The following is a 142678-nucleotide window of genomic DNA, read 5'->3' as shown; positions in this document are numbered from 1 at the left end:
TATGTTGACCTAATAAATAATAATAGACGTGACCTTTCGTTTTTCTATTGTTTAAATTTTAAGTTATAATAATTTTAATATTCAATTGTTGGAATAATACTTTTACAAAAAAGTATTTTAAATTCGAATATTAATTATTTAATTATTTTCATAATATAATCTAAAAAACTCACTTTATGTATTTATTATCGTGTGGATCTGAACCGACCAAACCAAACCGAACCGAAACCACTAATTTTTGTGATATCGAGTGACGTTTTAATATCTCATAAGTCAGCCGTAAGAAGTATAAAATTTAATTGTATTTCATAACTCAGCCGTGTGAAGTATATAAATCAGCCGTAACTTAACCGTAAATCAGCCATAATTTTCAAAATAGACAAATCAAAGTTTTACACATCCAAGTACAATTCCTACCAAAAGAAATCCAAATGTTTTACATATCATAGTACAATTCCTACCAAAAGAAACGAAACGAAGGACGTAATTCTTTCTTATTTAACCTTACTCATAAAATCAGGTGCCTCATCGTAGATTTCTGCTGCCATTTTAACCCGTATAGCCTGGATATTTTGATCACATATGCCATCGAAAGTCAAACCAAGCGCTAGAAATTCTACAAACTTTAGAGCGTACACGCCACAGTCACCAACCTGTACGTTTTGTGGGACCTTGGAGACACTCTTCCTCCCGAAACTGAACTGACTGAAAGTAGGTGTACGCCATTTGTCAGGAAGGTTCTCGTTCATCATTGCTGGAATCATCCGCGCAAACGCCCTACAAGCATTCATCATTCTAATATCACTGTCTTTGTTTACTTTTCCCACGATGCTATCATAGAAATCAATATGCCTTCTGATGAGATCCACGTGCAGCGCTACCCAGTGATTGCCTCCAGTTTGTGGAGCAATATACAGATGATCCACATCTTCTATCCACTTCAAATTAGTCGGTTGATCTGAAGGCATCAAACCTTTAACTAACTCTTCGTAAGAGTTGCCATTGAATTTAAACAGTTTGGGTTTCATCTCGAACTGAGCATAGTCACGAACCATCGTCATGGTGAACCACGGGTCTACAAACGCAATGCGTTTGTTGTGATATGGGAAGGTATCTCATTTGTACCTATCCCTAAGGAGACTCATATACGCGCCCATGTGCTGTAAAAAAGGAAACTGAGTAAAGAACAGCAACTCAGCCATAATGTAATATAAGTCAGTCGTAAACAATAACAAATCAGCTATTATGTATTATAACTCAGCCGTAAACATTATTACTCGGCCGTCATGTCATTATATCTCAGCCGTAAACATAATAACTCAGACACCAAGTTAAACTTACTTCATCAGACAGCCACCCAAATGTATCATGCTTCACTGGCAAGTTCTTTCCTTCGGTGATGAGAGTCCTATAGAATTCAATATTTGGTGTTGACTTGCCTAATGGTGTATACCTAATAAACAAATAAGGACAAGTTAATATAATATTAACAAGCTGTGATTAACAAGGGGCTAAAGGGTCATACTCGACTGTCTTTAGGTACTCCAAAAGTTTTTTCAACTTGATTGGATCAACCGGTGCCAGAGGATCATATATTCCAGCTCCAGGTACAGAGTTCTTCCTCATGCACGTCAGTCCGTTGTCTCCAATATAAGGAAAAATTCTCGCTTGTGTAGCTTGTTGTGTATTTAATACACTTCCATCCGGGGACAGCTTAACACTATCCAGCCTTATAGCTTTAATTCTATCAAGCCTAATCTTTTCCTCCTCATCATCCTCAGATTCAGTTTCAAGGACATCGTTTTCAGCCATAAACTCGGCTGTCATATCACATATACTGTTGTCAGCAGCGTTGGCACCAGCGTTTGCATCAGCTTTTGCACCAGCTTCGGCTTCTCCCTCATTCAAAACAGGTTTTACAAATTGCAACGGCTTCACGACAGTAGGCTTAGTAGTCTTTCTACCTCTTCTCTTTGGTGGATTATCTCCAACTTTCTTTTCCGCCAACTCTTTGTCCTTCTTTGCCGCCAACTCTTTGGCCTTCTTTGCAGCCGCCGCCTCATCTTTGGCCTTCTTTGCCGCAACCTCTTTGGCCTTCTTTTCATCTAATTCTTTGTCCTTCTTTGCATCTTTGGCATTTTTCCACGTGTTCAGCCGTTGATTTGGTTTCGTAGCAGTTGGAGACTTCTCAACAAATTAAGAGGATCATCTTTATCAAACTCTTTATTCAGATTCCTACTGACCCCAGCCAAACCACTGCCATCTACCTGTATGACATAGCGAACATAATTCAGACATAATTCAGATAATGATAACTCAACCTAAACATTATGGAAAATCAGCCATAAAATTAAGATAAATCAGACATTATCGGAGGACTGTTGACAGAGTAGATTTCTTGCTTTTTTCCTGGAATGACTGGTGGACCTTTCGGTGTTTGTAGATTTTCCCGAAGGTATTCTGGTAACAGGCTCGTTATTTTGAAATTTGAACACGCATCATAAGTGTTTTGGTCAGTTTGCCCAACACCCATGGAAAGCACGTGCTCTTTCATCTGTTTGAGTTCACTCTCAACAGATCCAAACCTGGTATCAATCATTTCATTCATCCGCATTTATATTCTATCTCCAATCTTATTCTCCAGATCCAGAGCAATTTTTTTTTCAAAAGTGTCAAACCTTGAGGTTAAATTAGACTCCAACTCAATGATAGTTGCAACCGACCTATCTTCTCCAGCATCTTCCTCCTCACTAGCACACTGAAACAAATACATAAACCGTCGTAAACAAGCTAACGAAAGATTACATATAATATAAACACACTATACACCATATCACTTACCTTTATTCCTTTCTTCTTCGTCTTCCTCTTCTTTGCAGCTCCTTCACCGGATTCACCACCTTGACTGTTTGAAACGTCCACCTTCTGGACTGTCTGCTTTTTTGCGGGAGGAGATTCAGACTCAACATCTGTTTTAGCTTCTCGCTTTTTCTTCTTATCACTCCCCTTAACATCCCAAGAACCTTTTACAAACTTACCCTCATGTATGTCTTGGATAAGGCGATCAAGTGCAGGGTCAGCTTTTTGACCTGGCCACATATGAAATAGCTCGCGTACATCATCCTTCATAACCATTTTAGTCACACGCAGCTGTTACATGAGATTATGAAACCCATCAGTAAGTTTTAACTCAGCCATCACTAAAACATAACTCAGTCAACAGAAAACATTAACTCAGCCATCACTAAATCATAACTCAGCCATCACAAAATCATAACTCAGCCACTAATAAACCTTACCACACCAAGCGCTTTGATCTCTTCAGCAATTACGGTTTCCAGCGTTGAACGTGTACGGTTTCCACCCCATTGAAGCAATGGTATGCCACCATTTTTTTTCTTTTGTTGCATTCCCAAACCGATCTCCAAAGCATTTGATGGACTCATACGCCCAAGCCTGTAACACAGGTGTAAAACCACGAAGGGTGTACGACTTTCCCGTAGGCTTCAACATCTTTATACCATCAACAAGGGCTTCAAATGCTGACCGACCCCACGGATAAGTCTTCATGGCTTCATCATCAAAAACTCTTTTTGCACTTTCATATGGATTTCTAGAGTTATGATGCAAACCATAATGTCCAATGTTTTGAAGAAGCAACAGCCCCAACCATTTACGATGATTAGGGATTTTCCATCCCCGGCAGACGTTTAATTCTTCCCTGAATTCATTCAATAATGGACCTTCCCCACCAGGCACTTGCAAAAGTCTGAAGAACGCTTTGTGTTCATCTTCAAGTTCAAACCGTTCTTTTGGCATTGGGTCTATGTTTAACCCCGTGACATGAGCAAATTCATTCAACCCAAACCTGATAGGTTGACCACCGACCATAAACCAAAGCTCCTTCTTATGTACCCTTAACTGGTTACATAGTAGGAAATGAACTACCTTACCAGACCAGACGAATTGGCTATCAACTAGCTTAGAGATTACTCCAATAGGTATTTTCTTCGTTTCATCCCACGCATCATGTCCTATTGATTCCCTAATCTGAGGGAAATCTAACATCTTGAAATTGGTATTCATTTGTTTACTATATATAATGGACTTCATTTCTGGCCAAAGTCTTGGGGGGTAATCCCTTGCTTGTTCTTCAGAAATATCCTTAGCCATCTGATAAATATAATTCAGCAGTAAAGCATAAAAAAAATCAGCCATAATATGACAAACTCAGACGCAATGCATATTATAACTCCGCCACAAATACATAACTCAGCCGTAAAGCAGCCGTAAACTAGAAGAAGACACATACCGGAACTCAAAGCCGAGACGGCTTAGACGGAAACGAACAAGACAGCGACGACAGAGAGAGAAAGAGAGAATGAGAGAGAGAGAGTTTTTTATCGTTTAGGGTTCGTCGAGAGATAGAGAGATTTAGTCGACCAGAAAGAGAGAGAGTTTTTTTTCCCGCGGTTTGTGAACAGTTTTTAACTGTTCACTTTCCCTCACAGCCATAACTTTACTATAACTAAGCCGTAACATGAGTCGACTAGACCTTTTGTTTTCCCGTAAATATTATAACTCAGCCATCAAGTCATATATATCAGTCATATACTTCCAGATTATTCCTAGTGATAATTCAACCATAACTCACTATAACTCAGCCAAAACTCACATGGATCGACGAGACCTTTCGTTTACCCGTCAAACTATAACTCAGTCGTCAAGCAATATTTTGGCGGGAAATCATAATTTAACCTAATAATAGATGTGACCTTTCGTTTTCATATTGTTTTTCCTTTATATTCTCCTCATTCATATGTCTGACTCTCTTTCATCTCATTCTTCGTTTCTATTGTTTCACTTTATACACTCTAAATCACAGATCTGTCTATTTGTTACATCTTCCTATCGACATGGAAGTTGTTCCTCATATCGATGGACAGATTCTTAGAGATGTCGAAGCAATCATTTGCGCCACTGATCGGGGGAATATTTCGGTTCTAAACCCTGGTGTGTGTTCCTGGGTTGACACAACCACTGTTACGTGGTTCAAGTTCCTTCACGTTCTCTCTATCGCGATTGGAGGAATACTTCAACACAACTTGCACCATGTGTGGCCGACGTACCGCTTGATTCCCTTCCATTATAAGAGACGATGGTTTATCCTCCTCGCAGTAAGATCACTAAAACAAACCACCATATTGATATTATTCTATACTCTTTCCGTTTCTTTCCTTTAATTGTAGCGTAAATACACGTGGGATCCAAAGCATACTTTAACGGTCTGGACGCAGTTTAATTTGGTGGCTAGAACGATATTCAGATCCCAGATGCGTGCTCTCAAGAGGATATGGGCAAAAGGTGGCAATAAACCCGAGATGCTGAGCAGCATAGTTTGGAATGATTTGTTCCATATGTTTGAAGAATTTGGCCCAGATGACGTCGGTTTCAGAAAGTGATTTCCATTGTACTTTCGTGTCGTCTTCTATGAACTATGATTTTGTGTTTTTGAGTTTTGTGTTTTTTTTATTTATTTATGTTGTACCTTCATATTAATATAAATCAATCGTTAATTTTGATATCTCAGCCATTACGGAATGATAACTCAACCATAAAGTTCGATAAGTCAACCACAATATTTGATAACTCAGTCATCACTTTATCTAAATTTTTTACATAACTAAGTCATCAATATCTCATAACTCAGCCATAACTCAAATTAGAATGTGGAAAAATCACTCTAAGTCTATAAATATACCTTTTTCTTTGTTTAAATGATAGTAATATTCATATAAAAAATTTAATATTCAATGGTTGGAGAAATACTTTTACAAAATAAAATTCGAATAATAATTATTTAATTATTTTGAATTATATATTGTGAAAAAGCTCACACTATGAAATTATTATGCGTGTGGATTTGAGCAGGCACAGAATTAGTGATTTTTCACGTTTCCCTAACAACATTTTTTGTGACATCGATAGACGTTTTAGTATTTATTATGAGAACGAAAGATCAAGGAAAGAAAGAAGAATACGTTTTCATATTAATGAGAAGACCCTAAACGATAATTCAGCCGTCATAAACTATAACTCAGCCATGACTCCAATTATAAGACTAAATAACCGAACAAACCGAACCGAACCAAACCGAAAAACTAATTTTTCCCCATTTGGTATTTTTTGTATTGGTATTTTTGATTAATTACGGTTATATGCAGGTTAATATCGGTTATATTAATATAATCTACCTAATTTGGATAACATCTTGGTTATTTATGGTTATATATTAATCTAACCGGCCCATAACCGGAGATAACCGAATAGTAATTACAAAAAATTTAAAAATTTGAAATGGTTATCATATTAGTAAACCCAAATTACCACCTTAACTCAAACACATTAGAACAAAAACCAAACTGTTAAATTAAAACCCATAATGTTGGAATTATGAACCCTACACCCCAAAAACTAACCCTAACCCTAACCCTAACCCCTAAATGTCATGTTTTGAATGTTTGACATATTTTGATCAGAATATGTAAAAATCACTATTTGTCTATTATTATTACTTTTTATTGGTTATAATAATAGTAATATACATATTTCCATTGTAAATTTAAATTTTGAGTTATGAAAATATTAATTTACAAATATCTCATAAGTCAGCCGTTTATTTCGATAACTCAGCCATGTAGTCAAATTTTATTAAATAAATTTCTAATTTCTAAAATTTGAATTCAAATTTTGAATTTATTTTTAATAATAAATCTTTAAAAATGTATTTATTACGCGTGTGGATGATAACAAGAAACATAATTATAGTTTGCGTCTCCCCAACAACACTTTTTGTATTCTCGAGAATGTATAATAAATTAATATTGTTGTTGCATAACTCAGCCGTAACACCATTAATATGGCTGCTACATAACTCAGCCGTACCATCAATGTTAATTTAATATACCACCCTATGTCAGTCGTATAAAGTACATAACTCAGTCGTAACGTTTAGTATTGTTAAACGACGTCATTTGATTTATTGTTTTAGTATAAATGATGGGATTGTAGTGATTTTGTGCTTTAGTAATCGAGTGAAAATGATGGCTCAAGGAGATATCTACGGCGGCAACTCCATGGCTGATGAGAAAACTGCTGCTGAAGCACTAACTGAGGTACATCTCCGGACCATCTGAAATCTCTAAGCATTATCGTAATATTGTGTTTGTGGTAATGTAGATGAAAATGAAAATGAGGTACGGCGAAGTACGGAGGCGCGACAAGGGCGTTCCAGTCAGGTGTAATTGTGGTGCAGTGCTTCTCGTTGCCAGATCTAATGATCCTAGCACGAGAGGAGAACTTTATTTCAGTTGTGGGTATGAAATCACAGATGTAAAGATTTCTTTACTCTATCTTATGTTTGTGTTCATCTTGATTTTTTTTTATATTGTAATATCAGTTCTGTACTACTTGTAAGGGTCCCGGTCAAGGCTGCGGTTTCAGGAGGTGGTGGACTGATGCATTGCGCTACGAGTTTGCCAATATTAAGGAGGAGAAGAATGAGATGAAGCAGGACTTGGATGCAGCCAAGAAGCGCATTGAGACTCAAGAAGAAATTATCTTGGATATGGTAAAGAAATATGACGCGCTAGAGAAGAAGTTTGAGAGCTTGAACAAGTATCTGTGAGCTTAGTCAAGCTCTGTTTGTTTTTTTTTTTTTCTAATTGGTATGAACTCTCTATGTAGTGGTTGTTTTATCAATCAATTTTTCTAACTCAGCCATCAATTTGTTATAACTCAGCCATCATAAACTATAACTCAGCCATGACTCCAATTGGATGACTAAATAACCAAACTGACCAAACCGAACCGAACCGAAAAAAATAATTTTTCCCAATTTGGTATTTTTGTATTGGTATATTTGCTTAATTTCGGTTATATTCGGCTTACTTTCGGTTATATTAGGCTAATCTATTTAATTACAATATATTTTGGGTTATTTATGGTTATATATTAATCTAACCGACCTATAACCGGAAATAACCAAAAAAATTTAATTTTTTTTTTAAAAGTATTCAAATGGTAATAATATTAGTATATCCATATTACCACCTTAAACCAAACACATTAAAACACATTAGAACCAAAACCAAAAAAACAAATAATGTTACTCATCTCAACCCTACATCTCAAACCCTAAACCTTAACCCTAACCCTAACCCCTAAACGTCATGTGTTGTATGTTTTACACATTCTGATGAGAATGTGTAAAAATCAATCTTTCTCTATAATTATTACTCTTTATTGGTTATAATAATTGTAATATTCATATTTCAATTGTACATTTAAATTTTGAGTTATAATAATGTAAATTTACAAATATTTCATAACTCAGCCGTATAAGTCAATAACTCAGCCATTACTTAATCACTTTGTCGGAATTATTTTATTTTTTATTCGAATTTTGAGCAGTATTTTTATTATTTTGTATAATATATTGTGAAAAAGCTAACTTTATGTATTTATTACGCGTATGGATCTGAGCAGACACAGAATTATTGAGCAGACACTTTTTGTAATATCGATGCACGACACGAAAGACCAAACGAAGTCGTACCATGTACATAACTCAGCTATAACTCAGTCGTACGAAGTACATAACTCAGCCGTAACATTGAAAAGATACTATAATATCCAAATGTTTTCAATATACAATTCCTACCACAAGAAATCCAAATGTTTTTACATACATATCCAAGTACAAGTCCTACCAAAAGAAATACAAATGTTTTTTACATAACCTGACTCATAAAATCAGGTGTCTCATCGTAGATTTCTGCTGCCATTTTAAAACGTATACCCTGGATATTTTGATCACAGATTCCATCGAAAGACACACCAAGCGCTAGACATTCTATAAACTTTAAAGCGTACACGCCACATTCACCAACCGGTACGTTTTGCGGGACCTTGGAGACTCTCCTCCTCCTGAAGGTGAACTGTTTGAAAGTAGGTTCACGTTATTCGTGAGGAACGTTCTCGTTCATCATTGCTGGAATCATCCGCGTAAACCCCCTACAAGCATTCAGTATTCTACCCTCACTTTCTTTGGTTACTTGTCCGACGATGCTATCATAGCAATCAATATGTCCCTAAGCAGATCCACGTGCAGCGCCACCCAGTGATTGCCTCTAGTTTGTGGAGAAATATACAGGTGATCCACATCTTATATCCACTTCAAATTAGTCGGTTGATCTGAAGGCATTAAACCTTTAACTAACTCTTCGTAACAGTTGCCATTGAATTTAAACAGTTTGGGTTTCATCTTGAACTGAGCATAGTCACGAACCATCGTCATGGTGAACCACGGGTCTACAAACGCAATGCGTTTGTTGTGATATGGGAAGGGATCTCGTTTGTACCTATCCCTAAGGAGTCTCATATACGCGCCATGTTGATGTTCATATATTTTACCCTGTTTTCCCTTAATATATTCACATCTTTTGCATCTTTTGCTATCCATTTTGACCATTATTGCATAGCTTTAGGACTGTTCTTGCATTAGAGTTTAGTTGCATTGCATTTGCATCTTTTCATGCATAAACAGGTGATTTTGGAGCTTAAGGAGCATGGAAGCAATGCTGAGGAGAAGTGAAGCAATCATGAGGAGAAAGCAAAGGAGTTAAGGCTGGAGAACCAAGGTCCGGAGTCCAACTCGACTGCCCACTCGACCAGGCACTCGACCGTGTGCTGAGAGTGACTCGACCGAGTGGAAGGAGCACAAGAAAACCCAACTCGACCGGTCACTCAACCGAGCACCAGGTCGAGTTGGCCGAGCCGCCTAGCTATTTTGTCTTTTAGCAGTTTTAGGGCTTCCACTACTTTTTCTATTTAAAGGCCTTGTACCAGCAGCCACAAAAAGGGGGCCAGTGTTTTAGAGAGTCAAAAACCTAGTTTTTACCTTTTTGGGAATTATTCCTTTTGCACTTTTATTTTTAGATCTTGTACCTCCTTGAAGGAGAAAAAAAAAGAATTCTTGGATTTTGTTGGTTCCATAACTTTCAAGATATTAAGAATTCGTGTTTGATTCCTTCTTCAATATTGTAGATCTTTGCTTTATCTATCTAATCATGCAAGTTTCATCTTTTTCTGGGTTTATGAATTTGTTGTTCATCATGTGTTCTTGTGAGTAGTTGCTTAGGATCTTGAGGATAGGTTGGGCTGGGTTGTGTTTGAGGTTTGTTTGATTTGGTCAAGCTTGATTGTTGTAGATCTCTTCTAGGCTAGATGTTCTTAATGCTGGTCCTATAACTGAGAGGGTAGGATCTGATCTCAAGCATCTTAGCATCATACCAATGTCTAAGGAGCATAGATAAGGCTAGATCCAGAGACTATCATTAGGCTTGGTAAGAGATTAGAAGTCTTGTTTGATTTTTGACATATTTCTTAATGCCTGCTTGTGTAGATTCTTTACTTTGTGAGAACAAGTCTAGAGATGCATGAGTTTGATTGTTTCTTTCCATGAGAGTGGATTAAACATGTCTTAGAAATATATGTCTAGAGATTAGCTCAAGTTGTTTGAGATTTGTTGACCAAGTTAGATGACCTCAATCATAGTCCAGCCCATGAATCCCTCCTCAAGACCTTCCTTGTTTATTGATTTCCTAGTTTAAATCCTGTTGTTTGATCGTTGTTTGATTTGCTTTTGTATTGCTCTGTTTTTCTTGCATTGCTCTGTTTTCCGGATTTGTCCAGCTCGACCCTGCACTCGATCTACACTCGATCGAGTGCTTGCTCGAGTTCATCCCCAGAACTTTCGTTTATGCTTTGTAGTTGTCCTGTCTTGTTTCCTGTTTCATTTTAGTTGCATTTCTGCTGCATTCACTTAGTGTCATGTTCATTACTTGTCTTGCATTAGTTCATTACTTGCATTATCATAGTTCTATTTATGTTCTTGGTTCATCATAGCTTTGATTAGTCTGTTCTCTTTACATTTAGCATCTATCTTAGTAGTTTTTACTTTCTGCATTTTACATTCTGCAATAGGATTGTTAGTGACAAACATTCTTTACATTTGACTTGACTTAGACATATATGCACATCCTGATTGCTTGCAAACACTCAGATTGGATTGACACCTCTTATACTACAACTGCATAAGGGGAATTGAAACACCTTGCTTTCACCATTGTTCATCATCATATCATTCATTCACATTCCATTTCACACACAAGAAAAATGCTAGTTTCAATTTGGCGTTGTTGCCCATTTGAGTGTTTATTTGTGACAATTAGGATCAATAGAAGTCTAAGATTAAGTTCCTTTATCCCCTTGTTCGCTACTGATCTCGATTCTTCTACTGCTTGTTTGTGATTGAGTTTCAGATACCAACTCGACCTCCACTCGACCGAGTGAGTGCTCGAGTTCGTGATCGAGTCAGAAACCGGATACAAATAGACGTTACTTCCTAGTCGACTCGACCATCCACTCGAGCCTGCGCTCGACCGAGTGCCTGTCCGAGTCTGTACTCGAGTCTGTTGATGCAAACAAGATCCAAGGGTCATCACAATCTTCAGAGACTCCTTGATCACATCAACCGACCACCAAGGGACCTGAGACAGCAGAAAACAAGAATCAATCAGGAACAAGAACAACAAGTGCTAATGGAGCAACAAGATCAACAAGCTCCAAGGGCAAGGAACATTGGTGCTGGGGATGCACCTAACACACACAACCAAAGAGCTGGTATTGTGCCTCCTGCAGTTGCGAATAATAATTATGAAATCAAGAGTGGATTGATCTCCATGATACAAGCCAACAAATTTCATGGGTTGCCAATGGAGGATCCTCTAGATCACCTTGATGAGTTTGACAAGATATTTGGACTCACAAAAATCAATGGAGTAAGTGAAGATGGCTTCAATTTAAGGCTATTCCCATTTTCCCTTGGAGACAAAGCTCATCTCTGGGAGAAGACTCTTCCTACTAGAGCAATAACCACATGGGATGCATGCAAGAAAGCTTTTCTGGCCAAGTTCTTCTCCAATGCAAGGACTGCTAGGTTGAGGAATGAAATTTCTGGGTTTGCTCAAAGGAATAATGAGAGCTTTTGTGAAGCTTTGGAGAGGTTTAAAGGATTCTAGACTCAGTGTCCTCACCATGGCTTCAGCAATGAGTCCCTTCTAAGCACTTTGTACAGAGGAGTTCTACCCAAGATTAGAATGCTACTTGATACAGCTTCAAATGGCAACTTCCTCAACAAGAATGTGGAAGAAGGATGGGAATTGGTTGAGAACCTTGCTCTGTCTGATGGAAATTATAATGAGGACTATGACAGAACAATAAGGTCCACATCTACTGATCAAGAGGACAAGTACAAGAAGGATTTGAAGATGGTCAATGAGAAGCTTGACAAGATTCTCCTAAGCCAATCAAAAACCATTTACTTCATTGGTGAAGAAGAAGCTCCAGTGCAAGAAGGAGATAGGGAGTTTGCTGAGTTGTGCTACATGCAAAACCAGGGAGGATTCAAAGGTTACAACCAAGGAGGATTCAAGAATAACAATCTCTCTTATAGGAGTAACAATGTGGCTAACCCACAAGATCAATTCTACCCCCCTCAACAGCCTCAACAACCTCAATAGCAACAAAACTATATACCCAAGCAGCAACAACAGGTGTTCCAGCCCCAATTGTGTCCCCCACCAGGGTTTCAGACTAACCAAGGCCAGGAACAAGACTTAAGAGCTATGATGCAACAATTGCTGGTTGGGAAAGCCAATGGAAAGCTTGAGGAGGCTAACCAATTTGCTGAGTTGAATCAAAGGTTAACATCACAGTATAATGATCTCAATATGAAGTTTAAAGGTCTGAACTCAAGAGTGAAGTATATGGAGAGCAATATAACATCTACTTCAGCTCCAAAACCCACCCAACTCCCTGGAAAAGCAGTTCAAAACCCAAGGGAGTTTACTGCCAAAGCAATTCATATCTTTGAAGAAGAAGTCACTGAGGACAGTGAAGTTCAAGTTGGGGAGGAATGGTCATTTCTTGAAGCTCAGAGTGAAGTTTGTGCAAAGCAGACTGAATCCGGTATTGCACTCGACCGAGTGAGTGTTCGAGTGGTCGATCGAGCTGAAGAGTCAGAAGCTGTCAAGCCTGCTAAGTACATCCCTCCTGCTTACAAACCGCCTCTACCATTCCCAGGACGTTTCAAGGCACAGAAGCTTAAGGAATTAAGGGAAATCATTGAGAAAAAAGAAATGTTGTCTTTGCAACAAGAGGAAGAGAGAGCTTTGAAGGAAGAGGTTGTGATTGAGAAACAAGAGGAAGTGATGGCCATACAAGAGATCATCATTGCTTATTAAGAAGAAGAGAGAGGACCTGCCTTGGAACAGTATGATCCATATCCTCTCTACAAGGATTTTTTGCTTGATTTATCAAAGAAGAAGGCTCAAGCTCAAGATGAGAAGGATCTTGAAGACCTTGGAGGAATTATCATCCCAATTAAGCTTAAGGATCCAGGTCCATTCTATCTGCCTTGCACACTTAGCTATCTTCACTACAACCTCAGTGCTTATGTGACTTGGGAGCATCTATCAGTGTGATGTCCTATTCTATAGCACAAAAGCTTGGGCACACTGACTTCAAGTCCACCAACCTTCATATATGCCTAGTTGATGGTTCAAACAGAGATGTGGTTGGCAAGTTGGAGAATATTCCAGTCAAGATAGGAAGAGCAAGGGTTCATACAGATTTTGTGGTATTGGAGATGGACAAGGAACCTGAAGATCCTATCATCCTTGGGAGGCCATTCTTAGCCACAGTTGGAGCTGTTATTGATGTTAAGGAAGGTCTTGTGACCTTGAACATTTCTGAGGGTATAGCTATGAAGTTTAACATCTATAACCCAACCAACCTTCCTACCATTGATGATCAACCTTTTACTATCAAGGACAAAGGTGGTCATGAAGGTTTAAGTGAAGTGGCAACTCCAAAGGACAATCTCTCTCTTCAAGAGGATCCTGTGGAAAAGCTTAAGAGGTCATTTCAAGAGTTGACTGGTATGGTTAAGGATCTCCAAGTCAAGCTAAACAAGAGGTCTTTGAGGAAAGCAAGACCAAAGCTCAAAATCAAGAAGAAATATGGTTTGTGTGTTAATGGTGAGGTGATCAAGGATCAGACTCACAGTGATCAAGAAGTGCCAGGGAGGATTTCATCACCTCCTTGGTATCTAAACAAAGCCTAAGAAGGCAACCAAAGTCAAGCTTAGTGACTCTAAACAAGCTCACTAGGGAGGAAGTCCCTAAGGTATCCTTTGTAAATATGCTTTATTTTCTTAGTAGTTTTGATGTGTTTTCTTTTATGTTTGTGTTGGGCAGGCCTTTTAATGAAAGTGTAGATGGGTATGAAGAGATATGGACTTGGGGAAGGAGATTCGCAACCCCACTCGACCAGCCCACGAGAGGTACTCGACCGAGTTGGCAAAGAAGTAAGGCCCACTCGATTCTCATTTCTCTAGAATGATCGAGTGGAGGGAAGAAAAAGAAGAAATTTTTTGAAATTTCAAACATTGGTCAAGGAGCTCGACCACGTGCTGGTCGAGTGTGGGGTCGAGTGGCAGCAAAAAGCAGGTCAAAGATTCTCATTTCAAATTTGAATGGTATGGACGCTCCACCCTTGTCTCCTTGTCCCCTTAGCTTCTTTAAATAGAGCCTTACACGATCTTATATATCTCACACTCTCACATTTGCTCAAAACAACTAAAATCAAGTTTTAAAATCTCTCTCAAATTTTATCTTTTGCTCAAGCTTAGCTCTTTTAAGTTTTTGGGTCACTAACCTATTAACCTTAAGCTTTGAGTCTATTCCCTTCAGTTCTATTCGAAAATGTCTTCAAGGATTACTAGGAAGTCTCAACAAGCGGTTGCAAGCTCCATGGAACGTTGTGATGATCGCCTACAATCAAGAGGAGAAGCTGGAAGAACCACTCGACCCCCCACTCGAGCACGTACTCGACCGAGTCCCAGTCGGTTGGCATCGTCGAGCTGCCCCAATCACCTTCTCCAAGTCACCAACCAGACCCCAACTACACATTTGACAGCATGAATGAGGATGTGGACAGCTTCTTCTCCAATCCTTGAGGTACCGCTATCACCTTCACTTGTAAATATCATAGCATTTCATATTGTGTTTTGTTTTTGGTCTTGAATCCTCTTACAAATTTCGTTCACACAGAGGACTGTGTGATTTAAGTTTGGGGGAGGGTTTGAGATAGCATTTGACATTGTGTTTTGTTTTCTTATTTCAAATTTTTAGCATAATCATGTTAGTATTTGCATATCATCTAAGGCATTGGAAAGCCCCTAAAAATTTGAAAATTTTGCAAAAATCTTTATAAAAAAAAAAAAAAAACGAGTGTTCATGTAGTTTGCATTGCATAATAGCATCTTGTTTAGCATGTTTCATGTAGGACTGTTAATTATTTGCATTAGGGATCTATGATGAGTTTTGCCTTGTTAGCTTGTTTAATTCACTAAACTAGGATTAATGCCCAAGTTAATAGTACTTTGATGTTAGTTGAGTAGTTAGAAGCATAAAATTGAACCAAGCCTTGAATTCCTGTATTGCATTTGGTCTAAATTGAAGCATGTTGTGATTTGATGTCATTTCCTACTTATAAGAACTTAATATTGACTGTTAAATATCAATGTGTGCATTGCTTTAAACTCATGGATATCATATACATATTTGGATCATCTTTCTCCTTTTTACCACTCTTGTTGATCCAAGTAGCTGATTGAATCATTAAAATCAGTTTCCAATACCCTTAACCAACCCTTCTTTCAAGCCATGTTTATTCTTGAGTGTGTAAGGCCTATTTTGGGATTGAGCTTGGTAGAAAGTGTTAGGTTTGAACTGACAAGAATAATGCCTTGTGTAGTTCTAGTTTGCATTTTCCAAACTAGATAGGACTAGGTGATTTCATTGTTGGGTTTGGGATTTGGTTGTTTGAAAAAGAATGAAAAGAAAAGAGGAAAAGAGAAAGAAAAGGTTAGAGTCTTTAGGAGGGGAATGTGCTTAAGTAAAATCAAAATCTAGTGAAAGGATGGGAAGTAAAAAAATTGTTGTTGAAGATGGTTCTAGTTAAAGAAAAGAAAAGAAAGAAAAGAAAAGTCTAGCAAAATGCTTATATGTCTTAAGAATAAGAAGAAAAGAGAACCATAGCAAATAAGTAAGAATCTCCCATTCCACTAGAAAGATCAAATAAGAAACCTCTCCTAAGACTTTAAAATCAAAAGAGAAAAGAGTGAAAGAGAAGAGAAGAAGTTAAAGGGTAGCACTAGGATCAATTGGGTTTAGATTGATAGGATAAACACTTTGGGTGCCTTTGGGTAGACAAGGTTTTGTTCTTGTATGTGTCTAAGTGTTCTTACCTTTAGCATTCTTCTAAAGCTCAATCCATTTTTATGAGAGAACCTTGATATTGATAAGCCCCACTCTAAAGAGAGACCAACATTGTCTCTAAACCTTTTACTACCAAGCCAAATAAGTTTAAGCATTGCATAGAATTGATTCATGTTCTTGATTAATAAATGTTAAAGGAAATGGTTGATTTGAATGCATGTGGACATCTAAGGCTCAAATCAGTAAAGGTTGTCATATGCTTGTCTAAAATCTTTAAGTACAGCTCATTCAACTTGCATCATAGTACTAGTAACTTGGACATTGATTCTAGATGGTCTATTTGCAAGCTTTAGGAGCTGAGATCCCACTTTCAAACCTCACCTACCTTCTTATGTCTTGTTCATTTGCTTGAGGGCAAGCAAAGACTAAGTTTGGGGGTGTTGATGTTCATATATTTTACCCTGTTTTCCCTTAATATATTCACATCTTTTGCATCTTTTGCTATGCATTTTGACCATTATTGCATAGCTTTAGGACTGTTTTTGCATTATAGTTTAGTTGCATTGCCTTTGCATCTTTTCATGCATAAACAGGTGATTTTGGAGCTTAAGGAGCATGGAAGCAATGCTGAGGAGAAGTAAAGCAATCATGAGGAGAAAGCAAAGGAGTTAAGGCTGGAGAACCAAGGTCCGGAGTCCAACTCGACTGCCCACTCGACCAGGCACTCGACCGTGTGCTGAGAGTGACTCGACCGAGTGGAAGGAGCACAAGAAAACCCAACTCGACCGATCACTCGACCGAGCACTAGGTCAAGTTGGCCGAGCCGCCTAGCTATTTTGTCTTTTAGCATTTTTAGGGCTTCCACTACTTTTTCTATTTAAAGGCCTTGTACCAGCAGCTACAAAAAGGGCGCCAGCTTTTTAGAGAGTCAAAAACCTAGTTTTTACCTTTTTGGGAATTATTCCTTTTGCACTTTTATTTTTAGATCCTGTACCTCCTTGAAGGAGAAAAACAAAGAATTCTTGGATTTTGTCGTGTTTGATTCCTTCTTCAATATTGTAGATCTTTGCTTTATCTATCTAATCATATAAGTTTCATCATTTTCTGGGTTTATGACTTTTTTGTTCATCATGTGTTCTTGTGAGTAGTTGCTTAGGATCTTGAGGATGGGTTAGGCTGGGTTGTGTTTGAGGTTTGTTTGATTTGGTCAAGCTTGATTGTTGTAGATCTCTTCTAGGCTAGGTGTTCTTAATGCTGGTCCTATAACTGAGAGGGTAGGATCTGATCTCAAGCATCTTAGCATCATACCAATGTCTAAGGAGCATAGATAAGGCTAGATCTAGAGACTATCATTAGGCTTGCTAAGAGATTAGAAGTCTTGTTTGATTTTTGACATATTTCTTAATATCTGCTTGTGTAGATTCTTTACTTTGTGAGAACAAGTCTAGAGATGCATTAGTTTGATTGTTTCTTGCCATGAGAGTGGATTAAACATGTCTTAGAAATATATGTCTAGAGATTAGCTCAAGTTGTTTAAGATTTGTTGACCAAGTTAGATGACCTCAATCATAGTCCAGCCCATAAATCCCTCCTCAAGACCTTCCTTGTTTATTGATTTCCTAGTTTAAATCATGTTGTTTGATCGTTGTTTGATTTGCTTTTGTATTGCTCTGTTTTTCTTGCATTGCTCTGTTTTCCGGATTTGTCCAGCTCGACCCTGCACTCGATCTAAACTTGATCGAGTGCTTGCTCGAGTTCATCCCCAGAACTTTCGTTTATGCTTTGTAGTTGTCCTGTCTTGTTTCCTGTTTCATTTTTGTTGCATTTCTGCTGCATTCACTTAGTGTCATGTTCATTACTTGTCTTGCATTAGTTCATTACTTGCATTATCATAGTTCTATTTCTGTTCTTGGTTCATCATAGCTTTGATTAGTCTGTTCTCTTTACATTTAGCATCTATCTTAGTAGTTTTTACTCTCTGCATTTTACATTCTGCAATAGGATTGTTAGTGACAAACATCTTTTACATTTGGCTTGACTTAGACATATATGCACATCCTGATTGCTTGCAAACACTCAGATTGGATTGACACCTCTTTTACTACAACTGCATAAGGGGAATTGAAACACCTTGCTTTCACAATTGTTCATCATCATATCATTCATTCACATTCCATTTCACACACAAGAAAAATACTAGTTTCACATGTGTTGTAAAAAAGGAAACTGAGTAAAGAACAACAACTCAGCAATAATGTTTTAAATAACTCAGACAATGACAACAATAACTAAGACATTAAGATAAACTTACTACATCAGTAAGCCACCCATATGTACCATAATTTTCTGGTTTCACTGGCCAGTCGTTTCGTTCGGTGATTAGCTGCCTATAGAATTCAATTTCCATATCGCCCTGGCCTAACGGAATATTCCTAACAAACAAAATAAACACAAGTTAATATAATGTTAACAAGCTGTGATTAACTTGTTAAGAAAAAAGGGTCTAAAGGGTCATACTTGGCTTTCTTTAGAAAATCCATAAGTTTCCGCCACGTGACCGGATCAACAGGTGCCAGAGAATCATATATTCCAGGTCCAGGTGAACAGTTCTTCCTCATACACGTCAGTCCGTTGTGTCCAATATAAGGGAAAATCCTGCTTGGATGAGCTTGTTGTGTATTCAATGCACTCCCATCCGGGAACAGCTTAACACTCTCCAGCCTAAAAGCTTTAATTCTATCAAGCCTAATCTTTTCCTCCTCATCATCCTCAGATTCAGGTTCAAGTGTGTTGGCTTCAGCAATAAATTGGTCTGTAATATCTTCTGCATCAGCTTCTCCCTTATTCAAACCTCCATGTAGTACAATAGACAACGGCCTAGCAGCAGTAGGATTTTTAGGCTTTCTACCTCTACCTCTTTTCTTTTCCTGAATGTCTCCAGCCGCTACTTCTTTGGCCTTCTTTGCCGCAGCTACTTCTTTGGCCTTCTTTGCCGCAGCTACTTCTTTGGCCTTCTTTGCCGCCTGTAACTCTTTGGCCTTCTCTGTCGCCTCTAACTCTTTGGCATTTCTCCTCGTGTAAGGCCGTGTTTTTGTATCAGCTGGTTTCTTAGCAGCTGGAGACTTCTTAGCAGCTGGAGACTTCTGAAGGAAATCAATAGGATTATCAAACTTATCCGTCAGATTCTTACTAATCCCATCCAAACCACTGCCATCAACAGATTTCTTTTCCTGTATAACATAGCGAAGACAATTAACGATAATGATAACTCAACCTAAACATCCTGGAAAATCAGCCATAAAATTAAGATAAATCAGACATTAGCGGAGGACTGTTGACGGAATAGTTTTCTTGCATTTTTCCTGGAATGACTGGTGGAACTGTTGTTATCTGTAGTTTTGCCTGAAGGTCCGGTGATATCAGGTTCTTTATCGGTACATTCGTAGAAGCAGATGCCGTGTTTTGGCCAGTTTTCCCAACACTCATGGAAAGCACGTGATCTTTCATCTGTTTGAGATCATGCTCAAAAGGTCCAAACCTGGTATCAATCCTTTCCTTCATCCTCTGTTCTATTCTATCTCCAATCTTCTTCTCCAGATCCAGAGGCATTTTTGCAATGTTTGTATCAAGGGTGTCAAACCTTGAGTTTAACCTGCACACCAAGTCAACGAGAGTTCTAACCGACACATCTTCCCCCGCATCTTCCTCCTCACTAGCTAACTGAAACAAATACAGAAACTGTCGTAAACAGACTAACGAAAGGTTACATAAAATATAAACTCACTATACACCATATCACTTACCTTTTTTTCTTTCTTCTTCTTCTCCTCCTGTGCAGCTCCTGCTCCTTCACCAGATTCACCACCCTGAATGGTGGTCACTTGGTTATGGACTTTCCGCTTCTTTGCGGGAGGAGATTCAGACTCAACAGCTGCTTAAGCTTTCTTTTTCTTTTTCTTCTTCTCAATCTCCTTCACATCCCAAAACCCTTTAACAAACTTATCCATATGTATGTCTTCGATCAGGCGATTAATTTCTGGGTTGTCTTCTTGATCTGGCCACGTATGAAATAGATCGTAGCCATTTTCCTTCATAACCATTTTACAGACACGCATCTGTAACATAATAGATTATGAAACCCATCAGTAAGTTTTAACTCAGCTATCACTAAACAATTAACTCGGCCACCTAAGACCATAAATCAGCCATCGAAGAACCATAACTCAGCCATAACAAAACCATAACTCAGCCATATAATGCCATAAATCAGCCATCATTAAACCATAACTCAGCCATAAAAGAACAATAACTCAGTCATAACTCAGCACTTACTATACTAAATAATAACTCAGTCATACCTAAACAATCACTCAACCACTGATAGACCATATATCAGCCATCATTTAAACAATAATCAGCCAGTAACTATCAGTCTATCATAACACAATCAAAACCTTACCTCACCAAGCGCTTTGATCTCTTCAGCAATAACTGTTTCCATCGTTGAATGTGTACGATTTCCACGCCATCGAAGCGACGGTATAACATCATCTTCAGCTGTTGCATTCCCAAACCGATCTCCAAAGCATTTGATGGACTCATACGCCCAAGCCTGTAACACGGGTGTAAACCCACTAAGGGTGTATGATTTCCCGTAGGCCTCAAAAACTTTATGCCATCAACAAGGGCTTCAAATGTTGACCGACCCCACAGATAAGTCTTCATTGCTTCATCATCAAAAACTCTTTTCGCACTTTCATATGAAATTCTAGAGTTATGATGCAAACCATAAAGTCCAATGTGTTGAAGAAGCAACAACCCCAACCATTTACGATGATTAGGGATTTTCCATCCCCGGCACACGTTTAATGCTTCCTTGAGTTCATTCAATGATGGACCTTCCCCACCAGGCACTTGCAAAAGTTTGAAGAACGCTTTGTGTTCCTCTTCAAGTTCAAACCGTTATGTCGGGATTGGGTCTATGTTTAACCCCGTGACATGAGCAAATTCATTCAACCCAATCCTGATAGGTTGACCACCGACCACAAACCAAAGCTCCTTCTTATGTACCCTTAACTGGTTACATAGTAGGAAATGTACTACCTTACCAGACCAGACGAATTGGCTATCAACTAACTTAGAGATTATTCCAATAGGTACTTTCTTCGTTTCATCCCACGCATCCTGTCCTATTGATTCTCTAATCGTAGAGAATTCTCCCATCCTGAAATTGGTATTAATTTCTCTAAACTCTAGATTAGAGATTCCTTCAGCGTATAGTCTTGGGGGGTAATCCCTTGCTTGTTCTTCAGAAATAATCACCATCAACATCTAATAAATAATATAATTCATAAGTAAATCATAAAATAAATCAGCCATAACATAAAACAAACTCATACACAAAGCATAACATAACTCAGCCACAAATACATAACTCATATCTAAAGCACAAAATAACTCAGTCACCAATACAAAACTCAGTCGTAACTCAGCCACATCAACAAACAAATCAGTCATCGAATCGAAAAAATATAACAAATCAGCCGTAAACCCTAAAAGTAAATCAGCCATCGAATCGAATAGATCTAACAAGCCAGCCGTCATTAGAGACGGCGACAATCAGCCGTAAATCATCGATAAAAAACCCACATTCAGCCGGAAAACTTGAAACTAAACATTTGACACATACCGGAACGTTTAAACGAAGACGAAGACGACGAAGAGAGAGAGAGAGCGACGACGAAGAGAGAGAGAGAGCGACGACGAAGAAAGAGAGTGCGACGACGAATAGAGAGAGAGAGCGAGCAAAGACGGCGAGATATGACGGCGAGAAATTGACGGCGATAGAGTGGACAATGACAGGAATGACCGGCGACGAGAGACGACGAAGAAGAGTTTTTTTTTTGGTAGTATTGGCGGTTTGTGAACAGTGAAAATTGTTCACTTTCCCTCTCTTTGATATAAACAAGAAAAAATAAATGTTGATCTGAAAAAAAACTGCTTAATGACATGTTAAATCATATCTGATGTGTATTTTAATTTGCTAATGTGTATTTTTTTTTTGACCAAAATCGAAAAACAAAACTCAAGGGGTAAATTGTAATTACACCCAAGGCACTAAACATTTGAGTAATTTTCAAAAGATTTATAAATATGAGTAATAAACCAACTTTTGGATAACATTTGAGTAATTCTTTCTAAATTCAATGTATAAAAAACATTACAATAACTCTTTCACTAACTAATTAAAGATTAATATCTCTTATTTTTAAAAATATAGAATAAAATTAAATTAAAAAATATTAATTCAAAAACGAAAAAATAGTCGAACCTAGTAAAAGTGAAAGAAGAATCACATATTTTTGTTATAATTAGGTTGAGAGATTTCCTTATTTTTTGAATGTTACCTATAATTGATTTCATATGTTATTGTAATTAACTAATTTCATACTATCTCTAATTACCAAAAATCAAACTACCATGTACATTATTATGATACATCTAAATTATGAATGTCATAAGTTTATAACAAAAAATCATCTATATATCTATTATATAGACTACAAAAAAAAATTCATGTACTTCTAAAATAATATAGTAGGGATTTGATGATACATCAGTTATGTGTGGTCCAATGACTAAAAAATGACAGTTAGTTATAAAGTTCTTGATGATGAGATGCTTAGTTTGTTTGGCTCAAAGATTGATAGAACTTGTTTCAAAGTAGAATCAATTATAAACACTAGGAAATGGGGTGTATTCAACTTGACATTTTAAATGATTTGTGTAAAATTTTCAAATCCTATGTTATTCAATCATGGGTTTTAAAAAGTCTATTAAAGTCCACTGTTATTGAACTAATGATTTAAAAATCTACTTTAAAATCCACTATTATTCAAAACAGTTTGTGGATTTGGATTTTAATAAATTTTAGTGATTCTAGAGGATTTGAAAGGATTTGTTTACTTAAAAATACAGAAATCCAAATCTCATGGTTTTAAGTGGGATATGAAATTTTTTTAACATAAATCATATCAACTATCCTAAAATCTATCAAAATTTCCTAAATCCCACAAAAATCCTCCAAAATCATAGTTTCAATACATCCATCGTCAAAACAAAATGACCACACAATGTATACCATCGTTGTGTTTGTAGTTGTAATAGTGTTATGTTATTGATGTGTTCACCACCCGGATTAAAGAAAGAGGCCTAAGACCCGAGTAAGGTCCAAACAAAGAAAAAGCCCATTTGAGAGCTCAATTGACCAAACAAAGTCTTCTTCTTTCTAGCGCAGCTGAGGAGTAAACCCTAACTGGCAAACACCTTTCGAATCAAAATCGACTATGAAGAGAAGTAGTGGAGGAAAACAAAGTCGTCCTGTAGACAATGCTGAAACACCACCACCTACATGCATGATAGAACAACTTCTCTTAGTCTTTGATTATACTATCATTCCTTATATCGTCATCCACGAGAATTTCCTCCCATGAGAACTATGGAATTAGTTTTGGTGAACTGGAGTTTGAAATCGTTGAAGTTAGGTAACTTTTGTAATGTTTTCTAATTTTGGATAGATTTGTTTTTTGTTTTGTTTTTTTGTTTTATTTTTTACAATTTTTCTGTTGTTAATGTTAAGGAACTTTGGGACTATAAAAATGCTCATCTCTTAATAGTTTTAACCATTTGATTTTCTCTAATCTTTTTGGTCCAAAAATGCACGTGGCTGGAATCAAACTGAGTCGACGGCTGGAACTAGATAGCCACATAGTTTGTACAGCTAAAAACCTAAAACACACTTTCTTTTGCGTCCATGTCCATCACACGAGCTAGACGATGTAACTCTCTTTAATAAGAGAAAAAAAAAGTCACAAGAGAGATATGCATGCCGGTAAAAAACACACCATCATGTAACTGCTAAGCCAATGTCATATCAATAAACTTCACCACGCCCAGCAATTTTTTTGAGAAATATTCTAATTCTTAGTTTCCAAGATATATATATATATATATATATATATATATATATATTTAAGTGCACAAATATTAACATTTATGTAATGCTTTTTCATTTATTTATTAGGATTATTGTATTAACAATAGTAACCATCTTTCCCAGTTTCTCTAGTCAACTTACTTTTTAGTAACGATTTCATCACCTCAAACAGAGCCGTGTAACTGTAATAAAAAAAGAAACAGTCGCTTGTCGCATTGTGGCATCCAATTTTGAAATAATAAAATAAAGGCATGTAATTTAGGAAGGTCATATAGTTATCCCTAATAAAAAATATATAAATATGAAAATATGGGCTCATAAATCATATACATAAAAATAAGGTTTCACTCTTTTCTTATTGATCCATTTAGCATTTAATTTCTAAAAAACAATATTTATTTTTAATTAAATAAAAGTGTAATAATATACATTAATATATAATTTAAATCCACACTTTATTACTAAAATGTAACTAAAATTACATAAACTATGAATTGACTATTTTTTCTATTCATTTTCATTCAAACACACTATAAATTATAATTATATCTCCTCTAATTAAATTATTTTAGAAATATAACTTTCATCTCTTGAAATCCTATAAATAACCATTCTCACATCATCATCTACCATATCTCAAATTTTAAATATTTTCTTTGTTTTGTTTATGTTCTTGCATCGGTTCAAACTCATGGTAAAAGTGTGATTATATTTTGTTAGATTTATCTTATATTTTGTTCAATTTTATTTCTTTATTTTTATGTATTTTTTCCTTCTTTCTTTATCTTCTTATTATTTTTAATTTTCAATTACATATGTATAATAAAAAAAAATTAGAAATATAATTTTCATCCCTTGAAATCCTATAAATAACCATTCTCACATCATCATCCACCATATCTCAAATTTTAAATATTTTCTTTGTTTTGTTTATGTTCTTGCATGGGTTCAAAACTCTTGGTAAGAATGTGATTATATATTTTGTTTGATTTATCTTATATTTTTTTTCAATTTTATTTCTTTACTTTTATGTATTTCTTCCTTCCTTCTCTTTCTTTTTATTATTTTCAGATTATCAACATATATATATAATAAAATATTGGTGGCTGTAAAAAACAATTATCAATCCAGATTCAACAATACTAATTTCGATCAAAGTCCAATGAAGAAATCAAGCTAAAGAAATCATCTTCATTCATGAATATTTATTTATTTATTTTTAAATAATGCAATTTTTTAACAAAATAAAATATTATAGCAGAATTATTAAATCAAAAAATTTAACTCTCTCTGACCTCCAAATGTTTGTAATACATTTTTTGGTATACTCATCATTATATTTAGTTCTTGTGATCCAAAATATAATTGTATAAAGATCATTATAATGTTTATTGAATTCTAAATTTTGTAATTTAATAATTTTCTATATAAAAAACAATTTGGTATTCCATTTCCAAAATTTTCCTACAAAGAGGAAATCATTAGAATTTAACCTAGCAATATAGCTTAAATTAAGGTGAATATAAAAGAGATTAAAAATTAAATTAATCCTTGATATTTTTTATTGCATTTCATATGATTTTATATGAAATATATTTAACTGATACTTAAAATATTTTTGGTAAGTTAATTATTAAATGTTTTAGGTAAATTTTAAATATCGTAGTAAATTTTTATTTTTATCATTAACAATATTTTTCAAATAAGTGGTATATTTTGATATTTTATGATTTGATTAAATAAAGTGTATTATTGATATTTAGGAAATTGTTTTGTTATATATGTATATTTAGAGAGAATTTTAAAAATACATCTTTTTCAATACCACTTTTCAGAAATACCATTTTAGAAAACTTTATTCAAAAAAACTTCTCAGAAATTTCTCATAGTTTTATAATTAATTACATAAACTAAAATGAATTAACATAACTAATGAAACAACCTGCGCATAACCTAGTTTTTCTTACAAGTTACAGCATTAGAAACAAAATATGGATTTCTACAATCTAATTGTTTTTTTTCAACCACTACAATCTAATTTTAAATATAGGCTTATTATATTAATTAATTAAAAAAGAACTAGTTATATGACATACTCTATGCTTAGTTAAACAATTAGGATTACAAAGTCATTTTTGATAGCTTTCTATTATTTTATTTTTTTTGACAACCATAGTTTTCTATTTGGTTGTTAAGGCTTTCTCATCTTTTGATTCCATGGTAACAGTGACAAAAAAAAAATCACAGTCTTCTCACCAAATTGATTTTATCAAATTAAAACTAGTTTTTTATTTACTATTTCTATTTACTCTATTTTTTTAAATAACTGAAGTTATCAAATCATATTATGTTAATGTTTAAGAACTAATATTTTGTTTTAGTTGTCTCTTTAATTAGTTTGTTATATGACAATGTGGTTAATTTGTATTGTATAATTTAAACGGAAACATTTTATTTTTGTTTGCTACTTATAATTATTGACCTTCGCACGGCTATGCCTCAAATCATATTTAATGTGTCTGGGGTCTAAAACTTGACATTTTTATCGTCAATGAACAGTCACATCTGACTCATTCACCACCACCACCGAGCAAGAACCATGGCCCGTCACGTTGTACATGAGCCTTCTTAGAGGTGTTCATCAGCGTTGTGATAGATTCATTAAGGACCTTAAGGTGTTTGGTTTTTCAGGTGTTTCTAGTTTCTTTTACCAAACACTGTCTTCTCATGTAATGTATAGCGTAGTGATCTTGCAAAAACTCAACTTGGATTACATGTTAACCGAGTGGAGAACATAGTTATTCAAGCTATTTTCTTGGTTGGCACGTTTGATAGAGATATCAATTCGTTTGCTAGGAGAATCTGGTTTGTTTTGTTTATGATAATCTCAGATAAACATCTCATCAGTTTTATAATGTTCTTGTAAAGCCATCTTGAAATATTTCCCTTTTTGTAGTAGCACTTTTTGAACAAGTGATTCAAAATCTTGAGAAGAAAGGTATTTCATTAATCTCTCTTTGTGAACAAAGCTTGGGTTTGGTTTGTTTGTTTGTTTGATGGGTGTGTACTCTCATTAGCTCTTTCAGATGAAGTAATGATAAAGAAAAAGAGAAAAAGCAGAGGACAATGAGAAATAGTATATAAGATAAGAAAACTAAGACTAAAGATGAAGTAACAAGAAGAAGAAGAAACAAATAATGTATTGGAAAACTGATAATTTAATTGAGACAAATCCTTAAATATTACAATAATACTATTATGTTCCGACAAGTGTCCTGAACTCTCAAACGCATGAACAATAATGCAATCTTGAGTTACATATTACTTATAATCTCTTGACAGACCACCGATCTTATTGGGTCGTAAGTGAAGAACAAAGAGAGAACTTTGAATAAACCTGATTTTTAATTATAATTTTAGGATATCCTTACGCTCTTGAGACACATTGTCTTATATAGAGATCTAGAGAACAATTTAGAATATGATGACTCATAGTTACAGTTGTGATAGGTTAGTCATCATCCTTATCTTACAGAGCACCAAATCGGTTATGGAGCAGAGGTTTTGAATCATGTACAATCAACTTTGTCTTGACTTGAGAGTGTTGACTAGGTTTTTTTATTGGGTTTTTTTCTTGTTGGATTTGTTGGACTGTTTTCTTTGAAAACCATCATGTTTGTCGACTTACAAAGGTTATGTATGATCTTAAACAAGCTTCAAAAGCCTGGTTTGATACCTTCAGCAAGTATTTGATCGAATTTGAGATTACCTGCAACAAATCTGATCCCTTACTATTCACATATCTTAAAAATGGTAAATTTTTAGTACTATTCACAAATAAGTAAGGTATGTGAGATGGCCAGAAAACAGTTCAACAAATCCAACACGAAAGAAGCCCAATTAAAAAGCATAGTCAACATTCTCAAATTAATTAAGAAGCCTAGTCAACATTCTTATTTTGAAATTTGACTATTTTTTTTTTTCGTTTTGAATGAATAAAGAACTGTATATTTCATTTGCATCTTCTTATGTCAACTTTTCGTTTTCTGTTTATTTTATTAAAGAACTGTATATTTGCATCGTATTGTTATGTTAACTTTTCTTTTTTTCTTTTTGATTTACTTGTCACGAATTAACATTTTTGATTATGTTAGCTTTGAATACCAAATTGTGGAGATAAGGCAACTTAAGACGTGTATATGTACTCCTCTCGTGAGACCAATATTTACAAAAGAGTAGTTTTATTTCTAAGAACCATATTAAGAAGACACACGTTTTGGTGTGGCGAAGAAACACGTTTTATATGGATCTAAAGCAAGTTATCCCAATAGGCATACTTATCTTCATAGCTGTCGCCTGTCTCGTAGGATGGGTTTGGTCTTGCTTTCAGGGCGGTCGAACACGTGATGAGCACAGTTCCAGTTAGTAACTATTTCTATTATTATATCACGTATCCAAGTTATTTTTATATTTTCTGCTGAATCTTTATATTTTTATTCGTCATGAGGTTTTTTCTTTCTTTCTTTCTTTCTTTCTGGATTTATTGATATTGGAACTCTATTCTACATCAATTATATATGATATTTCAATAATTTCATACAGTCGCAGTATAAATTTTGTCATAAGGTTGTCTTTGTTAAATGTCACACACATCCTTTCAAAGCGAACACATATGAATATGAAGAAAGATGAGTGAACAAGAAGAAACATAAATTTGGTTTGGTAAATTATGTGGTATTTTTATTGTTAATAACAACTTCATTATCGAAATAAAGAGAAGGCTCCTCTTCTGGCTTTGTTCTATGGGAATGGGACCAAAAAAAAAAAAAAAACACATTGCATAAAATTGATACACAAATCTTATTGAGACAACCAGAAACGATCAAAGACAAATCCTCAAATAGTAGTACAATACTAATAAGTTTCTTGCAAGTGCCCTTACAACACACATTCACATGTCAATTGTTCAGGTTCCATAGAGCAACAACGCAATCCAAAACTACATCCATATATATAGATAAGAAATTACGAAATTGTTATACTTACATGAAGGACGGACCAGAGCGATCTTTTGTCTCAGTTAATGAAGAAAAGTCGTCAAATTAGGAGTGGGAAGCTTCTAAAAGCATTCGTAGAAAGTTCATGTGACAATCTCTCGGACAAGCCAGTCGAGACAAGGATACGCGAAGTAGAGGATGAGAAACGACGGTAGAGCCAGCAAGATAGTGACTAGAATGTACATCGCCAGTATGGCTGCACTGGTCGGTATTGCATAAAGTATTATCAGCAGAAATATGACAACCAATGGGAACTTTGCTGTCAACTGGACAAAGAAAACCAGAGACTTCCTCAATGAAGTTTGTATGTTGTCCCTTGGGATGCGATGGTCATTAACAGAACCTGGTGGTTCAGGTTGACTGCGATGATGGCGATTGTGGAGACATGGAGACGGAGTTTCCCTTGTATGGTCATTGTTTTCATCTGTTTGAGCTCTACCAGGTGAGTTGCGTCTCTCTCCATTCATCCTCTCGACCATCCAAAGCACAAAGTAGTTCTTGTGAGGGAACCTGAGGGTTCCTCTAAAGACAAGACGGAAGGACAATAGATTGCACCACGGGCATGAAATGAATAGAGGAAGCTGAACCGGGTGAGTAGGCAATTTCACAATAGCCCACTGAAGTCCCAAGATGCAGTTTTTACACATTGTGTGCCCACACCATAGCACGTAAGGAACGTTTTCAACAATGTTAAATGATTCCCAGCAAATAGGACACTCCAGACCTTCGTTTTTACTGCCTACAGAAGATGCATCGTCATCTGAACATTCCGCATGAGGGCGGACTGGTCTTCTTATTTCGTGTTTCGGTCCTACGTGTCCGGTAAGATAACTCGATGCTAGATTCCACATTCTGGTATCAGGGATGGATAACATGAGTGCCTTTCTTAACGCCAAAACCAGTTCTGCTAATACCAAACTCTGACCTTCATGAATACATAACTCAATGCTTCATCGCTTGATCCCAAAATCCATACTAGAACAAGCAAAGAGAACACATATATTAATCCTACAATAAAGATCCCAATGAAACAAGGATGCAATCTTAATTCAATATCATCAACTAATAAGACTAATAAGTGATAAACACAAATGACTAAGCAACATCAAATATAGCAAAGTTTCAATTTTTATGCTCAGAATCACTATCAATTGAAGGATTCAACTAGTATTAGACCTCAAAGCTCGATCATTTCAGCAGTAAAGACGCTTTGACTAGTATTAGACCTCAAAGCTCGATCATTTCAGCAGTAAAGACGACTCTTTTTATCTTTGAGCTAAATCTACTCAAAGGTTATGGGCATAAAACATACGTCAATCCTTTAAATGAAGACCCCAATGAAACACGGATTTCAATTCTAACTCAGTATCAATTAATAAGACTCAGATTTTTTTTAATGCTACATTGAGCAAACCATGGCAACACAAATGATTAAGCAACACCCTATATAGCTAAAGTTTCGATTTTTATGCTCAAATCCAATATGAATTAAAGGATTTAAACACTTTGACATGTATTACTTAGACCTCAAAGCTTATTAGATCATTGAGCTAAAATCCTATTGAGAACCATCCAATATAAGATAAAACAGTGGAAGAAAAAAACCCAAAATTCAAAACCACTAAAATGAGATGATCGATCACGGCATTAAGCAGCTTAATGAACCCAGATTAAGACCTAGTACGTCAGAAGATAATGAGAGCTTAAGATAGATAGATATATATATATATATATATATATATAATTAAAATTAAACGGAGATAGCAATCAATGGTTGAGAAATAACCGAACCCAAAATGAGAATGATTCAGATAAACGATCGTACCGATTCGATTCCGCGGTGAGCTTTATCGTTCTCAAGAGGATTCGCCGGTGCGTATTTGTTTCGTACGTGAAAAGAAGAAGATGCTCTTGATTGATTCGCCAGTGTGTCTTTTGGCTAAATATTCTGAGACTGACATGTGTCCTCCACCGGCCTTGTATCATATTTTTGTTTCGGATGCTTTCAAAACGACGCCGTTTTCTTGTTCCACTTAAATTGTTTTTAACTTTTAATATTTTTACTTCATTCTTTGATAGTTGATTGAAAAAAGATTATAAACATTAAACAACCGCGTAACTTGCTTTGTAATATTAGTTGTATTTGTAATCTCATTCATGATCATTTATTCTGATTCATATTAATAAAAATTGCTTAGATGTTAAGAAAAAAAACATTAAACAACGGCAGCAAAACACAAATATTATTAATAAAATTTTTCTGGAAAAGACATATATGTAAAATGGTCAGTTTTTGCAATTATGCCTTTTGTAAAAACAAATTACATAATTGATGTAAGTTATTATTCGAGCATCAAATGAAGAATGTGAGAAAATTATTTGCTTTTTAAATTTGTATGGCATGGATTCAGAAAATCGGTAGTTACTTCTAGAGGAAAAACCAGTGATTCAGTGTGAAACAAATGGTTAAACATACGCTAGGAATTTCATATGTTATGTGGACGTTTTAGAATGCTTTACTGAGAGTCAAAACAAGCATCTCTGGTATTTATTTGTTTCATTACGGATAAAAAGAAAATTTGGAAGCCCCACAATTAGCAAAAAAATAGAAAAGTTAGCAGTTTTTCTTTTACAAAACCCCATCTTTTATCCATCATGAAACAAATTGCTACTTGTTATGTTCACATATAAAAGTGAACACATAAATGTTAATTTGAAATAATTAAATAACTAAAACCCTACCATATACTGATATACAACCAAATCATTTTCCCTTTTTTTCCGCAAACACACTTTGTATACAATTAAATTTGGTCAATACAAAATGTTTCATGAAGTCAAATAATCATTGTACTAGAATCAGCATAATAGTTGTAACATCCGCGAATCGCAATCCCGGTTTAAGAATTGCATCGGTCGATGCAAGGTTGTTTTCTGCGGACGAGTTTAAGTTAAGCGCTGCGTTTTTTGTTAGGGAAAACCCTTAATTCGTGTTTTTGTCTCATTCGACGAGTTCAGCCGTTTTTGAGAGAAAAGAAGGGGGAAAAAGTGTTCTTGAGCGTTCTTGGTGATTTCTGGTGTTTGGAGGCGTTTCCTGAAGAGATCTGTAGCTGGGATCGTTGTAGGAGCTTCCTAGGAGCGTGTTCTTGATTGTTTAAGGTTCAGAAACTTCTTGGCAAAGGTAAGTGCATGACCATGGCTTATCTAAGCTGGAGATTCTCTGATTTGTTTGTTTCTGTGTTGTTAGGCTTGTTAGAATGTTGTATGAGGCGTTAGGAAGCTTTCTTGTGGCTTGGGACCGATTCTTGTGTTTGGAGGAACGGAGATCCGGCGAGAAGCTTCGGCGAAAAACGATGCTCGGCATGTGTGTCGGTCGATGCACTATGTGCGTTGGTCGATGCAGTGCGAGGACGGCGCAGCTTGACCTAGGAGCATCGGTCGATGCCATGTGGAGGCGTCGGTCGATGCAACTAGGGTTTCCGCGTATTGTCGAGCATGCGTCGATCGATGCAAGTGGAAGCATCGGTCGATGCAAGTGAACCTTGTGTCGACCGATGCATACCTTGTGTCGGTCGATGCAAGCCTTGTGTCGGTCGATGCAGAGTCTGGTTTGTTTGTTGATTGTTGCTTGATGGTTAGAGTATCTCTATTGCTTGTGTGTATAGCCCAGTAGATGGGAGGATTGCCTTACTGAGTGTTTATAAAACATGGAAACCAGCAACCTAGTAATGTTTCTAATGACCCAACTCTAGCAACCTAACAATGCCAGACAACATCCAATCGAGTCCCTAAAACATCCTCCTCTTCATTGCCTTGATTCCACGAGCACACTTTGCCTTTACCTGCACCACAAACACATATTGCAATGCATGAGTATTTTATAAACACTCAGTAAGGCAATCTTCCCATCTACTGGGCTATACACACAAGCAATAGAGACCTCTCTAATTATCAATAAACAATCAACACTCCATAATAACAAACCAGGACTCAACATTGACCGACACCAACATGCATCGACCGACACCACATGGGGATGCATCGACCGACACAGGGTTGCATCGATTGATGCTCGATGCACTTGCATCGATCGACACTCGCTCTGCATCGACCGATGCATGCTCAACATAACATGAAAACCCTAGGGTTTTACGCGCTGTCCTCGCACTTGCATCGACCGACGCAAGATATGCATCAACCGATGCAATGCCAAGCATTGTGTTATCCCCGAAGCTTCTCGCCGGATCTTTGTTCTTACAACCACAAAACTGGATCCCAAGCCACAAGAAAGCTTCCTAACATCCAAAATAACGATCTAACAAGTCTAATAACACATAACAAGCAAATTAGAGAGTTCTCTAGCTTAGATAAGCCATGGTCCTGCACTTACCTTTGCCAAGACGAATCTGAACTTTCAACCAACAAGAAAACACCTCCAGGAAGCTCCTACAACGATCCCAGCTACAGATCTCTACAGGAACAGCTTCCAACTCCAAGAAATCACCAAGAACACTCAAGAACACCAAGAACTCTTCTTTTCCTCTTTCGTTTCTCTCAAAAGCGGCTAAACACGCCTAATGAGACAAAACTCGAGTTTAAGAGTTTTCCTAACCAAAACGCAGCGTTTAACTTAAGTCAAAACGCAGAAACTCAACCCTGCATCGACTGATGCACAACCTGCATCGACTGATGCAATCTCTAAACCGGGATTCCGGTTCACGGGTGTTACAATCGGTTTATAATTTTAACAACTATTATTTTTTCTAACTATGTTTCAGATGAAAATCTATCCTCAAATCCATGAAGATGGTGCATGGTCTAATATTTTTGTAGGATGGTCGGCAACGACAACAGATTAAAAAGGTTGGTTCTCAATATTACTGAGTTTAATTTTATTAATTCAACCTCTCATAAAGATCGAGTAGGTATAGTATAGCTAAAAGACGATAAAATTAATCCAAACAAAACAGAATAATCCAGCAAGATTATGAAACGAAAACATTGAAGCATACTTCAATGTCATAACAACATATAGAGCATACTGATAAACATTGATTGCCCACTTTGGAAACAAAGAACATTACGTACTTTCAGTTATTGTCCCGTCTGTCCCCAACGTTTTGAGATCCTGAACATTCAGCTTTTCATTTCATATTTTACGAAATAAACCCATGCAAAATCAGAACTGGATAAACTTTTAAAGTTAGTGTATCGAATGTATGATCTTCGAAGTAGGTTTAAAATATGTTTCTATCTAAATTACATTCTTTTATGATTTCTAGTCCAGAAAAAGAAGGGGTTTATTTCATGCAAGCAGCCAAAGCACAGTCATCAAACTCATTTTGTATCGATGATGCGTTGGTTTGAACTGACCACTGGAAATACTCAAGCCATAATGTTCAACTGATCTCCACTCTCCTGGAATGATCTTGTTTCCAAACCGGTTCATCAAGTCCAAACAAAACAACTTGGTTAGTTTAATAAGAATACAACTTGAATATGTATGTATACAAAATAGTGATAGTTTAAAAAAAAAAATTCATACTCACTTCGCTTGAACGTCAGCGAGTACCATGTCCAAGGTTTCACCAAATTCTGCTGTATACGTCTTCTGGGTATGAAAAATCCAAACTTAAACTTTCCATGAAGTCTTGTCAGTCTTAACATCTCGGAGGAATGCCAAGGATGCAGCCATTACCAATACTTTTTGTGTGTTTAGTTTAGGGTTTAGGTAACAATGTATTAATGTTAGTTTTTTGTGAAATCAAAAAATCTTGGATACGTTTAACAGAAAATGATAGTTCGCCAATTTAGAATGAATGATGGTTGATTTACGGGAAAGATTTAATATGACCAAAGATTGATTGAGCGTTGATTATGGAATTATGGTTTATTAGGTAGTTATGATTTTTTTAGAGAATCGAGATTTTTATGGTTTAAGTGTTGATTATGGAATATGCCAAGAATATTCAATTCTGTAAGTTTTTCAGTGTTGGTAGTGTTGGGCCGAATCTTCATTTGAAATTGATGTCTAATTTATTGGCCCTTCTTTTTGGTTTTTTTTTTTGCGACAGAGTTGATCCATTTAAGCAGGAGATCGGGTTCTTTAGAAAAACAAACGGATCCTGCGCTAAACGGTCAGGTAATGTCAAACTTTCGATTTCGGATGATTTTGCCCTTGTCAATTTGCAGAAACGTTTTCCTTTATTTAATATTGAGTGGCAATTTAAGTAAATATTGAGAGGATTTTGGTCATTTGCTAAACGTACTTCTCTTTTAATTATAAGAAGATTTAGATAAGCTGTGGGCTACCATTACAACTCTTCTTGGTAAAATTAAAAACGATAGAAGAGAATCTTGATCCCCAGTAGCGAATATCTAGTAATAAGTTTGTGATTGAAGAACTTCACAATCTCCCTCAATCACAGCAAATGTATAGCCACAAATCCATATTTGTTGTAAAGCAAAAAGAAGAGTTTTTGTCTCCGCTCCTAATGCTGAATTTGCATAATGTAATTATGCCGCACCCAATCCTAAAGATATGCCCTAATGCTTTTTTATGATCCATCCACCTGTAACCGTAAATAACTGATTATTGTAGCCTGCATCAAAGTTGCATTTGACCATTGGGGCCATAGGAACAGTCCACAATTGGCAGCTAGAAAGAATTTGTGTTTGTAAAGGATTTAATTGTTTGTTTTAGGGGTAGGCAAAAAAACCGAAATCCAAAAAACCGAACCGAACCAAACCGAAATAAATGGTTTGGTTTGGTTATAGTTAAGTCTAAAAATACGTTTGGTTTTTATTTTAATTAACCATTTGGTTTAGGTTTGGTCTGGTTAAAACTGTAAAACCGAATGGTTTTTTTTGGTTTTTTATAAAAATTTAAGATAATTAGATATAATTAGTTTCTCTAACTTATAAATTTATATTGGGCTTATAGTTATTGATCTCCAAGTTTTTTTTTGGTTTTCTTTTTCAATAGCCTTTACTTTTTAAAAGTTTGAATTTAATTAAGTATCTAGGTTTACAAAACTATATTTGGATTCTATTTTTTTTAAATTATGTTTAGGTTTTAATTTGATGTTTATTTTTTAGTTATGTATCAACCATCTATTTTTTAAAGTATGGAATAACCGTTAAAAACCGAGATCAAACCGAAACCAAACCAAATCGTTATACGTATGGTTTTTATATGGTTTCATTTTTGATAAAACCGAAAAAACCATAAACCAAAAAAACCGAACCGTAACCAAACCGAATTACATATAGTTTCTATATGGTTCAATTTTTATAAAACCAAAAAAACCGTAAACCGAAAAAACCAAACTGAAACCAAACCAAAAAACCGAACACCCACCCCTAGTTTGTTTAAAATATTAATCCAATCTTTTGTTTCTGCTTTTGCAGTTAGGACAGTTGAAGTAGGATTTTCTCGAAATCCATCAAACACTAAATTATTTCTAGTCTTCGATATACGCCAAAGTAACCAGAAGGGTAACAGAGAGTCTAACAGTGTATTGTTTTGCAAGAGCGACGGTGAAATGATATTGGAAATGTTTCCCTACATCTGAATTAAACTGACCAAACTTAAACAGGGGATTGTTTGACATGTGCCAAGTCTTTTTGTAAAAAGACAAGTAAATAGTGCATCTAGAATTGTTTCTTCATCTTGGTGACATCTTTGGCATTGAGGATCAATAGTCATACCTCGGTTCGTAATCTTGTTGTATTTGGTAAAGCCTTTGACACCATACGCCAATAAGAAGTGTTTTTTGACACCATACACCATAAGAAGTGTTTAATTTTTGGTATCACTTGAGCTTCCAAATCTTGTTCTTTAAATCAATCGAGCCATGGGGAATATTTGGTTGGGGATCATCATTGATTAGACCATGAGTAAGTAACCAGTAGCCAGATTTGATAGTGTAATCTCCTGAATGGGAGTACTTCCAAATGAGACTATCTTGTTTTTCAAACATAGAGAGGTGAATCCTTTTGAGAGAGTTAGCATCTTCTTGAGAAAGCATTTCTGTGAGTTTTTATGTATCCCAGGAGCGGTAGGCCTCATGTTTGATAATCAAGTAGAGAAGCCAATCCATATGATTGGGTTTTCCATGGTCTAGCGTCTAGTAGTGATTCATCAGGGTAGTAACATGCTTTTATTTTTGAAATATCTACGACCTATTTAGACCTTAATTAACATCTACAACCGAATTTGATAAAATTCCATTTTTATCATGAGAAATTTATAGCGTGTTCTAATCGAGTATTACATATATACTGTATATATATGACTAAACTACCAATGTCCAATGATCGTGCTCTAAATTTGTTTCACACTAAAAGAAATATGCGATCTACATCGATTATGTGAATATTATTTTCTTACAACTAGCCTACAAAACATCTTTCATAGAAATTAGTAGGAATATTCTTATGAATTTTATTTTTGAAAATCCTACGATTTTGGATAGGAAATTCGAAGGAAAAAGCCCTCGCTCAAAATTATTTCGATATTGTTTTAGTAGGAGATTAGAAAAAAAAATAATTCCTACCAAATTTCTACAGCATCTTTTCTTATCAAATTTCTTCTAATTTTCTAGAGATTTTACAACTATATATTTGAGAAAATTGAAAATAAAGTACATTTGTTCGTAAATTGTTCGTAGAATGCATAAGTGGCAATGATTGAATTATTTATTCTTTATTTCCATTTTTTCCTATATATTTTGTAGGATTTTTTATAGGAAATTTTCTACAACTTTCTCACAATTTATTTTTGAAAGACATTTATTTCTAACTTTCTAAAAATAAAGGTATGTGATAGAAAGTTTGTCCAACCGTATTTTATGTAGAACTAGATAAGGGCCCGCACATCGTGCGGTTTAAAAATTGTTGAAGAAAATAAATCCTAAACCTTAAACAATTTTTGGAAATATATAAAGAATTTTTATTTCCTAAAGTAAATATATAAATAATTTAAGTTAGAGAATATTTGTATCTACCTTCATACATTTATTTATATTTATATATTTTTAATATATTATAACAATTATTACAATAATCTAAAGCTAAATTATATCCCACTAAAACTTTTTGCCAAATACTCATTATCAATTCCTACACGAATAGAATTGTTATCCCCTAAAAGATGTCTAGACCCTTTTCTTATTAAGGCGAGTCCCTCAAGTAGAGAAGCCCATCCACATGATTGGTTTTTCCATGGTCTAGCGTCTAGCAGTGATTCATCAGGGTAGTAACATGCTTTTATTTTTGAAATATCTACAACCTATTTAGACCTTAATTAACATCTACAACCGAATTTGATAAAATTCCATTTTTATCATGAGAAATTTATAGCGTGTTCTAATCGAGTATTACATATATACTGTATATATATGACTAAACTACCAATGTCCAATGATCGTGCTCTAAATTTGTTTCACACTAAAAAAAATATGCGATCTACATCGATTATGTGAATATGATTTTCTTACAACTAGCCTACAAAACATCTTTCATAGAAATTAGTAGGAATATTCTTATGAATTTTTTTTTTGAAAATCCTATGATTTTGGATAGGAAATTCGAAGGAAAAAGCCCTCACTCAAAATTATTTCGATATTGTTTTAGTAGGAGATTAGAAAAAAATAATTCCTACCAAATTTCTACAGCATCTTTTCTTATCAAATTTCTTCTAATTTTCTAGAGATTTTACAACTATATATTTGAGAAAATTGAAAATAAAGTACATTTGTTCGTAAATTGTTCGTAGAATGCATAAGTGGCAATGATTGAATTATTTATCCTTTATTTCCATTTTTTCCTATATATTTTGTAGGATTTTTTATAGGAAATTTTCTACAACTTTCTCACAATTTATTTTTGAAAGAAATTTATTTCTAACTTTCTAAAAATAAAGGTATGTGATAGAAAGTTTGTCCAACCGTATATTATGTAGAACTAGATAAGGGCCCGCACATCGTGCGGTTTAAAAATTGTTGAAGAAAATAAATCCTAAACCTTAGACAATTTTTTGAAATATATAATGAATTTTTATTTCCTAAAGTAAATATATAAATAATTTAAGTTAGAGAATATTTGTATCTACCTTCATACATTTATTTATATTTATATATTTTTAATATATTATAAAAATTATTACAATAATCTAAAGCTAAATTATATCCCACTAAAAATTTTTGCCAAATACTCATTATTACAAATTTTATATTGTCAAATTTTAAAAACCTTTTACAACTTATTCACAAAATATTTTACATGCAACAAATTCATCAAAGCAACATCTAATAAGTAACCACGTACAATTTTACTCTATATTTTACCATTAAAAATATGTTCTTACATCCAAAATATTTTATTGTTAAAGTATGCTTTTTATCACCACCTATAAAATGTCTTCTAAACAAATCAAAAAAAAATTATGTTGCTTTACTTTCATTTTGGCATAATTATAGTTCTTATAATTACTAAAATTGTTTTGTGACATAATTTCTTTTAACCATGAAGTTTTTTTTTCTTCCAAAGATATTTTGGATGAACAACTGGTGAAAATATCTACTCGATTACAATTATTTTATGACTAACCCAATAAAAGTTGAAAAATTGAAAGAAAGTTAATGTAATATAATAAAAATAAAAATTTGAAAATTATAATCAAGATGGTATATATAAGTCTTAGATAATTCAGATATACAAAATAGAAACTTTATATACAATCCAAAACATGACATATGTCATAATCACGTTAAGGATCAACGATCTATTTACTCTTTAGAAGTATCCAATTGTACCAAAATAACTTAAAGCTATGACCTCATCTCAAATATTTTCGAATCATAAATTCTAAATTTATTTTTACTCAAATCAAAAGTTCTCATAAATTTCTCCATATACATGGTTTAAACGGTTTACAAACCTAATCTGATAGAAAACCACATAAATCCGGTTTGAAACCAATTTTAAAATGGTATACCGTTCCAACTTCCCAAATTTGAAACCGCTTCTCAATTACTCGATCAAGCAGCTCTTGTTTCAGTATCAGAATCATCAACATTATTTAGAAAAGACAACTCTAAATTTTGACCAGAAACATCAACCACCGACTTATCTTCCAAACTTATAATGCTACTAACTGTAGAATCACTTTTGGAACCTCCATCAGTGTCTCCATCATCGATTAAATTAGCGGGCATTATATACTTCGATTTCATTTTATTGCATCTGATAGCTTCCATTGAAAAACCCGCACGAATCAAAGACCCACACAATAGATCGGTAAATTTATGTCAAAAAAAAATCAAATATCAAAGTTTTCGATATAAACATGTAATGTTATATAGATATAATGTTATTTTCTTAATTAGTTGTCCTATTATGTTCCAAAAAAATTATTTTTTTGACATAACTTATGTTATTCGTTTTAAATTTTGTATTCACTATTTATTTATTAATAATAATATACATTCTTAGTGAATTACTTTTTTGTTTATACATGTCAAAATCTTATTGAGAAAACCCGTATAGTATAAGTAACGTACAATGGAAAATAGATTAGTTTTGTTAATTTTCCTTTTTGATTTAGAATTTTTTTTAGGTATAAACATGTAAATTTAATTTAGATTTAATATTATTTTGTTGTAAAACACTTGGAGTGGACTTCCATAACCGGCTTATTACATGTCTTACTCTACAAGGCCCATCGGCCCTTCTCCCTTATGTCAAAGTCGGTTTAGGAATTAGGGAGATAAGGCTTAGCCTTCTACTATATATATGATGTACTAATCGATTCATTAATAATAATAAGAGGATAAAACCTCCTTCGAGTTTTTCTAGTTTACAACATGTTATCAGCACGAGTTTGCCCCAAACTCCAACTGAGAAAATCCCTAAAACCCTAAAGCCGCCGCACATAAGTCCTTGTTCGTTCAAGCTCTCAAACGGAGGATAAGTTCGTGACCAGTTCGTGAGTTCGTGGGTTCGTGATAAGCTTCTGTTCGGATCAAGTATTATTCTTATCTAGTCCGAGGTTCGTGATCAAGTTCAAAGTAAATCCGAGGTCTTTAGCTCCTGGATCAATTCCAGTCAACCTCCAAACGGTGCAAGGTAAATAAATCAAACCTCTTTAGAACCTATGAATCGAACATGATCTCTTAAATCTAAAGGAACACTAAAATCTACAAGTAAACAATCAACAAACAAGTTCATAAGCCTTGAAACCCTAAAACCCTAAAACTTTAAAATCCGATTTCTATGAGGTTTTAGGATTGTTTAGATTGTTTGAAATTGAACCAATTATGCTATGATTAAAATCCGGTTGTGATTGTTTGTTTGATTGAGAATCGATTGCTTGAAACTTTAGAACTAAAACCTAAAATTCGAATCTCATAAAGAAAATATTAATCTGGTTGTTCTAGGTTGTTTAAATCCGATTGTTCTTGATTGTTTGTTTAAAAATCTAAACCCTAAAATCTAAGATCTTAAAATCGGAATTGTCTTATGTTTTGCATGAAAGATCAAAACAAAATTAGGATAACTCCCAAATTAATTTTAGACATTATCCTAGCCTATAAAATATTTCCTAAAATTTTGTCATTATCCTGTTTTAAGAAAAAGGAAATCTTATCTAAGAAAAAGGAAAATTGCTAAAACCTGAAATTATGTGCATATTTCCTGTTCATACTAGAATTTGTCTAGGATTATATTTTCATGCATGTTAAGCCACGAAATTAAGAATAAAGGCAAGACATGTTTCGGTCTCAAATACTGCATGGCCTAAAGTTTAAATTGATGGCATGTTTTGGTCTTATACTGCATGACCTAAGAGTAAAATAAATGCATAGTTCAGTCTCAAATACCGCATGCTAATGCTCAGATGCATGTCTTGTATTGTGTAGATGGCAAAGCTAAATAATCTCCAATATGCTGTCCTTAATGTCTCTGGAGACAATTACTTACAATGGGCATTGGACACTAAGAACAACCTGAAATCAAAAAACCTATGCGAATGCATTGAGGATGAGAATGATTGCACTGAAAAGAATAAATATAAGACGATATTACATATACGTCATCACCTTGATGAGAGTCTCAAGAACCAATACCTTACCATAGAAGATCCTCTTGACCGTTGGACAGAGTTGAAAAACAGATATGGACACCAAAAGACGGTGCTCCTACCAAAGACTCAATTTGATTGGAAAAACCTAAGGATCCAGGATTTTAAATCCGTGGATGAGTATAATTCATAGCTATTTAAGATAGTCTTGATATTGAAATTATGTGGTAAGGAGGTTACTGAGGAGGACTTGCTAGAGAAGACATTCTCAACCGTTCACACTAATAACATACTGCTTCAGCAACAATATCGTGAAAAGGGTTTTAAGACATATGCAAGCCTCATTTCTTGTTTGCTACTTGCTGAGCAAAACAATGAGCTATTGTTGATTAACAGTGTTATGAGGCCTCCTGGATCTACCCCCTTACCAGAGGCTCACAAGGTTGACATTACTAAGAAAGAGCCTAAAGAGCCCAAGGAAATTAAAGAGTCCAACTATGTCCATAGAGACAAGTATCACGGTCGTGGCCGTGGTAGAGGACGTGGTGGTCGTGGCCAGTACCAAGGAAACCAGTATGATGGTCATGGTCGTGGGAACCAATCCGACTTCGGTCGTGGTCGTGGTAGAGGCCGCGGAATCTTCAAACCGCAACACAAGGCTAAATCGGTTTTTCACCGATGTGGTATATCTAATCATTGGGCCAAAATGTGCAGAACACCTAAGCATCTCATTGATCTCTATCAAGAGAGTTTGAAAAAGAATCCAGAAGCTAACCTGGTTCATCTCGATGGTGAAGGAGATTTCGACCATGAGAATGATGACCAATTGGATTATGAGACTTCAGATTGCCTAAAAGAGGATAATTAAATTTCTTATTGGTTGTATTGATTTATATTAATTATCTATGTTTTATGACTTTGAATTTTATTGAATTATAATTTTGGTTTAAATTCAATTATTTTATTTCTTTCAATAGAAAATTATTTGTTTATGTTTAGAACATAAAATTCTTGTCCATATTGAGAAATGACTGAGGACAAGAATATAATTGTGGTGGATAGTGGATTAAGCCACACAATTTTGAAGGACAAGAGATATTTTGTTAATCTCATTATGAAAAATGCCAATATTAGTATAATAGCGTGTATAGTAAGTTTAATTGAAGGCTACGGCCAAGCACATATTTTATTACCAAATTGCACACATCTTGAACTAAGTGATGCCTTATATTCACCCAGCTCAAAGAGAAGCTTATTGAGTTTTAAAGACATTCGTTTGAATGGTCTACATGTTGAAACTAAGGGTGAAGGAAACCAAGAGTTCCTATATATTACTGAAATCACCCAAGGCCATAAGAAGGTCCTAGAGACTATACTCGCATTAGCCACTGGTCTTTACCATGCTAACATTAATACGATAGAGGCTAATTTGGCAATGAACAAGATGTTCAATGATCAATTCACTTTATGGCATGACCGGCTTGGTCATCCGAGTTCGAACATGATGTGTAAGCTTATATTAAATTAAAATGGGCACACTCTAAAAGAGAGAAGAGTTATTCCTAAGAATCTCACGTGTGTAGCATGCGCACAAGGAAAACTCATTATAAGGCCGTCACCAGTAAATGTAACTAAATATATTTTCTACTTAAGACTATACGTCTAGACAATGCTGGTGAATTTACATCCCAAGCGTTTAATGAATATTGTATGTCCATGGGGGTAAGTGTGGAACATCCCGTGGCACATGTACATACACAAAATGGATTAGCTGAATCCTTTATTAAACGTATTCAATTAATTGCTCGACCATTACTCCTAAGGTTGAAGCTTCATGTGTCGGCTTGGGGACACACAGTATTGCATGCATCAGAACTTATACGCATCAGGCCATCTAATGAGCATAAATATTCATCATCCCAATTACTAACAGGTCATGAGCCACACATATCCCATCTAAAAATATTTGGGTGTGCCGTTTATGTACCAATTGCTCCACCACAAAGAACTAAGATGGGACCTCAAAGGAGGATGGGAATATATGTTGGATATGATTCTCCCACCATTATTAAGTATCTTGAGCCAACTACGGGTGATTTATTTAAGGCCAGATATGTGGATTGTCAGTTTGCTGAGTCCGAATTTCATATGTTGGGTGGAGAGAAAAACAAGCTGGTTAAAGAATTATCATGGAATCAAACATCCTTAAATTGGCAAGATCCTCGGACTCTAGCATATGATGCAGAGGTCCAAAAGATTATATATTTGTAAAAGCTAGCTATTCAATTGCCAGATTCCTTTGCTGACCCAAAGAGAGTAACAAAATCGTACATACCAGCTTGTAATGCACCAGTACATATTGATGTTCAAAAGGAACACAATAATCAAGTTGCTACAGAGTCTAAGGCCCGTTTGAAACGTGGTAGACCATTAGGTTCCAAAGATAAGAACCCTCGAAAATCTAAGAAAGGTGCAAAACAAACCGAGTTTAAGGAAATTATAGACATGGCCGCGGCAAATCCTAAGGTACCAAATGAGGTTTGGGACGCTGAACCTCAAGGACCTGAAGGTATTGATAATGATGAGATCTCAATCAATTATATCATGTCTGGAATACAATGGAACCGTAAGAATGTCGACATTGATGAGATATTTGCATACAAGGTAGCACTTGAAATAAATGAGGATCATGAACTCACGTCCACATTAGAGTGCACTCAAAGTAAAGAATGGATAAAATGGAAAGATGCAATTGACGTGGAGTTGAATTCACTAAAGAAAAGGAATGTGTTTGGTCCGATCTTAAGGACACCATTCGATATAAAGCCAGTTGGACACAAATGGGTCTTTGTAAGAAAGCGAAATGAGAGTAATGAAATTGTGAGATATAAGGCACGGCTTGTAGCACAAGGATTCTCCCAAAGACCAGGAATAAATTATGAGGAGTCATACTCCCCTGTGATGGATGCAACGACTTTTAGATTTCTAATAAGTCTGGTTATAAGAGAAAAACTGGATTTGAAGTTAATGGATGTTGTAACCGCATACTTATATGGTCCACTGGATAATGAGATTTATATGAGATTACCAGAGGGTATTGAGCTCAAAGATAAGAATGGTTCTCGAGAACAATACTGCATAAGGCTAAACAAATCCCTTTATGGACAAAGTGGGCGTATGTGGTACAATAGACTAAGTGAGTACCTAGCCAAAGAGGGCTATAAGAATGATCCCATCAGTCCATGTATTTTATAAAGAAGTTTGTAAACAAAGGGTTTGTAATCATAGCTGTATATGTGGATGATTTGAATATCCTAGGAACCTCTGGAGAAATCGCTCAAACAGTTGAATATCTCAAGAAAGAGTTTGAAATGAAAGACCTAGGTAAAACTAAGTTCTGTTTGGGATTGCAGCTTGAGTACATAAATGATGGAATCCTTGTGCATCAAATGGCATATACTGAAAAGGTACTCAAGAGGTTTAATATGGACCAAGCTCACCCATTGCCTAGCCCAATGGTTGTGAGGAGTATTGATTTGGATAAAGATCCATTCGGTCCAAAGAAGGACGATGAAGAGATTCTCGGTCCATAAGTGCCATACCTCAGTGCTATATGAGCGTTAATGTTATTGGCTAGCCACACTAGACCAGACATATGTTTTGCCGTGAACCTCCTAGCAAGATTTAGTTCTTGTCCGACCCAAAGGCACTAGAACGGTATCAAACATGTATTATGTTACCTACAAGGGACGACAGATTTGGGTTTGTATTATACTAACTATAACAAAAAAGGTTTAGTTGGTTTTGCTGATGCAGGTTACTTATCGGATCCACACAATTCAAAGTCTCAAACCGGCTATGTATTTACACATGGTGGTACAGAGGTCCCATGGCGTTCTATGAAGCAGAGCATTGTGGCCACTTCATCTAATCATGCAGAGATTTTAGCAATTCATGAAGCCAGCCGTGTGTTTGGTTGAGGTCGATGACTCAACATATCAGGACAGATTGTGGCATGGCCGACGATAAGGAAGCAACGGTTATATACGCAGACAATACAACCTGCACCACACAGCTTAAGGAAGGATATATAGAGGGAGATCGGACGAAGTACATTCTACCTAAGTTCTTCTTCACACATGAACTACAAAAGGCCGGAGAAGTTCAAGTGGTGCAAGTTCCGTCCAGCGACAATTCAGCCGATCTCTTCACCAAATCATTACCGACATCAACATTCAAGAAGCTCACGCACCAGATTGGGATGCGGAGACTAAAGGACTTTTAGTGATGCTTAGAACAGGGGGAGCAATGCGTGCTGTACTCATTTTCCTTCACCATGGTTTTGTCCCACTGGGTTTTCCTTGTAAGGTTTTAATGAGGCAGCACCCCCAAGCGTATTGCGCTGATCCCTTAGCATTGGCACGGTTATGTCATCCAAGGGGGAGTGTTGTAAAACACTTGGAGTGGACTTCCATAACCGGCCTATTACATGTCTTACTCTATAAAGCCCATCGGCCCTTCTCTCTTATGTCAAAATCGGTTTAAGAATTAGGGAGATAAGGCTTAGCCTTCTACTATATATATATGATGTACTAATTGATTCATTAATAATAATAAGAAGAGAAAACCTCCTTCGAGTTTCCCTAGTTTACAACATATTTTTTAATTAGCTGTTTTGAAAAATAATAATTTTTTGACACGTGTCAACATCTCATCAGTGTACTTGACATGTGTCATGATCATGTTAATGACTAATTTGAAAATCCAACTTTATATAATAAGATTTTTAATATAATAAAAATATTAGTTCAGACTTCAATTCAAGCTTTTTTCCAGAGACTGCCTTCACAAATCTTGTTGTAGTAGTCAGTGTCCGAAATTGGCTAACCATAGAGACATTAAATTTATTTTATTTTTTTTTGTGCAAACGAAGACATAAAATTTAATGTGCTACGTTATATAATATAATTAAACGACTAAATATGGAGACATATAATATATTTATCTTACTTGTTTTTTTAAATATAATAAGATTATAATTATCTTATGCTTTATCTGTTTTACCAAGCTTGAAAACTGTAATTTATGATCGTTAAAATTGACACGTGTCACGATCTGATGAGTTAATAACTTTGATATTTAATCGTTAAAATTGACACGTGTCACGATCTGGTGAGTTTTTAACTTTAATCTCTAATCGTTAAAACTAACACGTGTCACGATCTGGTGAGTTACTAAGTTTGAGAACTAAGGTTTATATAATAAGATATCACCGTATCTTTTTTTGCAGTATGTATATTAAACCTATTGGAGTATTTTCAAAGTTTCGGGTTAAACCCATGTGAAAAATTCTACCTTGATATTGATTTGCTTTATGGCTACAGAAATGGTATTGATGAATATATATACAGTTCCATATGAAGATTATCGTATTCCACAAAGATTCAGCCTTAGGTTTTTAATTCTTATAGTTTATACACTAGTATATGATCGCTTAGACGTAACAATTACGTAATTCTTATAGTTTATACATCAGAATCTTTGTATAACAAAATAATGTACATATTCTAATATTTAATATTTTGTGCAAACTACATATTAACATTACTAGATAGGTAAGCTTAGCTGGAATCGTGGAAGGCTTGCACAAAAAATACTGTAGATCTACTACTGACAAATGAAAATAATGTGGTTTGGTGAAGATTATAGTAAATAACATGAGGAAGTTGACGTATTTTATATGTGAAATGCGCAACTCTTGGTTACACTTTGAAATCTCACCAAAAAAAATGTATATTGGCGAATATATTAAAAGAGTAAAAAAAAAATGTAACAAAGAAAATCAAATGAAATCTTTGAAAATATTTTTCGAAAATGAAAAAAAAAAAATTACATAACAATGTCAAGAATCAAGACTCAGGCAAGTGGTTTCATCCCTCACGTCTTTACAAGCTACAAAAAGGATATGTCGGTGACAAACAAAACAATGTCAAGTGCCTATCTCATAAGATTAATTAGCTACTTGATTGGATGGGCAAGATCATAATTTGATTTTGGCACGAGGATGTGTCATAACAAATTTTAGAAGCTTGTATATATCTTGTGATTTCTTCTTTTAAGAGAGTAACCATACTACTACTCAATCATAGCAATTATAATTGGCAATTAAAATGATCAACAAAAATGTGTGACATTTTTTTATAACCAATGAAAAAAAGGTGGGAGAAGTCCACACTCCACATATTATCAAGAAATATATTTCCTCTGTTTCAAAATATAAGATGTTTTAGTGAAAACACACATATTAATAAATAGTTACTTTTAAAAAGTTTAACCAATCATAAACAAATCTACATAATGTAAAATATAAATTTAATCTAAAAATTGCATAGAAAGTTGGAAACATCCTATATTATGAAACAAAAATACTTGTCTAAACATTTTATATTATAAAACGGATAAACCGGAGGGAGTATTTTTTTTTAAAGGTGAGCGTAGCCATTATTTAACAAATTTTGTAGTGGATTAAAAGCATGACATTATATCGATTGACTAAATAAGATGATTTAGTAAATCTCGCGTTAATCGAACAATTCATATTCAAATAGAAACCACTAAAAACCACCGCTACCAGTTGGTGAGAAGTACTGTTTTGCAAGACAGAAATAGATTTATGACGAAAACGTTAATATCACTCAACAAAATGGACTAAGTTGTTCAAAACAAAAAACAAAAAATCAAAATGGACTAATACCACCAAATATTGATGGAAATCGATCCGTAAGTGTCTTTTAATGACAAAAAAAAAAAAAAAAAAAAAAAAAAAAAAAAAAAAACCCGATTCAAATGAGTTTTTAACCTTCGGCATGTGATCTTCCCGATGAACAAATAGGAAAGAAAAAGACGTTAAGGAAGAAGCAGAACATGGCCACTGACTCCGTGACTCGTATATCCCGTCATTAGTGGACAGAATCTGGCTTATTGACTCTATAGCATCGTTAAGTCCATCTGAAACACATATTTTAATCTTATCAAGACCGTCGATAATATTATTATTTTTCTTTTCTTTTTGGCTCTTTATATAACTTAGAGTGTCGAGTTATGTATGGTGATGAACAATCAATATTAATTTTTTGTATAAGCTGACAACGCTGGAGAATTAAATAAGCGACAATAATGTAGTTTGTTAACACCAAATAATAGTATATTAGACCAAGAAAATAATAATAATGTATTTTTTAATTATTAAGAGCGTGAGAAACGTTGAAGTAAATTAAATATTTAAATGCGCAATTATTGGTTATCTTCAAAATTATATATATCCTTCGAAATCTCTCAGTTCAAAGGCAAAACAATGTCGGGAGTAAGGCAAGTGTTTCATCTCTTACAACTTCATTATGCATACATACTATACATACGTACGTTTAATTTATTAACTTGTCTATTATTTTTTTATATACAGAAGGTTAGATGGCAAGATCGTAATCATAACAGGCGGAGCTAGCGGGATTGGAGCTGAAGCGGCTAGGTTGTTCACGGACCATGGAGCTAAAGTGGTCATCGTTGACTTACAAGAAGAGCTTGGTCAAAACGTTGCCGTTTCCATAGGGCTAGACAAAGCAAGTTTTTACCGTTGCGATGTAACGAACGAGACGGAAGTCGAGAACGCCGTTAAATTCACCGTTGAAAAACATGGGAAGCTTGACGTTCTGTATAACAACGCCGGTATCTTGGAACAGGCCGGAAGCTTTCTTGATTTGGATCTTGAGCGGTTTGATCAGACGATCGCGGTCAACGTTCGCGGTGCGGCTGCTTTTATCAAACACGCGGCTCGTTCCATGGTGGCTAGTGGAACTCGTGGCTCAATCGTGTGTACGACGAGTGTTGCAGCCGAGATCGGTGGTCCGGGACCTCATAGTTACACGGCGTCTAAGCACGCGCTTCTCGGGCTGATTAGGTCAGCGTGTGGTGGGTTGGGGCAATATGGTATTAGAGTCAACGGGGTTGCACCGTACGCGGTTGCGACGGGTTTGACTAGCATCAATGAGGAAACAGCGAAGATGGTTGAAGGATATTGTGAAGCTACTGGGAATCTCAAAGGTGTGGCGCTTAAAGCACGTCATGTGGCTGAAGCTGCTCTGTTTCTGGCTTCTGATGAATCTGTTTATATCAGCGGTCAGAATTTGGCCGTCGATGGCGGGTTTAGCGTCGTTAAGCTCACCATGTAGGCTCTCTTTCATTTTAATTATTGAATATAATCTACTTAATAATAAGTGATTTCGATCATTGTATGGTTGTATTTTACGCTCTTGAATATCTATGGTCTCATTCTTGTGTCTTTTACCTTGAGTTTAATATAATGTGTTGAATCAACACAATCAATTTGTTTGAGCGGGGAACGAATTCACTTTTTCTCTCTAAAAAACTGGATTAAAGGTAGAAAATAAAAAGAAATTTAAATCTCTTGAAGAACAAACTAGGTTTTGCTCAAGAACTATGAAGAATTAGAGTTATTGTATTAATTGTTGGATAGATAAGAGGAGAGGATAAGTCTATTTTTCTTAAATCTTGGAACAAAAATAAGGTAAACTTCATATTCTGATGATCAGGTCGGGCTTAGGGGGCGGTCTCGGAGGTCTGTCGAGTGTTTCGTCGGGCTTCTGCTTATAGGCCCATTTTGCTGGCACAAAAGGAGGTCCCCCGGTTTATTTGATGTGCAAAGTTACTCGGTTTACCTTCAGTTTAGGTCGGTATTTCATGGGTGTTAAATTCCGCACCAACAATTAGTCCCCCCAATTCGGTAGATTTCGATTATCCATTCTATTTTCCGAACTATAGGAAAAAAAATTCGATCTAAACTTCAGGAAAACCGAATTCCGAACACGCGCACCGTTGCAGTCACCAATCCAAGTTGAGACGTGTTGTAGATCATGATGACTTTTTGTAAGTTGGTTGCTCTCTTCATTCCATAAATACACAAGTTCATTCTTCATTGTCGAGCAGCTAGTTCGCAATTCCAGAATGGAATCTCGGAGGTCAGAAGAGGAAGCTCAATCTTCACAGCTTATCCCCTTTGCATCTAGTTCGGAAACGGATTGCGAAAATAAAACTCTGAGTTCGGCTTATGTTTCCGTCCAAACTAGAGCCCGGGTGCAAAATAAAAACTCTGGATTCGGCTTATCCCTCGATTAAGAGTTTGAGGGGAGCGAGATACTGGCCTCGACTTATTCCCCTTTTGTGATTTGACGCGAGTCGAGCATTTGGCCAGGATGTTGAAAGATTCAGTATGAATCATAAAGATTCAGTTAGAAAAAAAAACTAAAGCTATTTGAAGATGAACTGAAATCGAAGTTGTCGGCAGACGAGCTGAAACTGTAGCTATCTGAAGACGAGCTGAAACTGAAGTTGTCTGAAAACAAACTGAAACTGAAGCTGTCTGAAGACGAACTGAAACTGAATATGTGTGAACATGAAATGAAACTGACTTATCTGAAGACAAATTGAAACTAAAGTTGTTTAAAGATGACCTGAAATTGAATCTGTCTGAACATGAATTAAAACTGACTTATCTGAAGACAAACTGAAGCTGAGGTTGTCTAAAGACGACCTGAAACTGAGGTTGTTTGAGGATGAACTGAAACTGAGTATTTTGAAGACGACCTGAAACTAAGGTGTCTGAGGACGAACTGAAACTGAGCTGTCCGCTTAAGGGAGAATTCATCCTTGATTTTTGAGTGCGGAGCTCGTCTTTGATTTGCGAGCACGGAACTCGACTTTCGTAATCGTTTAGTTGCGAGTGTCTAACTCGACTTTCGTAATCATTTAGTTGCGAGTGTCGAAATCGGCTTTTAGATTTTAGGAGCGAGTTGTGGAGCTTGTCCTTAATTTTTGAGCTCGAATTCCGGTTTTAGATTCCTGAACTCGGTTTTTTTTATATTTGCGAGGCATGGCTCGACTTCTTCTTTTTTGACATGGCTAGGCCGTTTTTTTAATAAAGAACTGATGACTTCGGATTTTCGAACTGGTTTTTTATATTCGAGGCATGACTCAGTTATATATATATATATATATGCGAGGTATGACTCGGTTTTTTATACAAAACTAATGAGTCCGGATTCCCGAACTGGCTTTTTTATAATATGCGAGACATGGCTCGGCTTTTTTTTTTTGGAAGAACTAATGAGTTTGGATTTCCGAACTGGTTTTTTATAATATGAGAGGCATGGCTCGACTCTTTTTTCTTTTTTTGAAAAAACTAATGAGTTCGGATTCCCGAACTGTTTTTTTTTCTAATATGTGAAGCATGGCTCGGCTCTTTTGTTTTTTTGAAGAACTAAAGAGGTCGGATTCCCAAACAGGTTTTTTGCAAGGCATGGCTCGGTTGCGAGACAAGACTCGGCTTCTGACTTTTTTTTTTAAAGTGAGAATACTTGTTTCACACTAGTCAGATACACCATCATTTTAAAGAGATCCTTCACAATAACGATTCATGCAGCAGTAGAGCTCAAATCTATCATCGAATAAACAGTCGAGAATGCTAGGCATGTGATAAAGAGGATAGCAAATCAAATGCATATGATCAAGTGATAATGATTTTTAAGTTCATGCGTTTTGATGATTCTATATGGCATATATGGCATGAGGATATCTAGTGTGACCTGATTTAAGCAAATTAACATATATGAATATATAGAAAACTTATCTCGATGAATGTGTTTGTTTCAGAAACACGGTGATAGCTTTAGGTAGGCATAGCCGATTGACATGAGATTGGTCTTGTTAGAAAGATAAGTTTCAGAACTTCAAATTGATATTTACATCGGTGTCTGGCGCTTTCTAAAATGGCAGAAAATTGCTTTGAAAATCGGTTCTTTTGAAAGGTAGGATATGCCGTTTGGAATTTGACAGATCACACCTATTGAGGGAAATTTGTGATAAATTTCTTGACACAGCTTGGATTTAGGCGAGATCATTCGTGTTAGAACGATAAGCCTCATGTCTACACACTGATATGCAGATCGCATACAGGCTCAATCTGGATCGCTGGGAATATTGTCACAATGTGAGACGACCTGACAATTGCGGACAAGCTGCATCTGCTCCAGAAAATTGGTCATAAGTTTAAATAGATAGCAGCGATTGAGACGTGGTCAATCTTATTAGAAAGATAACCTTGGGGTTTTAACTTGATATGTAGATCAGCGTCTGGTTCTTCCTAAAATGCCAGAAAGTTATCTTCAAATTTTGATTTTCTTAAATAGGCATGGGCGTTCGGGTTGGTCGGGTACGCGATCGGCTTTGAGTATCCGATTTTAATAGATTCTAGACCCATTTGGGTATTTAAAATTTTGGATACGGGTTCAGATCGGATTTTTCGGATTGGGTTTGGGTCGGATTTTCGGATTCGGGTATTTTGTCCAGGCCTATTCTTAACAGATCGGATCTGCGATTTAGGGTTTTGACAGATCACACCAGTTGAGGGAGATCTGTGATAAGTTTCTTAAGACAGCTCAGATTTTGGCGAGGTCAGTGTTGCTGAAAAGATAAACCTCTGAGGTTCAGAATGACATGTATAAAGGCTTTAGATTCCTTCTAGATCTGTGGAAAACTGCTTTCCAAGTCGGGATGACGAGCTGAGAGCTATAGTTTCGAATATGATGTGTCTGTTCCGGAGATAGAGTGTTATCTTCCGGTAAACATTGCTGATTGAGATGAGGTCGGTCTCCTTAGAGAGATAAGCCTCGAGGATTCATGTTGATATGCATACCGTCTCTAGGTTTCTTCTAGATAGGTAGAAAACTGTTCTCCAAGTCGTGACGGCGGGCTGATAGCTAGGGTTTCGAACAAGATGTGTCAGTTTGGAAATAGGATGATAACTTTCGGTAGACACTTCGAATTGAGTTGAGGTCGGCTTTTATGGAAATGTGACTCCAAGGTCTGCCCGTAGATAGGTTATGCGTAATCTGATTCATAGTACTTTGTCGTGAAATCAATCTCGAAGCTGACTGGTGCGATAAAGACGGATCTGTGTTTCAACAGATTGGATACGCTGCAGGGAGATGGCGATATCTTTCGAATGACAGGTCTGATCACATGAAACAATATTATATGGAAAGATGATTCTCGGGGCGATCAATGAGTAGGTTATTCTCGTCCGTCGTTGAAACAACCTTTCCCGTTTTTTTTTATAGTAATAATACTTCTCTAGTGGTTACATACCCACTAGTAACCTAGCAACCATCATCAACAGCGGAAACCAAACAATTTCAATAATCCAATAAAAATCCAACAATGTAATAATCCAATAACCAATCAAGCAAATATCAATTCCAATATCCTACAATGTTCTATCAACTCAATCTAGCACCCTAACAATAGCTAGACCACAGTCAATCAAGCCTCTAGAACATCCTCCTCCTCATCGCCTCGATTCCACGATCACACTTTGCCTTTCACAAACACAAATTGAGATGCATGAATATTTTATAAACACTCAGTAAGGCAATCCTCCCATTTACTGGGCTACACACACGCAATAGAGACATCTCTAACCATCAACCAACAATCAATAACCAAACAACAACAAACCAGGAAAATGCATCGACCGACACCAAATGGGGTTGCATCGACTGACGCAAGGTTCACTTGCATCGACCGACATGCACGCTGCATCGACCGAAGCATGCTCGATATTGCACGAAATCCCTAATTGCATCTACCGACGCCTCCACATGGCATTGACCGATACTCTTAGGTCAATTCGTGTCGTCCTCGCATTACATCGACCGACGCACATGTCGAACACCATTTTTCCCCGAACCTTCTCACCGGATGTCCCTCCCTAAACCACCAAAACACACAAACCAACGCCACAAAAAGCTTCCTAAATCCTCTACCGACTCAACAACGTAATAGCAAGCCAATAGAACACATAAACAAGCAGATCAAAGAAATCTCCAGCTTAGATAAGCCATGGTCATGCACTAACCTTTGCCAAAGAGGAATCTGACTCTAAAATAAGAAGAGAACGCTCCTAGGAAGCTCCTACAATGATCCCAGCTACAGATCTCTACAGAAACAAAATCCAATATCTCAAAACTCCCAAGGACACTCAAGAACAGCAAGAACTTTCTTTCCTCTCTTTCTTTCTCTCAAAACCGGCTAAACCTCGGCCACAAAACGACAAAACTCCTTTTATAATCAACACAAGGATTTTCCTAACCCAAAAACGCAACGTTTAACTTAAACTCGTCCGCTCAAACTGACCATGCATCGACCGACACACCCTCTGCATCGACCGATGCACCTCCCAAACCAGTATTCGTGTTTGCGGATATTACAATTCTCCCCCACCAACAAGGATTCGTCCTCGAATCCCGCAACACCGTCCATCTGCCAAGAACCTTTGTGCCACCTTCAACACGGCATGCACGTCCTCCGACCAGACTGAACACCGTCACCCAAGGTTTCCCGTGCAACTGTCGCAACAGACCGCACACCTCCGACTGAACCCCGAGGTCTCCCTCTAGCGAATATACTCACATCCTAGACGTTATTTGCTCACAACTCATTGCTTTCCCCGTCCATGGTCGCAACCAACGAATAATGCCGGCTTGCTATAAGGCCATCTGCCTTAAGCTACGGCATTCAGGAAGTCACTCACGCACACTCCCTCCACTCTCGGGTCGCAACCCTCGAGACATACCGACTCACTGCCGAGCTGCAGCCCACGGCTACGGTATCCAGGGAGTCTCACAAATCCCGCTCTTGGGTCGTCACCCTAAGGCGCGCTCTCAAATCATCATCCGAAGCAACATATCACTCCCACTCTCTGGTCACAAAGTCCATCAATCTATCAGTATCACATGAGTTGCGACCACACGGCCTTGAGCAAACAAGTTTGGTGTCATCGAGTTTCTCCCAACTAGATCTACCACAACACTTTCCACAAAACTTTCCTTTTAATAAACTTTCTAATTATGGAAACCTCCTTTTTGTGAAAACTTTCTATTTATGGAAACTTCCAAATATAGAAAACCAAGCTATTTCTCTTTTCCCATGAAAACACCACTAAAAAATAAAGAAATACTCATCTTATTAATTTCAAAATGTCATAATCGTTAGAACCTCAATGAAAATACATAAGAAAAATAAGATACAACTATCCGAGCCAAAGACCCGCACAACCAACCACCCCTAAGCGACCAAATATCAAGAGAGATGGGCTCGAATACTCCATACCCGCTCCAGCCACGGACTACAACTGGAACCTGGCTAGACAAGCTCAAGTCGCGGCCTGCTTCTCAAACCACTTCTTAAACCTTTCCTTCATCCTCTCCTCTGGCTCCGAGGTCTGCTCTTCTACACCATCACAGTCCCATAGGACTCTCATCAAATGAATCTTCTTCTTCCGAAGTTCCTTGACTCTCCTCTTGAGCACCCTCAACGGTCTCGCCTCCAAGGTCATGTTGGGCTGAAGATCCTCAGGAATCTTAGCCAACAACCGATCACCCTCGTGAAGACACTTCCTAAGTATTGACACATGAAATACCTTGTGGAACGCACGCATAACCTCAGGCAACTCCAGCATGTATGCCACTGGTCCCACCCGCTCAACCACTCTGAACGGACCCATGTACCTCAGACTCAACTTAGTCTCTGTCAATGACCTGTTCGGATCCCGCAACCTGGCCATCTTGAGGTACACTCTGTAACCCACTTGTAACTCAAGATCCTTCCTCCTCTTATCAGTATAATTTCTCTACCGAACCTGAGCTTCCTTCATGTTCAGCTTCACAACCTGGATCTTCTCTGAGGTCTTCTGAACAAAGTCCGCACCATAAATGGTCATCTCCCCCACCTGAGTCCAGCATAGCGGTGTACGACATGGCCTCCCATACAACGCCTCATAAGGAGCCATCCCAATGCTAGCCTAGTAATTGTTGTTATAAGCAAACTCAACCAAGCTCAAATGATCTGCCCAGTGACCACCCTAATCCAGCACGCACATCCTCAGTAAATCTTCTAAAGTATGGATTGTCCTCTTTGACTGACCGTCCGTCTGATGATGATAGACTGTACTCATATGCACCTTCGTGCCCATCTCTGCCTGAAATGCCTTCCAGAACACCGAAGTGAACTTGGAATCTCTATCAGACACAATGCTAGTAGGCACACCATGCAATCTGACTATCTCCCTCACATATTTCCTAGCCAAAACCGCTGCTCCATCAGTTTTCTTGATGGCCAGAAAGTGTGCAGACTTAGTCAAACGGTCCACAATGACCCACATCGCATCAAACATCCTCGACACAGGAAATCCCACCACAAAATCTAAAATGATCATATCCCACTTCCACTCTGGAATGGGTAAACTCTAAAATAAACCACCAGGAACCTGATGCTCAGCCTTCACCAGCTGGCAGGTTTCACACTTCGCAACCCAATCGGCTATGTCCTTCTTCATCCCGACTCAGTGATAATACCGCTTGAGGTCATGGTACATCTTCGTCGCTCCTGGATGAATAGAGAACTTGCTCGAATGAGCCTCTCTCAGTATCTCCTGCCTAAGACCCTCACCTTTGGGTACATAGACCCGACCATGCACAAGGATAGTCCCATTAGCAGAGACCTGATACTTTGAACCTGCAGCCTTAGAGGCATTCACCAGCCCCTCATCACTCTTCTGAGCTAACCGCACTCTGCTCGATCTGCTGCCTCCAAACCCAACAGCTCCGGTGAGATAGCACACAGCCTCAATGCAATAATCTCACCCACTAAATCCTCCATATCATGCTCCTGAGCCGAAGCCACCCGCTTCCGACTCAAAGCATCTGCAACCAGGTTAGTTTTACCAAGATGGTAAGCTATATCCAGATCATAATCCGCTACCAACTCCATCCAACGCCTTTGCCTCAAATTCAGCTCAGGCTGAGTGAAGATGTACTTCAAGCTGTTCTGATCTGTGAACACCTGAACCTTCCCGCTATACAAATAACACCTCCAAATCTTCATAGCAAAAACCACTGCTGCCATCTCCAAATCATGGGTAGGGTAATTGGCCTCGTGCTTCCGCAACTGCTGCGAAGCATAGGATATAACCATCCCTTGCTACATCAGAACACAACCCAAACCAACTCCAGAAGCATCTGTATACATAACGTAAGGCTTGTTCTGCTCTGGCAGTGCTAACACCGGCGTGGTAGTTAACATCTCCTTGAGGCTTGCAAAACTCGCCTCACACTCCGGTGACCACACAAATGGAACATCATTTCCTGTAAGCTTGGTCATCGGTTGTGCCATACTCGCAAAAACTGGAACAAATCTCCTGTAATACCCTGCCAACCCAGTGAAACTCCTGATCTTAGTGGTAATTTGCGGTCTAGGCCACTCGCTAATGGCCTGAATCTTCTCGGGACCACTGAAACTCCATCTGCATAAATAATGTGACCCAAGAACCCCATCTTACGTTGCCAGAAACTGCACTTACTCAGCTTAGCAAACAACTTCTGCTCTTGTAGCTTCTCCAGAACTTCTCTCAGATGTATTGCATACTCCTCAAGACTCTTCGAATATACCATGATGTCGTCGATAAAAATAATGACAAACAAGTCCAGAAACTCCTAAAACACGATGTTCATCAATCTCATAAACGCAGCTGGCGTGTTTGTCAACCCAAAAGGCATCACCACAAACTCATAGTGTCCATATCTCATCCTGAAGGCGGTCTTCCTCACATCTGCCTCATGTATCGGAATCTGGTGATAACCCGACGCCAAGTCAATCTTGAAGAACCAACTAGCACCCCTCAACTGATCCAACAACTCATCAATCCTCGGAAGAGGGTACTTGTTCTTCACAGTGACACGGTTCAAACCTCGATAGTCGATACACAATCGAAAACCCCTGTCCTTCTTCCTAACAAACAACACCGGTGCTCCCCATGGTGAACTGCTAGGGCGGATGAATCCCTTGCTCAGTAAATCCTCTAGCTGCTTCTTCGGCTCTGCCATCTCTGCTGGAGCCATTCTGTAAGGCGCCTTAGACAACGACGTTTGCTTGGTTCCAACTCAATCGTGAAAGGATCAAACCGAGATGGTGGTAACCCCTGCAACGACTAGAATACATCCTCAAACTCCTCCACAACCTGAATACCTCCAATAAAAGACTGTTCCACTAACTCCGGCACCAAAATTGTAACCAAGTAGGCCTCACGCTCCTTCTCGATCATCTTTCCAGCCTGCACGTCCGAGATCACGAGCTCCCCGAAGTCGGCCTCACCCCTTCGAAAACCATCTTCCCTACCAGACGCTCAAAGACCACTCAACCCCTGTAACAATTCAGATGCACCCTATGACGATGCAACCAATCCATCCCCAAGATGACATCATATAACTCCACAAATCTGATAATCAAATCCGCAGGCCTCGACTCCTCTGCAATCTGAATATTCACATCCTTCACGCAACCAAAAACTTTCACAAACTCGCCTCCCGCAACTCTGACAACCTCTGCTCGCTCCTCAGGATCTCCTTTGAACTTTGCACCCTCTACGCACTCTGGAGTAATTAAGTTATGAGTAGCTCCAGAATCAAACAAAACATAAGACGTAAACCCGCCCACCAACAAGGTCCCTACACTAACCTCACGTGTTGAGAACCTAACATTCTATCACAAACAACAAGCATAAAATCTGAACTATTTAATTGACCAAGTTCGAGTCTCAGAAGTTATACCTGTGATCGCTCTGCACTGGTGCCACCGGTCTCCACAGTCGAGTACACCCGCGGCGTCGGCTCAATCAACCCCACCGGCCGCACATTCAACTGCACTCCTTGCTGTCCTCCAGCCTGCACTGCTGCTACTGCCATTTGCTGTAACTTGGAACAACGAGGCTTGATATGCCCCGTCTCCCTGCAGTGGTAACACACTCGGGTATATGCCCGCTGCTCCATCACTGCCCGCTGCTCACCCCTCTGCGGACAGTTGGCCACCTTGTGGTCCATGTTACCACACCCAAAGCATCCCGCACCACCAGACCCCGATCTCTGCATAGCATCATACTTCCGCTTTTGCCCCTACGCAGGCTTGCTGTCCTTGCTAGGAACAAAATGCGGCTGAGTCCGCTTCGACTGCACCGGAGGACAGACCACCACAACCAGTGACCTCAAGTCATCCTCTATCCCAACTGAAACCTCTACCAACTCTGCTCTCGTTGCATAGGTCCTTACCCTGCACTGAGTCCTCAGATTTTCCCGTAGGGGCAACAAGAACCTCCGCACCTGAGCCGACTCTGGCTCCAAAGCCCACACCGTACGGTTTCCCTGGGTCAACCCCAAGAACCGCACCTCCATACGATCACGCACCTCCTGTGGAAAATACTTGGAGTTGAACTCCCTCACAAAATCCAACCAAGTCATCTCCCACTGCACCCTCCGTGTTGTCACCGACCTCCACCACACACGTTCATTTCCTGTCAGGTAGTGCACTGCCAAATCCACCCTATACTGGTCGAGACACTAAAGCATCTGGAAAATATCCTCCATCTGTTCCCTCCACTTCTCCGCTGCAGTCGGATCTGTGCCTTCCGAGAAAGAACCTGTAACCACATGTCGTAGTTGCACCATCATCTGAACATATTGTGCATCCACTACCCCAGTCCCCGGCTGCACAACTGCCTGCACACCAGCCGTAGGCTGCACCGCTGGAACCTGCCCACCAACCACTGGCGGCACTGTTGGAACCTGCCCACCAACCTCTAGCAGCTCTGCTGCTGGAAGCCGCGCCAAAACCTGAGCTAGCAAGCCCATCAGAACATCCTCTCTACCTTGAGAACCTTCCGCTGCAACCCTCACTCCTGGGGCAACACCGTGACCGACAGCGGACCCATCAGCCCTGCCGTCACCCAAACCAGTCTGGTCTCCAGACACTCTAGGATTAACATGTGACTCTGCCACCTCCTCACCGTCCATGCTATCGGTCACACTCTCACTGGCCTCGGGAACCACACCCCATCCACGACCACAACCACGTCCACGTCAACGACCAACAACATCCTCACCTCTAACAATCTGTATCACTAAGAACAGAAGGCTAAGCATACAAACAACTCTAACGACACAAGAATACAATTCACCGTGGAATCACAAGCAGGCTCAAAAAGGATGTTCTAGGACCTCATGCCACACGCAATTGACTAACTCACATAATCAACACTAGCATGAAATCCTAAATACCAACAGCAAAAGCAACAATGAACCCTAGACCTAGAACCGTAAGGGCTCTGATACCAACATAAAACAACCCTTCCTGTTTTTTTTTCTTTTTTTTTGTCGTAATAATACTTCTCTAGTAGTCTCATACCCAATAGCAACCTAGCAACCATCATTAACAGCGAAAACTAAACAATTCCAATAATCCAATAAAAATCCAACAGTGTAACAATCCAATAACCAATCAAGCAAATATCAATTCCAACATCCTACAATGTTCTCTCAACTCAATCTAGCGTCCTAACAATAGCTAGACCACAGTCAATGAAGCCTCTAGAACATCCTCCTCCTCATCGCCTTGATTCCATGATCACACTTTGCCTTTACCTGCACTATAAACACAAATTGAGATGCATGAGTACTTTATAAACACTCAGTAAGGCAATCCGCTCATCTACTGGGCTATACACACAAGTAATAGAGACATCTTTTACCATCAACCAACAATATAATAACCAAACAAAAACAAATCATGACTCTGCATCAATCGACACCAACTGGGGTTGCATCGACCGACACAAGCTTACATCTACCGACGAAAGGTTTACTTGAATCGACTGACACGCAAAATGCATCGACCAACGCGTGCTCGACATTGCACAAAATCCCTAATTGCAACGACCGACGCCTCCACATGGCATCGACCGATGCTCCTAGGTCAATCCACGTCGTCCTCGCATTGCATCGACCGACACACAATGTGCATTGACCGACGCACATGTCGAGCACCATTTTTCTCCGAACCTTCTCGCTGGATCTCCATCCCTAAACCACCAAAACACACAATGCAACGCCACAAAAAGCTTCTCAAAGCCTCTAGCGACTCAACAGCGTAATAGCAAGCCAATAAAACACATAAACAAGCAGATCAGAGAAATCTCCAGCTTAGATAAGCTATGGCCATGCACTTACTTTTGCCAAAGAGGAATCTGACTCTAAAACACGAAGAGAACGCTCCTAGGAAGCTCCTACAACGATCCCAGCTACAGATCTCTACAGGAACATCCTCCAACCTCTCAAAATCCCAAGGACACTCAAGAACAGCAAGAACTTTCTTTCCTCTCTTTCTTTCCTTCCTTTTATAATCGACACAAGGGTTTTCCTAACCCCAAAACGCAACGTTTAACTTAAACTCGTTTGCTCAAACCGACCATGCATCGACCGACACACCCTGTACATCGACCGATGCACCTCCCAAACCGGGATTCCGGTTTGCGTATGTTACAGTCGTATTCAGCTGGGAGATCGGTCCCGAAACAGTTTGGTCAAAAAAAAACGGATCTGTGTTTGAAGGATAGAGTATGCTGCAGAAAAACTGTGATATCTCTCGGAAGAGAGCTCTGATTGGAACGAAATTGAGTTCTATGGAAAGCTGATTTTTGGGGAAATCCGTAGATGGGTTACTCGTCTACCAGTTCGTCGGAAGCTGCCGGGAAATTGCCTTGCAAGGTGACGGTACAGATGATTGAACTTTTGTTGATCTTCTGGTTTGTCTTAGCTTTGGGAGAGAGGAATAAACGTGGAACTCGTGTGTAAGGTCCCCACAGACGATGCCAATTGTTGAATTAAAGATTCATACAATGAATTTGTTGGAGTGGGGAACAAATGCACTTAAGATTTCTCTCTAAAAAACTGGATTAAAGCTAGAAAATAAAAGGGAATTAAAATCTCTTGAAGAACAAGCTAGGTTTTGTGCAAGAACTACGAAGAACTAGGGTTATTGTATTAATTGTTGGATAGATACAGGAGAGGGTACCCCTCTATTTATATGAATGCATTGCTTCTAAGATAAGTTTATTTTCCTTAAATCTCGTAATGAAGATATGGTAAATTTCCTTTTTTGATGATCAGGTCGGGCTTAGGGGCGGTCTGGGAAGTCGGTCGAGTGACTTCGTCGGGCTTCTGCTTATAGGTCCGTTTTGCTGGCCCAAAAGAGGGTCCCCCAGTTTAGTTGATGTGCAAAGTTACTCGGTTTACCTTCGGTTTAGGTCGGTATGTAGTGGGTGCTAAATCCCCGACCAACATGATCTGCAATATCACTTTTTGTCTATAATGATTTAGCGGATAGTGTAGAAAATGGGTTTCACACAATGAATTTGTTTGAAAGGGAAACAAATTCACTTAATAAATCTCTCAAGAAACTCGATTAAAGCTAAGAATGAAATGGGAATTTAAATCTCTTGGGAAATAAGTTAGGGTTTTCGCTCAAGAACAATGAAGAACTAGGGTTTTGTATTAATTGTTCGATGCTTTACAAGGAGGGGGATACCACTTTATCCCTCATATGATTAATTGTAATAAGATAGTTTTGAAAATATTGATGCTATATTTGGTTTTTAATGGATAAACAATAAATTAGATAAATTTCAAATAAAAAATAAATAAAATAATTTTTTTTTAGTGTTTTTGTGAATAGGATTACATTAAATATAGAGTAACACTGTTCACAAAACACTAAAAAAAAAATAGTGTTTGTAAAAAAAAAAAAAAAAAAAAAAGATAGCGTTTGTTATGCCGTTTGGTTGAAATGCTTTTGCATTATAATTGATATATTCTCGCCAGCTGATTATAAAGCACTATCTTTGTTAACATGCGTCTTATGGAATCTTTTCAAAAACCAATACCCCATCTTCTAAAGTTGATAACTGGAGTGATATCGAAGTTGCATGTACCTCGTTGGAAAATGATAAATTGGATTTCTTTTTTGCCAAATCAATGGCAATGTAACTCAATGTTAATTAGTTTTATGTATTGCTGAAATGTTATTTTCTTTTTCATATTACTAGGATTTAACCAATAGTAAACCACATGATAATTTTTTGTATATATAGATATATAATTTTTATGATTTTATAATATAATTGATTAAGTTTCTTTGATTTGTAATATAGATGATGCAGTGTTTTATATATTTTAGTGTATTGTCAATAAAAAGTTATGTTATTGAATTGTGATTTTTAGAGATATTTCCATTAAAATCGTAATTAAGGAATGTAAGATATTGTGGTTAACATTATTGATTAGATTTGATTACAAATATTCCATCCAAGTTTTAATATTTATTTAAATGCCAAAGGAGTAATTATATAAATCTTATAAATAAAATTTTAGAACATAAAATGTATTTGAAAAATGTTAATATAGATGATTACTAAAACGAATAAAGGGGTTGGCATTTACTATGATAAAAGAAGTTAACTAGTCTAGTATCTATATATGTACATATATATATATATATTTTAGAGTAAGGTGTGTTTGTAAATGAGACATAAGCAAGATTAATTATTATTTAAGCATTTTAAACTAGATAATATAATTTCAAGTTTTCTTTTTTTTTTAGAAATTTATCCAAAAGTATGTGTAGTATTGTATAGGGCCTATAGCATTAAACAAGAAACAAACAAATATATTTAAATTAGTGATGGATTTTTTAATAGATACATAGATAAACATACACAATAGTCATACCCAGTATTCAAGAAAGCGGTCTAGGCGGTCACCTAGGCGCCGTCTAGGCGCTAGGCGCTCAACAGACGTCTAGATGACCGCCTAACCCGCTTAAAATTACATACATTTTATTTTAATATTTATTTTTGATTTTTAAATTACATATAATTAAATTGTTATGTTTTATATCTATATACGTAATTATAAACATTTATATGTTGTTAATATAACTTAAATAAATGTATTTTTCTTACCGTTATTTATAATTTATAATTTTTTTATTTTTATAACATATATTTTAATATAATTATATATATAATGTTTTATGTTGTAAATGCCTAAACCGCCTAAAAACCGTCTAGGCCCCGACCAAGCATTCTAGGCGCTAGGCGTTGGATCACCGCCTAGATACCGCCTAGCGCTTTCTTGAACACTGGTCATACCATATAACATTCGTGAAAAGGCATTACAAAAAACAATGTTTAGATAACAGAGCCTGTTTGAGGCCCAATAAGCCCAAGAACCTCATCCCAAAGACCATGACTTTTTACAGCTGAACCAAGCTCAACAACACTGGAGCTACAAGCAGCAACTGTCCAATACCCTCCCAAGATCTCTGCTTTCAATTGCTCTTTTTCCCAACCACAGTACCCATCAAAGAATCTAAGCTCACTTCTTCCAACTAAATTCCTCTTCACCATTTCTGCAGCCAATCCTACACTCTCTCTCGTCCCGTAGTACAATCCTTTCATCACTTGTCTGAACACTCCGCTCTTACCAACCTCGTTGTCTCCACCACTCCTCGGACTTACCAAGAACAACCCTTCTTCCAATGGTCCACCAAAGAAGAGTCTCTTGTCTGAAAACGTTCCTGCCATGTCTAGTACCGTTGACTTCGTCTCCTTTATCGACATAAGCGATGGACGGTTGAGGATGACTCCTATAGGGCCTGAGGGTCCAACAGACAGTAGGAGGATCACCGTCTTTTCGAAGATGTGGACACCGTCTAGCTTCTCTGTGGCAATTAGAAGGCAGCCTGTCTCTGGTTCGTGGATCTTGTGTGCCCATTTGCTTCCAATAGTGATCACTGAAGACGATGATGACGGATAGTCCACCACCATGCCCGGGTTAGACCACGAGGAAGGGTCCTTCTCGGATGTTGCAGCTTGTTCCCCAGCAACAAGTCTTGCCCTGAATTCTCTCCAATCAGCATCTGCTGTAGAGTTATTGACACAATCCTTGAAGAGATCAGCATCATCGTCCAGTGGCTTCCATGAATCCGAGAGGGAACCTACTCAACCAAAATGCTCTCATCACTCAGACAGGCAAATTCCTAAACCAAGACATGTAATTTTGATACTCAGGCCATTCTCATAGATGAAAATGATCATGAAAGAGATCTTACTTACAATTTACAGAGATCGGAGAAGCAACCTTCCTGGTGAGAAACTGGCCGGAATTTTTCTTGGGGCAAGAAAAGATTCTGGATTTGATGAACGGGACAAGCTCTTTATTACCAGAGAGTGATCTTGAGGTGAGAAAACAAGCCTCCATGTTATTCTATCTCTCTCTCTCTCTCTCTCCCCTCTATCTTTCTCTTTTTCTCTGACTCAACTCACTTTAGTTCCTGTGAAGAGAAGACAGAACATAAAAGTTACATCTAAATATAAGAGAGTAGACAACTGTGAACCACAGGCTGAATGAGTTAACTTCTAAGGGTCCTAGTCAGAGGAATGGGCAATGGATATACCTTAACCCTACAAGGTGTTGATGTAATTTAAAGATAGGCATTTCCATATGCCTTTGGATTTTGGATAAGAGACAAATCTTTTATCATCTTTTTCTGGTGATGTGTATGCCTAGTGGCCACTCAAGGTTTGCCTCTGCAGTTACTTACCCACTCCTGTGGAAAAAAAAAAAACATGCAACTACTATATCCACCAACCAGATAAACTCCCTCCCCACAATCTCTCACCCTCTATCTCTTTGAATCAGTAAAATTTGAATCATTCATCAAAGGGTCTTAAATAGAAGTGAATTACAATAATCCAATGAGTTCGTAGACTTTTATTTTGGGTATGATCAAAGTCATCTATTGCGGATGGAATAAATCAAAGGAGGCACTATCGGTGGTCCTCTTTTCCCCATTATTGTATTACTATTTCAATAGAAATCACTTCAAAAAGGAAATTTAAGATCAACTCAAAATCATTAACACATTGATTTTGTAATAAAATAAACTCCACGACTTTGTGTTCTAATTTGACTTAAATATCATTTCTAACAACTAGTTGGTTAGTGCAAAGGTAACATCACCAAACAATACGTCATCATACTGACGTCCAATGGTAATACATCACCAACAATATATCATCAGTGAAATTGTTTTAGTCTTTTACACTTCAACTTCTAGGGATCACCTAACCATGTTTTGTTTAATCTTTTCCACAAAGTCATAATATTACTCACAGTGAGGTTACGTTGGAGTTTGAATGTCTTTTTTTTCCTGCATGATCTTCTCTTGTTACTTGTCGTCTACAAGGTTGATCAAAGAACCTTCTGTGGAACTAAGATCCAGAAGCTCCATCTCTGAAGTTGTATTGCAAACAAGATGATTAAATTATGTTGTATATACAAAACCCGAACTCGTCCAATTTTGTGAATTACAAGGATAAAACCGTCTGTGTACCTACGGAAAATGAACTACAAATTTATGGCCTAGGCCACACTGTTGAATGCTGGTGTACACAGCCTATATAGATATATTACCTAAAGATCTTGACAATGTGGCTTTGACGAAATCCTTGTATTGTGAACATAATAAACTAAGCAATTTATCCGACAGCAACTAGCTCACCGGTATCTGGAGGTTCATTTAGACTACCAAGCATCTGATATATTTGATCAGATTTTGGGTGTGACTTGTCAAACACTGTAAATTCGTGTATCCCATCCTCCAATTCAACCGAACTAGCTCCAGATGGTTTCTCTACTCCCATACTCTTCATCTTTGATCTTATGTCAGCAACCCCTGCCCAATCCTCTGCTGCTGCATAAATATTTGACAGCAGCGTATAGTTTCCCGGATCAGAAGAGTCTAACTTAACCAGCGGATCCAGGATTTCCTTAGCAAGATCCACATTATTATGCATCCTGCACGCTCCAAGAAGAGCACCCCAGATAACAACATTGGGTTTCATAGGCATTGTTTGGACAACTTTAACAGCTTCCTTTAACCTTCCCCCTCGACCTAATAGGTCAACAAGACAACCGTAGTGTTCAACTTGTGGAACAAGATCATACACTTTCTCCATCGAGTAGAAGTAATCTACGCCTTCATCAATGAGACCAGCGTGATTGCAGGAACACAAAACAGCAATAAATGTGACTTTATCAGGCCGAATCCCTTCCCTCCTCATTCTCGAAAAAAGCTCAATTGCTTCCTTACCGTGACCATGAACACCAAGACCATGAAGCATAGTGTTCCAAGAGACGAGGTCCTTCTTGGGCATGTTGTTAAACACATCAAACGCTTTTTCTAGGCTACCACATTTTGCATACATATCAAGTAGTGCATTTAAAACAGACGCATTCGAATTGAGGTTAGACCTTTTGATTATGGAATGAACCCTCACTCCTAAACTGAGCAAACCAGACTCAGCACAAGCAGCTAAGATACTAATAGCAGCTGCAGCATCAAATCTCAATCCTGAAGCCACCATTTGGTCGACTAATTTATCAGCCTCCTTCACAAGCCCCTTTTCCGCATATCCGGCAATAATTATCGTCCAAGTGACCACATTTTTAGCCGGCAATGGCATCTTATCAAACATAATTTTAGCCATTTCCATATCTCCAGCTTTACTATAACCCATAACCATCGTAGACCAAGACACAGTATTCCTCTCAGGCATCTTCTCAAACAACTCAAAGGCTTTACTCATCTCTCTACACCTAGCATACCCATCCAACATAGTGTTCCAACTAATCAAATCCCTTTGAGGCATTTCATCGAACAACTGGCGAGCATCTCTCAGTTCCCCTGCTTTCACCAATCCACCAAGCATCGAGTTCCAAGACACAGTATCTCTCTCACCCATCTTTTCAAACAACTTCATAGCCTCTCTAACACCCAAACCACCACATCTAGAATAACAATCAATGAGAGCATTGGGAACATAGATATCAGACGAAAGCCCCAATTTTTCGATATGACTGTGCATCATCTTCACCACAGGTAGCCATGATTGACCCGAACAAGCTTTGAGAAGAAAAGGGTAAGTGAAATTATCAGCGAAAAGACCAAATCTTTGCATCTCAGAGAAAACGAAGAAAGCTTGGTACGGCTGCGAGTTCAACGCGTGAGCTCTAATCAGCGAATTGCAAAGATGAACGTTTGGTTCTGAAACCTGATTGAAAACCCTAAGAGCTAAACCGGTTTGACGGCAGAGAGAAAGAGCAGAGATTAGCTTCGGTGCTATGTGAAGATCTTGGTGAAGGTTCCGCCGAATGATCTGGGCGTGAAGCTGCTTCACTTGGCTTAAGTTAGCGCACTTGGGAAGCTCTTGGAGTCTCTCTTCGAAGATTCTCCGGGATGAGACCCATGACGGAGCTCGGACAGGTAGCGATGACGTCATCATCAATGTCGGATCCAGTGGAGATGGTGTTTGGTGGGTGGATTATTTTAAGCTTTGAAGATGGGAATTAGGGTTCGCATTATGAAGAAGAAGAAGAAGAAGAAGAAACAGAGAGAGTTTGAGAAATTGAGAAACTTAAAAAAAAAGTGTGATATAAAAATGATAAGTAGGTTATGGATATTATCCGCGGCATATACATACGTTCAAAAACGAACTACAAATAAGAATAGAGACATTTTTGTATTTGGGAATGGGCTGCAAATTGCAATGCATATAACATAACACTAGGTTTGGTGTATGACCCTCGAAATTACACAATAGTTTGAAAGCATCTTATCTGTGTGGTGTTTTATCTTTCCATCAGGCTAAACACTTAACACTCGTTTAGGGTCAAAGCAAAACATCATTCAAATTTATTGTCATGTTCGAAATTGATTATAGTGATTTTGAAGATCAAATTGTTGAGTTCTATTCTCATTTGCTCTTTTTATAAATTGTTTTTAATCATATTTTTTGTTTTTGTTTTTGTCAACAAAAAATTGTTGTTTTTTAATCATATTTTTAATTACAAATTGAGTAAAATATATCAAAAGTTTTAATCTCTTAATTATAAATATGTTGTTCAACCTATATTTTGCGGTGAAATTTAACCACCGTAAATCAACGTTCTCTTTTACAACAAAAAAAACTTGTTTAGGACATTTTCGGATAATTCCAAGAGCACTCCTCCTTTCTCCTCTTCCTTCTCTCACACCATTTTTGAGAGTAGTTTGTGCATTCTCATAGGTTATCCCTTATTTTTCATCATGTACAACAACTTTCCTTACTCAATCCTCTCACGAGATCCATCTACATCTTCCCTCCTCCGTAATTAAAGTTTATAACTAATAAACTACTCTTTCTCATTGTCACATGAAAAAGTTTCTCATTGTCACATGAAAAAGAAATAAACTTTTCTACACTTTTTCACTCTTTTGTAATTGCCCAAAAAATGTAGTTGCACTTGTATCCAATTGTACACGATCAAACAAATTGAACTGCCAGAAACATACAGTTGTACTTATAAGTAACATATCGATTTTTTTTATATGGGTTTCCAACTTTTTAACAAATTTTGGCATTCTACCTATTGGATAAGCTTTGAATCTTAGAGTCAAGTTATCTTTACAAAGGAGGGATAAGAATAAGAGAGAGACTCAAGATAAGTTCAAATAGAATTAGGAGTTATCTAGTTCTATGTTTTAATAGGAAAATGAATAAGAAAACTTCTATATATATCAAGTGTTGAGTTGTGACATTGATACGAGAAAAGAGAGAGCTTCAGAAGTGTTTAGTTTTGAGAAAGAGATTTTCTAAACATAAATAAAGAGAGTTATTCTTTATAATTTGAGTTCTTCTTTTCTTTTATTTGGTAGCAGAGCAAGGTTAATCAATCAAAGTTGTGATCCGATTAGCAGAACAAGGTTTAAATCAATCCGAGGAGTGGATTTGATTCGAAACAATGGGAGATCTAACAAATGTATCACGTCCAAAGGAGATGGACAAAGCAATATCGATCCAATGTCCTCAACTTACCTCTACGAACTACACGGTATGGTCTATGAAGATGAAGTTCATACTACGTATTCAAAAGGTTTGGGAAACAATGGAACCAGGCTCAACCGATGCAGACAAGAACGATGTTGCAACGGCACTACTATTCCAATCAATTCCAGAATCGCTTATTCTACAAGTTGGTGATCTACCTTCACCTAAAGATATTTGGAATTCGATTAAGTCTAGAAACCTGGGAGCTGATCGTGTCAAGGAGGCACGTTTGCAGACACTAATGTCTGATTTCAAGAAGATAAAGATGGCAGATTCAAACAAGGTTGATAGTTTTGCAGGAAAACTATCGGAGATAGCAACACAAGCAGCGTCTCTAGGCCAATCTATTGACGAGCCTAAGATGGTGAAGAAGCTGTTAAACGGTGTGCCTAGGAACAAGTTTATCCATCTTGTTGACTCTCTAGAACAAGTATTGGACCTCAATACTACAAGTTTCCAAGAGATAGTTGGAAGACTTAGAGCCTTTGAAGAGAGAATACAAGGAGAAGATAAACAAGAGGACACACAAGGAAAGTTAATGTTTACAAGTTCTGATCGACAACCGCAGACGACCTACAACCCCCGAGTTTTAACAATTTTAGAGGGAGAGGTCGTGGTCGAGGAGGAAGAGGCTACAGAGGACTAGGCAGAGGTCGAGGCAGGGGAAGATACAACGGTCAAGAAAGATATGACTATCACACTGATCAGAATCAAACCGAAGAAAAGAAAGAGAAGGTCATAACCTGGTTTAGATGTAACAAGATTGGTCACTATGCATCCTCCTGCCCTGAGAGAACACAAAAGGTACAAGAAGCAAACAAGGTTGAAACAAAGGAGACAAAAAAAGCTGATCAAACTCTGTATATGCGTGAAGTCGTTTTCTTGAATGAAGATAAGCTTATACTGAAGAACTACAATAGAGAAGAAGGCATGTGGTATCTAGATAATGGGGCAAGTAACCATATTACAGGAAACAAGACCTATTTCTCAGAGCTTAATAGCAATATAAAAGGAACAATCAAGTTTGGAGATGGATCGTCTATGGAGATTGAACGGAAAGGATCAATCTTATTCGAGAGCAAGAATGGAGAGCAGATTCTTGTGTCCGATATCTACTACATCCCCGATCTAAAAAGCAACATTCTGAGTCTAGGACAAGCAACGGAGGTAGGTTGCGATGTTCGAATGAGGCGTGATTATCTTATTGTTCACGATCCAAGTGAGAGGATTCTAGTGAAAGTAATGCGATCCTCAAATTGCCTTTACAAAATCAGTCTTAAGGTTGGAAGACCAACGTCACTACTCTCACGACTCGAAGACAACACATGGAAGTGGCATGCGAGACTTGGACACATCAGTTTCAAGACTATTAAGGCCATGTTTCAGTACAAAATGGTTCATGGTCTGACCGATGTTAGAGAAGAAAAGTTGTTGTGTGAATCTTGCTTAGTTGGAAAGCAGACTCGACAAGTGTTTCCGAAAGCTGCCTTATTTTGAGCCTCACAACCATTGGAACTACTTCATGCAGACCTGTGTGGTCCCATATCATCTGCAACACTCGCAAATAATAGGTATATATTTGTGATTATTGATGATTTTTCAAGATATATGTGGTCTATCTTGATAATGGAGAAGAGTGAAGCTTTTGGAAGCTTCAAAGGTTTTAAAAGTGTTGTAGAGAATGATCTTGGAAGAGCTATCAAAACTCTTAGAACAGATAGAGGGGGAGAATTCACATCAAAAGAGTTTAATGATTTTTGTGAATCTACTGGGATCACAAGACATTTGACAGCCCCTTACACTCCACAACAAAATGGTGTGGTGGAGAGAAGGAACATAACACTTATGGAGATGACAAGGAGTCTACTTAAAGCAATGGAGGTACCGAATTACCTTTGGGGGGAAGGTGTACGTCATGCTACTTATTTGATTAATAGGGTACCTACCAAGGCTCTTAACAATATCACTCCATATGAAAGCCTGCGAGAAAGGAAGCCAAACATTGATCACTTAAGAGTATTTGGCTGTGTAGCTTATGCTAAAGTTGATGTTGCACACCTTAAGAAGCTTGATGATCGATCTCAGTCGTTGGTTCACCTAGGAATAGAACCTGGATCAAAAGCTTACAGATTGTTTAATCCATCTACAAGGAGGATAGTTGTGAGCCGAGATGTGGTCTTCAATGAGAATTGTAAGTGGACTTGGAATTCAACGACTGCAGAATCTGACAGAGAACCTGGTCTGTTTTATATGCGATGGGGAGACATTGAGGATGCTGGAGAAGGTCCGATTGTGACAAATAATGATATTGAAGATCCAGGAGAAGATGAAATAGAGAGTGTTACATCTCAGGAAAACAGAGATGACAATGAGATTGTTGTCACTCAAGATACACAACAACAACAACCTCTACGAAGATCTACACATCAAACCCAAAAACCGAAACGCCTTGAGGATTATGTTCTTTTGGCGACATTGGAGAGTGAAATATTATTGTTCATGATCAATGACGAACCGTGTTCATACAAAGAAGCTAACTGCAAACAAGTTTGGATATTTGCCTGCAAAGAAGAGATAGACTCCATCAATAAAAACAAGACTTGGACACTAGTTGAGAAGCCAAGAAATGTGAAGGTAATTGGGCTTAATTGGGTCTTTAAAATCAAAAGAAATGCAGATGGTTCTATAAGTAAGCACAAGGAAAGATTGGTTGCAAAAGGCTATGTACAGGAGAGTGGCATAGACTTTGGAGAAGCTTTCGATCCAGTGGCTCGTATAGAGACTATATGGTTGCTAATTGCCTTGGCTGCATCAGATGGATGGGAGATCCATCACTTGGATGTGAAAATTGCGTCCTTGCACGGTGAGTTAAAAGAAGATGTGTATGTCGATCAGCCGGAAGGTTTCGAGATTAAGGGTGAGGAACATAAAGTTTACAAGCTGTCCAAAGCTTTGTACAGACTGAGACAAGCTCCACGAGCTTGGAACACAAAGCTAGACCAAATCTTGAAGGAGATGGGCTTCAAGAGGTGTGCTAAAGAAACTTCAGTGTATCGGAAGAAAAGAAGGTGACTTGCTCTTAGTTGCTGTTTATGTTGATGATTTACTTGTTACAGGCAACAATCTTAAGGCAATAAAAGAATTCAAGGAAGGGATGTCTGCAAAGTTTGAGATGACTGACCTCGGTAAACTTACTTACTACCTTGGCATTGAAGTGAATCAAGAGGAAGACGGAATCACTATCAAACAAGAAGGTTATGCGAGAAGGATCTTGATAGAAGCTGGATTAGCGAGTTGTAATCCAACGTTAATTCCAATGGAGTTTGGTTTGCAGGTTTCCAAAGCTCTTGAAGAATCGGAGATAGATCCTACTCGATATCGAAGAAATGTTGGCTGCTTGAGGTACTTGTTGCATACGCGTCCAGACTTTGCGTTTGCAGTCGGTATAACAAGTAGATATATGCAAAGTCCACGCAAGTCACATGGAGAAGTTATGAAACATATACTACAGTATCTAAGAGGTACAGCATCAAACGGATTGAAGTACAAACGAGGAGGTTTAAAAGAGATCATCAGATTCAGTGATAGTAGTCACAATGTCGATCAAGACGATGGGAGAAGCACAACTGGTCACGTGTTCTTCTTCGGTGACACACCGATCACTTGGTGTTCACAAAATCAGGACACAGTGGCAGAAACAGAAGAAGATAAGCAGGCGATATGGCTCCAGGAACCTTTAAGTGAAATCACAGGCTGGAAGTGCAAGCAGATCATGTTGTATGTTGACAACAAGGCAGCAATTGCACTCTCGAGGAACCCTGTTTTTCACGGCAGGTGTAAACACATTCACAAACGATTTCATTTTATCCGTGAATGTGTGGAAAGGGAGCTCATTTATGTTGATCACATTCCTGGAGCTGATCAAAAGGCGGATGCATTGACTAAGGCATTGGCGAGAGTTCAGTTTATGGAAATGAGAAGCTTGCTTGGAGTTCATGACTTTGCAAAGGATGATTCAAAGCTTAAGGGGGTAATTGTTGGATAAGCTTTGAATCTTAGAGTCTAAGTTATCTTTACAAAGGAGAGATAAGGCTAAGAGAGAGACTCAAGATAAGTTCAAAATAGAATTAGGAGTTATCTAGTTCTAAGTTTTAATAGGAAAAGGAATAAGAAAGCCTCTATATATATCAAGTGTTGAGTTGTGACATTGATATGAGAAAAGAGAGAGCTTAAGAAGTGTTTAGTTTTGAGAGAGAGATTTTTCTAAACATAAATAAAGAGAGTTATTCTTTATAATTTGAGTTCTTCTTTTCTTTTACTACCTATGGATTCAATCTTTCTCATCCATGAATTATCATCATTATATGATTATATCCGGTCCTATCTCAATATTTTAGACCCTAAGTAAACTGAAATTTTTTTTACCTCTTTCACAATATTTTTTTATATGGGTTTCATAATAACTGAACAAAAGTACAATTCTACAATTTTCCCAATTCAAATCTTCAAACTGAGATCCAACAACAATAGTTGGAACCTAGAGCATTATCTAATGAATTTGTTGTCACATGTTCTATTCTAAAGAGTATGAGAATAAATAATCTCAAATTGAGCTTTAATGGTGTTACACAACATAAAGAGAAAAAAACCACAAATTGAGTTTTTTTTTTTTCTTTTTATATTTATTAAATTTTAAACAAATATAATTAGGGGGTGTTATTGGATTATAATTTATAAAGAATTTTGAAGGGTTCAACAAAATCATAATAAGTGACTAAGTGAAATATTTTCAAGGATTGCTAGATCATATGCTATAGTTTTGTTAATTAGTTTTCTAAAATCTTGGAAAGTGCTCCAAACAATCTCTATATTTTTGTAATACTTTCCATGACTTTATTTTTTGAAGAATGTGTATAAAATCATGAACCAATAGCATAATAATTGAATTCATTAACAATTCTAGATTCTTTTATTTTAATTGAATAACACGAAACTTTTATTAACTTTATAAAAATCCGAATCCAATATCTCAAATTTGTTTTAGATTTTAAATGACTTTTACAAATCACAAACTAATAACAATAAACTTTAACAAAATTAAAATCTAGATCTAATAACAACAGATTCTACATAACATTTAAAATCTTTAAAACTCTATTCAAATCCCAAATCAATAACCTCCAATGTTTTTTCTAAAGTGTAAAACTGAAATATTTTTATTTATTTGTGCACTTATGAATACTTTATACTTTATGTATTATAAAAGATGGAAAATTTAATTGTTATATTTTGTTAGAAATGTCAAATGTTCGTATAGTTTTTTTCCAAATAAAAAATAGTTGATTTTTTTTTAAGGGAATTTTCCCCATTTTCAATCCTTAGGGCATCCACAATGGGGGTTATATTTTTGGAGCTCTTATAATTTTTAATTACTATATTATGTACTTTTAGTAGAATAAGAACTTTAGGATTCCTAATTAAAATTTTCCCCTCCAATGGTGGGTTATAATTTTGAGTCTCTTGATTTGAGTTTAGTTGGAAACTACTCCTAGCAATGAACAATTCACTGCAGCCGTCTGCTCATCATTCTGATTTCTTCAGTTTGGATAACTCCAACAATGCATCTTCTAGGGGTTGATTGATCACCTATTTTTTAGCCTGCATTGGATAAAAATTCACCAAGTCCATTTAGATTTCAAAGAACAACAACACACACACATGAGATTCTGGTAGCTCTAAAGGCCTTACCTTCAGCGATGGAATATCTGCAGATAACAACACAACATTAGAATGAATGATTTAGTAGAGCTTGTTATAACTCGCCATCAGAGATATCATATGTTTTCAGAGGTCTACAAATCGCTAAGTTTGAAAGCAACACAATAATAATAATAAAAAAAAAAACACAGAGAATGAGATGCACTGATGCAGAGATAATTATATCCTGAACCAAAGTAGAACTACTACTTATCCGAAATCTCATGTCTCCGTGAATAATAATAGATTACTTTTAAACATAACTAATATGCAAAACGAGACAAGCCAAACAGCAGCTGCAGATGAAAACATGCAAACTTTGTAAATTCAATAACACACTAAAGAAGACTTGACTTTACAATCATATCATATAGAATAGCAACAAACAAAGAGAGTTAAAAAAAATAACAGAGAGGTATAACAACCAATATACCTAGAACTGCATCAGAGCCTGTGTAGGCTGCAGGAGAGCTTCAACTAAGCAGAACAAGGAGCAAGAGGTGTGAAAGTCTCTACCAATTTGTTAAGCCTTGTCTGCAACAGAGCTAAGCAAAACAAGACTTACCAATATATCAAGCCAAGCCTGCAACAAAATAAAACCAGTACACCCTAACAAAGAATGAACAAAAACATATCAAAACTTTTGTAACAAGCCAACGATTTCCAACTGAGCAGCTAAATCAGAACAACAATCATTAGCAAAACAATGAAGCTTGCACAATTTTTTGAGACAATAAGAAAGCTACACAGAAAATTGTTCTAATCAAACCCAACAAATAGGTTCATTTTTGTACAGGAACAACATAGATCCCAGCTCCACGGTTCATGTGTTCCTCATACTGACCAGGATTCAATCCGGGAACAAGACCCGATTCCAGTTCAATCTCCTTGGATTCCAGTCTTCTCCGATTCTATCTCCAACGATTTCAACTGATTAAATCTCCTCCGATTGAGAGATTTGCGAGAGAGAGAGGAAGAGAAAGAACACAATGCCAAAAAATAATAATTGCTCAATAAAACTCTTTATCCAATCATGTGTCGACACGTCACACTCTCTAATCCAAAATCGAGTATACTTAATAAGAGGAGCTCTTTTTTTTCCTTTCTAATTTATTTTTTTCCTACTTTTTCTTAAAACCTCCCCCTTAAAACTTCCCTTGGAGATGACCTTAGGAAGTTTGTCTGTTTTTTTTTTTGACATTCATCCATAGTTAATAATATTACTATACTTTTAAATTATATCACAAGTCACAAATCATAACAAACATTATTGTGTCACTTTATTGTAAATTTTTGTTTATATGCTTTTAAAAAATATTTTGATGTATAATTTGTTATTAAGTAATTGACACAAAACAGATCATAGTATCATATATAATTTACTTAAATAGAAATTTATATGACAAATTTTATATATGATAATTTTCTCCGGAACATAACATCAACAGTCTAATAATACCTAGTTGAAATATTGTAAAAGAACTAAAATAGAATAATGTTTTGAATGAGTTGACAAGTAATAAAAAAAAATATATTATAACCTTTTATACAATATAACTGTGCTATTTTAAGGTATTTTCATCAAATCATATATATAAAAGTAAGGTTTCACTCTCTCCTTATTGGTTGATTTTCATTTAATACTTTCTATTTTTTTATTTTTTTATTTGCTTTCTAATTGTTTAATTGCTTTAAATAATATTTAAGACTCAATTAACACAATACATTTAATTCATACATTAAAATAAAATTATAACTGAAAATAAAATAAATGATGTATTAATCATATTCCACCACTCAATTTTATTCAAACACAATAAATAATATTTGTAACTCCAATAATTCTAAATGTAACTTCCATCAATTCTTATCATATAAATAAGCATTGCCTCATTCTCTCATATTGGCATTTTTTACTTTCTCATTTTCACATTCTCTCATTCTCTTCCACTTCTTGCATTCTCTTCCACAATATCTCAAATAAATTTTTTTTTTAATGTTTTCAATTTCTTATTTTTGTTGTAAGAGTTACAAAAAACCTAATGAAATATCATTGTAAAATTTTTATGCTAAATTTTAATTTTAGAGACTACATGATATATATATATATATATATATATATATATTTTACATTGTTTTATCTTTAAAGATTCATCTCCATTATCTAATTTGGATTATCATCTTATAAGTAATTATTCTCTCCTCCTTTCTCACCAATATCAAATGTTGTTATATCTAATATGTGTTGTAAGAGTTTGATTCTATATTTTAATTTAGAAAGTATTATATATAATTAACATTGTTTTCAATTTTTATTTTATTTATATAAAAATAAAATATTTCTTTTATATTTCTTGCCTTTCTAATCTATTCATATTTATTTTTAAAATTTCCATAGCTAAATTTAAATTCACATTTGTTGGTTTTAACAAAGAATCAAGTTTATTTGAGAATCTGTTTTAAAAGGTTTATCTTCCTTATTTATTTTAGATTAGCATCTTATAAGTCATTATTTTTCATACTCTTACAATATTTACCACACAATAAGGTCATGAAGTTGAAAAGATTCATCTCTAATTCTCTATTATGTACTCTGGCTATCTCAAATATTCATGTATCATTTATAATAATTTAGAATGATCAATATAATTATCCATTTATAAAGTCTATTTTATTTTGTAAAGTCTATTTTGTTTTGTGATCCTCTAGATAAATATATATATATATATATATATATATAAGTAAGGTTTCACTCTCTCCTTATTGGTTGATTTTCATTTAATACTTTCTATTTTTTTTATTTGCTTTCTTACTATAAATTAAATTGATGAGTGAAAAACAAAAAAAAAACAAAAGGATTGAAGTTATTCTTGGGGTTTTAAAAATCTTTAGATTGAAGTTCATATAATTTTAAAAAAAAACTAATTTAGTTTGTCATTTCAAAAGCAATATTTTCAATTTGGAATATTATGTGTGAGTGTTGAGTTTATATCAACAAAACAATCAAAAAGTGTAAGTTTAAATTTTGATTGAGCCACTTGGTATTCCCTTTCTTTTAAGTCAAAAATAAATTAAAATATTTATTTATAATTAACCCACTTTTAAAGGCATTTAACTCCATTTAACTCTAAATTTAACTCAAATGTAACTCCTACCCAATAATTTTACATTCATTCCTCCAACTAATATATTTATCTTTCAAGAAAAAATGTTTTTAGTAAAATTTTAATATATATTTTTTAATTATTTTTATTGCTTTAAACTTTGAAATGAGGAATATTCTATATACAATAATTTTATACGTAGTTACTAAAGTTTATGATAATTTTATTTGATTCAATATTACTATACTATACAGTCTTATGTTTACAATATCATTAAGAAAAAATCTTTAAATTAATGTTTAACCTCTATAAAACATGACCATAAACATAGATTCTCTCATATTAAGAAAATGTTTAAATTTCTATATTGTTATTTATATTAATATAGCTAATCAATTTGTAATAAATTTTTTGTAGTATTGGTTAATTTTTGATTTATAGAAAATTTTATATATTTTAAATTTTGTATAATAAATAACCATACCAAAAAATGTTGACAGGAGTGTTTTTTTGAGAAATTACTATAAAGTTTTTTGAGATGCATACATTAGTGTAATTTTTTTGAGATTATACATTAATAAAACAATATTTTAGTTTAAGAAAATTTAAAAATATAATCAAAACTATTATACATACGCAATTGCTCGGACTAAATTACCTAGTATTGATAGAAATTAATGAGAAACACATAAAAAAAGGTAAAACAGAACAGAACACATTCGTGGGCGAAAGACGTGCACGCAGACACAACCCTACCTCTTCTATCTCTCTCTCACCAACTCTGTCTCCTCACCCACTGCACCTACCCCCAAACACTACCTTAAACCATCTCTAATCTCTTCCTCTCTCTCTCTGCAAATGACTCGCTCTCTCTTCCTCTAATTCTCTGTTTTCTCCGTCGACTCTGTAATTCACATCAATGGAGGCATCATTGTTGATGATGAGATCGTCTTGTTGCTCCTCTGCGATTGGTGGGTTCCTCGACCATCGACGTGAATTATCAACCTCAACATCCATTTCCACTCTTCGTCCTCTTCCCTCATCTAAATCTTCCTTCTCTGTTCGTTGCGCTCTTCCTCAGCCATCAAAGCCACGCTCTGGAACCAGTTCTGTTCACGCCGTTATGACACTTGCTGGGTATGTATATGTATACAAAACCAAAGGAAGTTTCAATTTTTAGATTCCTATTGAGAAATTGAGATAACCCTTTGTGATTTTGTCGCTTAAATTAGATACCCTTTTGTTATTTTTCATCCTCAATTCTCGAATTCTCAACTTTTAGATTACCATTGTAATTTTGTGGCTTAAATTAGAAACCTTTTTGTTCTTTTTGTGTGAATTTAAAGCAAAGTTTGGTTTTTGTTGTTTGTATAGATCGTTGACAGGGAAGAAACGAGTGGATGAAAGTGAGAGTTTGACTCTTGAAGGTATCAGGAACTCTTTGATCCGTCAAGAGGACAGCATTATATTTGGGCTTTTGGAGAGAGCCAAGTACTGTTACAATGCAGATACTTATGATCCTACTGCTTTTGACATGCATGGTTTCGATGGTTCTTTGGTTGAGTACATGGTCAAAGGCACTGAGAAGCTTCATGCTAAGGTAAGAAGAACACATTATGGAACCTCATATATGGATTCTTACATACCCTCAAGATTGAAACTTGATTTTGTTTTTGAATCTTGATTTAGGTTGGTAGGTTCAAGAGTCCTGATGAACATCCTTTCTTCCCGGACGATCTACCAGAGCCTATGTTACCTCCTCTGCAGTACCCAAAGGTACTTTCAATTCACTTTGATCACATGAAAAATAAAGAAAGTTAAAAGAGTCTTATAGTACTTTTGTGTCTTGTTTGAACTGTGTTTTCAACTTTGGTACAACTGTGGTACTTAGTGCGATGGCTTTGTTTCTCTTTCTTATCAAGTAGGTGTTGCATTTTGCTGCTGATTCGATCAACATAAACAAGAAGATATGGAACATGTACTTCAGAGACCTTGTTCCAAGACTAGTGAAGAAAGGCAATGATGGTAATTTCGGATCAACAGCTGTCTGTGATGCAATCTGCCTTCAGGTTCGTGTTTTTCTTTCGATTGGTACCAGAAACAAGGTTTGATCTTCTTAAAGTATTCATGTGGTTTTTGCTGTCCATTGCAGTGTCTCTCAAAGAGGATCCATTACGGTAAATTTGTTGCAGAGGCCAAATTCCAAGCCTCACCCGAGGCATACGAGTCTGCGATCAAAGCACAAGTATTTATATCCACTTGTCTATAGTTTTCATATTCACACATAACCAAAAGTTTATGAATTTATTGTTGTTGTCTCTATATACATTACTTACCTTGAAGTTACAACGCATTGCAGGATAGGGATGCGCTGATGGATATGCTAACATTCCCGACTGTGGAAGATTCGATAAAGAAGAGAGTTGAGATGAAAACACGAACATACGGGCAAGAAGTGAAAGTGGGGATGGAGGAGAAAGAAGAAGAAGAAGAAGAGGGTAATGAATCTCACGTTTACAAAATCAGTCCGATCTTGGTCGGGGACTTGTATGGAGATTGGATCATGCCCTTGACAAAAGAGGTTCAAATTGAGTACTTGCTCAGAAGACTTGACTGAGACCAAAAAAATAAAAGAAAACACAATATGGCTTTGGCCATTGGTAGTAATGTAGAAAAGGGTTTTTGAAAATGTTTTTTTTGGTTTTTTTAACTTCACAAATCTCTCAACATTATTAGTTTATTACACTATTGAAAATGTTTTACTTAAACGTCGTCAAAACGATGTCCGTCTCTGTATATACGGAATCAAATATATTGAGCTAATAGCTCATACTTGTGTAAGGTGATTACTATTTTTGTGTGTTAATTGGATGTTGAAGTGTATTTGGTTTAATCCTATAACGGCTAGCAAACCCTCATTGGGTGTCCTGCATCACGCCTCTTACGATTTACGAAAAGGGATTAGCTTTGTTACTTTGTAGTTAAGAAAGTTTCATGTGGTCTCTGTTTGACGTAACAGAACTACACGCTGTCTTTTGGTGATGATACTAGGAAGGTGACGACAAACGGCATGGAGTGTAACTGTGGAAACGTTTCTTGATAAAGATGAAGGCGATTAAAATTGTAGTTTTGGTTTGAGTTTTAAACGCGTAATTAGGTTGGGTATACCGTATACAAACAGTATTGGGTTGCAACAATTATCATCTATTTAATTATTAGGTTGGATTTAATTATTAGGTTTTAAATAAATGAAGGAAATATATTATTACCAGTTCTACTACTGATGATGTCATTTGTTGCCGAGACAACAAATTCACAAAAATGAATCACTGACTCAGAGGTCCTCGGTTTAAATTTGGTTCGGTTCGGTTATATTACCAACTCTACTATTGTAATTGTAGTTCCGTCATTTTGTTGATAAGATAAAAATTCACAAAACCGAATCAAGTCACTCAGAGTCAGAGAGGTCCTCCAATGGCTACAGCTTCCTTCACTTGCTCACTTCCTTTTGCTCCACTAACAAAATCCCTCAGACCCACTCGTTCCCCACCAATTCTCCGCTCAGCCTATGGAACGAGAACCGTACTAATCACGTCCATGGCGGTTCAAGAAGATGACAAGAGAACCAACGAAGGAGCAATGAGCATTGACAATTTACGCGGTTTTGTCGATCTCAATGTCGGAAAATGGACTGGCTCCTTTCATGTACATAACCCACAAAACACCCTAATGCGTTTGATTCTAATTTTTTGAACTTTTGGTTAGATTTATGTTACAAGCTCTCGTCTTTTTTTTTTTTTGATTTTGATTTTGCAGCAATTTGATGGGAATGGGACTTTGTTGCATAAGATTGATACGCGTCTTTCAGCTAGTTCTTATGGAGAAGATGAGCTCCTTAGCCTTAACCAATCGTATGATTGATTACTCTTTTGCTTCCTTCTTACTTATCTGAGTTTGATGGAAATTAAGTGTTTTTGGAACATGAAAGGTCTGTAATTTGAGATTCCATTATCATTGGAATCGATTTGGAGGGGAATTTTTAACGTAGAAACTATATAAAGTCCTGAACTTTTTATGGTCTGAGTAGTTATTTTATGAATTTGGAGCAATTCTGATTGATTTGTAGTTTTATGCTTTGATGGTAAATAAGTTGTTTTGATGGATTTATATGAAAGGTTTGTAATTTTAAGGATTCAATCATCTTTGGACTCAATAGAATGGAAGAACGGGTCTGAAATTTTAATGATATCTTAGGAATTGTATATGTCTCTCACAAAGTTAATACATGTATGATATATGTTTGATGTTACATGGTGTTATTCTATGAATTTGGATCAATTCTGAAGTTTTTTCTTGTATACTTTTTATCTGAGGTTTTTAGAGTTAAGCAATAGTTTTGCTAATCTGCATTGTGTTTGTACCATAGAAAGTTTCTGAATTTTAAATGGTGTCTAAGAAATTGTATGTTCACACAAAGTTTATCCATATATGTTGATGTTCTATGGTATTATGGTATTATTTCTCTGAATTTGGAGCAACACTGAAGTTTTTTTTCTTGTATATTATAGTATCCTAGAGACAATGGTTTTCGCTCTGCACAATCACTTCCTAACTTGTCTTGTGTTTGTATTGTTTAGGTTATATATAAAGCAGCCTACATCAGCTACTTCAGTTTCCGAAGAGGATGAGGAGGAAGCGGAATGGGTAGAATACAAAATTAAAGAAACCAATATGTTTACCGTGGACAAATATCAGCAGGTGAGCAATTCTGTGATCTCTCAATCAAGATACTTAGTATCAGTATGTGGTTTTTCTCTCTCTTTAGAATTTGAGGCTATCTTGATATCCATCATCAGTAGTCTGCAGATTGGATTTTTCCACAAGGAGAGAGCGTTTTCACTGAGGTATCAAACCGCTGGAATGTTGGATACAACGTTAAGGCAAGGCGTTCTCGGGGAAGATGACACTGGAGAAGAATCACCAAGGTCAGTTTCTCATGCCTATTGGTTCTGTAATTCTATGGAAACATTTTATGCTCTATGAAGCATGAGTGTAGACTGTAATAACACATTGTTTTCAGAAATCTTAAACTTCCATCTCGGCGTCCTGCTTTAGTATGTGAGAACTGCTTGTATTCTACAAAGATGGATAGAAGGGCTAGAGCATTTCACATCATGGATCCCAAAGGTGTTCTTGAAATGCTTATTGTTTTCCTTGAGGAAAGAGGGCTAAATAATCTCACTCATCCAGTCCTCGATAACTCTCAGGTAAATTTGTTGACAGATTTGTTTTGGATTCCAGCACATAAAGCACCAACAGTGTCCTTGCATTGCATGATTAATATATGTTTTCCTTTTGTTGCAGGAGGATGCAGATAGGATTACCCCATTTCTTGGTGCTTGGAAAGGTCGTTCAGTAACAAAACGAAGTGGTGTCTATGGAGCAACACTATCTGAAGCCGATACTGTTGCTGTTCTTGAAATGAATGACAATGGTCATGTGGTCCAGGTATACAATATTGTTCTACACTCCCACATAGCCTTTCATCAGGGTTTTGTTTATATGAGATGTCTGACATTTATAAGCTTTTGATGTCAATCAGGATATCACGTCGACATCAGATGCTAAAAAAGTGACAACTAACGTACACTGGGAGGGTGAACTGACTAAAAACGTGGTTACATTCGCGGAAGGATACCAAATGACTCTGTTACCAGGAGGTTTGTACATGGGATGTCCTTGTGACGTAGCAAAAAGTGTTGCTGAGTTAAAGTCTTTTCACTTAGAATTCTGCTGGCTTGAATCCCCGACCTCAAGACAGAGACTAGTCCGCACATATGACCATGAGGGTTTGGCTGTCTCATCAACTTATTTTTCCGAGACGAAAATGTGAGAGCCAGACGTATGATATCATTCATGTTACTGTACTATTCTATATCTATGTAACTTTGCAAATATACTTTTTTTCAGCTCACATCATTTCACTTTTGTTGACAAATTGATTTTTGCTAAGACATCTAAACTAAAACTTAGGACAGGCTAACTAATCCAACTTCAACAAAAGTTTCAATTATTCTGGCTAGTCCACAATCCACATTCCAACCAAACTTGATTTGTCTCTACAACTTTATGGTAACATGCTCGACTCAAGGGTTTCATCTTCCTTTTGTTTTATGTAAGAACATCCAACAGCTCTGCAAGACCACAAGGTCCACAACTGACCAAGAACAACAACAAAACACAAAAACATAACTCGAAAATACATGAATTTGTTGTCCGATTATTCTGATCCCTTATTGTCTACGGAACTATGAGCTTAAATAGTTTCTTACTACAAAATCCTCGAAATAAAATAAAAAGAGACCAAATCGTAGATCCACACAACAATCTGAGAACTTGTTTCCAATTAAATTTGGACTATCTATGATTTAATCTAACTAATCATAAACTTCGAAAGACTAATAATAACATGAACAGAAGTAAACAAATCTACAAGATCCAAAAACACAAAAATGTAGGGCAGAAACAACTCTAGCTTTGACAGCCTAAGGCTTAAAGGAAACAGCAAAGCAAGAGGAAGGCCCCCTAAGATTGAGTTGATATGCGCCTACGCACCCAAAACAGGGTGCGCCACAAAATAAATCCCTTCTCGTGGTATACCACGCCACCCCTCACTAAAGAGGGAAGCGCTCGGCCTCAGGCACTACTTCTATTTTCTTCTCTTCTAGGGTTCTTACTCTTTTTATATACAAATCATCTTCTTGAGTTTGCCCTCTTCTTTTTTTTTTTTGTTTTTACATTTTGATCCCTTTATTTATTTCTACTTTCAAGTTTGACCCACATACAATGTAAATCAACAAAACTAACAATATATTGTAGAGGTGATTGGTATGCAAATTTAAAATATATGCCAATTTAAAAAACAATTGCTGTAAAGAATTTTATATCAAACTGAAAATATGGGCACAACAGAAATTTCAGCACATTTCATAAAATAACACAACCATAAGTTGAGGTAACAGAGTGAAAAGTTACAACAAAGGGCAAACTCAAGAAGATGACTTCATGAGTTTTGCATTATGACTGACCGTTATAATAAAAGTATATATATTTAGATAGATAGATGTACATAATATATAAAATATACAACATTTTTGATGAACAATGTCCGAGATGGAAAATTTTTTGGTTTGCTTTTTGTCTTCCACATTGGTTTATTCATCATCCAAAGGATGAAGACAGATATGAGGTTTTTACACTTGAGTTTCCCCATCCTCCGGGATTAAAAACATAGGGATCTGACCATGGTCAACGAAGTCAATCTTGCTCAGCCTCATACAGCATAACACTTGTTCCGGCAGCTCCTCTGGCTTTTGAGCCTGTTTCATGTTTCCAATTTGTATGAATCAAAGTTTAAATCTTTTATCTACTCACACTTCTTCGAGAACAAAAGATTCTGGTTTGTATAGTAATTGTTTATCAAGTTACCTGGATGGTTAACCCGAGATCAAGAGTTCCGTTTTTCAATCGATCTCTGAATGCTTCAAGTCCTTTCCTCGATATGTAGCTGAATCGATGAACATCCAGATCAATCTCAAAGTAGTTTGGACCCTGCGGAGAGGTCAAAGCAATGGTTAATGAGGTACCATAGACAACTTCTTTTCTGTGTTTAAGAGCTAGTGATGTTGCTAGAACCTTAAAGAAGTTGTGCTGAGGACGAGAGAGGACGGGTTTTTCATTGTAAGCCTGAACAAGCTTCTTTTCAGTCGAGCTTAGAGCTAGATCTTCAGGGTTAACTAGTCCAGCAACTATCTTAAGCCTTTCACGGAAAGCAACATTGCTGTCTTTAGCAAACCCTTTTACCTTCTCCATCTCATCATTGACAAGTTTCTGTTTTCAAACACCAAAAACAAAAAGAACCTGGTAAGCATTCAGATCAATCATGGGATGTGAGAAATGTAAAAGGAATGGCTTTTAAAGCTACCTTGATGCTCTCCTGATATTGTTGAGATGTTTCTTTTTCGTAATTATCTTGTAATTTAAAGTAGAGTACAATGCTCATGCCTTCTCCATCACTGTCTCCAAGGAACATTGCAGCAGGATATGTTGGTAACTGCCAGTGAGTCACAAAGGCCAGGATCATTTACACATATATGGATATATCAAACGCTATCTATACACTTCATATGAAGTTCACACAAGAAAAAAACTAGCGACAAAGTAAAGATGTTGATGTCGGGTGGTTGTTACCTGAATGTTGACAATGAGAAGAGCAGGGAGCTTTGCCTCGGATTTGATGTTTGGAAGCTCGATGTGTTGAGCGATATGATCAATCTTCCTTGGACAGACAAACAAGTCAACACCAATAGGAGTGTACGGACACTGATTTGGAGCGGGGGATTTCTTCTTGTCTCTGCAAGCATCATTCTTCAATAGTTACAGACAAAGCAGTTTCTAGTAAAAGATACATGAAACAGTGTGTTGAAAGGTGTACTTGAAATAGGTTTCTCCACGGAGTTTAAAAGTTGAAGGCGGTATCTCGCACCAACTTCCGCTGGACTGCTTCTCCTTGGCTGAGGAAGGAACAGTGAATCCTGCTTTCGGACGGTACAACAACTTACGATGCTCAGTAACCTCCTCACCATCGCATGATCTCCTCTTGAATGAAAGCCGATAAACAGCGGATTTTCGTTTCTGAGATGTGGGCGAGTTTAGAGTCTTGTCATTAAAACTAACTGTCGGCATCAATCTGCTCAGGCTGGTTCTCAGGGTTTTCTCTTGAGAGTTCCGTTTCTGTTCCTTCAAGCCTTTAAAGCTTGCATGATCCATTAAATTTTTCTTCTTGTTGTTTCCAGTGAGAACAGAGAGACCACTAGGATCCTTGTACATCCCTTTGCTCACAAACTTCTCGGCCTTACTCCCATCTATCTTCAAGTAAGTCTCATGGTATTCTTCGTACTTTCCCTTCCCATCCACAATGCACGACGAAGATTCGAATTGAACTACCTGACCATTTGGGATACTACCCGTTGCACCACCCACAGATGGTGGTGCTGATGGTGCGCTTTCTGCAGGGAGAGATGGTAAAAAACATTCAGATCCATATGACATTTCCCAAAACTGTTCCTCCATGAATACTGAAAACAATGTAGATTGATATTTACCTTCAGGTAGGCTGATGAAGTCCTCATCCTCATCCGAATCAAGAACACTGACAGAGTCAAACCATGCATCATCTTGCGAGAGAGCTGCAACATAACATATTCTACATGTAAAAATCTATGACAGTAGAATATGATTATCCCTAAATTATGATCCACCAGTGGACGATTAAGTTAGCCGGGAGAGAAATACTCACCAAAAGAAACTCGGCTTCCAACGTCACTGGGCCTTCTGACATTTGCATGAGGAACAATATCAGACACTTTAGAAAAGTGTTTTGAAGATCTGCGACGACCTTTCCTCCGAGGCCTAATGGCTCTCGAATGGGTTGACACACATCCACCCATTTTTCTATAATTTTATTTAGTTCCTGTTCAAAGAAATATGAAATGAATGAAAAAGAAGAAAACTCAACTAAAAGACCAATACCTTTTAACAAATCTGCAACATACAGAAACTAGTTGTTTCTTTCTGTCTTATTACTAACATTGGGACCAAGTCAGTGCCATGAATCTTGTTTTTTTCTTTTAGTACAGGTATATCCAGTGTTGAAGAATCAACAACCAAGTCAAAACAAAGATCTTTCAAAACTATAAAATAATGTAGCCAGCTCAAAAAGTGTTACAAGACAAAAAAATGACTTAGTGGGGCACAAGAAACATGTAACAACAACACATCAATATTAAACTATACTAAACTGAAAAATCTCATATGAGCCAAAGTGATTGCTGCAAACCAAACATTGTATATGCCCCTCCTACACAAAGCTTTTAGATATGTTCATGGCAATACACTAATTGGTAAAATTCAATCACTTTCAGCTTCATAAACATAAATAAAATATGAGTTGAAAACGTCAACATCAATCAAGAAAAAAAAAGCGTTGAATTTTGAAGATTGCAGAGACAGGAAATAGAACTATCAAATAAATAAAAAACCAAACTATATTCAAATAACAATCAGGACAACACTAACAAAACAACATATAACGCATGCATTACATTCCATTACATCGCTTAGAAAGAAAGAAAAAGACTTAAACTTTACGAATCTGTCAAGATCATAGATCGATCCGTTGATGAATCAGAACAGATCCGAACGAGATGGTAACAAAAAGGATCATGAATGATCAACAACAATGTAGAGAATCTAAACACGAATCTTTAGCCTATAAAGAGATCAAAATCGATGAATCTAATTGTACCTGAAACGAGGAAGCATGATAAAGGGCAATTCCCTTTTTTGTTTTTCTGATTTTTTTTGTTGTTGTCTGAGAGAGAGAGAGAGAGAGAGAGAGAGAGAGAAAAGGGAAGAATCTTCCCGAGAAACCAAAAAGGGAGAGACGAAGAACCCAGGAAGAAGATAAAAAAGCGATATTTTAGATTTACCCGAAAATATCGGATCCGGGTCACAGACACCAATAACACCACCAACAAAATAAAAATAAAAAAGAAAAATTAATTGACTAATTACTAACTTAGTAAAGAACTAAATATGATAGTTTCCTAATTACAGCTTATAAGCAGATGCCAGATGATAGTAAATTAGTAATGACTAATGAGAGTCTCCACAATAAATAGTTGAGATATCTGGGAATAATTTTTTGGTATATTTCGGTTTGGGGTTTTTGGTTTCTTCATACATAAGGAAAATTTGGAGCTTTTCCTTTCAATTAATAGTAAAGATTGTTTTTAGTATATTTAAATGTACCTTTTTCTTTATATAAAACAATCTATTTTGACCAAAAAAAAAAAACAATCTATTTTGACTTAACTATAAGAGATATATTTTTAATAGGCGCTTAAGCTTAATTAACTAGAACATTGATGTTTACTCAAAGGTCAAATCATAAGTTAGGATGACAATATCAAACTAAACTTGAAATAAGCAAAAATGAAAATGCCAAAGAATAAATAGACAAATATATCAAGTATGATAAAACATGAAGACGATTATGCAATGGAGTAGGATGGTAACTTATCGAGTCAAGAAATAATAAGCACACACATCTCCACTAACAAATACTAATCACATATAATGGATGAAACAAAACAAAATAAAGCAGAATACATAGAAAAATGTAAAAATTCTTCACTGGTTTGCTTGAAAACTGAAAGATCTTCTCCATTCAATGTGTTTTGATTCAGATGATGTCTTTAAGGACTGAAGGAAAAAACATAAAACATAACTTAAAAAATTTACAAATTGTAACACAATATTCATAAGAACATTGACAAGAAAAATTCACTAGCTAAAGAAAAAAAGAGTAATCTTGGGAAAAATTTGTTGAATCCCGTCGATCTAAACTGGACGATTCAAAACGTAAATTCTATAGCAACCAAACCTATCGAAAGAAACTTCAAAGACATTCATTGAAACTGATTTATCACGGACTACAATTCATAATAAATGTCGGCAATTTGAGTTAAGAGTCCACAAAATTTGAGTTCAATTGAAATTTAGCTCATGCTTAATTTGAATAGTTTTACATAAAAAAAAATTTATACCACTCATTACGAAAATTGGTTCGAATTGGGAATGATGAACGTCGATTAGTCGGATTCTGGTACTACCCTACCTTGATGAAAACTGTTTTCCTCTTTGGTTGGGAAGATTGAGGTTCCAAAAATAAATATAGGGTACAAATATAATTTAATAAAAACATCAGGGTTTAATGCATAAATTAACAAACAACTTGTTTTTGTTGTATACTCACAAAACGCGTCGTTACGATAGAGACGAAGGAGAAAAGTGAAGAAGAACATATCTGCAAACTCTTTCGTCAAAGTAGATCTGAGTCCTTAGTTCAATCTTTATCTTCCCGGCGAAGTACCCAATACTCCGGTGAGTTTCACGGCACGCCGTATCTCTCCTTCATAGTTGTATCAATCTTACCATCGATTAATTTTGGAATCAGTTTGAGTGATCTTAGTTAGGCTTTTGTTTTGATTAGGCTTATTAGATTCAGATGTGAGCTTATGGTGTTTTATGATTCATATGTGCGGAATTGAGTTTTCAAGGATTTTGTTCTGTGTTCTATGGAGTTTCTTAAAATGGTTAATGATGATGATCTGTGGTTGTGTGATATGATTTTTAGTAAATGGCGTCGAGGCGAAATGTAAGGTATGCTGAGCTTCCAGGAGATGAAGATGATGAAGATTATGGAAATGGTGTTGGTAGAAGGAGAGATTTCGATCCTCGTTTCGATTATACACCGAAAGCTTTTGATAGAGTGCCGTGGAAATCTATAGCATTAGCTGTGTTTCTTCTCTTCCTTGGTTGTTTGCTTCTTCTTTTGTCGTTTTTCATCTTCACTGGTCACATGGAAGGAGATAGTTCTCAAGGTTATGCTCTTCTTGTTCTTGGGATCCTTACTTTCCTCCCTGGTAAGAAGATTTTACAAATTCAAGTTTCGCTTATTGAGTTCCTTGTGTTGCTTGATACTTGATCCATGATGTTTGGTTGGAAAGCCCCTTGTGGAATTTGATGTTTATATGTGGAGACTAAGTGAGTTGGGATCAACTAGAGACAAAAGATTCTGTTCTTTGTTTGCTGCTTTTTTAGCTAGTTCTGAGTGCATGATGTTTGAGTCAAAACCCCCTTGTGTAGTTTGTTCTTTGATGTGAAAACTGAGTGAGTTGGATCAAGTGGATAGACTCTGCTAATCCATGATGTTTGATTTGAAAGCCTTGTTGAATGTGTTGTCTGATGTGGAGATTGGTTGTTTCAGGATCAACTAGAGACACAGATTGTGTTCTTTGTTTGTTGAAATTATGTTCTCTTTTTAGCCAGTTATGCTTCAGAGTTCCTCCCTGGTGTGTTCTGAGTGCATGATGTTTGAGTCGAAACCCCTTGTGTAATTTGTTGTTTGATGTGAAAACTGGGTGAGTTGGATCAAGTGGATAGACTCTGCTTGTGTTCTTCGTCTGTTGAAACTATCTTCTCTTCTTTGGTTGATGATTAATGCGTGATGGTTGATTTTGAAAGCCTTGTGGAATCTGTTGTTTGATGTGGAGATTGATTTTGTTAAGATCAACTAGAGAGACACAGATTGTGTTCTTTGTTTGTTGTAATCATCCGTCTCTTAAGTTTGTTCTCTTTACCCATGTGTGCTGTGAGTAAACCAGTGATTTTCCATGGCCTTGACACATTTCAAAAATTGTCGCTACAGGTTTCTACGAGACCAGGATTGCGTACTATTCATGGAGAGGAGCTGAAGGGTATCGCTTCGCTGCCATTCCCTCTTACTGAACTCAAGTAACTGGAGAAGTAAAGAATATTGTGCATAGAAATGTTTTAGAGAATTGTAATCCAAAAAGTATTAGACTTGACTCTTCAGCTGTTTCATGAATCTACTCAGTAGGATCTCCTCTAGTTGAGTTCTGACAGATAAAAAAAGCTTGCATTATAGAGAGATTCATAGATTGTTATGTTTTGTTGAGTCTCATTTGTTATCAAAAGATGTGTCGTTTAAGACAACGAAGAAGAAAGAAAGAAGTTGAGTATATAACGATGATATTTGTGGCCTTGTGGGTGACATAAGAAAGTAAAAAACATGTAAGTAACCAAAGTACCAATATCACGATTAATTAAGGGCTCGCAATCGATCGTACATGTAAAGTTGTATATAAAAAAAGTAAACACTCTAGAAGAAAAATGTAAATGTTAACTATCTTCTTTATATTTTACTTATATATAGAAGAATATGAGACTTAACGATTATGAAAATATAAAATATACATATGTATTACCTTATTAACATATGAACGAATGTATCTATAAACCTAATTACCTATACACGAAAAACAAACGACCATAAACAAAAGTTGAAGATACATTGTGCTATTCTACTAAACAAAATCGTTGTGTTGTAATGGACGATTTGAGTGATGTTATGCCTTGGATCAAAGTTGCAATAGTTCTTGCCTTCGTTTTCGTGGCCGTCTTTATAGCGTGCTATTTCGGATGGATTCGGAAGTGGATGAGAGGCGAGGGTGAATATGCTCCGTCTGCGTGAAACTACTTCGGTGGATTATGGTAAACCACTATTCTTTTTTTTTTTATATGTAACTTTTACGATTTTTATATTATATGTTTTACAATATTACATAGTTTTTTTTATTGTGGACAAAAAGAAGATATTATAATATAACTCTGGCGCTCTTTTGAATTTAATTTATCTTTTTATTATTGTTTTAGTGATTCTTTATTTTTATGCTATGGATTATTAGATTAAAATAAGTTATCTTTTTATTGATTTTTAACTTTTTTGAATATTTTTTTTCTTTGTGAACTCGTGGGAAAACTTTGTTGTATTATGAGCAAGCCTCTACTTTTTTGCCCCATATGAATTTTGCCTTTAAAGCATCATAACACAATTCACAAGTTTGGCCAAAAAATCTATAATAAAAGACAAAAAATAAAAGCCACATAACTCAGTTAATTAACACATTTAAAGAGACTTGGCCCTGATTGGTAACTCGATCTCTGGTGTGATGGTGCCTTGTGCATTAGAGACTTACCATTGGCACTAAGGTCCTTGTGCATTAAGAACTTACGACTGTTATTTATAACTGTAGAGATTTTGACTGTAAAAAATTTGGCTGCATAGGCTATGACTGTAAATACTTTAACAGTTAAAATCTGACTGTTAAAAAAAAACTTTAAATGCTGAGACTATTTTTTATAATTATTATATAATTATATATATATATATATCTTGATAAATATTAATCCATATGTAATATAGTGACAAAACAATAAATTGTAATAATAACAAAATTGTAAGGAAATACAATGGTGATGACGAAAATAATATATTTGTGAAGAGAAGTGGATGTCAAAAAAAAGGAAAAAAATGTTGATTATTAATGATGGGGTAATAAATTTTTCTTTTTAAAAATTTTGTTGGTTATACAAAGTTTTACAGCGTGATTTTGAGGTTTAAAAAAAATAAAAATAAAGAAACAAAAAATTAAGTGACTGTAGAAACTTTAAAAAATAAAAATGTCATAAAAGCTTGATTGGCAAATAAAATGATTTTAAAACTTTTAAATGCTTTTAAAGCCCTCCACCAATCATGGCCTTAATTTTATGTTTCACGTACTAATGACTTGTTGATGCTCGAATCTAACAAATATATTTTGGATGATCTCAAGGCAGTTAACGATGAATCTCTATTATAAACAAGTCGTGACTTAGCTAAAACTGGGTGAATTATAAGGGAGAGAAAGATGCTTTTAAATGCTTTTAAAGCCGGCCACCAATCATGGCCTTAATTTTATGTTTCACGTACTAATGAGTTGTTGATGCTCGAATCTAACGAATATATTGTGGATGATCTCAAGGCAGTTAACGATGAATCTCTGTAATAAACAAGTCGTGACTTAGCTAAAACTGGATAAATTATAAGGGAGAGAAAGATGCTCGTAGAACCGTTATAAAGGTAGTTGAGGCCGAACTCAAATGATTCTAGGCGTGTTTAAGGTCATCGGATAGCATATTCGACGAGCTACTCTCAACTCACTCTTGATGATTCTCTCTATACTTTTTGCCTTATATAGAATGTCTAGTTCATGCAACTTTCAGTATGATCCACAAAAACTATTTTAACCCGAAAGTTAAACAATGTAATATTTTCATAAATGGTTATATTTGGATCCAAGAGATGTTATTTTCTTGTTTGATCCACAAAAAATAACAGTGGGTCAACATTGATTGTTGCGCATGAGAAGAGTTTAAAACACTAATTTAACTATCAGTGCACTCATATTTGCGATTAATCATCTTGAGAAAACTCTAAATTAATATAAAATGATTTTTCATATCTTATATGAATGAAAACTACACACATAGAAATCTAATAATGATGTATAGAGTTCAGATATTGAGAAATAGCGCGAAAACCCACAAATTAAGATTTTTTCATCTATTTTTATAGAAAATAACAAGATGAAAACTATTCATTTCTATGTTTTTAAATCAATTTTTTTTTTTCATTTTTGAAAGTTTACCTATAATTTTTCTTTTACTTACATATATATATATTTTACACTGATATATGTATATTTATTTACTTATATCCTATAATTTTTATCAGTTATATTCGTTTCAGTGTATCTGAACCGTTTCTCTCTCGCCGAAGGCGATATCTTCAAGGCAGTTATTTCGGCAACACAACCTCTATTATCGCCGATTTTCGGCTGGCGCTGACTTCAGCGTTGGCCAGTCCCTTCGCTTTCCTTCAATTTCTAATCTTTCTTGCTTTTACTTTGATTTGCTTCATAATGCTGCAAATTCAAAAATCCCAAACCATCGTTTTGTCAATCTCGTCCATTTCACTCCTAATTCAGATCTTGAGACTATCATCTCCTCCTGTTTGGGTGATGTTTAATAACACCCAAATATCATTATGCTTCGCGAGAGTAATGCATCCATCAGACGTGTTTCTCTCGTTTCATAGCAGCAGGGAACAGAGGTCTCCGAATCAAACGATGGGATTGGTAGCGTCGTCGTCTCAATTTCACGTTTTCTTTCTCTTCTTGTGGGAGAGATTAATTCTGACCCTAGTCTGGTCTCAATCCAAGAGATTTTGTGTCGGCTTCCTTTTGTCTTCGAACGGTGTTTGTCGTTTCATCATAGAAACGTGTCACTATCAACATCAAAGGGGCTATGCCTCTTATTTGGATCTATCCTACTTGAGAAAGGGAAATCCATTCTGGATTTGGGATCCAGGAATATGTGATTGTGTTTTATTCGTTTGGGAGATTGAACTATGGATGTTGTTTGAGACATTTGGATTTAGAGATTTGTTAGCCGGTTACTGATACCCTAATGGTACAAACAGCATTGCAGTTGTAATACTCTAGGACTCGAATTCACAAAGACTCTAGATCACACAATAGACTTATTAATCTTTTAATTATGTTAAATCAAAATATTAATTTAAAAACAATGCAAAACAGAATTAGAAAGTGTTGTAAATTCAGGAATTAAAAACGCTAGGTCTAGGGAAATTCTTAGGAATTTATGAAATATTAAATCAATTAACAAATTAGGATTCAATCAATTAAAATCAGATCTAGAACTCTAAACACAATTATAAAATAAATAAGTTCTCACTGCAAATATTATCTAAATTTAAAACCCGAAAATCCAAATCTTTTTGTAAAATTCAAGGTTAAAGATCAGCTTTAAAAACAAGTTTAGATTGTTCACAAAATTACTAAATCAAATCTCTTTGCAAGAAGTAACTTTGCTCATCAAAAGTTTATTCAGGAAAATCAATTATATTCTCATATCAAATTATTTTCCTAGATTATTAATTCTAGGTGATCAATCAAGAATTAATATGAAGAACAACCAAAGATGATGATCACAGAAGAATAAGAATCCTAATAAATAAACAGATCTAATAAATCATAAAAGCCCTATGAAAACCCTGAACCTAACTAGAGATCTACTCATACATGATTATTGAAACAAAAACCATGAATAAAATAGATATCATATAATAATTCAAAAGAGAAAAACAAAGAGTTTAGAAAGCTTATCTCAACAGAGCTGAGTTATTGGCTTGTCTCTCTCAAAAGCTCTCAAGGTCTCTCTCTCAAAAGGTGGCAGAAAAAAAATAAAACTTAGGTCTAAACAATGACCATAAAAATCCTACATATATATTGTAAAACACGTCTTCGGCCTTAATTGCAAATAAGGAAAGCTTGGGCAATTTTTGCAAATCTTCTAAAGCTCGTGGGAAAACTTCCGATTCAGCTTTTGGGGACTACATCGATCGATGCTCTGGTTGCATCGGTCGATGTATACTCTTGAACTCGTCTTCCACCTTCGTAGATCAGTCTTAATGGTTTGATTATACTCCAAATCATCCTTTTTAGCTCCTTTATGTTCCATTTATGCCAATGAGTACGTAAACCTATAAAGACTCAAAAACAACCTAGAAAATAAATCAAAAGACTCAAAAAGCACTATGTCAACTCCCCCAGACTTAGCCTTTGCTTGCCCTCAAGCAAAACAACAACTTAGACCTGTGAAAGAGGTTTGAAAACGTGGAACTCACTCAACTGCAAATAACTGTTTTTCGCACTCTTCATCGCCTTGACCTTCATAACTTACTTCTTATACTATGTCAATGAGAAGCATCAACATTCCTTACTCAAATCCCACAATCCTCCGGAATCTCTGATCTCACCATTGTTATCTCATTAAATAAATTAAAGCAAGTAAATGTGAGTTCTTACCTTGGGAATATCGATCAGTGGCATATGGACTCTTTCTTGCCAAGACATTTTTCATACATCTCCTTTCCTCTCTCTTTTCTCACTTCCAAGGGGTTGATTTTTCCCTAATTTTCTAGGGTATCATTTTATATTTTTTTATCAACCCCTTGCTCTTTTTTCTTCTTTTAGAATAGTAAGGTTTCCATAGGTTTTCGAAGTATGCACAGGTTTACGCGACATCCCTCAGCTCACTTCTATCCCTCTTCATCTCTTTTTTTTATTTAAATAATTCTCATCTTTTTTAGAGTACTGAAGGGAAGAGAGAAGGGAGACATACTTTGAAAAATTGCACTGTCTTGTATGGCTTGAAGAAGAAGTCTAGTCCACCGATTTCCAACTCCCAAAGTAAGAGATTAAGTCCGGTTAAAATCCGGATAAAAGTTGAGATAACGTTAGTTCAATTAGATGTCCATTGGATAAAGGCTTTCAGGATTGTTGATACAGCTCATAGCTTTTCCAAACTTCAGTTCTGAGATCAAGCTTAATCAAGATTCATAAGAGTGTTAGCTAAAGAACAGAAACCATTAGTTAGAGATCATAATTCCAAAAAGAAAAAATTTCAAAAATTTGACTCAAAAATATGGTTTTGACACAACTGACACTCAAGAAAGAAAACGTAGTTAGTTAGTAATTAGCCTCCCCCAGACTTAAACAACATTGTCCCTAGTGTTATTAAGCCTAAGATTGAATAAGAAAGAAAAATCAAATTGAATAAGTATTGAAATAATGAACCAAATACGTGTTACCAGTTGTTAGCTTTGGTGTCGACCGATGCAAAGGTTGCATCGATCGATACAGACCTGAATCAGTCAAAATTCTCCGACCTTGAATCCTGTTAGTTTCATGTTAATTGTGTTTCTCATTTGTGGATGTGAGCTTTGTTAAGAATCACTCAAACACAACATTAAATGCAACATGATAGATAATGGTTCATAATGCAATACAAGTTCAATCTGAAACAAATGACAAACTGACTCAAAGAAAAATGACTCAAAGTGAAAAAGAAAAAGGATAAAAGAAACTGTAAACAGAAGTGGGATCAAACATCAGGATCGACATCATCATCAGCATCGCTATCGCTCGCTGTACCAAGGGGAAGAGAACGTGATCTGCGCCTAGTATGATGGATGCAGCCACATCGAGACAATCTAGCCATGTCGTTCCAAATGGAACACAAAGTAGAAATCACATAAGCCTGATGGGCTCCCTAGTCCATAGTAGCAGGATCCCATGCTGGTTCTGGAAACTCAAGTGCTGCAGTGCCAGAAGAAGAACCAAACTCAAAAGCCCCCAGCAGGGTGATCATCATCAAAACCGTCAGCAGGAAAAGCAGGTGGCTTAGCAGGTGTAGCAGCAGTGTGCTGATGACGGGAAGGCGGTGGCGAAGCAAAATCAGCGGCAGCAGGAAGAAAACGCAACTGCTCTGCATCTTCTCCAATAGTGGTGAGGTCAGGTCGTGGCAATCTGATCAGATGACTACCAGTAGAATCACAAAAGCTCCATACCATCCCCCTCTTCATCCAAGTGGTTCGCCGCATATGGTCCTCATCAATAACGCTCCTCTTCGTACAAATGGTGACAATATCAGTAGCATTACGCAGCCTCTGAAAAATAGGAGTAAGCAGACTCCTAACATACTCTATCTTCAGACGCCCGAAAGCCTTGACCTTCAGAGAGATCAAGTGAGAAGCAAATACTGCACCATAGTTGACCCTCTCAGGATCCACCCATATGCTAACAGATACAGCCAGACAGTCGCATCTTCTCAAGCTCCATCTTACACAAAATAGTGTTGACAATGGCCCTAAAGACGTACCTGATCACTGGATGCCTCACATCTGTCATAGTCGAACCCCGAGAATCATAGTCGCCAGTCCTGAAGTAAGACCAGAGATGCGCGACGTCTACAAACTCTCCTGGAAGTGAAATTCCCTCTGGATCCCTGCTAAAACCATAAATATCACAAAGATCAGGCAAAGAGATTTCATACTGAATGCCTCTGATGAAGAAAGACAGCCTTCCTTCACTGGCTCTCGGGACCCGCTCATTCTGGAAGAGGAGGCGGACAGAAGCCATAAACTATACCAGCTCCGGAAAAGATGCATAATACCGTGTGCACATAGTCACTAATACAATCTTCTGCAGAAGTCTCAGTACCTCATCATTAATCCCAAGCCACTGTATAGTAGCAGGATCAACTAACCGAGTTGGCTGGATATCAACCTTCAGCAGAGCATTATAAAATAGAGTCTCATAGTCTCCCCAAGTATCAAGTAACGACGCCAAAATTTGATATGCTCAAATTGTAATACCCTAATGGTACTAACAGCCTTGCAGTTGTAATATTCTAGGAGTCGAATCCACATAAACTCTAGATCACACAATAGACTTATTAATCTTTTAATTATGCTAAATCAAAATATTAATTTAAAAACAATGCAAAAACGGAATTAGAAAGTGTTGTAAATTCAGAAATTAAAAACACTAGGTCTACGGAAATTCTTAGGAATTCATGAAATATTAAATTAATTAATAAATTAGGATTCAATCAATTAAAATCAGATCTAGAACTCTAAACACAATTATAAAATAAATAAGTTCTCACTGCAAATATTATCTAAATTTAAAACCCAAAAATCCAAATCTCTTTGTAAAATTCAAGGTTAAAGATCAACTTTAAAAACAAGTTTAGATTGTTCACAAAATTACTAAATCAAATCTTTTTGCAAGAAGTAACGACAGATTTGTGATGGCAGATTAATTTGAAAAGTTTGACGGCAGATTTGTTTTTTACGGCAGATTTATTTGAAGTATGTAACGACAAAGTTTTTTTGAATAACAGATTTTTTTAACGGTACAGACTTATTTATAAAGTTATGACAGATTTTCATTATTTTAGACAAATTTTTAGGAATTTTGTGGCAGATTTTTTTTGATTGTTGTAACAGTTTTGTTTTTCCTTCAAAAATCTGTCACATTGCGACAGTTTTATAAACGGAAAAATAATTACTAGTTTGACATCTAGTGGTAACAGATTTTTTTTATAGTTATGACTGATTTTTAGATTGAAGAAAAAATCTGTTGTTTGATAACAGATTTTCTTAAGTCTTTTTAAAATTGCTATATTGACCTACATTCACACTATACGTTGTGGCAGATTTTCTTATGTTATGACAGTTTTGTTTTTTTCTACTATAAAATCTGCTGCTTACTAACCGATTTATTATATATGAATTCAATGATAACTGATTTTTTTTTGTTAATATAGTGACAGCAGATTTGTTATTTGTAATGACAGATTAATTATTTTGGAGGTTAATGGCATTTTTTCTTATATTATTGCTTGATAACAGATTTTTTTTCAGGGTAATGACATATTTATTAGTGTGTTTTGCGACAGATTTTTTTTACGGTTAAGCGACAGACTTTTTAAGTAGTTGACATATATGGCGAGAATCTAGGGTTTACCTTATTCTTTCGTGTTTGTCTCGTGCCTCCCCCAATATCGACTCCAATTTTTTTCTCTTTTGGATTCATCTTATTTTTCCATAGATTCCTTCTTCCTTCTCTCCAATGTGGATTTAATCATGCTTTCTTTCCTTCTGGGGTTCATAATCGACTTCTCTATTATTTTCCTTTTAGGTTCTTTTTTTTCATCGCTTCCTTCACGTTTTAAAGTGCATTTGATCATTACACAACAAAGAGAATATGAAGCAGGTGATTCTCGTTTGTGGTAATTGGATTTTCGACAACAACAAATGGTTGTTTGTTGTCGATAATGAAAGGGGTTCACGAATTCTAGAATGTAATGATCAAAGCACTTTTGACGATTGCATTGGAATAGTATATGAGGATTACATACTGGATAACAAGGTATTTGATGTTGTGTTGAGTTACAAGATCTCAAAGAGGTTATTGCAGGATTTACCCGCTGATAGACCACCAGTTATTATTGATAATTCTCGTCAGTTGCACACTTTTCTGGGACAATTAAAAAGGGATACATGTCGTCTTTGTGTTGAAGTGAAGAAGAAAATACGGACTGATCCGAATCACAAAGGTAAGAAACGAGGAAGAGATGAAAACAATTTGGTTGGAGAAGAGTATCTTGATTTGGCCAGCGAAGCAAAACATGAAGAGATCGATGAAGATGATAGTAGCTTTGATTATTGTGATGATTCTGACGGAACAGATTTGGATGATGAGAATTTTACCCTATATGGAATTCCACCAGAAGAAGAGGATCATAAATTGCCAATGAAGAAAAGGAGTTCATTTTTTTTTTATTGAAGAAAATAAAGAACCAGTTGATGTCTCAAAGGTAGACTTGTCTTTTGTGGATTTGGCTGTTGGGCAAATGTATGATACAAAGGAGCACCTAGAAACACGGTTGAAGATACTAACCTTGGTACAAAGGTTTGATTTTTATGTTTACAAATCGAGACCAACACTGTTGATTGTCAAGTGTTGGGTTAAAGGATGGAAGTGGAGGGTAAGAGCTGCAACATTAAGTCACTATCCAAAGTTTGAGGTGCGTGTGTTTATTTCAGCACATACATGTTCAGTAACAGAGCGCTCTATGCGTGCCCGACAAGCAAATCATCATATTCTAGGAGAGTTGTACAAAGATTTTGTTGGTTGAGTTGATCCCAAAGTACTGCCAATGCATGTTGCTGAAGCGTTGAATAAACGTTTTCAAATCAAGGTTAAATTATTCCTTTCAGTTCTATTTAGCATTATACCGTTTATTTAGTTTCACAACAATTTAAAATAATATTGTTCTTGATAGATGGATTATTGGAAGGCATATCGAACGCTAAGGCATGCTCGCGAGTTGGTCAGGGGTAGTCCAGAGAGTGGTTACGAGCAGCTTCCTACATATTTGTATAAGATAAAAAGGGCAAATCCTGGAACTTTTACACAGCTTGAAGTTGATGAAGCTCAAAGATTTAAGTACTGTTTTCTAGGATTTGGTGCAATCATACAAGGATTTCCATTCTTGAGGAAAGTGGTTGTTGTGGATGGTACTTTTTTACAAGGAAAATACTTAGGGACACTTCTGACAGCAACAACTCAAGATGGCAATTTTCAGATTTTTCCAATTGCTTTCGCCGTGGTTGATACAGAGAATGATGAATCATGGGAATGGTTTTTCAAGCAACTCAGCTGTGTGATACCAGATGATGAAAGCTTTTCCATTATTTCTGATAGGCACAAATCAATTGGAAAAGCTATTAAAAAGGTTTATCCGAAGTCTAGCAGGGGAATATGTACAAGAATATTTTGGTCCGGTTTAAAGGTCGAGCAGAATTTGCTTTGGTTAAAAAGGCGGCGAATACTTGTAGACTTATCGACATTCAAACCACATTTGATCAGATAGAAGCCATGAATCCAGCACTAAATGAGTACCTCGTAAGGGCTGATGTGTGTATGTGGACTCGTATACATTTCCCAAGTGATAGGTACAACTTGCTTACAATCAACATTGCAGAATCAATGAATAAAGTCATGTCACATGCTATGAGTTATCCTATTGTACAACTATTGGAAGAAATAAGGTCCATGATGACTAGGTGGTTTTCAGATAGAAGGAGTGATGCATTGAAGATGACAACAGTTTTGACACGTGGTGTAGAGAAAATTCTCCAGGTTTATTCTTTCATCCTTGCTTAGCAAATGTTGATGTTATACGTCTGTGTTTCAAATATAATGTATCTATTATTTTATAGGGTCGTGTGCACTATGCTAAATTACTTACTGTCCAAGATGTCGACGCACACCAAGTACAAGTAACAAGTGGGACATCTCTGCATGTTGTCAATTTGAGAGATAAAAAGTGTACGTGTCGTAGGTTTGACTTGGAGAAACTCTCTTATGCACACGCAATTGCGGCCGATGAATACAGAAACATCTCTCACATTTCAATGAGTCATCCTTATTATCGAGAAAACTACGTGTACAATTCCTATGTGAATGCCATCATGCCAAGAGAGTTTAATAAATATGTTCTTGGACATGTGATAACAAAGTTATATTCAGCACCGATCCCTTAACAACAACCAGGAAGGCCAAAAAATTCAAGAATTAGATCCACATTGGAGATTGTAATGAAAAAAAGAAGCCAGGGAAACTATACACTTGCGGTAATTGCAACCAAGTAGGACACAATCGTAAAACATGTACTCTATAAAATCCAAGTTTTTTATCTTCTTCACATCTTTTCAAATTCTTGTTGACCCTGACGATGATTTCATTGACGTAGAACTCTTTTTAATTCCAAGTTCTTTTATATTCTCCATTTCTAAATCGTAAAATAGGTTACTAGTGGTATAATTCAAATTATATAATCATCATGCACGTTTTTTATGTTCATATAATAGTTACTAGTGGTAATCCTTTTAGATAATAATTCTACTAGTGGTATAATTCAGATTATATAATCATCATGCACGTTTGTAATGGTCATATAATAGTTACCAGTGGTAATCCTAAAAATATTAGGTAATAATTCTACTAGTGGTATAATTCAAATTATATAATCATCATGCACGTTTAAAATTAAAATTATATAATGAGTATAATGTCGTACGTCAACCACAATAACGTAGTCGTTAACGTATAATGTATGAAATGAACCCCAAAAAAAGTGTTATACAACCGAAGGAAAAACAAAAACACGATAACGTGAAGGTCTAAAGCCGAAGGAAAAAGTTAGAGACAAGTACACACATATAAGTCTACAATGAAGTGAGGGATTCATCAATGAGGTGAGGTATTACAAAATCTTTTGCATGAGGCAAAGTGTTAGAAATATGATGACCGAGATCCTCACCAACTTTATCAAATAACTCACATGCAAGTTTTATCTGAATTGTCGGGATGTTCCTATCGCATATCCCATCAAATTTTATCCCAAAGGCCAAACATTCAATGTACTTTAGAGCAAACACACCACAATCACCTGGATCTTCATTCAATGGCACACCTTGTGTCACTCGTTTCACCTCTAGCACGGCATAGCTCTTCTTACGAACCTGTGGAGGAATTGCTTGGCTTAATAATGCAGGGATCATTCGCCTAAGTGCAATGCATTATTTAACCAAATCATAATCCTTCACCAAGGTTGGAATGTTGTGATACACATATATTGTTTTAGCTGGCAAGTCAATATCCAGAGCCACCCAATGATTGTGGTTGACAAAAAGGCAAGCGTATAAATGATCAACATGAATGTGCCACTTCTTGTTTGTCTACCAGTCAACAGGAGCTCTACCATTGAAGTGTTCCAAGTACATGTCTCTAAACAAGAAATTTCTTTGTGAAATTGCAAACTGGTCGTAATCGTTCAATAGTGATGAGAGCATATCTTGACCATGTGCTACATTACAAGAAAACCCACATTAGAAATGACCATAACATCACCACAAAGGAATTTAAAAAAAAAACCAAAAAAAAACTGCCAATCAAAACCAATATGTATTTACTTACAAAGTCTTTCAACCATCCATAATTAAAACTAGGCCAGTCCAATCTTGGTGTCATAATCTGCCAATAAAATCTAACATCTGCATTTCCAGTTTGCAAAGGCGGCTCCCTGTAAAAATGTTTGCATCATAGGGCTAATGAATACTAATAGGAAATATAAAGCATAGTGTAATTATCATAAGGATAATACTTACTCATCAAGCTTCAGGAAATCCATAAGTTTTTGTAAATTATCATCTTCAGCTGGCTTAAGATGATCATAAGTCACATTGGAAGGGATTATTCATTTCACAGTAGAGTTACCAACATATGGATACTTTTGAGATTTTGCTAACTGTGGTACACGTTTTGCTTGTGTCGTATCTCCATCCAAATTTTTTAACGCCTCTCCAAGAGATGTCAATGTTGCTTCAAGCTTTTTACTGACCAACTGTTGTTGAAGGTCATCCCATGTATTTTCAGAATTGGAAGTCATTTTAGTATCAAGAGCAACAACTTTTTCAGTAATATCTTCAAGTTCATCAACAGCAACAGATGGCCTCTTTCCCTTTTTATCTTCTCCCACAACGTTCGGCTTCTCATTCTTGTGTCCAAGTGTCTGTAAAACATTGCCCACAATATTCTTCTGATGATCTTTAGTAAAATAATTACTCTCACATAAAGGAAGATCAGCAGATATTTCTGAATCTGTCTTCTTCTTTTTATTACTCACAGTGTAAACCTTCTTCACCACTCGAGGGACTGGAAATTCTTCATTCGAAGTATGTTTCATCTCTACCATCCAAGACTGCAACATATGAATAAGTTATATGACAAAGAAAATTATGCAAACTAGAACATGATGCAAAAAAAAAAAACCATTCTATACAGAAAAAATATAACTTACAGGTGTTTGACTTGTTCCCTCATCATCTTCAATGGTGTGAGAAGTGGCATTGTTTGGTATATCAGCGTTTTTTGGCTCTTTTCTTTCTTTCTCCACTGCTTTAATCCTTTCACTCATCTTCTCTTCTAACACAGTCAATTTTTTTTCAACAAATGTATAAATTTGCTCTCCAAAGCATCAATTCGACTGCTGAGAGTTTTGCCCAAGTCAGATATAGTCTCATTGATTTTTTCAATCGCCCTCCAAATATCAACATAAATTTTCTTCTCATCCTTAGCATCCTGCAATAACTTCTTTGTTAATATCATAATAGAGAAGACAAAAATTGGTAATCATGTTAAGTGAAGGATAACGAAACCTTACCTCCATGTTGGTACATTTTCTCCTTGTTCATATTTATGATCACTATCCGTTGATCTCTTTTTCTTAGGATTGCTCCCTCTGTCGTCATTCTCCTTATCAGCTTCAACACTTCTTTTCTTCTTTTTTGAACTTATACCAACTGTTTTGACACAACTCCAAGCATCTAGAGACAATCGGTTATGAATGAGATCTTTAATTAGCTCACCTAGGTGTGGATCTATATTCTCATATGCGTCCAGCCAAAAAGGATACATGTTTTCCTCTGAAACATGAACCATATGCCTTACACGAACCTACAAGCCATGAATAAAGTATTTATTAACAACTTTAACTTCACACAAATTATAACAACATGTCAAAAGTATTTATTAAAAACAATAGTAACAAACTACTAACCTTTCCGTGCAACTCCTTCTCTTTTTTGATGAAGTTTGTGAAGTTGATACGTTTTTGAGATGATCGCCAATCAAGAAGTGGAACACCAGTCGTTTCTGTCCTTCTAAACCCATAACTTTCTCCAATTCCAGTATCACTCTCATACAACCAAATCAACATAGCATGAACACACCCGTGTATGGTTTATGAATCTCTATCGTAGTCAACAATCTTAACAGAATTCACTAGACTACTAAAAGCCACCCGACCCCATGGATGTTTTTCAAAAGCAACTGGATCTAAAACTCTCTTAGCGGTCGCCAACGGATTCTAGATGTATGATGAATTCCATGTATGCATACTGACAATAGACATAACCTACCAACCATCATCCTCTTATCAACATGCCATGTTTTGCTAAAATCAATCACCTTTAGCAACTCACTCCACATAGGACCATCAAGGGTTGTTGGTATTTTCATTTCTTCCCAGAAATCATGGTGATCAACATCAAAGTTGTCTAAAGGGTCAAATGCATCACAATTTAAGCTTGTTATCTCCGCAAACTCATTTAAAGAAAATCTAATTGGCCTATAATCGAACAAAGACCAAAGCTCATGAATGTTGTTGATTCTCAGCTGATGTGTGAGTAGAAAATGAATTCTCTGCGCAGCCCATGTGTATTCCAATTCAGCAAACTTTATAAACACTCCAAGAGATGATTCCTTCAGTTTATCCCACACATCCACCCATAATCCTTCTCTCAAAATTCCAATTTTTGACAGAAAACAATTGTGGTTCATGCTCCTATGTTGGAGAGGCGATTTCTCTTCTTCATAAAGTAGAGGAGGATATTTGATGCTATTGCTTGAAGATGCCATTCCTAAAGATACAAAAAAAAAGAATCAAATGTTATGAAAAGGTAGCAAACAAGATGATAAATACTTGATTGAATAGGTATAGCAAACATGTGTGAAAACTTTAAACTAATTCAATATAAAAAAATCTGAAACTAAATTTTCAAACCATCAATGAAACAAAATTGTAAGATTCTACATATTTATACAAGTTTTTTTTGAAACCATCGATTAAACTATCATAACAAAATCATCAATTAAACTATCATAACAAAATCATATGAGGGTCGATCCTACATATTTGTACAAGTTTATTTTAACAAATCAAGCTACTGAGTTCTGAAATTAGGTTACTTGGACTAATTTAATCGATAATATCATTGACCCAAATTCATAAAAAGGAAGAAATTTGCAACCCAGTCATAAAAATCTAAACATTAACACATTATCTAAATTAGACAAAACTAAATTCAGTTACAAAGCAATCATATCATAATAGACAAAAAGCCTAACCGGATTGATGAAGAAACAATCACTGATGCTTTTGAAGATCCACCAATGCTATTGAAGAGGAAGACCCACTTAGGAGAAATCAACCACCACCGATATAATCCACTAGGGTTCTTATTAGCCGGCGGAATAAACAAACCACCACCGATATAAGTCACTACGACGACGTCTATATCTCGCTGGAACAAGGAACACTGTTGTAACAATTCTTATTCGCCGGCAAAAATGACGACATATCGGGTTTTTTCTCTGGACTGTCAAAGCTCTTATTCGACGGCGGAATAAACAAGGTTTTGGTTTGTCAAAAAACTAAATAAACCAATGTCGGGTTTTTCTATTAGAAAGGAAGTTTTTATGTTTGATTTAAGTGATTTTATCAATTAATTTTATATCCTCTTTCATTTTTTTAATTAAGTAATAAGTTTGGGCTTTTGGTAATTTAAACACAATATTGTGTCATTCTAGTTATGTCCGATCAAAGGGAGTCAATTGAGCAATTTTTTTATTTCAAATTTGTGTCAATCTGGTCTATTTTCACATAAAATAGATATCATATAATAATTCAAAAGAGAAAAACAAAGAGTTTAGAAAGCTTCTCTCAACAGGGCTGAGTTCTTGGCTTGTCTCTCTCAAAAGCTCTCAGGGACTCTGTGTCAAAAGGTGGCAGAAAAAAAATAAAACTTAGGTCTAAACAATGACCATAAAAATCCTATATATATTGTAAAACACGTCTTGGGCCTTAATTGCAAATAAGGAAAGCTTGGGCTTTTGCAAATCTTCTAAAGATCGTGGGAAAACTTCTGATTCGGCTTTTGGGGACTGCAACGATCGATGCTCTGGTTGCATCGGTTGATGCATACTCTTGAACTCGTCTCCCACCTTCGTAGATCAACCTTAATGGTTTGATTATGCTCCAAATCATCCTTTTTAGCTCATTTATGTTCCATCCGTGCCAATGAGTACCTAAACCTATAAAGACTCAAAAACAACTTAGAAAACTGATATATCATAGTTTTTGTAGTTTTTAACCATAATATAAAGAGTCTTTTGATTTGTTTTCTAGGATGTTTTTGAATCTTAACAGGTTTTCGAGGATTTTGGCATGAAAGGAGCAAAATGGAGCAATTAGAAGGGATTTTGGAGCAATTCAGCTAAGGAAGAGAACTTGGAGCCGATCAGAAGTGATGGTGTCGATCAACACCACCTGGGTGTCGGTCGACACCCTATTAGCCGCAAGAAGACCCAAGTTTTGGAAGTTTTACAAATCTGCCCCAAAGTTTTTCATATTTGCATCATTATTCCATGACGTGTTTTAGGACATTATATATTGTTTTTGGGTTTTAGAAGTTATTTTCCAGCAGCTTTTTGAGAGAGAAAAACCCTGAGAGATTTTTAGACAGTTTTTGGAGAGAAGAATCAAGACTCCTTCAGAGAAGATTCAGAACTCCTTTACTTCTTCTTTTGATTTTTAATGCAATTTATTCAGTCTAAAATGTGTTCTTCATTGATTATGTATGAGTAGTTTGCTTGTTAGGTTTAGGGTTTTTCACAGGGTTTTTATGGATTATTAGATCTGTTTATTTAGGATTCATTATCTTTCTAGATCTTCATCATAGGTTGTTCTTCATATTAATCCTTGATTGGCCATCTAGAATTAATAACATAGGAAAATAAACTGATATGAGAATATAATTGATTTTCCTGATAAAACCTTTTGATGAGCAAAATTACTTCTTGCAAAGAGATCTGATTTAGTAATTTTGTAAAAAATCTAAACGTGTTTTCAAAGCTGATTTTTAACCTAGAATTTTACAAAGAGGTTTGGATTTTCTGGTTTTAAATTTAGATAATATTTGCAGTGAGAACTGATTTATTTTATAGAAGAGTTTAGAGTTCTAGATCTAATCTTAATTGCTTGATTCCTATTTATTTATTGATTTAGTATTTCATAATTACCTGAGAAATTCCCTAGGCCTAACCTTTTGATCATCTGAATTTTCATAGCCTTTATTTAATATTTGCATTGTTTATTTTAATTCAAATTAATTTTTTAGCTTAATTATAAAACTCTATAATTTATTGTGTAGACTTGAGTCCTTGTGGAATTCGACCCCTAAGTACTACAGTGATCTCTTAATTTGAGATAGTAGCTCTAGGGTTTAATTTGAGCACATCAAATTTTGGCGCCGTTGTCGGGGACTCTTTGATCTACCATTAGATTTGAGTTTTTAATTTCGTCTAAATTTTTATTTTTATTTGAAACTTACACGCTTTTGTTTCTCTTCTCTTGTGTGTTTCAGGTACATGCCTCCTAAGCCTAACACCAGGAAAAACCCACTGGTCCAGTTGTGAAACTTACTAACCAAGAGTTGGGACAACTAGAGCGTGAAAACACGAAAGCAGCTAAATCAGCAAAGATGGTCAATCCGATCATTCTGAGAGTTGATGAGGCTGGTGTATTGAGAGATCAAGAGGGCCATTTGCACAATGAGCCGGGCCAAAAGCTTGATGCAGAAGGCAACGTAATTGCCGAAATCATTGTCGCAGAGCAGAACCTTGGTGTCAATCAACACCCACCTGCAGCAGACGTACGTGGAGCTGCCAACCACGTCCATAACCGGTTCGAAGACAGGATCAACGCCGAGACTTGATTAGGACCATTGCAGACTTCAACAGAGCTAATTTGATGTATGAAAACCGTTCTGCAATTGTTCCACCTCCTTTCCCACGGAATGACTTTGAGTTGAAGTCTGCCTACTTCCAGCTAGTTGGAAAAAGACCCTTCTCTAACCTGCCCAATGAGAAGCCTCTGGATCATATTGAGCATTTTGAGGATCTAGTGACCAGTATTAAGGCTAATAGGGTGAATGAAGACTACATCTACTGCAAGCTCTTTCCATACTCACTTGCAGGAGAAGCATCTCAATGGTTAAAACAGTTGCCATCTGGATCTTTGACATCTTGGCAACAAATTAAGGTGGCTTTCCTTAATTATTTTTATGATAATGCTATGTCTGATGAGTTGAGAGTGAAGCTGTCCTCTTTCAAACAAAGACCAGATGAAGCTTTCAAGGCAGCTTGGGTGAGATTCAAGGCTTATCAGAGGGACTGTCCACACCATGGTTTTTCATGAGTGCAATTGCTGAGTATCTTTTTCAGAGGGTGTGATTGGGAGTATCAGTTAGCTTTGGATGCTGCAAGCCATGAAAATTTCAAAACAAGATTTCCAGAAGATGCTGAAGGTTTGATTGAGAATTTGGCTTCCAACAATAGCATTAAGAGAGCAGATGCTGAAAGGAAGAGATTGCATGGAGGATTTGATTCAAACCAGCTAGCTTCTGTTAATGCTAAGCTAGATTCAATGCATAATCTTCTTGTGGGTAAGAAATCGGTTCACTTTGCTGCTGAAGTTGAGACATTTGAGCCACAAACTGAGACAGGGAATGAAGAAGCAGATGTCAACTTTGTTTATGGAAATCAGGGTCAGAGATTCGGTAATCAGGAAAGCAACATGCCTTACAGTGGGAACTCTTCAGGCTACACTCCCAAACCGGATTATCAGAAGCAGCAGCAGAATAACAGTTATACGAGAACCTATGGGAACTCATCTTATCAGTCTCCTCCTCCTAAGACTTCTTCTGAGAGTAGAATGGAGACCATGCTTGATCAGATTCTTCAGGGACAGGAGAATATGATAGTGACATTCAATGGAAAGATTGATAATGTCTACACAGAGCTTACTGGAAGGATTGATGCATTGAATGTTCATGTTAAGAAGCTGGAGAGTCAAGTTGCACAGACTGTTGGGTCTGTCAAACGACAAGAGGATTTTCTTCCTGGGAGAACTGAGTCAAATCCCAAACATTCTTGTAATGCCATATCAGTGAGAGGTGAAGATGAAGGTGAAATTGCTTCTGCAGAACAAGGTGAGCAATCGACGGAGAATTCTACTTCAGACGGTGGTGTCGATCGACACCACCTGGGTGTCGGTCGACACTCATCTCAGACAGAACCTGAAAATACAAAACCTCTGGTTCCAGCAGTTGTTGAGGGGGTGTATAAGCAAAGTCCATTTTCCTAAGCCAAGAAGGTCCAAGCAGGAGAAGAAGCTAGATGCAAGGCTATGATGGATAAGGTGATGATTGAGATGCCTTTGATTGATGCAGTAAAGCTTTCACTACCACTTAAGCGCTATGTTAAGAGAATGGTATCAAATGGTTTGAGCCCTGAGGAAGGAGCGTTGCTTACCAAGGATGTCAGTGCAATTCTTTTGAACCAGCCTCCACAGAAAAAGAAAGAGAGGAAGCAGGAGGTGGTTGTCTCTAAGGAAGTAAGTGCAGTAATTCAGTGTAGAGTTGTAGAGAAATTACCAGATCCTGGGAGTTTTGTACTTGGTTGCTCTATCTCTGCAGAACGGTTTGCTCACTCACTTTGTGATCTAGGCTCTAGTATTAACTTGATGCCACATTCTGTTGCTGTGAAACTTGCGATGACCGAATTCAAGCCAACTCAGATTTCTCTTGTCTTAGCTGATAGATCCAGAAGAATTCCTGAAGGTGTTTTAGAGGATATTCCAATTAAGGTTGGAAACTTCATGATTCCCACAGACTTTGTGGTGCTGAAGTATGATAAAGAGCCTAGTGATCCTCTCATCTTAGGAAGATCTTTCTTGGCTACAGCTGGTGCCATCATAGATGTGAAGAAGGGACACATAACACTGAATGTGGAAGGTTTGAGTCTGAACTTTGAGATAGATAAGCTGAGCAGAGCTCCTACTATTGATGGACAGACTTTTTCTGTTGAGAAAGTTTTTGATACTCGAGTTGCAGGCTTAGTGTCGATCGATGCTCCATTAGCATCGCTCGACACCCCTCCACATCCGAGACCGAACTTGTCCAAAATTGATGCTCCAAGTCATAAACCTGTTCCTAAACAGACAACTCCCCACTCCACACTCCAGAGTCTACAGGTAAGGCAAAGGTGCATATCATCTTCACCTAATCCCCCTCAAATCATTAATAAGAATTTCAAAGGTACAAAGACTGTTTTGCAATTAACCAAGCCACAAGACTATCGTAGAGCGCTTGTTTCTTCTATTAATGATTTTTCAGGACATAAAACAAGCCCGCCCATACTTCCGCCCCACCCTGGTCCTACTCCTCATGTCCTTGGTAGACCTCACTCTTCTAAAGCTTATACACCACCTTGGATGAAGAGGACATTTTCTCGGAGGCATTCACTGCCATGTTCTACTCCACCTGATGCCTGAGCCTCAACGCAGTCAAGCTAATGACTGAAAACAAGCGCTTAGTGGGAGGCAACCCATTTCTAGGTGTTTCTTTTCCTTTTGAGTCATTTTTCGTTTTGCATTGAGTCAGTTTTTGTTTGAATTTTGTTTGAAATTATGAACTATCTATCTATCATGTTGCTTTTAACTTGTGTTTGAGTGTCTCTTAATAGAATAATCATCCAAAGATTGATCCAACAACACATCAACACAACTAACTGCAACTAACAAGGAGTTTCGGCCAAAAATCACCATTCATGATGAGTGTCGATCGACACTGAAATGGCATCGGTCGACACCGCTGGGTAACCCGAGAATCAGTTCATCTTTTCATTACAATTTTCAATCCATTTTTGTTTCTTTTAGCTTTCCTCTTACTTGAAAACACTGGGGACAGTGTTGTTTAAGTCTGGGGGAGGTTAATACTAACTACTAACATAGTTTTTGTTTTAGTGTGTCAAAACCGTAAAATTGTTTTATTGAGTCAAAATTTTTGTTGGAAACTATGATTTTTCTTTTTAGTGTATTGCCTTGGTTGATTAATGCTGCAGATTGAATCCTGAATCCGAATTTCCAACAGAATCCAAAAACCATGAGTCAAATCCCAAACATTCAAATTTCCCCCAGACTAATAACATCCAAATTTCCAACAGAATCCATAAAAGCCTAAGGTAATTTCTGCGCTTTTCTTTTTACCTCATCAAGGAGATTGATGTTCATAGAGCTTGACTCCTTGTTCATGACTGACAAGCAAGATTTTCAAAAAAAAAATGGTACTCCTCTCCCTTATTTAAGTTGAAAAGATTACTCCTGAGCGCTTTGTTTTTTTTTAAAAAAAAGAATAAAAGATGAGATGATTTTGATTAGTTTAGAGAGGGAGATAAATTACCTGTGACCTCATTATTCTATTCTTGAGTCAAATGATCACACAAAGCTTGGAAGCGAGAGGTAGGTAAATTACCGATGACCCCATTATTCACCTACACCTTTGATAAAAAAAAAGAGTCAGTGAAAAAAAAAAACAAAGCAAAGCTCAAAGGAGGATAAGAATAGAATAAGTAAGGGGGAGAGGAAGAATACCACATGCTGTACAAGGTTATATCTTGCTTGTTATGGTATAGTACGGGAATGAGTCTAGAAGATTCTTGACATTGATCAAATTGATGAGACCCACCGATGAAGGCTTAATGGAGAAAGTAGTGGAATTTGGTTTGAATTTGGGATGCTATGAATGTCAACGGAGAAGTAAATGGTGGTTCGATTTGGATTTATTTGCTAAGCTTATGGATTATGGTTTGAATGATCATGGCATTACCCTAGAGAGAAAATGAGTTTATGTGTTTTCAAACCTCTTTCATATGTCTAAGTTTCTGTTTTGCTTGAGGGCAAACAAATGCTAAGTCTGGGGGAGTTGATATATCATGGTTTTTGTGGTTTTTAACCATGATATAAAGAGTCTTTTAGAGTCTTTTGATTTGTTTTCTAGGATGTTTTTGAGTCTTAACAGGTTTTCTAGGATTTTGGCATGAAAGGAGCAAAATGGAGCAATTAGAAGGGATTTTGGAGCAATTCAGCTAAGAAAGAAAACTTGGAGCCGATCAGAAGTGGTGGTATCGATCGACACCACCTGGGTGTCGGTCGACACCCCTGTTAGCCGCAAGAAGACCCAAGTTTTGGAAGTTTTACAAATCTGCCCCAAAGTTTTCCATATTTGTATCATTAGCCCGTGACGTGTTTTAGGACATATATATATTGTTTTTGGGTTTTAGAAACCCTTAAGTTATTTTCCAGCAGCTTTTTGAGAGAGAAAAACCCTGAGAGATTTTTAGAGAGTTTTTGGAGAGAATAATCAAGACTCATTGAGAGAAGATTCAGAACTCCTTTACTTCTTCTTTTGATTTCTTAATGCAATTTATTCAGTCTATGATGTGTTCTTCATTGATTATGTCTGAGTAGTTTGCTTGTTAGGTTTAGGATTTTTCACAGGGTTTTTATGGATTATTAGATCTGTTTATTTAGGATTCATTATCTTTCTAGATCTTCATCATAGGTTGTTCTTCATATTAATCCTTGATTGACCATATAGAATTAATAACCTAGGAAAATAAATTGATATGAGAATATAATTGATTTTCCTGATAAAACCTTTTAACGAGCAAAATTATTTCTTGCAAAGAGATTTGATTTAGTAATTTTGTGAACAATCTAAACCTGTTTTCAAAGCTGATTTTTAACCTAGAATTTTACCAAGAGATTTGGATTTTCTGGTTTTAAATTTAGATAATATTTGCAGTGAGAACTGATTTGTTTTACAGAAGAGTTTAGAGTTCTAGATCTGATCTTAATTGCTTGAATCCTATTTATTTATTGATTTAGTATCTCATAATTACCTGAGAAATTTTCTAGGCCTAACCTTTTGATCATCTGAATTTTCACAGCCTTTATTTAATATTTGCATTGTTTATTTTAATTCAAATTAATTGTTTAGCTTAATTATAAAACTCTATAATTTAATGTGTAGAACTTGAGTCCTTGTGGAATTCGACCCCTAAGTACTGCAGTGATCTCTTAATTTGAGGGAGTAGCTCTAGAGTTTAATTTGAGCATATCAAAAACAAATCAAAAGACTAAAAAAATACATTTATGGTTAAAAACTATAAAAACCATAATATATCAGTTACAAAACAAAAGAATCAACATTAATTGACGATGATGTTGATGATTACTTCTTAAGGTCGATAATCTACCCATTGTTGAAAAAATTATGGGGTTCTTCACTAACTCAAGAGAATTTCATTTTATGTATTTGGTCCGAGACAGAAACAACGTTTTCAACGAGTTTCATTACCCACCACCTTTTGGTTTGGGTATCTTTTGGTTTGGGTATGCAATTTGTATTTTTGACGTAGGACTGGTCAAGATTAGGGTCCACGAAGAGGCTCAGGACAGATTAAAGCTTTTTTGGGATATTTTCGAGAGGAAAACAATGTCACTATTTGTTAGAAAAACACTGATACAGACTAATTGGTAATCAGATAGTTGATTGTTCAGAGCTATCAACGAAAGCAATGAGTTTTGTAATACGACGTGCATTTTGGTATTTCTACAAAAAAAAATTAGCCAAACACAACTTTCGTATAAGAAGATTGATTACAAAAGAGGAAAATAACGAATTCATCTAGTCGTTAGCGAGTAAGACTTAAAGCATCGTCAAATTCACTACTTAGTTTTTATCATCCTCGCTATCTGACATATATTTATGTTTACGTAATAATTTGCTTTCGAAGTTTTTGTAATGACTTTGTAGACTCATAATGATAGCAATGAATTTGTTTAGCCAAAAAAAAAGAAAACTTTTATTTTGAATACAAAATATTCAAAACTAGTCAAAACTAAAAATATGGTAAAACTATTAAAATATTAATATAATTCTTGTTCGAATATTAGGAAATTTTAACAACCTAAAAAAACAAAAAAACTAATTTAAAAAAAAAGAAAAACAGAAATGGCCCTAATTCAAGGGCTTTTGCAATTGGAATAAAAATGTTTAATCTGGGTTCCTGATTCTTCGTCATTACCAATTTTACTCTGAGATCACCCTATCAAGGACTTAAGTACCTGACTCAGCTCTGCGTCACATACGACTTGGAATCTGAGTTCCCAAGAACTTCTTCTTCTGATTATTACTCCACGATTCCCCTCTCTCTCTCATCTCTCTCTCTCTCTCTATAAATCAGTTTCTCCTCTTGTTTCTACCTTTTGCTTCGCTCTTTGTTTCAATAAGTTCTCTGGGCTTTTCGATTCTGGGATCTGCTCGAAGAGGGTTTGCGAAATTAAGAAGCTTTTTAGGTAAATTGACTTTTTTTTTTCTTGGGTTTGTTAAAAAGTCTATCAATTTCGTCTTCTAAACCCAAAATTGTTCTGCTAATTCTCGAATATTACTTTTGATTTGTGTTTGCTTTGTAAGTCTGTGGTTTGGTTTCAGAGTAAAACCACCTGACCATTACTAGTAGTTTATGTCGGTGTATGTTGTTGTCTAAGTTTCTTTACAAGCTTATAGTTTTGGTTTAGATTAATTAGTTTTGATGAAATGAAATTGAGCTTCTTATTTGGCTTTTTTTTTTTAATGTTGAATTTGTGGGGCAGGAAATGGATCATTCATCGAATAGATTTGACAATAATGGAGTGGAATCGATTTTACCGAATTACAAGCTTGGTAAAACTCTTGGAATTGGATCTTTTGGGAAGGTGAAAATAGCAGAGCATGTTGTCACTGGCCACAAGGTTGCTATTAAAATCCTCAATCGCCGTAAGATCAAGAACATGGAAATGGAAGAGAAAGGTATACAAACTGTACTGTTAGGTTTTTGTAGCTTGAGATGTTTCTTTAACAAAATGAGTATATCTCTCTTCCTATTGCATGAGAGAGGTTATGTATATTTGAGGAATTAAACGGTTTCATCTGTTCCGTTTTTTTTTAATCTTAATGTATGTATATTTCTTCTTTTACAGTGAGAAGGGAGATCAAAATTCTCAGATTGTTTATGCATCCTCATATCATTCGGCAATATGAGGTGATTGAGACACCAAGTGACATTTATGTTGTGATGGAGTATGTCAAGTCCGGAGAGCTCTTTGATTATATTGTAGAGAAAGGCAGATTACAAGAGGATGAGGCTCGTAACTTTTTCCAGCAGGTTTGTTTTCTCTTACTACAATCAGTGTGTTTGTAGCGTATCATTGTCTTCTATGAGTTTTGAGTGTTGATAGCTTTTGACTTGTATCTGAGCAGATAATATCTGGTGTTGAGTATTGCCATCGTAATATGGTTGTCCACAGAGATCTGAAGCCTGAGAATTTACTACTGGATTCGAGGTGCAACATTAAGATTGCAGACTTTGGTCTTAGTAATGTCATGCGGGATGGTCATTTTCTAAAGACAAGCTGTGGAAGCCCCAACTACGCTGCTCCCGAGGTATTCATCTTAGTAGAGTTACCGAGCTCTTTATTACCTATGTCTCGTTTCGCTTTCTTTTGATCTGAATCACCTCTTACTACTTGTTGTAGGTTATATCAGGTAAGTTATATGCTGGACCTGAAGTAGATGTATGGAGTTGCGGAGTAATATTGTATGCTCTCTTGTGTGGTACTCTTCCATTTGATGATGAAAACATTCCCAACCTTTTCAAGAAAATTAAGGTATTGTACATTTTACTTTGATTCAGCTCAAAGACCTTTCTCAATTGGATTCATATTTTATGTGAAGTAACTAAATCAAGGTGTTATTTTCTCTGTAGGGTGGGATTTACACTCTTCCAAGTCATTTATCATCTGAGGCTAGAGACCTGATCCCAAGGATGCTTATAGTTGACCCAGTGAAACGAATCACCATTCCTGAGATCCGCCAACACCGTTGGTTCCAGACTCATCTTCCTCGTTATCTTGCTGTTTCTCCACCAGATACAGTAGAGCAGGCTAAAAAGGTTGGTTTTAGCGCCATTTAGAAATTAAAAGAGTCACTTGCGGTGATAGTAGCAACTTCTCCTTTATTTTCCAGATCAACGAGGAGATAATTCAAGAAGTGCTCAACTTGGGATTTGACAGAAACCAGGTCATGGAATCTCTTCGCAACAGAATACAAAACGATGTATGAAGTTTCGATTTGTAATATCCCTTTTATTCCCTTGAACTAGTTTCCAGTAGCCAGTCACTGAAATGCCACTTCCTACTTGTCTCAGGCCACTGTAACATACTATCTGTTATTGGACAACCGGTTCCGTGTTCCAAGTGGCTATCTTGAATCCGAGTTTCAGGAGACAACAGTATGTGTTTCTCATTTCTCCCAGTGGATAGCTTTTAAACATTTAAATCTTGAAAGGGCCATAAAAAGCATAACTCTTTTACGACATGATATAGTGACCTGGTCAAACGCAAGGTATCGTTTTGGTTTTCTACTAATATTTTCACCCTTTTCTTTTACTCATCTAGGACAGTGGTTCCAATCCCATGCGCACACCTGAAGCGGCCTCACCTGTAGGCCACTGGGTTCCTGCTCAGGTGGATCACTATGGATTGGGAGCAAGATCACAAGTCCCAGTTGACCGAAAATGGGCTCTTGGACTTCAGGTTTGTTCCTGATTGCTGATTCTATTTGTTCCTCACCATAAACTCGTTTGAATGCAATACACAATTCGATATCTGTTTCGTCTTGCCAAAAACATCAAGTTATTTGGAAATTTGTTATCTTGTTTTGAATGATTACTCTTTACCTCGACATGCCCAAACGGATAATCAATCTGTTACCATACTATTTTGAACAGTCCCATGCGCATCCTCGTGAAATCATGAATGAAGTTTTGAAAGCTCTTCAAGAACTCAATGTGTGTTGGAAGAAGATTGGTCACTACAACATGAAATGTCGATGGGTTCCTGGTTCTGCTGATGGTCAGAATACTATGGTCAACAATCAGCTGCACTTCAGAGATGAATCCAGCATCATTGAGGATGACTGTGCCATGAGTTCACCCACTGTCATCAAATTTGAACTTCAGGTAACTACAAAATTCGTAGGAGAAAGAAAAACAACAGCCCAGTTTAGTTTGTTAAGGAATATGAACGGTTCTAAGTTCCCAGAATCGATCTGGAGCAAAAACTAAGATCTGCTATTGTTATATCCTAATACTTATTTAGGGTTACTTGTTGTTTTCCCAATAGTTCAGCAAAACTAAACCAGCTAGGCCAGAGACTATCAGACTAAAACTACTTAAACTAACTGTTTTCGAACAACAGTGGTCACATATTATTACACTTTTCTGAGTTTCCTTTTGATTTTGAAACAGCTATACAAAGCTCGCGAAGAGAAGTACTTGCTGGATATCCAGAGAGTTAACGGTCCTCAGTTTCTCTTCTTGGATCTATGCGCTGCCTTTCTTACAGAGCTCCGTGTGATCTGAAGCTTTTTTAAACCATTTGTTCGGACATTTTTTTTTCTTTCATGTTTAATGGTTTGTAACAGTAGAGAGAACACAATATAATATGTGGGTGCAGTGTTTACTTTGCCGGGTTACTTTTATATACCTGGATTCTAAGTTAAACTCTACTGTAATAGTAACTATCATTCCTCTTTTTGATGGTTTTTTAAGGATTGATCATGTGTACATAAGGCTTCATCTACGTCATGCTTACAATTTGATATTTTCCTGACTTCCATATATATATATATACATATATACACTATTGTTCCCAATTTTATATTAACAATTTTATACTAACAGTCTTATTCCTCCTTTGGTGCGAATTTTATATCAGACACATAATACATGTCATAACATGACTTAAAAACATTGTATATGTGCATCAGAACTCCACTTCACAAATTTCGGCCATCCAACTTAACTCCTTAGCATCAATAAAAGAAGTGGAATAGGATATTGATCCCGAAAGTTGGAGAGCTAGCTACTTTGTATGGACAACGCTTCTTGCAAAAGGAGCAAATAGGTCTGAGACATATGATGATTGTTGGACAGAATATATATTACTACCTCTGTTCTAATATATAAGATCTTGTAGGCTTTTTGTTTTTGTTCTATTTTATAAGTTGTTTTTAAAAAGTTCATATGCACTTTTTATATTAATTTAATAATTTTTTGACTATTCAAATTCTATAGTATTTTTTCTACTGGTTGAATTTTGTTAAATGATATAATATTTATTGTTTTCTAATCTTTGTGCTTTAGCCAAAAATCTTATAATTTTTGAACCAGAGGGAGTAGATTTTAATTTAGATGAAAAGAGCAAAACCCGATATTCTTCTTCAATAATTGGTGGAAAATCCAAGTTCTGAAGCAAGTAGACCTAAGCTTTGGAGTTTTAGGATAATTATTTTAAAATACTATTTTTAGTGTCTCTTTTCAAAAATAGCACTTTTAGTTGTCCATTTTCAAAAATATCACTGATTAAATCTTAAAAGTTTACCAATTTTTCATAGCCTTAATAATATAAAGTTAATGAATTGGTGGAAAATCCAAGTTCTGAAGCAAGTAGACCTAAGCTTTGGAGTTTTAGGATAATTATTTTAAAATACTATTTTTAGTGTCTCTTTTCAAAAATAGCACTTTTAGTTGTCCATTTTCAAAAATATCACTGATTAAATCTTAAAAGTTTACCAATTTTTCATAGCCTTAATAATATAAAGTTAATTAATACATAAAATATGTGAAATTAAGAAAAATCAATTCAAATTTATTTTACTGGATATATAAAATATATCTAAAATTAACTTATTTGTAAATACTCTCTAAAACACAAGATATGCAAGAAATATCTTTAAAAAGTTCTTATGTAACTAATATATTTTGTAATCATAAATAAAATTAATATATATTTATGAAAATAAACTTATCATGAATAACATTTATTGTTTAAGTAAAACTATAAAAAATTCATTTTTGAAAAACAAAAAAAAATCAAAGAAATTTAAATTTATATTTCCCAAAAATAAGTATTTAAATCTCCATATATATGTTCTTCCATCCAAAAATATTTTATTGTTAAATTTTGCTCTTTATTACCACTTATAAAATGACTTTGTGAACCAATTAAACCAAGTTTTTTCATTTACTTTCAATTTGACGTAGTTCCTTTTCACCACTAACATTTGTTTGTGACCGTTTGTATAATCACTAAAATATTTCTATAATATTGTCTACTCATAATATTGTCGATAAAAATAAAAAAATATCTATACAATTACAATGAGTTTATAACTAACCAATAAAATTTGAGAAGTTGAAAGATAGTTAATTTGACATAATATAAATTAAATTTGAAAATTATAAGCATGATGATATATGAGTCTTAGATAATTTAGAGATATAAAATCTAAAAAAAATAATTTAAAAATACTTCAACATTTAAAAAATTAAGAAAAAAATATTGATCTTACATATCCTTAACTAAAGGAAATACAAATCAAAATAATATAAAATATATATTTTAAAATCATCACGAATTTCTAATAAGAAATCAAATTTAACTAAATAATGTAACTAAAATCTAAAAGTACTACAACATAATTAAATTAAAATAATAAAAAGTAAAGAATAAACAAATATTAAAAGTTAGTAGTTTTCCTTTTTACAATAGGTATAAAACTTTTACTTTTTAATTTTTCGTTTCTTTTTTAATGTTTTAGTAAATTAAGAATTGACACATGTGAACGTTCCCCAATATATATCAATTTATTTATGTTATCGGAATCATTTAAATCCTTCTTGCACAACATATTTAAACTTACAGATAACATCTTAAAGTGAATCTCCATAAATCAGTTCATGTGCATTAAACGTTAATGACTATATATAGAGTGCCAAAGCAATTTAAATCTTTTGACTTTCTAGTTATTTAGGTATTCTTATAAAATATATAAATTATTATACAAAATCAGCACATGCCACATTGCCCACCCCATAAACATGATATGCATTTACGTTTCCATCTCTATATAAACACTTTTACCATCAATTAAAAAAAACGAAACAAGTCTCAATATTCTTACAAAAAAAAATAAAAAATTGGAGTCGAAAAGGAAAGTGCAAGACATGAAGTTTACAACATTGGTAATGCTCGTACTGGTGATAGTAATCCAACTGTCTCCAACGTTGATCAGAGCCACCACAATAGTTGAAGGTCCGAATCCGAGCGAAGAGAAACTACAATGCATTGTGATGAATGTTATTGTACCATGTTTACTACCGTTGACCAATCCTTTAATCCAACCAGTCGCACATTGCTGTCAAGTAATGGTAGAATACAAACCGTGTTTATGTCAATTCATAAAAGGCGAATGGTCACAAGCTCTTTTTAATTCTCCGAATGCTCGCAAAACCTACAAAGCTTGTAATATTCCTGATCCTATTTGTTGAAAACCTCATTATTATATCTATAAAATAATGACTATGTAATGACTAGGATTATTATTATATTATAGTTTTTCTGTTATGTTGCAATAAAATTTTTATCTTGTTACAACTATACATAAATAGACATGTCAACAAGGGCCAAAGCCCGCAGGTTGGTCCGGCCCAGCCAAAAAATACCGGGCTCAGACTTAAATATATATGTCTAGAAAAAATTGGGTTTTTTGGGCTCAGCCCGTTTGGGCTATAAGGTTTTTCGGGTTTAGCCCGACCGAGTTCGGACCAGTCTGAAAAGTTTTTAACAAATATATTTGTACTTTTTTTGTTAATATTTTTATTTGATTGCAATATTTGATTAATGGTTTATTGTAAATAAAATTTAAAACTCGAATCCTAGTTTTCATATTTACTTAATAACCTTTCTTAACACTTTTAAAATTTTTATCTATGATATTTTATATGAATTATATATTGTTTTATTTGGTTAAAGTATAAAATTTTATTTAGTTTTTAACTTTTTCTTTTAAATTAAGTTGGTTGTAGTGAATATAGATGAGTTATTAAAATTTTGATTGATTTGTTTTACAATGCATCTTTAAACATTGTTTTTAAAGACTTATAAGTTTGAATTATTGATCTATAAGAAAAGTCCGAAAAGCTCGAAAAGCCTATAGTCCTATTAAGACCGGTCTCGGGCTTTAATATATAAGTTCAGAAATATTTCGAGCCAGATCGGGCCGGACTAAAACATATGCGGGTAGCCCTGGGCATTCGGTTCCATGGGTCGGATCTGGTTAAGAACCGATCGGGTTCGGGTCTTTCGGTTATGCAAATTTTTTATCCATTTAAGAACCGAGAAGATATGGTTCGAATATCGGTACGGTTCTTCTCGGTTCCAGGTCGGTTCGGTTCTATAATTTTTGGAACCAAATCATATCTGAAACTTGAATATCCCATTTGTACCCGAAATGTAGCAAATTACCCGAAAGTGAAAACAAAAACCTGAGAAGAACCGAACAACAAAACTTCAAAGGTCAAACGTCAAACTTATTTCCTACCAACACAAGTCACACTCTCCTAACAACAAGACAAACAAAAGTTCAGACATAAACACCAAAGTTCAGACATTAAACACCAAAATTCAGATATCAAACACCAAAGTTCAGACATAAACACCAAAGTTCAAAAACTTAAAACTTGAAACTTAAATGCTACTTGAAAGTTGAAACCGTCCTTGGCTTGACTCCTTGCGATATCAAACTCTACATAACTTGTCTTGGCTTCATTTTAGGATATCAAACTCTACATAACCAAACATAAGATAATTAAGGTCCATTTTACATAACTCTACATAACAAAACAGAAGATAAGTAATCAGTAGTAAGAAATCGAAAGTGTTCCATCAAAGAGACATCAAACTTAAAATTTGATTTGAAATTGGAACTCACTCGACAGTCCTTGCAAGTTGAATTCAGGATCAAACTCTACATAACAAAGCAAAAGATCAATTGTCAGAAATAGAAAGTATAAAGCACATTTGAGTTAGAAGAGTTTAAGAGAAGATATTACCTCTCATGAGATCATCTTGCAACTCCACATCCGCAAGCATTTGTTGGATTGTTATCACTCCCTTTTCATTGATATGAATCTCACATTTCATCCATTGCTCTGTGCACATCAAGACTTCAATCATTTAGTGGGTTAAACAACTTCTTTGTGGGTTTAATATTCTCCCACTAGTGCTAAATGTAGATTCCAATGGTACTGAAGACACTTGCATTGCAAGTATGTCTCTAGCAATAAGTGATAGAACCGGAAACTTTGGGCTATTGATCCTCCACCAAGATAACACATCATACTCAGCACCATTTAGAAGGTTTGGATCCTCCACAGTTTCTTTCAAATACAAATCCAGCTCATTTGATGAATCTTGAATTCCTAGTTCTTTAACCACCTCTTTGTAGAGATACTCTCCATGCTTTCATAACCAACGCTGCTCTCACAATAATCACTTCAAACTTGCTCTTGATACTAAGAAGTTGCTCTTTGGGACTGAGTAGATGTCTCTGATTCACCACTGCCACTTCTATTGACTAAAACACTATACTCTACAAACATATCCTTAAGGATTTACAAAACTGACTCATGAAGATGAGTAGCCTCAACACTATTTTTACCATAAAGTGTGTCAAAACAAAGTTGAGCAAACTTCATCTTCTTTCTTGGGTCGAATATACTTGCTACTATCAACAACTTATTCATTTCAACCTTCTTTTCAAATGGATCCCAATACTTCTCTAATTTCTCTAACATAACCAATGCTTTCCATCTCAAATTTGCATCAGGACCAATACTCGTAGTTTGAGTAGTAATGTTTTTTAGGATGGTAACTATCTCATTGTATATCTTATGGGAGCACACAGAAGTAGAAGCTGATAGTACTAGTGTAGACTTGTAAAAGATGACAAGAAACTGAACCAACCTCTCAACTGCATCGACATCGTTTTTGATTGCTGGTCCAACCCTTTTTTTCCCATCCACCTTTTCCTCAAAGTAGTCGTTATAAACTTTGTCTTCAGTCTCCATCTTTTCAAATGCCACTATAAACCTCAAAGCTTGTTCTAACATGAGGTAAGTGGAGTTCCATCTGGTCTTGACATCTAAAGGTATGCTTCCTTGTTTAAATTTTGTTGTTTGCACTCGAAGATGAAATGCTTTCAATCTGTCCATTGAACCTCTCAGAAAATTAATTCCATTCCTAATGGCAGCCACACTGTCATCTACCTCATGTAGACCTTCCTTAACAATCAAGTTCAATATATGAGTGGCACACATTAGATGCAAATAATCACCTTTCAGAATAAATGCATCATTCCCGTTAAGCTGTGTAAAATGCTTCCTTGTATCTCCTTATTGATGAACTGTTAGCAGTGGCATTGTCTACTGTGATGCAAAAGACTTTCTTGATGTCCCAATATTCCATACAATCCATAAGAACCTTGAAGATAGCTGAACCTTTCTGATCCGGAACATTCTTGAAACCAATGATTAGCTTCTTTAACTTCCACCAAGCATCAATATAATGAGCAGTAATGATCATATAACTATTTCCAGTATATGGAGCAACCCAAATGTCCGTTGTTAGTGAAAACCTCTGTTTATTCTCCCCAAGCACCTTCTTCATAGCTGCTTTCCTCTTAACAAACATCTCCACAATATCTCTTGTTGCTGTTCTACGAGAGTGTGGCTTATATAGTTGAACTTTGGCACAAAAATATCTCCAAGCTAAGCACTCTATGAAAGATACTGGCAGCTCAGCTAAAACCAACAACTCATTAAAAGCTTCCTTAAACACAGATTCATACACCTTACTGAATCTAAGATCACCACTAACACCATCAGGACTAAACACATTCTGAATCTTTTCTGTATGAGCAGCTTGACATACCTTGTATGCCTTACATGCAGTTAGTAGATGCTTAGATAAATTGGAGGTACCGCACTTACTTGGACATTTCAGTTGTTTCCCACAATAATGACAATTGCATAAGTCATTATTGTCCTTCTGTTTGGTGAAGTGTTCCCAAACCCACGATGTCGTTGCTTTCTTCTTTGTGTTACAAAGATGTACGTAGACGTACGGGAACGAAGCTGAACCGCTGAATCGAGAAAGACAAAAGTGATGATTCATCACAGGTGAAGGTTCGGGAAGCTGGGTAAAGAACTAAACTACTAAAGAGTAAAGATAAGCAGTTTCGGGTTCTCGGGTATCCATTCGGTTCCTCAGGTAATAACCGGAACCGACCCGGTAATCACGGATATAACCGTTAATTATCCATCAGGTTATTTTGGCAATAACCGAACCCGAACCCAATTGGTAATTTCGGGTCGGTTCCGGTTCGGATTTTTGGATACAGTGTTTTTTGCCCAGGGCTATATGCGGGCTTTATAATTTCGGGCTGTGCAAGGTCGGGCTAGCCCGATTGACAACCTTATACATAAACCATTATTAATATGGTAAAGATTTTTTTTTTTTTTTTTCAACCAAACAATTATAAATTAGAAAAGTACTCCAAGATTGGTGACCCAAACAGGAGGATAAGAGTTTACAAAAGTAGAATCAGAAATTAAAGATCTTGATGAACGAGCTAGGCAATCTGCCCTTGCGTTGAGGTCTCGTGGGATACTGGTAAGGGTGAAGGAGGGGTATGAAGCTCTGAGTAAAGAGAAATCCTCCAGTAACATCGAAAAAGTGGGCCAATCGTTCGGCGTCTGCACCATCGCAACTAGCTCTGCATAGTCCGTCTCAAAAGCCTGACAAACAACACCCGTCGCCAGTAAAAATTCCATAGCCCAAATCAGAGCTTGCAATTCCACGTGTAAAGGGGGTAAGGCCTCGTCTGTGAGTTCGTGCTCCCAGAAGAAGCGTAGAGTGTTCTCCAGTGCAACACCACCAACCCGGACCCTGAAAAGGGTCCATACCTTTCCACAAACCATCAACCTGACAACGGGGAAAGGAGCCCCTTTCCTCCAATATAGGCGGATGAGAAGAAGAATTCCCCGAATAAGACTTGGCCTCAGCCCACAATAACTTATCATTAGTTGCTTGTTCCAAAAAGATAGAAACAAAAAGGTTTTTCAGGGAGTTTGAGATGGAGCCAACTGGAATATGGTAAAGATTTATATCAACAAATTTACAAGCCAGCCCAACACTAGACGGTGAAAGGATCAAAACCCAGTATTCTTCTTCAATAATTGGTGAAAAATCCAAGTTCTGAAGCAAGTAGACCTAAGCTTTCGAGTTTTTGGATAATTTTTTAAAATGCTATTTTTAGTGTCTCTTTTCAAAAATAGCACTTTTTGTTGTCCATTTTCAAAAATATTACTAATTAAATCTTAAAAGTTTATCAAGTTTTATAAGGATTAGAAGGTACTTCTTGATGATAACGATTACCTGGAGACTCCATCAAAAATCTAAAAAGTTTATAAATTTTTATAAGATTTAGAATGTAACTCTTGACGATAACGGTTAATTGGAGACTAGATCAATTTTTTTGCAAAGTCTTATTAAGTTTTTATAAAGTTTTACAATGTAATTTAGAAGGTTTTACAATATTTTTATATAGTTTTTAGAAAGTAGTTATACGGTATTTATAGGATATTTATAAAAAGAAAATTTACACTTATAGAGAGAGAATTTGTGTATGCTTTGATAAGGTTACACTCTTATTGGAGTATATTTAAAATTTTGAGAAGCTTTTAGGATAATTTTTTTTAGAAAATGGTATGGAAAAAGAGACATTTAAAAAAAATTCCCTTAAGATTTAGGGATATATAATTGTTTTATAAATACCTCTAAATTACGTACGAAAGAAAATATCCCAAAGACTAAAAATCAGATATCAAATATATATATCAATTTATTTATGCGGCATATAGACGGGGGAAAGGATGTATGGAAAACGCATAGGTAAACCCATCCGGACCTGGTGCTTTATTAGCATTCAGTTTGAACATCACCTTCCTTATCTCATCAGTAGTGGGGACCTTTAACATTGTTTGCTTTGTTTCAGGAGAACAACGATAGGTCAGGAGGTTTTGAAACCAAGGGATAAGGGCAATTACTGGCTGTAGGACCGTAGGTGCCAGGAGAGCTTTGAAATGATTAACCGCCATAGTACTCATCTCCAGAGGGTCATCAATTACAATTCCAGAAAGAATGGAAAACGATCTTATGGCATTGAAGGCATTCCTTATCTGCATAATATGATGGAAATAGGTAGTATTCAAGTCTCCTTCTCTAAGCAATTAATTATGGACTTTTTCCTAAAGAATGCTTCCTCTATATGCCGCAGAAACTCCCATATTGAGTGTATCTTTTTCTTGTTGATACAGGTCAAGAGAAGGGTTTACCAGTGCTTGTCCCTGCACAAATTGCAACAAACTGTTAGTCTCTCTCACTCTATTCTGAATATCTGAAAAATTCTCTCGAGAAAGTGTTTTTAATTCTCTCTTTAGTGTTTTTTGTTTTGCACTCAAAGCGGACAAACATGATTCCTGAGGAGATATGCTTCCAGCCTGATTCCAAGCAGTTCCAATAGTATCAAGAAATTTAGGGTGTTTGGTTAAGAAATTGAAGAACTTAAAAGGCTTAGTGTCGGTTGAGGGAAGTGGGGCAAACAGGTTTAGACAGCTAGGGGCATGGTCTGAGATGTCTGGCGCCAGAAAGGATACTAGACTATCAGGGTAAGAGGAAAGCCACTGATTATTGACAAGCACTCGATCTAGATTTTTGGCTATAGGGTTTAACGGGTTTTTGTTGGTCCAGGTGAAAAGAGGGCCTGAGAACCGCAGATCAAACAACTCAAGCTGCATAAGGCAATCACGAAGCTCCATCATGCGGGTAGTGATATGGTTGATGCTTGGATTTGAGTGCTCTGCTGGGTGAATGATTTGATTGAAGTCACCACAGACGACCCATGAAGTGGAATCAAGTGGTAATCTCTGCTGAAGACTTAGCAGTTCACACGAGAGGTCAATTCGATCTTCACTTTGATTAGGAGCATATATGAAGGTATAACAAAATTGATGACCACCTTGAACTGAACTTCGCAGGTAAGCAGGTGATTGGACTGATACAGGACAGAGACTGATGCCGATGCTTTCCAAATGACGACAATCCTACCATCCTCATGCGAGCTATGATTAGAGGTAAAATTCCAACCAGGACAAGCCTTATTCATAACACGGTTCAGATTTGTTTCCTTAATATGAGTTTCTAGTAGAGCACCAAAAATAGGCTTGTTAGCAGTAAGCCAAGTAGCAAAAGGCCGATGCTTATCCGTATCATTAAAACCACGGATATTCCAGCAAAAAGATTTTATATACATAGGGATTGGGTTAGGTTAATGACTGAGAGGAGTTCCTCCAGGGGGTGGAGGGATTTCCCCAGTGGAAGAGGCTAAAGAGTTTAAGGTTGGTGTGTCAATCACCATATCAGTGAGGTTAGTTGGTATTGAAGTGAAGGGGTGAGGTGGAGGAAGGGGTAGTGGGGAGAGTTTGTGAAGGCTTGATTGGGTTGGACAAGTAATAGGAGAAGTTAACACATCATAAGGATTGTGAGTAGCAATTACAGAGGGAGCAGGAGGGGTTGGGTGATTATGTTTGGCTTACTTTGGTAACACGGGGGGTTTAGGCGTAGAAAGGTTTTTCAAGACAGTTGTTTGACTATCATTTGGCTGGTGGGCACTTGGTAATGGGACAAAAGAGAGAGAGGCACTAGCAGGGACACTTAAACCATCCAGCCCTTTGGGAGAGTCTCCAAGTTGCACAAGGACCGGACCTGATGAGCAACCCACTTCTGCAACAACCGGTAGTGGATCAGTGACAAGCTTCCCTTTACCCTTCTTGACCGCAGGGGGAACCGTTGGTAAGTCCTTTGGTTGTGTTTGTTTTTACTGAGTCCATGAGGGTGTCACTAGTGGGCAGTAACGAATAACATGCCCTATTTCTTTGCAGTGAGAGCATGTGGGAGGAACCCAAGGGTAGTCAACCTCAATAGTAAGGACCTCGCCACTATCCCTGACTACTTCGACAGAGGAAGGCAGAGGCTCATTCAGGTTCCTTTCAACCTTGACATGGGCAACAGATAAGCTTACTAAATTCTTAGTGAACTCATCCATTTCCTTCGGCTCGCCAACCAAACCAGCAACCAAACATATGCCTTTGTGATGCATCAGGTCAAACGGCATACCTTTAAGATGTGCCCAGATAGGAATGACATCAAGATCAGTACTTTCACCTCCTGATGAGTCCCATTGGGCCACAAGGAACATACATTCACCAATGTATCACAACTGAAATAGTGAATGGATATCAAAAGTCAAAAGGACTGAAGAGAATAACTATCAAAGTTGATATTGCCAAGGCATTTGATAAAGTAAGGTGGGAATTCATTTTCAGTTGTTTGAGAGGTATAGAAGTCCCTGAGCAATACTTACGCTGGCTAAAGGCATGCATTTGTACACCATCTTTCTCTGTTGGGTTCAATGGCACTGTGAATGATTATTTCAAAGGACCCAGGGGGTTGCGCCAAGGGGATCCACTTTCCCCATATCTCTTTGTTCTGGATATGAATTTTCTATCTGCCTGTCTGGACAAAGCAGCGGAGGAAGGAAAAATACAGTATCATCACCGATGTCAAGAACTGAAATTAACTCACCTTTGTTTTACGGATGACTTACTGATTTTCATTGATGGTTCGGTCTCCTCGCTGCAGAGTGTCCTTCAAGTTTTAAAAGAGTTCGAAGAAGTATCTGGCCTAGCTATCAGTCTTCCCAAGACTAGCTTCTTCACTTCAGGTATTTCCCAGTCTGAAATTGATCAGATTGTCAGTACAACTGGAATCACGCATGGTCAGTTACCTATCAGATATCTGGGTGTACCTTTGTGTATGAAGAAATTAAGCCTCCTCGATTGTGCGCCGCTGATACAGAAGGTTAAGGGTTGCTTTAACGCCTGGTCAACGAAGTCACTCTCCTTTGCTGGTAGGTTACAAATGTTGAACTCGGTGATTGCTGGCATCTCCAATTTCTGGTGTTCAACCTTTGTCCTGCCAAAGAAATGTATTAAGATCCTTAACTCTCTCTCTAGTGCGTTTCTCTGGAAAGGAACAACGGAGGGTCACCATACGGCTAGAGTGGCATGGGATACGGTAATTCGTAACAAGAAAGAAGGAGGGTTGGGGATTAGAGACCTATTTGTATGAAACAAAGCATGTATGATAAAACTTATCTGGTTGCTCTTCTTTTGCTCTGGCTCGGTATGGGTAGCTTGGCTTAGGAGGGAAATACTGTTTGGTAACTTAAGCACCTTCTGGACCCGCAAGCCTAACAACAGGAACTCATGGTTAGCTAATAAGCTGTTGAAGCTCAGAGACCATGCTTACCCGTGGATAAAGGTAAAGTTAGGAGATGGTAAATCCTGTCATTTCTGGACTGATCATTGGAGTACTCGTGGCAAGATGACAACATACCTTCAAGACGATGGTCTCTATCAAATTAGAATTCGCAGAGGTGCTCGGCTCTCTGAATTATGGCGACAAGGGTCATGGAGATTACCTCCTGCAAGATCAGAAGCGCAAGTTAATCTTCACATTGACTTATCAACTCTTACCTTAACTAAAGAGCCTGATACTTACATTTGGTGGATTGATGACCAGAGCAAAGATCATCATAACACAAGCACTATGTGCACTGCTCTGAGAGTGAGGCTCCCAGAGGTTACTTGGCATAGTGTGGTTTGGTTCTCAGGACGAATCCCCAAACATTCGTTTCTAACATGGCTGTTTGTGCTGAATCGCTGCCCAACTAGAGATAGGCTCCTCCACTGGGGTCTACAGGTGGATCCCCTTTGTCTTCTCTGTGCAACCACGCCTGAATCGAGGGATCACATCTTCTTTGAATGTCCCTATAGCTGGTCGATTTGGTCAGAAATAGCAAGACGTTGTGCTTTCCCCACTTCGAACAACTGGGACCTGAATCTTACAAACCTCACTTAGTGCAGAGTCAATCGGGCAGCTAGGAAATTTCTATTGATAGCTTGGCAAGCGGTGATTTACACGATCTGGACTGAAAGGAATCATCGCCTCCATCGAAACGCTTTCAAATCTTCTGATCTTCTTCTGCGGCAAATTGATTTGATCGTCCGGAACAGAGCTTCAAGCTTTCGTGAAAGTAATCCTCAACTATCTTTATCTTTTCTCCATCACTGGTTCTCTGGAGCATAGTAGAAGAGGATTCTCCTGTGACCTACCTCTCGATGCGATCTAAAGCCTTTCGTTTTCCACGACTGGATGTACACGATAGCAATTATTGAAGGTGGTTAGGCGGTTAAATTTTCAACCGAATCTATGGTTCGATCTTAACTATTGGTTCGATTCTAATTATGATTCAAGTTCTATTGCCCTAAAAATATAAAATTCTATCGGTAATATAATAGGCTTTGGCCCTGTAAACTATTTTCTTTCTTTTGCGTTTTATAATTGAAAGCCTTTTAACAAAAAAAAAAAAAAAAAAAAAAAAAAAAAAAAAAAAAAATTGGAGTCGAAAAGGAAAGTGCAAGACATGAAAAGTTTACGACATTGGTAATGCTCGTACTGGTGATAGTAATCCAACTGTCTCCAACGTTGATCAGAGCCACCACAATAGTTGAAGGTCCGAATCCGATCGAAGAGAAACTACAATGCATTGTGATGTATCCTTTAATCCAACCAGTCGCACATTGCTGTCAAGTAATGGTAGAATACAAACCGTGTTTATGTCAATTCATGAAAGGCGGATGGTCACAAGCTTTAATTCTCCAAATGCTCGCAAAACCTACAAAGCTTGTAATATTCCTGATCATATTTGTTGAAAACCTCATTATTATATCTATAAAATAATTACTATGTAATGACCAGGATTATTATTATATTATAGTTTTTCTGTTATGTTGCAATAAAAAAATTATCTTGTTACAAGCATACATAAATTTCTGATTTGACATGGTTAGCAGAAAACCAAAAGTTTTTATATTAAAAATTAATAATTAATTAGATAACCGGGGTAAAATTGGAATTTTGAATTTGTTGAAAAATCATATGGATATGAAAACAACAACACTTATTGTTTTAGGTTTTAAATGACACGTTTTTATTATTTGGTGTATTTTTATTCTAATCCCAAACAATTGAGTATTAAACGTCCAAATAAAAATAAGTTCGAGTTTTTTTTTGGCATTTTTCCCGATTATTATTACGTTATAGTTTGTTTTTTTGATGGTGCAATAAAAAATTTATCTTGCTACAAGCATAACATAACCTCAATATGAGAAAGATTTATTATACTTAAACCATAAATATTATCAAATTTCAAAGCCAGCCCAGCACTAGACCCATTAGCCCATGAAGAGGCCCATCACTCACTACACCAAATCGTAGAAAACAGTTAAATAAAGGCTTTGATAATCGAAAATGTCGAAGTCCGATTGAACCGGATCTCGCAGTCTAGCTATAATCGTTCGTTGGGGTACAACAAAGGTGAGAGCCGATTCTGTGAGTTGAACAGTTTTCGAATTCGTTTGAGATCTATGATTTCGATTTGGTTTCTTGAGACTTTGAATCTCTGTGATAAGAGAAACTCGATTTTGTAAACAATTTGATGCAATCTGTGAAATGTTTGGTTAGGCATGTAATGAGGAGCAATTTGGAATCTTGTTCAGTTCTGTGTCTGTCTGCTGATTAGAGATATTAATTACTGATTACCTAACATAAGTACTTTTGCGCTTGTCTAATTAAAGAGATGGAAGAGTCCATAAGAGCAGCTTCACAAGAAGTATCTGAAGAATTCAAAACTCTTGTCAAGGCAGAAGATCTCAATTCTCTCAGACATTTGCAGCATCTCATGTATGTTTGAATTATCTTTTTTTTTTTTTTTTAATATACTCTGTGGAGTTGGTTTATATGAAGAACTCAGTACATATGTTGTGTGATGATGGTCTTGTGTGCAAATTTTGGTAGATTAGGGAGGCTACAAGATAGCAATGCGGTTCTTGCACACTACAATGAATTTGCAGAGAATTGCTTTGCTGATGTATCGTTGGAATTCGCTAGAAACATCCGTCTTTTGAAATCAATGAAAGCAGACCTCGATTACATTTTCTTGAAACTAAGGTATGCTCCCCTTTTTCTTCTGATCTTTGTATCCCTTTACAGTTCTGATCTATGCTCATGAGTCCTTTTCTTGTTTTTAGGAGCATCAAAAGTAAGATTCTTGCTACGTACCCAGACGCATTTCCAGATGATTCTACTAGTGATGCGTTTGATCGAAGGCCTGATCTCCAGTTGCCTCAGTAAGCATTCAGAAACTTTTAGATGTGTATTCTTCCGGAGAAGACCTTTCTTATTGTGTTTGCTTGCTTCTTTTTTCCTGGATAGGTTTCGTCATGTAATTACTTGATGTGTTCTTAGTTATATTCTCTGTTAATGGTAGAGAGATACTTTTCTTTTGTTGATGTTGCATTTTAGTAATAGATGGAGAACCTTCGTACAAAGGATTTCAGATTGTAGTGCCATACCTCTATATAACTTTTGAATACCTATTTACAGCGTGATACAAATATACGTTCATGAAAATAAATAGGATTGAATTTGTCGAATGCGTAGAACATCAAATGACTAGAGAGCGTAGGGTAGATGATCCCATCACTATGGGATGAAACAAGTTAGGCTCACTGCCATGTCCCTACTAACACTACCTCCTTTTGGTATATGTTGTTTACTATTCTTAACATTTACACCGAAAAAAACAAGAAATATAAAATGTTGTAAGTTTACTACAGTTGGCCATTTGACGACCATCAACGACTAGAATCTACTGTCATGGAGTTCTAATTTCCTTTTCAGTTGACAATATATTTAGGTACCTTCTATATCAATACTCGCTCGCATTGAATCAGACGAACCTCTTCCTTCCATTCTTCTTAAAACCCTTATATGGCAAGTGAAATCATGCGGTTCCCACTTTTGAAAACAAACATCTCTTTGTGAAAACAAACTGAACTTCATGAAACTTGTTGGCCCAGCTTCTGATATCTCGAATAATATTTTTCACTGTAATATCAATGTGTTGATTGTTTAAGCTTTTTGTACTTCAGAGTCTCCTTCAAAGCAAACAGAGGTAATTCCTCTTATCCATGTTTGTTGTATGGCCGCTAAAAGTGATTTTGCTTCAGCATCAAGTGGAGATAACGCAGTTCCAAGAATCAATGAACCCCAGAATTTGATATCCCACTTTTGTCTCGAAGAATCTAGCCTCCTTTTGCTTGTGTGGTGTGATGATCATAAGCTGCATCATAATTACATTTCAATATTGATGTGTCGGTCTTTGCCAATAGGTACATGGGTGTTGGTGTATTTGAGATCGTTGATGGCTTGTATGAGGATTATGATTGTGCCAATCAACGACGTCTCCTTTTGCACGCTGAACAACATTTATTGGCCTTTCTCGAATAGTATTGAATATATAATTGTTTCGAGACTTCCAAATATGCCCAAGTAGCGAGAAAGGTATCATTTGTGTGTTTGGAAGAAGACCGTCTGTATATTGCATTTCCAAGAAGGTGGTAATGAATTGTTCACTATTAAAAGATGTAGAGAGTAACAGATTATTTGGTCTATTAGAATGTTCCCATATTTGTTTGTCTTGTGGACAATAGAAGAGAATGTGATCTATGGTTTCATCTGCTTAGAAACATCTTGGACAAATGGGATCCAAATTCATACTTCTTGAGTTTAAACGGGTAATAGAGAGTAAGGATTTTGAAAGAATGCGTTAAAGAAAATGTTTAATTTTTGGTAATATTCTAAATTTAAGCCCAAAAAAGACTATTATAGTAAAAATCCACATTGACTCACATTATATGGCATTGCTTATCTATTTTGATGTTTTCTAATTGATTTTGTTGACTAGAAATTATATACTCATAATTCACACATTCAATTCACACTCTCACATTTCAGATCCTCGTCATTTATATATATATATATATATATATATATATACAAATTGACTACTAAAAACATAAACTAAACATCCCTAGTACACTTTTTAAACACAGAAAAAACATTGGAATTACTGAGAAGATGAAGACAGTGAAGTTGACAACACTAGTATGCATCACATTTGTTGTGGTCCTCATGTCATCTCTAGCCACGGTTAAATCATCTATGGTTGAAACTTCCGTGAAACCGCCTTGCACTGAAATTGAGATCACATGATATGTACCAGCAATAATTGTTGGAACCACTCTGCTGGAAACTAAAAGCACAATAACCATGTTTTTGTGATTTCATTAAAAACCCAGCTTTCAAGCAATTAGTCACCTCTCTGCAAGCTCACGCTCCTTCAGGATTTTGTGGTATTCCTTATCCTTCTTGTGGAAGTTCAAGATATTAATTATTATGTGACTACAAAAATTATGTAATAAGGATGATGATGATAGAAAATGTATTATTATGTCATGGATCATATTAATTCCCTGTAATGTTTCTTATATCATTGTAACTTATGATGATTATATAAAAAATACTAATAAAATTTTCTTAAGAGAAAAGAATTCCTTTCTCTAGTCGTTCATCCTTCTTTCTTAAAAAAACCATAGATCTAAGCCGCCGTTTGCCTCTCCGGTTCTCCCTTCCGGCACCGTAGAGGGCTCCCTCTCTTTCTTTTTTCCTTCTTAGTGGCCTTCTCGTCGGCGTGTCTTTCTCTGGAAGTAGCAGCAGTCCTTCTCTCTTATCTGGGCTCTAGTTGGTGGATCCAGTGATCATCAGGCACATGGCATCAGAGAGGTGCTTGTGGGTGGCCGTGGGAAGCATCTTGGTTCAATTGCTTAAGGACTGCATCGACCGAGTAGTTCTTTCGGCGGATCTGGGTTTTGTGCCTCTTCAGGCGTTGGTTCATTTCTCTGATTAATTTGGATGAAAGGAGCGAAACCCAGTATTCTTCTTCAATAATCGGTGGAAAATCCAAGTTCCGAAGCAAGAGAAATAGGGATATATAAGCTTTCGAGTTTTAGGATAATTTTTTTTTTTTTTTTGGACAGGATAATTTTTTAAAATACTATTTTTAGTCTCTTTTCAAAAATAGCACATTTATTGTTCATTTTCAAAAATATCACTAATTAAATTTTAAAAGTTTATCAAGTTTTAGAAAGATTAAAAAGTACTTCTTGATGATAACGGTTATTTGGAGTCTCCATCTAAAGTCTAAAAAGTTTATAAATTTTTATAAGATTTAGAATGTACTTCTTGATGATAACGATTAATTGGAGACTAGATCAATTTTTTTGCAAAGTCTTATTAAGTTTTTTTAAAGTTTTACAATGTAATTTAGAAGGTTTCACAATATTTTTATATGGTTTTTAGAAAGTAGTTATACGGTATTTATAGGATATTTATAAAAAAATTTACACTTATAAGAGAGAGTTTGTGTATGCTTTGATAAGGTTACACTCTTATTTGAGTATATTTAAAAATTTGAGAAGCATTTAGGATAATGTTTTTTTAGAAAATGATATGGAAAAAGAGACATTTTCAAAAATTCCCTTAAGATTTAGGGATATATAATTATTTTATAAATACCTCTAAAATTTTACAAAAGAAAATATCCCAAACACTAAAAATCAGATATCAAATATATATATATCAATTTATTTATATTCTCGGAATCATTTAAATTATCCTTTTAGCACAACATATTTAAAGATATAGATAACATCTTAAAGTGAATCTCCATAAATCAGTTCATGATAAAGTGCACATATGCATATATGTATAGAGTGCCAAAGCAATTTAAATCTTTTGACTCTAGTTATTTAGGTAATCTTAATAAAATATATAAATTATTATACAAAATCAACACATGCCACATTGCCACCACAGAAACATGATATGCATTTACGTTTCCATCTCTATATAATCACTTTTACCATCAATTAAAAAAAACGAAACCAGTCTCAATATTCTTACAACGAAAAAAAAAAAAAAATGGAGTGAAAAGAAAAGTGCGAGACGGATATCTCGAGTTCCAGATATAGCCTTTCGTCTTTCTTGGATTATATGGTCGATTTGGAAAGATAGGAACAAAAAAGTTTTCCAAGGTATCGAGTTAGAGCCAACGAAAATCTTGAATCAAGCGGCGAATGATAAATTATTGTGGGAGGAGGCCAAATCTTACTCGGCGCATTATCTGGAGTCTCCGCCTTCAATGGAGGAGAGAGGTCCCTTTCCCCGTTGTTTGGTTGATGGCTCTTGGAAATTTACGGATCTTTTTCAGGGTCTGGGCTGGTGGTGCTGTAGTGGAGAAGATACAACGCTTCTTTTGGGAGCACAGAGTCAACGAAGAAGCCTTTCTCCCTTACATGCGGAATTACAAGCACTGATCTGGGCTATGGCTTCCTTACTGGAGGCGGGAGTTGGTTGCCAGACTTTCGAGACGGACTGTGCAGAGTTGGTTGCGATGGTGCAGACGCCGGACGATTGGCCCGCTTTCTCGGCTGGAGGACTTTGCTTTGCTCCGTACTTCTTACCCTTCCTTCAACCTAGTCAGGATACCACGAGAGGTCAACGTAATGGCAGATTTTCTTGCTCGATCTTCAAGATCTCTAATCTCTGAATCATCTTTTGTAAACTCTTTTCCTCCTGTTTGGTCAACCAATCTTGGAGTTTTATTTTAATTTATTAATGTTTGGTTGAAAAAAAAAAAAAGAAAAAAAAAGAAAAGTGCAAGACATGAAGTAGTTGCTGTCGTTGAGTTTCAGAGTGACAGAACTCGAGACATGGACATTGTCTGGAAACGGGTATGAGGAAGCCATTAGAATGCCTGTTAGAGCTTAGAATGGCTCTGATACCATGAAAGAACAGAGAGAACAAAGGTGAATTTGTCTTGTAAACTTGTGTTTTCGATAATAATGTTTTTGAGTGTTTACAGTTTCTTATATACACTACTTGAGAACAATCTAGAATATACAGCTGTCTAGGGTGAGTCATCCTCTGTGTTTTGCAGAGATTGCAGAGGTGCATATTTGTTCTTATTAGAGCAGTTGGTCTTGTCTGGAGACGTCGTTTTCACCTTCGTATGAACGGTCTTCGTGCTTGCAGGCATGACTGCGACAAGGTGAGATGTTGTCTTCAATGTTTTCTTCTGTTGTATTTAAACGTGTGGGCTTGACTGGATTTGGGCCTTTGTTGAGGTTGTGTCGAGGCCCATTGTTATATCTTCTACATTTACAACATTGGTAATGCTCGTACTGGTGATAGTAATCCAACTGTCTCCAACGTTGATCAGAGCCACCACAATAGTTGAAGGTCCGAATCCGATCGAAGAGAAACTACAATGCATTGTGATGAATGTTATTGTACCATGTTTTCTACCGTTGACCAATCCTTTAATCCAACCAGTCGCACATTGCTGTCAAGTAATGGTAGAATACCAACAGTGTTTATGTCAATTCATAAAAGGCGAATGGTCACAGGTTCTATTTAATTCTCCAAATGCTCGCAAAACCTACAAAACTTGTAATATTCCTTTCCCTATTTGTTGAAAACCTCATTATATCTATAAAATAATTACTATGTAATGACTAGGATTATTATTATGTTATAGTTTTTTCTTTTGATGGTGCAATAAAAAAATTATCTTGTTACAAGCATACATAACCATCAATATGAGAAAGATTTATATTAAGTTATTAACCATCAATATGAGAAAGATATACATAACTAGGGCTGGGTACGGGGTGGGTACCCTTGAATTTTTTTCATACCCTTTACTCCACACAACCCTAACGTGTAATATAAAAAAATTACTCATACTCGAACCTTAAATAACGGGTATCCGATAAAAAATAGATGACCCTTTACTTTTATCCAGAAAACGAGTATCCAGTAACATAAATGTATGAAACATATAATTCCAAAAATTATAAAATTACAAACTTTAAAATAAAAATAATATATTAATTCAATTGGGTGTCGTATATATCATTTCAGTTAGGATAATAGGCTTTAACTTTAACTCTATAATATATATAAATAAATAATAAATAATAATAATACAAATATTAAAAGATATTAACGGGTCGGGTAACAAAAGGGGTAAAAGGACAAGTAACGGGAAGGGTATTGAAAACTAAACTAATACCCTATACACGTCCCTTACTAATGGGTAATATAGTTATAATACTCTTCACTTGATCCTAAAGCTGCGGGTATCCTTTTTTGGGACGGGTACGAGCCAAGTAATGGGTCAAATACGGTAACGGTATTAGATTATCTTCACTAGGAAATTCTCTTACAGATACTCTTTTTTAAAAAATATTAAAAAGAAGAGAGAGAAGAGAAAAGAAGGAGAATCGATTCTTCTAAGAGAAATTTGAGAAACAATTCTCGCAACAAATAAGACAGATGTTATTTATTCACTAGAACAGATATTAAAGAATAAATATAAAAAAAGAAAATTTGTAAAAAAATAATTTGTTTTTATTTTTTTCATTTTTTGAGAATTGTTCACCATTACTCCCAGTAAAGATCCCCTTAGCGGCCAGACCTATACATAACCATAATAAGCCCATCATTAAGCCCATCACTCCCTCACACCAAATCG

At 36.1% G+C, this 142678-nt stretch overlaps 13 protein-coding genes, 1 long non-coding RNA gene, 1 other non-coding gene and 5 pseudogenes across 19 annotated transcripts; 12 read left to right on the top strand and 8 right to left on the bottom strand.

Moving 5' to 3' along the window:
- Positions 1–12059: 12059 nt before the first annotated feature.
- LOC147945591 (small nucleolar RNA R71) lies at positions 12060–12166 on the bottom strand. Its single transcript, XR_015597834.1, has one exon. It is a non-coding gene; the product is annotated as a small nucleolar RNA R71 (small nucleolar RNA).
- A 17072-nt stretch (positions 12167–29238) lies between these two features.
- On the bottom strand, positions 29239–31408 carry LOC104780108 (uncharacterized). The gene is made up of 2 exons (XM_010504574.2): positions 31285–31408; positions 29239–30434 (listed from the first exon to the last, which is right to left on the bottom strand). Exon 2 carries the CDS (start codon positions 30332–30334, stop codon positions 29543–29545), a length of 792 nt encoding a protein of 263 aa, XP_010502876.1. The 5' UTR covers positions 30335–30434; positions 31285–31408; the 3' UTR covers positions 29239–29542.
- Positions 31409–42379: 10971 nt separating this feature from the next.
- On the top strand, positions 42380–43408 carry LOC147945590 (uncharacterized; annotated as a pseudogene).
- Positions 43409–49755: 6347 nt separating this feature from the next.
- LOC104783683 (short-chain dehydrogenase reductase 5) lies at positions 49756–50879 on the top strand. The gene is made up of 2 exons (XM_087510060.1): positions 49756–49908; positions 50003–50879. The coding sequence occupies exons 1-2, from the start codon at positions 49826–49828 to the stop codon at positions 50766–50768; spliced, it is 849 nt and encodes a 282-aa protein (XP_087366186.1). The 5' UTR covers positions 49756–49825; the 3' UTR covers positions 50769–50879.
- A 14801-nt stretch (positions 50880–65680) lies between these two features.
- Positions 65681–66819, bottom strand: LOC147945589 (uncharacterized). The gene is made up of 2 exons (XM_087510059.1): positions 66668–66819; positions 65681–66549 (listed from the first exon to the last, which is right to left on the bottom strand). The coding sequence occupies exons 1-2, from the start codon at positions 66810–66812 to the stop codon at positions 65741–65743; spliced, it is 954 nt and encodes a 317-aa protein (XP_087366185.1). The 5' UTR covers positions 66813–66819; the 3' UTR covers positions 65681–65740.
- A 37-nt stretch (positions 66820–66856) lies between these two features.
- LOC104780107 (pentatricopeptide repeat-containing protein At3g29230) lies at positions 66857–70109 on the bottom strand. Its single transcript, XM_010504573.3, has 3 exons — positions 68028–70109; positions 67009–67847; positions 66857–66885 (listed from the first exon to the last, which is right to left on the bottom strand). Exon 1 carries the CDS (start codon positions 69896–69898, stop codon positions 68093–68095), a length of 1806 nt encoding a protein of 601 aa, XP_010502875.1. The 5' UTR covers positions 69899–70109; the 3' UTR covers positions 66857–66885; positions 67009–67847; positions 68028–68092.
- Positions 70110–76901: 6792 nt separating this feature from the next.
- Positions 76902–78202, bottom strand: LOC104780105 (uncharacterized). Of its 2 annotated transcripts, XR_015596654.1 has the most exons (4): positions 78084–78202; positions 77673–77773; positions 77231–77247; positions 76902–77140 (listed from the first exon to the last, which is right to left on the bottom strand). It is a non-coding gene; the product is annotated as an uncharacterized LOC104780105 (long non-coding RNA). The 2 variants fall into 2 exon arrangements; XR_766647.2 differs by lacking the exon at positions 78084–78202 and having other exon boundaries at positions 77673–77814.
- A 2787-nt stretch (positions 78203–80989) lies between these two features.
- On the top strand, positions 80990–83236 carry LOC104780104 (chorismate mutase 1, chloroplastic). The gene is made up of 6 exons (XM_010504568.3): positions 80990–81480; positions 81718–81943; positions 82033–82119; positions 82269–82412; positions 82496–82588; positions 82703–83236. Exons 1-6 carry the CDS (start codon positions 81263–81265, stop codon positions 82958–82960), a joined length of 1026 nt encoding a protein of 341 aa, XP_010502870.2. The 5' UTR covers positions 80990–81262; the 3' UTR covers positions 82961–83236.
- Positions 83237–83631: 395 nt separating this feature from the next.
- LOC104780102 (uncharacterized) lies at positions 83632–86341 on the top strand. 3 transcript variants are annotated; one of them, XM_010504567.3, is made up of 7 exons: positions 83632–84048; positions 84160–84254; positions 84981–85101; positions 85210–85328; positions 85424–85610; positions 85708–85851; positions 85946–86341. In XM_010504567.3, the coding sequence occupies exons 1-7, from the start codon at positions 83818–83820 to the stop codon at positions 86234–86236; spliced, it is 1188 nt and encodes a 395-aa protein (XP_010502869.1). In that variant the 5' UTR covers positions 83632–83817; the 3' UTR covers positions 86237–86341. The 3 variants fall into 3 exon arrangements, with proteins under 3 accessions (XP_010502869.1, XP_087366183.1, XP_087366184.1); XM_087510057.1 differs by having other exon boundaries at positions 83743–84048; positions 85203–85328; XM_087510058.1 differs by having other exon boundaries at positions 83743–84048; positions 85200–85328.
- Positions 86342–87303: 962 nt separating this feature from the next.
- LOC104780101 (uncharacterized) lies at positions 87304–91115 on the bottom strand. Its single transcript, XM_010504564.3, has 9 exons — positions 90710–91115; positions 89702–89875; positions 89508–89591; positions 88838–89411; positions 88594–88756; positions 88328–88456; positions 88039–88233; positions 87832–87954; positions 87304–87722 (listed from the first exon to the last, which is right to left on the bottom strand). Exons 2-9 carry the CDS (start codon positions 89850–89852, stop codon positions 87597–87599), a joined length of 1545 nt encoding a protein of 514 aa, XP_010502866.1. The 5' UTR covers positions 89853–89875; positions 90710–91115; the 3' UTR covers positions 87304–87596.
- A 1047-nt stretch (positions 91116–92162) lies between these two features.
- Positions 92163–93984, top strand: LOC104780100 (uncharacterized). The gene is made up of 3 exons (XM_010504563.3): positions 92163–92349; positions 92603–92891; positions 93677–93984. Exons 2-3 carry the CDS (start codon positions 92606–92608, stop codon positions 93754–93756), a joined length of 366 nt encoding a protein of 121 aa, XP_010502865.1. The 5' UTR covers positions 92163–92349; positions 92603–92605; the 3' UTR covers positions 93757–93984.
- An 8522-nt stretch (positions 93985–102506) lies between these two features.
- Positions 102507–103483, top strand: LOC147945588 (uncharacterized; annotated as a pseudogene).
- A 104-nt stretch (positions 103484–103587) lies between these two features.
- LOC147945587 (uncharacterized) lies at positions 103588–104851 on the top strand. The gene is made up of 3 exons (XM_087509307.1): positions 103588–104040; positions 104175–104447; positions 104528–104851. Exons 1-3 carry the CDS (start codon positions 103588–103590, stop codon positions 104849–104851), a joined length of 1050 nt encoding a protein of 349 aa, XP_087365433.1.
- Positions 104852–106482: 1631 nt separating this feature from the next.
- LOC104783679 (uncharacterized) lies at positions 106483–107286 on the bottom strand. Its single transcript, XM_087509306.1, has 2 exons — positions 107170–107286; positions 106483–107070 (listed from the first exon to the last, which is right to left on the bottom strand). Exons 1-2 carry the CDS (start codon positions 107284–107286, stop codon positions 106567–106569), a joined length of 621 nt encoding a protein of 206 aa, XP_087365432.1. The 3' UTR covers positions 106483–106566.
- Positions 107287–107528: 242 nt separating this feature from the next.
- Positions 107529–108785, bottom strand: LOC147945586 (uncharacterized; annotated as a pseudogene).
- A 9210-nt stretch (positions 108786–117995) lies between these two features.
- LOC104780099 (SNF1-related protein kinase catalytic subunit alpha KIN11-like) lies at positions 117996–121723 on the top strand. Its single transcript, XM_010504562.3, has 11 exons — positions 117996–118410; positions 118708–118903; positions 119074–119258; positions 119354–119536; positions 119629–119760; positions 119859–120044; positions 120119–120208; positions 120300–120383; positions 120550–120687; positions 120882–121112; positions 121401–121723. Exons 2-11 carry the CDS (start codon positions 118711–118713, stop codon positions 121512–121514), a joined length of 1536 nt encoding a protein of 511 aa, XP_010502864.1. The 5' UTR covers positions 117996–118410; positions 118708–118710; the 3' UTR covers positions 121515–121723.
- Positions 121724–124018: 2295 nt separating this feature from the next.
- On the top strand, positions 124019–124593 carry LOC109132612 (non-specific lipid-transfer protein 2 pseudogene; annotated as a pseudogene). The gene has a single exon (XR_015596130.1). The product of XR_015596130.1 is annotated as a non-specific lipid-transfer protein 2 pseudogene (transcript).
- Positions 124594–133257: 8664 nt separating this feature from the next.
- On the top strand, positions 133258–134037 carry LOC147945585 (uncharacterized). The gene has a single exon (XM_087509305.1). It carries the CDS (start codon positions 133258–133260, stop codon positions 134035–134037), a length of 780 nt encoding a protein of 259 aa, XP_087365431.1.
- Positions 134038–134535: 498 nt separating this feature from the next.
- Positions 134536–134891, top strand: LOC104783678 (uncharacterized; annotated as a pseudogene).
- Positions 134892–135470: 579 nt separating this feature from the next.
- On the top strand, positions 135471–136568 carry LOC104780098 (kxDL motif-containing protein LO9-177-like). Its single transcript, XM_010504560.3, has 4 exons — positions 135471–135555; positions 135816–135921; positions 136036–136188; positions 136269–136568. Exons 2-4 carry the CDS (start codon positions 135818–135820, stop codon positions 136369–136371), a joined length of 360 nt encoding a protein of 119 aa, XP_010502862.1. The 5' UTR covers positions 135471–135555; positions 135816–135817; the 3' UTR covers positions 136372–136568.
- The last annotated feature ends 6110 nt before the right edge of the window (positions 136569–142678 follow it).

The sequence above is a fragment of the Camelina sativa genome, chromosome 4 (genome assembly GCF_030686135.1).
Source record: "Camelina sativa cultivar CO46 ecotype springtype chromosome 4, ASM3068613v1".
Lineage (NCBI taxonomy): Eukaryota > Viridiplantae > Streptophyta > Magnoliopsida > Brassicales > Brassicaceae > Camelina > Camelina sativa.
Note: the sequence above shows the minus strand (reverse complement) of the source record. Positions and strands in the feature narration are given on the sequence as shown.

What these genes read in the sequence shown, in the direction of transcription:
- LOC104783683 (XM_087510060.1), top strand. Translation starts at nt 49,826, where the DNA reads ATGCGCAATTATTGGTTATCTTCAAAATTATATATATCCTTCGAAATC. An exon ending in AAAACAATGTCGGGAGTAAG is followed by an intron (nt 49,909 to 50,002) that starts GCAAGTGTTTCA and finishes TTTTATATACAG; the next exon opens with AAGGTTAGATGGCAAGATCG.
- LOC104780098 (XM_010504560.3), top strand. Translation starts at nt 135,818, where the DNA reads ATGGAAGAGTCCATAAGAGCAGCTTCACAAGAAGTATCTGAAGAATTC. An exon ending in AGACATTTGCAGCATCTCAT is followed by an intron (nt 135,922 to 136,035) that starts GTATGTTTGAAT and finishes AAATTTTGGTAG; the next exon opens with ATTAGGGAGGCTACAAGATA. An exon ending in TACATTTTCTTGAAACTAAG is followed by an intron (nt 136,189 to 136,268) that starts GTATGCTCCCCT and finishes TCTTGTTTTTAG; the next exon opens with GAGCATCAAAAGTAAGATTC.
- LOC104783679 (XM_087509306.1), bottom strand. Translation starts at nt 107,286, where the DNA reads ATGAGTGAAAGGATTAAAGCAGTGGAGAAAGAAAGAAAAGAGCCAAAA. An exon ending in AGGGAACAAGTCAAACACCT is followed by an intron (nt 107,071 to 107,169) that starts GTAAGTTATATT and finishes CATATGTTGCAG; the next exon opens with TCTTGGATGGTAGAGATGAA.
- LOC104780100 (XM_010504563.3), top strand. Translation starts at nt 92,606, where the DNA reads ATGGCGTCGAGGCGAAATGTAAGGTATGCTGAGCTTCCAGGAGATGAA. An exon ending in GATCCTTACTTTCCTCCCTG is followed by an intron (nt 92,892 to 93,676) that starts GTAAGAAGATTT and finishes TTGTCGCTACAG; the next exon opens with GTTTCTACGAGACCAGGATT.
- LOC104780104 (XM_010504568.3), top strand. Translation starts at nt 81,263, where the DNA reads ATGGAGGCATCATTGTTGATGATGAGATCGTCTTGTTGCTCCTCTGCG. An exon ending in GTGATGCAATCTGCCTTCAG is followed by an intron (nt 82,413 to 82,495) that starts GTTCGTGTTTTT and finishes TGTCCATTGCAG; the next exon opens with TGTCTCTCAAAGAGGATCCA. An exon ending in AGTCTGCGATCAAAGCACAA is followed by an intron (nt 82,589 to 82,702) that starts GTATTTATATCC and finishes AACGCATTGCAG; the next exon opens with GATAGGGATGCGCTGATGGA.
- LOC147945589 (XM_087510059.1), bottom strand. Translation starts at nt 66,812, where the DNA reads ATGGAGGCTTGTTTTCTCACCTCAAGATCACTCTCTGGTAATAAAGAG. An exon ending in TTCTCCGATCTCTGTAAATT is followed by an intron (nt 66,550 to 66,667) that starts GTAAGTAAGATC and finishes TTGGTTGAGTAG; the next exon opens with GTTCCCTCTCGGATTCATGG.
- LOC104780108 (XM_010504574.2), bottom strand. Translation starts at nt 30,334, where the DNA reads ATGTTATCCATCCCTGATACCAGAATGTGGAATCTAGCATCGAGTTAT.
- LOC104780102 (XM_010504567.3), top strand. Translation starts at nt 83,818, where the DNA reads ATGGCTACAGCTTCCTTCACTTGCTCACTTCCTTTTGCTCCACTAACA. An exon ending in CCGTGGACAAATATCAGCAG is followed by an intron (nt 85,102 to 85,209) that starts GTGAGCAATTCT and finishes AGTAGTCTGCAG; the next exon opens with ATTGGATTTTTCCACAAGGA. An exon ending in ACTGGAGAAGAATCACCAAG is followed by an intron (nt 85,329 to 85,423) that starts GTCAGTTTCTCA and finishes CATTGTTTTCAG; the next exon opens with AAATCTTAAACTTCCATCTC.
- LOC104780101 (XM_010504564.3), bottom strand. Translation starts at nt 89,852, where the DNA reads ATGGGTGGATGTGTGTCAACCCATTCGAGAGCCATTAGGCCTCGGAGG. An exon ending in AATATCAGGAGAGCATCAAG is followed by an intron (nt 88,234 to 88,327) that starts GTAGCTTTAAAA and finishes GTTTGAAAACAG; the next exon opens with AAACTTGTCAATGATGAGAT. An exon ending in CTCAGCACAACTTCTTTAAG is followed by an intron (nt 87,955 to 88,038) that starts GTTCTAGCAACA and finishes ACCTCTCCGCAG; the next exon opens with GGTCCAAACTACTTTGAGAT.
- LOC147945585 (XM_087509305.1), top strand. Translation starts at nt 133,258, where the DNA reads ATGATAAAACTTATCTGGTTGCTCTTCTTTTGCTCTGGCTCGGTATGG.
- LOC147945587 (XM_087509307.1), top strand. Translation starts at nt 103,588, where the DNA reads ATGGATTATTGGAAGGCATATCGAACGCTAAGGCATGCTCGCGAGTTG. An exon ending in TTGGAAAAGCTATTAAAAAG is followed by an intron (nt 104,041 to 104,174) that starts GTTTATCCGAAG and finishes ACATTTGATCAG; the next exon opens with ATAGAAGCCATGAATCCAGC. An exon ending in GTGTAGAGAAAATTCTCCAG is followed by an intron (nt 104,448 to 104,527) that starts GTTTATTCTTTC and finishes ATTATTTTATAG; the next exon opens with GGTCGTGTGCACTATGCTAA.
- LOC104780099 (XM_010504562.3), top strand. Translation starts at nt 118,711, where the DNA reads ATGGATCATTCATCGAATAGATTTGACAATAATGGAGTGGAATCGATT. An exon ending in ACCTTTTCAAGAAAATTAAG is followed by an intron (nt 119,761 to 119,858) that starts GTATTGTACATT and finishes TTTTCTCTGTAG; the next exon opens with GGTGGGATTTACACTCTTCC. An exon ending in TCATCAAATTTGAACTTCAG is followed by an intron (nt 121,113 to 121,400) that starts GTAACTACAAAA and finishes ATTTTGAAACAG; the next exon opens with CTATACAAAGCTCGCGAAGA.
- LOC104780107 (XM_010504573.3), bottom strand. Translation starts at nt 69,898, where the DNA reads ATGATGACGTCATCGCTACCTGTCCGAGCTCCGTCATGGGTCTCATCC.